This window comes from Trematomus bernacchii, unplaced genomic scaffold (assembly GCF_902827165.1).
Source record: "Trematomus bernacchii unplaced genomic scaffold, fTreBer1.1, whole genome shotgun sequence".
NCBI classification, from domain to species: Eukaryota; Metazoa; Chordata; class Actinopteri; order Perciformes; family Nototheniidae; genus Trematomus; species Trematomus bernacchii.
Genome location: NW_022987584.1, coordinates 326,542 through 448,437, shown reverse-complemented (window position 1 = coordinate 448,437; position 121,896 = coordinate 326,542). Strand labels below are relative to the sequence as shown.

The window sequence follows — 121,896 nt, the reverse complement described above, 5'->3', positions numbered from 1 at the left end:
ACTGGCCGGTCCCGATACCTGTATCGCACGGCAGTAGAGCTGGAAGTCCAGAGTACTCTGTAAACTTGTATAAGTGTTTTTTACCAGTAAAATCAGATTATTGTTATAACCTTTATTCCGGTGTTTTCAATTCCTTCTTTTATTAAATCTAACCAGGCTCATCTAACGAACGGCGCGTAGCAGAGGTGGGCTTTAAGCCACCACCACGGTGTTTGCTACAACAAAGCTCACTGCTTGACGTTGTAGAAATGCGTGTGTGCACCACGACAAAGGAGCCTCATTCACTTTACATTGGGGTTGTTTGCGTGGTGCCGACACGTAAATGTAGCAAAGTTCGTGACTCCACCACGCACTGCGGTGTTAAGGAGTCGTGGTGGAGTCACGCATTCTGGTGAGACCAGGTTGGTTTAGAGTGGTTGAAGGAAGCGGTGACAGGAAGGAAACGCTGGTGTGAGCTATACTTTCAGAGAAACAGTTTGATGCCACATCACAAAGAGGTACAATGGATCCAACAAGTCTTCAACGCCTCGTCTGTAAGTACAATCTTTACACTGTTAGCATGAGGGAAGACGTTCAGGTATCATGAAAACATCTGAGAGTTCACTGACCTTCACAACAAGCATCCAGAGTCTGGAGAAATGTAACTCTCTTTACTGTTTGGTACGTTCAGGAGAAACTGCAAACTAATATGATTGTTGTGGTGCATTCAAGTTCCTGCTAAAAGAGAAGTCTGGTATTTTCTCAGACTTCTATCCAGTCTGACTCGTGCTAACTTTGCACTACGTTAATGTGTTTTAAAAGCACCATACAGACCTGTTGAAGTGTCCTGTGTGTCGCAGTAAACTCACACTAACCTGTGGTTTCTCCTCAGTCCTCACCTCCCTGCTGAGCTGCTCCACTAACCAGGGTCAGTACACTTTCTCCGTCTTAGAAACTCAAAGCTGTGTCTCTGTTGACCTGATGCATCACTTTAGTCTCAGAGCAACTGAACACTTTTCTGTCCTCACATACTGAACTCTGCATCGCATGTTAGATTCATCAGTGAACATATCAGAAAAAAGATTATTAATTTAACCCTTTTAGAAGTGAAGTTATAGTCATTTGTTCTGGGAATGTCATTTTCGAGCCTGAGACCTGAAAAACAGGCTCGGGGCTTAACAGGTTAATCTACACATTATACTTAATCTGCACTGAACGTCTGGTGTTGTAATATCTGCAATTTCCCTGTTTTGGGACAAATAAAAGAAAAGTGAAGAAGTGCTTCCAGTGCGGTCGTCTTTCAGTCGGAGGGTTGTTCAATCATCAAATACTTCAGTTAGTGTTTAAATATCAAAACTTTGGAACAGTTTACTTCACATTCAGGTAAATCTACTTAGAAGAAAATGAATACAAATCTTAAAGTCTTATTCAGGACAATCATCCACAGATTACCCAGAAACGTACCTAAATCATATCTTCTTAAGTATTAAATAGAGATATACTGGAAATATTATTGACTTTAAATACAAAAACCTGAAGCAGACTACATTTCTGCAGCAATAAGTAAAAACAAAGCACACGTGAAAAGTATCCCCGACACGATAGATACACAGTTTAAAACCTCTTTACACCGACTTTAAGATTTGAATGGAGCTTTAGTCTGCTGATATTTAAAGTAACCTCTCTCCATGAATCACTTTTGGACAGGTTAATTTGGGAACCTACGATCAATGTGAAGGCCCTGACACACTGTTAGGAAAATATCACTCGACACCAGTTTGAGAATCAATAATCAGGTTCTAGTTTATTCTTGCAAGAAGGAGCAGAGTTAAATCACGTACAAATGATATGGGTTAACTCAAACACATGAGGTATGTTGCTCAACGGAGCAGCAAAAAAACATCAGGCTTATATAGTCCAAAACACGGAGATAACAACAAAGTCGTAAATCGAGGTGGCGCTAATATCATCAGCGGGTGTCGGAAAGGTGACGGGGACATCTGTGACGTTCTTCCTTCACGCCTCATAGAAATGAGATATTTAGGAGACAACAAGTATGTGTCTTCTCATAAATATCAACAACCTGAAATGCCCTGCCTCCTCCTATCACAGCAAGAGGCAGCTGCAAGGTCATACACAGTTCAGTCACACATACTGTAGTATCAGTGCATTAAGACAACCCATAAAGTGGAGACAACTTGTATTTTCTCCAACACACACCAAGACCATGGCCCAGTTCCAAACCGACACCTAACTAAACATACAAATAAAATACAATTGTTGTTGAAAAACAAACAAAACTAAAACAACAAATAAATAAACAAACAAATACATAAAAGAGGTAAATGGTAATCAAGAAAAGTATTAGTGAACCCCTCAGGTGGTGCAGGTGGTTGGGCTATTTATCAAGACCCTCCACCACGACAAGGTAGAGTTTCAGGAGAGGAGAAGCAGGGGATGGAGGACAGTCAGGTGTGAAGAGGTCTGGGACATGTCAGGGGTTCAGATTCACATTCACTTTTTCATCAACACTCTCTGATGATCTCTTCTCCTTAGCTCTTTTAGATGTTACAACAACAACAATAACAACAACAACAACAACAACAAGACGAACCAGTCCCAAACAAACTCCCAACCCAACGTATCCTCCGGGTCCGGGACCTTCTGGTTGTTCCTTCTCAGGACCTGAGGACAGAAACAGAGAGCAGTGAGGAAACGACTGGACCTCCCCTCATGTTGGAGAACAGCTGATCATGAAGGTGATGAAGAACAGAATCTGTTTCCTCTCCAGTCTCATGTCAGACATTATCTACCGATCACAGAGCATCAACATCATCTTTAAACATGCCAATGGAGGAACTCTTCAGGAGAAACACAAACTCACCTTCTTGTTATCTTTGAAGAAGAAGACGTACTGCTTCAGCTCAGGTCTTCTCCACTCTAACTTTGTGACGGCAGCATCTGTGGGACCGTTGCACTGAAGAGTGACGTCTCCTCCGGGCTTTGCCTTCACCTCTGGGAGAAAATCAAGTAAAAGCAGAGAGGCAGAAGTCAGCAGTGCATTTCTTTCTAACAGGAAACTTTTTACGACCTCATTATTTTGCAAAGAAAAATGCCATTTTAGGGGGTGTTCGATATCTATTTGATGTTTTAAACAATATTTTGAAACCACTTTTTCTACAACTATATTCACATTTACATATATATGTATTTATACATTTATATATACAGTATATATAAATGTATAAATACATATACCTGTACATATACATAAACATATAGAGGTTACACGACGGACTGGCGAACACTGGATGTGGAAAGCAGGTTGATATGCCAAGAGTGAATACTCTGTTACAGTAAAAGTCCTGCATTCAAAATGTTACTCAAGTAGAAGTACTCAGATCTTGTCCTTGAGTAAAAGTAGAAGTACTCAGGTCTTCTCCTTGAGTAAAAGTAGAAGTACTCAGATCTTGTAATTCAGTAAAAGTAGAAGTACCAGAGTGTAGGAATACTCTGTTACAGTAAAAGTCTTGCATCAAAATAGGGGGTGCTACTGAGCTGTTTTAACAAAAAAATACGATTTATTTTTACATTCTCAAAAAGGTTGAGGGCTGTGACGTGTGTCCCAAGTTTTGTGTCCGTAGCTCCTTTTATCTTATCGCAATAAAAAAAAATGTATAGGCCACGCCCACATTCGTCATTCGTGGCGACACTTCAAATCTGAGTTTGTTCATACTCACCCCTAGGGTATGGCTATGAAAAAATAAATGTATTCCGTCCATCCGTTCTTGAGTTATTACTGCGTGGTGTTTTTGGCGCCCCCTATAGTCCAAAATGAAAATGCTTTGGTCTGCCTATTCAGCCCTACAAAAAAAGGTACAAGTATATTATGTTGAAAATATCGCAAAAAGTCGTAATATTGTATAATGTATTAGTTGCATGTTGTATTTTGATAAAAATCACTGTAGTTTTTCAAAAATATAATGGAAAAAGGAGAGAAAAACAAAAACAAATATCACAATATGATGAAAAATATAAAAAACAGCAAGTTTAAAAAAGTAATGTTGTGTTGAAATAACATGAAAGAAATCAAAGTATAGCATCTCAAAACATATATTTTAAAAACGTCACGTTAGTCAAGTTATAAAAACTGCATTGTTTCACAGAAACAGTGTTAAAATCACAAACTTTCTGTGAGGATCTGCAGTACTTCCTCCTTCTTTTCCACTTCTATGTTTGTCTGTCTTCCTGGCTGGGCGTGGCTGACCTACATTCTGATTCCCGCCAACTCATCTCCACTGCTGTTGTTCATCTCACTGATTGCCACTACTCACCTGCACCTGCTTAAAACCCTGGTTCCCATCCTCAGACTTCGCCAGTTCTTCGTTTATCCTTCAGTGGTAACTATCGTCCAGGCCTACTAGCAGAATTCTAGTAAACCTTTTGATACTCCTAGTGAAAGGTTATTCCTTTCTCACCCTGCATCTTTATTCTTCCAGACCTACACACACCTGCCGCTCTGCTTGCCACGTCCAGCCTCCGACTCCTCGTCTGAGTTCCCTCCGTGCTTCCACGCACACCAGCTCATCCAGACTACGTTCGCCAGCTCTGGATTCCCGGCTCTCCTCGGCGGTGTTTCCTCCGTGCCTCCACGCACACCAGCTCATCCTGTCTACATTCGCCAGCTCTGGATCTCCGGCTCTCCACGCCGGTGCGCCCTCCGTGCATCTCCGCACCTCCGTCTCCCCCTGAGCTATCCAGCTCCACGTCTGTCTTCTCTGAGCTCCTCTCTACACCTTGCCTGTGCCGTGGTCAAATAAAGACTATTGTTTGACACTTCACCACTGTCTCCGTCTAGTGTTTGCGTAGCGGGTTCTCATCTCCAGTCACTTCTCGGGAAGCGTAACAGAAGAACTGGCCAACAATGAACCCCGCAGGCACTGGAGCGGATCCCGCCACAGTCCATCATGCCCTGTCTAGTCAGGGTTCCCTTCTGGGTCAACACGACCAGCTCATTCGGGCGTTAGTCGAGAGCAATCAATCCATGGCTCATCATGTCTCTGAGTTAGCTTGCCAGATCTCAGCTCTAACTACCTCGGCTGCAGTTTCTCTTGCCACTCCCAATCCAGCTTTTTCTCCTACTCCACGCCAGGATTTCCCCATCACCGACCCTGAGCCATTCCACGGTGAGGTGGAGAAATGCAGAGGATTTCTTTTCCAATGTAACAAAGTTTTTCGCCAGCGTCCTGTTTCGTTTGCAGCTGATGTTACCCGGATTAATTATGTTCTGAGTTTGCTCCGTGGCAAGGCTTTAACCTGGGCAGAGGCTTTGAGCTCTTCAGTGGACTATGACAATCTGCGTTTTGAATGCTTCTCTGAGCGTTTTTCTGCTGTCTTTGATCATCCCAATTATTCTGGCTCCGCCGAGAATCAGCTGCTCGGTTTACAACAGGGAAACCGGAGTGTGGCCGAATATTCCATCGAGTTTCACACACTCGCTGCAGAGGCTCGATGGGACGAGGCGGCTCTCAAGGCGGTGTTTTTGAGAGGATTAAAGGATCAGCTCCGGGATGAATTAGCTGCACGAGACGTTCCAGCGGATCTCCAAGATCTGATTTCCTTGGTGTCCCGCCTGGACTGTCGTTTGCGGGAGCGCAGAGCTGAGCGGACACAGCGGAATCCACCTGTCTCACACAGTAAGCCCAGTTTTTCCACCTACCCTGTTCCCTCTGTGTTTAAGTCTCCCTCCGTTTTCTCGCCGCCCAGCGGGCGCACCTCTTCTCACGAGGAGGCTATGCAACTGGGTCGCGCTAGACTATCTCCGGAGGAGCGTCAACGTCGGGCGTGTGCTGGCCAATGCATGTATTGTGGCAACGCTGGGCATGTCATTGCCAACTGTCCTGTACGCCCAAACGTGGGAGCTCGTCAGTGAGATTGGGGGTCCTGACGAGTCCACAGCCATCTTCTCTACCTCCTTCCTTGTGCCGTTTTCTAATACCCGCCAAGATTTGTGTTAATTCTATGACTTTGCCTATCCAAGCTCTCATTGATTCTGGTGCTGAGGATAGTTTTTTGGACCGTGAGCTAGCTGAACAGCTGGGACTCTGCCTGGAGCCGTTAGATGAACCTCTAACAGCCTATGCACTTAATGGACAAATAATCTCCTCTGTAACAGCACAGTCAGCCCCTTTGACATTGATCACCTCCGGCAACCACAGAGAGTTCATCCAGTTAAAGGTAATCTCTGCACCTTCCACACCTCTGGTATTGGGTTATCCGTGGCTTCGCACCCACAACCCACACATTGATTGGGTCAAGGGAAAGATCATTGAATGGGATCAGCACTGTCTCGCTAACTGTCTGTTATCTGCCGTACCTCCTGTCTCTGTCTCCCCAAACTCTGCTGCTTCTGTAGACTTAACTGGAGTTCCTGCGACCTACCACGACCTGAGATTGGTCTTCAGCAAGGAGAGGGCTCTCTCTCTTCCTCCTCATCGGCCCTACGACTGCTCTATAGATCTGTTTCCTGGGGCTCCTCTACCCACCAGCCGCCTCTACAACCTGTCCCGTCCTGAGAAGGAGGCTATGGAGCTATATATCACGGACTCAGTGGCTGCTGGGATTATTCGTTCTTCCTCCTCTCCCGTGGGTGCCGGTTTCTTCTTCGTTGGCAAAAAGGATAAGTCACTGCGACCTTGCATTGACTTTCGTGGGTTAAACAACATTACTGTTAAGAACAAGTACCCATTACCCCTTCTCACCTCTGCTTTTGAACCTCTCCATGAGGCAACCCTGTTCACCAAGCTTGACCTTAGGAACGCCTATCATCTGGTCCGTATCCGTCAAGGGGATGAATGGAAGACGGCTTTCAACACTCCCTTAGGTCATTTTGAATACCTAGTCATGCCCTTTGGACTCACTAACGCTCCAGCAGTATTTCAGGCTCTGGTCAACGATGTTCTGCGTGATTTCCTTAACCGCTTTGTCTTTGTATACATAGACGACATCCTGATTTTCTCCAAAGACCAGGAGGAACACGAGAACCATGTCCGCCTGGTGCTTCAGAGACTGCTGGAGAACAAGCTCTATGTCAAGGCTGAGAAGTGTGAGTTCCACCAGAACCGGATCAGCTTCCTGGGCTATATCATTAGTCAGGGCAGAGTGGAGGCAGATTCTGGAAAGATCGAGGCTGTGGTCGAGTGGCCAGCCCCTACTACGAGGAGGGAGCTTCAGAGGTTTCTGGGCTTCGCCAACTTTAACCGCCGCTTCATCAGGAACTTCAGTAAGGTTGCTGCACCTCTCTCAAGACTCACCTCTGTCAACATTAAGTTCTTCTGGACCCCAGAGGCTAATGAGGCTTTTCTCAAACTCAAGTCCCTGTTCACCTCTGCTCCCATCCTCATCCAGCCAGACTCTGAGAAGCAGTTTATTGTGGAGGTTGATGCGTCAGACACTGGGGTGGGAGCTGTCTTGTCACAAACTGCTGGTTCTAATAACATCCTTCATCCTTGTGCTTTCTTTTCACGCCGCCTCTCTCCTGCTGAGCGCAATTATGACGTTGGAAACAGGGAGCTTCTGGGAGTAAAGTTGGCGTTAGAGGAGTGGAGACACTGGCTCGAGGGCAGCAAGCAGTCATTCCTGGTCTGGACAGACCACAAGAACCTCGCCTACATCCAGTCAGCGAGACGGCTGAACTCTCGACAGGCCAGATGGGCTCTCTTCTTCAGTCGCTTCAATTTTAGTCTCACATACCGTCCAGGTTCCCGGAATGTTAAGCCCGATGCTCTATCCAGACTGTACTCTTCTGACTCTCCCGAGCCCTCTGCTGGTTCAATCCTGCCCAAGAGTTGTGTTGTAGGCGCCCTCTCTTGGGAGATTAATAACACCATCCAGGAGGCTTTGAGAGAGCAACCAGATCCTGGTAACGGTCCTCCGAACCGTCAGTTCGTTCCCGATGCTGCTCGCTCCAAGGTTCTACAGTGGGTCCACAGTTCCCGGTTCTCCATCCATCCCGGAGTAAACCGCACACGCTCTCTTCTTAAGAGACACTTCTGGTGGCCAACTGTCAACAAGGACACTCAGGAGTTTGTTTCTTCCTGTCCCACGTGTGCTAGGAGTAAGTCCTCCCACCAAACAACTGCAGGATTGCTTCAGCCTCTACCCATCCCTAGTCGTCCCTGGTCACATATCGCCTTGGACTTTGTTACCGGTCTGCCTCCCTCCCAGGGTAACACCACAATTCTCACCATTGTTGATAGATTCTCTAAGTCTGCCCACTTTGTAGCTCTTCCTAAGCTCCCTTCAGCCCTGGAGACCTCCCAACTCCTCTCTGTACACGTTTTCCGGCTAAATGGAATCCCTTCTGACATAGTTTCTGACCGCGGTCCTCAATTCACCTCTCGAGTGTGGAAGGAGTTCTGTCAATCCCTGGGAGCTTCTGTCAGTTTAACATCCGGATATCATCCCCAGTCAAACGGTCAGACTGAGCGAACCAACCAGGACCTGGAGTCAGCCCTCCGCTGCATCGTTGACCGTAACCCCTCTACCTGGAGCTCCCATCTTCCCTGGGTTGAGTACTCGCATAATTCCCTAACGTGTTCTGCTACTGGTCTCTCCCCGTTTGAGGCTTCTTTGGGGTACCAGCCGCCCCTGTTCCCTGAAGAGGAGAGAGAACTAGCAGTTCCCTCGGTCCAGCAGCATGTTCGTCGTTGTCAAAAGATCTGGAGAGACACTCGCTCTGCTCTCCTCCTGACTTCAGCTCAGAACCAACAGTCGGCCAACCGCCACAGACAAGCTGCTCCTCCTTACGTCCCAGGTCAGTCTGTCTGGTTATCTTCCAGGAACATTCCTCTCCTCACAGAATCGAAGAAGTTGTCTCCACGCTTCATTGGTCCCTTCCCCATTCAAAGGATTATTAACCCCTCTGCAGTCCGGCTGAAGCTTCCCAGAACATTGAGAGTCCATCCTACTTTTCATGTCTCCCAGATTAAGCCTGTTCACACCAGTGACTTGAGCCCTCCGGCCGTTCCCCCTCCTCCCCCCCGAGTCATTGATGACCATCCTGCCTACACAGTGCACCGTCTCATGGACGTCAGGCGCCGGGGCAGGGGCTTACAGTATTTGGTGGATTGGGAGGGTTACGGTCTCGAGGAGCGATGCTGGGTCCCTCGCTCCCGAGTCCTGGACCCTGTAATGATAAGGGCCTTTCACAGGGCTCATCCAGACAAGCCTGGTGGTCGCCAGGAGGCTCCCGTTGAGGGGGGGGTACTGTGAGGATCTGCAGTACTTCCTCCTTCTTTTCCACTTCTATGTTTATTTTGTCTTCCTGGCTGGGCGTGGCTGACCTACATTCTGATTCCCGCCAACTCATCTCCACTGCTGTTGTTCATCTCACTGATTGCCACTACTCACCTGCACCTGCTTAAAACCCTGGTTCCCATCCTCAGACTTCGCCAGTTCTTCGTTTATCCTTCAGTGGTAACTATCGTCCAGGCCTACTAGCAGTATTCTAGTAAACCTTTTGATACTCCTAGTGAGAGGTTATTCCTTTCTCACCCTGCATCTTTATTCTTCCAGACCTACACACACCTGCCGCTCTGCTTGCCACGTCCAGCCTCCGACTCCTCGTCTGAGTTCCCTCCGTGCTTCCACGCACACCAGCTCATCCAGACTACGTTCGCCAGCTCTGGATTCCCGGCTCTCCTCGGCGGTGTTTCCTCCGTGCCTCCACGCACACCAGCTCATCCTGTCTACATTCGCCAGCTCTGGATCTCCGGCTCTCCACGCCGGTGCGCCCTCCGTGCATCTCCGCACCTCCGTCTCCCCCTGAGCTATCCAGCTCCACGTCTGTCTTCTCTGAGCTCCTCTCTACACCTTGCCTGTGCCGTGGTCAAATAAAGACTATTGTTTGACACTTCACCACTGTCTCCGTCTAGTGTTTGCGTAGCGGGTTCTCATCTCCAGTCACTTCTCGGGAAGCGTAACACTTTCCATTTAGAGTTGGATTCTTTTTGAAACTCAATTCATTACAAATTAATTCATATTTTACCAATTTGTAAAGTTTTGCATCCATCAAAGTGTAACTATAAGTATCTTTGTAGGAGAAAAAAGCAAAAATAATTTAAGAAAACTGCATTGTTTCACCGAAACAGTGTTAAAATCACAGAAACTTCCCTTTCAGTCACATTTTTAAAGAAAATCTGTTCAGGAAAAAGTACTTTTTCTGCCAGCTGTAAAGTTGTCATACATAAAACTGTATCCAAAAGTACGAGAAAGAAAACGAGAGAAAAAAGCTAAATCTGCCTAGTGTCAGTAACAAAGTGTTAAAATCACAAACTTGCCTTTTAGAGTCACAGTCTTTAAGAAAATACTTTTGTTACAAAGTAATTGACATTCTACCACTTGTCAAATGTTCCTACATAAAAGTGTATCCAAAAAGTATCTTGGTAGCAGCAAATAACAAAAATATGTAAGGTTATCAGAAGAAAAACCTACATTCCCAGTGGCCATCAAAGTCTATAACTCTTCACCCTTAAAGGGAACTGAGAACTTCCACACCAACAGTATGTGCAATATAAATGCAATTAACATCATTACAATACACTCGCTGCTATATAACATGTGCAATATTAGTATTATTATCAGTGGCGTTTTTATATGTACAAAAGTGGTGGGGCACAAAAAACTTAGATGTCTATATATAAGCTTCTGCAGTGACGTGCAGTGAGGTTCATGGCTGCTGAGGCACTGACACTGACTCTTCAGGTTTACAAATATTATATTTTGACCTAAACCAAAATATAATATTATTTTCAAAAGCTTTTTTTGTCTGATGCTTCGATTAATTTTAAACAGACAGTTCAACAAAAGGATACCCAAAAAATGTAATTTTATCATTTAAATATTGAATTGTTCTCTCTTAGTAAGATCCCATTTTCAATCAAATTGCGGTCTTACCTTGACTTGAAGATGAAGTCCATTTGCCTATCCTTCTGGACAAACATTTCTATTACTTTTTTGTAAAAGTCCTCCTTATCTTCTTGTAGTTTCAAAAGTCTATCATAAATCTAATCCATAGATTAGGACACGTCACTGCAGCTCTCTCGTCTCCTCTTCACACAGCACACTTTTCGCGGCACACGTACTTACAGCCAATCAGCTCTGAATGATGTGAGATGACGTATGGTGGGGATGGCAGCTCTGTGCCCCTATGGTCTTTTTTTTTTTGCCACACATTACATTGAAAAATACTCTGAGCATGCGCAGTGTAGTTTTTACAGTCACCGTTCACTTTGACAGTGAGAGGGAGGGGCATGATCAGGTTTTGTCCCACATGGCTCAAAACGGCACTGTAGACACTAACTAGAAGAACACAGACTAAAACAGCAATGTACAGACGAATCAGATGATTAAACATGACCTTAAAATATATTCTATATCTTTTTTTATTTCTTTTTTTGCATCTCTTTGCATTTTTTGTAATCATTATGTGTAATACTTTCTGCTGACACTAGGTGGGGCTGTGCCCCACCTGCCCCTAATGACCAGTCGCCACTGATTATTATTAATATGCTATGATAATGTGCAATTACGTAACTCCCACTACGTTTTATTTATTTTTTGCACTACTAAATACTGCTAATAATTGCATTGATTGTGTGACCATCTATGTTTCTATGTTTCATGTTTTCTGTAGATGTTTAATTGCTCTTTTTACTGCACTTTTAGTGTACAGTTTTGATGTTGTGCTGCTGTGTTTATTGTGTTTTTGTTACTCTGACACAACAATTTCCTTCGGGATAAATTATCTTATCTTATCGTATCTTATTGTTTAACTGAACAAGTGTGAAAGTAAAAAAACGGCCATTAAAGAAAGTACTTCATATTCTACCAGTTGTAAAGTGTTGCATACTTCAAAGTGTATCTAAAAGTATCTTAGTAACACAAGAAAAGAGAAAAAAGCATTGATGTTAACACTGGACTGTTCCACTGAAATAGCGTTAAAATCGTTTAAAGTGCCTTTAAAGAAAATCTATTCAGACAAAGTATTTTATTTTCTAGTTTTTAAGGTGTTGCATACATAAAAGTGTATCTTACAGTTCCTCTGTGAGAGAATTACACACAAATCTGCCGAGTGTCAGTAAAAATAAAAGTGTTAAAATCACAAACTTGCCTTTTAGAGAAAAAGTCTAAGAGAAAATCTATTCAGACAATGTACTTAATTTTCTAGTTTAAGGTTTTTCATACCTCAAAGTGTATCAAAAGGTATCTTGGCGAGAGAAAACATTCAAAAGTTATCAAAGAAAACTGCCTAGTTTCAGTAAAAAGTGTTAAAATCACAGTCTTTCTGATCAGTAAAATCATCAAAAACTACATTGTTTAACTGAAAAAGTGTTAAAATCACAAACTGCCATTAACATCTATTTAGACAAAGTATTTCATTTTCTAGTTTTAAGGTTTTGCATTAATAAAAGTGTGTCTAAAAGTATCTTGGCGAGAGAAAAAAGCTAAAATCTGCCTAGTGTCAGTAAATAAGTGTTAAAATCACAAACTTGCCTTTTAGAGTCACAGTCTTTAAGAAAATAAATGTGTTACCAAGTGTTTGACTTTCTACCAGTTGTAACGTTTTCAGACAGCAAACTGTATCTAAAAGTATCTTGGTGGCAAAAAAAACTAACATATGTGAGGTTATCAGAGAAAAACCTACATTGTTTAACTGGATTGTCTTACTTAAATCAAAAACTGCCATTATGAGTCACATTCTTAAATAACATCTATTTAGAGAAAGTATTTCATTTTTATTGTTTGAACTTTTTGCATACATAAAAGTCTCTAAAATCTGTCATCTCAAAATCTTCTATTGCACTATTTTATCTGTTTTATTTGTTCTATGTCCTCTCTATATATGTTGCACTGTTGGAGGAGCCTGTGACCTACGTTTTTCATTAATATATCTACACTCTAGCTAATGTGCACATGATGATAAAAGCCTTGAAACTTGAATCTTGAATCTAGAAATTATCAAAACTGCATTGTCTCACTGAAACAGCCCTAAAAATCACAAACTGCCTTCAAAGAAACCCAATTCCTTACAAAGTACTTCATATTCTACAAAGAAACCCAATTCCTACAAAGTACTTCATATTCTACAAAGAAACCCAATTCCTACAAAGTACTTAATATTCTAACAAGAAACCCAATTCCTACAAAGTACTTAATATTCTACCAAGAAACCCAATTCCCTACAAAGTACTTCATATTCTACCAAGAAACCCAATTCCTACAAAGTACTTCATATTCTACCAATAAACCCAATTCCTACAAAGTACTTCATATTCTACCGAGAAACCCAATTCCTACAAAGTACTTAATATTCTAACAAGAAACCCAATTCCTACAAAGTACTTCATATTCTACCAAGAAACCCAATTCCTACAAAGTACTTCATATTCTACCAAGAAACCCAATTCCTACAAAGTACTTCATGTTCTACCAAGAAACCCAATTCCCTACAAAGTACTTCATATTCTACCAAGAAACCCAATTCCTACAAAGTACTTCATATTCTACCAAGAAACCCAATTCCTACAAAGTACTTCATGTTCTACCAAGAAACCCAATTCCCTACAAAGTACTTCATATTCTACCAAGAAACCCAATTCCTACAAAGTACTTCTACCAAGAAACCCAATTCCTTACAAAGTACTTCATATTCTACCAAGAAACCCAATTCCTACAAAGTACTTCATATTCTACCAAGAAACCCAATTCCTACAAAGTACTTCATGTTCTACCAAGAAACCCAATTCCTACAAAGTACTTCTACCAAGAAACCCAATTCCTTACAAAGTACTTCATATTCTACCAAGAAACCCAATTCCTACAAAGTACTTCATATTCTACCAAGAAACCCAATTCCTACAAAGTACTTCATATTCTACCAAGAAACCCAATTCCTACAAAGTACTTCTACCAAGAAACCCAATTCCTTACAAAGTACTTCATATTCTACCAAGAAACCCAATTCCTACAAAGTACTTAATATTCTACCAATAAACCCAATTCCTTACAAAGTACTTCATATTCTACCAAGAAACCCAATTCCTACAAAGTACTTCATATTCTACCAAGAAACCCAATTCCTTACAAAGTACTTCATATTCTACCGGTTGTAAAGTGTTGCATACTTCAAAGTGTATCTAAAAGTATCTTAGTAACACAAACAAAAGCAAAAAGCATTAATGTTAACAAAACTGGATTGTCTTACCAAAATCCTGCCTTTAAAGGTGGGGTAGGTAAGTTTGAGAAACCGGCTCGAGATACACTTTTTGTTATATTCCATGGAATGCTCTTAACATCCCGATAGCAATGAATATCTTAAGTGCTTTGACAAAAAATCCATAAAAAAATATCATCTGTGGAAGCCGTAGTACTGTAAAAAGCACGACCAATCATTGCTGAAATGATTGGATGGCCTACCTGCCTGTCAGCCTTCCATCTGGGCACAAACTTATCTCGTGCCCTCATTGGTCATGTGCGCGTTCGTGTGTGCCCCAGGGCCTGATGGAAGGTTAATAATAGATGGTCATCACACCTCACATCAAAGGTTTATTAGGGGTCATAGAGAGTAGACACCTGTCATCACACCTCACATCAAAGGGTTATTGGGGGTCATAGAGAGTAGACACCTGTCATCACACCTCACATCAAAGGTCTATTAGGGGTCATAGAGAGTAGACACCTGTCATCACACCTCACATCAAAGGGTTATTGGGGGTCATAAAGAGTAGACACCTGTCATCACACCTCACATCTAAGGGTTATTGGGGGTCATAAAGATTAGACACCTGTCATCACACGTCACATCAAAGGGTTATTGGGGGTCATAAAGATTAGACACCTGTCATCACACCTCACATCAAAGGTTCATTAGGGGTCATAAAGAGTAGACACCTGTCATCACACCTCACATCAAAGGTTCATTGGGGGGTCATACAGATTAGTCACCTGTCATCACACCTCACATCAAAGGTTTATTAGGGGGTCATAAAGATTAGACACCTGTCATCACACCTCACATCAAAGGTTCATTGGGGGGTCATACAGATTAGTCACCAGTCATCACACCTCACATCAAAGGGTTATTGGGGGTCATAAAGATTAGACACCTGTCATCACACCTCACATCAAAGGGTTATTAGGGGTCATAAAGATTAGACACCTGTCATCACACCTCACATCAAAGGGTTATTGGGGGGTCATAAAGAGTAGACACCTGTCATCACACCTCACATCAAAGGTTTATTGGGGGTAGTGAGTAGTAAGGGTCATAAATCATGACTCTGTCAGGGCTATGCTAATGTGACACAAACAGTATGAATATATAACGGTGTGTGTACAGTAGGTGTGTGTTTGTGTGTGTCTCTGTGTGTGTGTGTGTGTGTGTGTGTGTGTGTGTGTGTGTGTGTGTGTGTGTGTGTGTGTGTGTGTGTGTGTAGATGCAGCAGACAGACAGGTCTCAGTTGGTTTGGTGTCCTATCCTTACTTTTAATATTTGTAAATAAAACCTTTGGCCCGTCATTTCATTTCCTCATTGTAGCGACCAGAGAGGGGAGAGGGGGGGGGGTATCCAGTCTCTGATAGTGTTACGTTATTATGAGAGTGCTCTCATACTTGTTTGAGTATGAGACACCTGGTTGACCCCCTCACCTCCTGCAGCCACAGAGCCAATGATCCACAGGAACATGAACAGTCCCACACGTTGCGCAGCCATGCGAGCAGCTGATGCTAAACAGGAAGTGATCTGAACAGAGTGTAATCCAGTTTGGACCGGTTTGTGTTCGCTCAAAGGTTTCATACACAGAGGGAGGGGGGGGAGGAAGGGGGAGGAGGAAGGGGGAGGGGGGGGGAGGATCCATGGTCACATGATTTACAAGAAACTGTTTGCTTTATCAGAATGACACGTTCAAGTACAGAGGGGGGGTGGGAGAACAGTGCAGTGAGATCATTTCAGTGAAAGGTGATCTCAGAGTGAATGTGATGATCAAATGTGAATCCATTTGAAATATATTGAGGGTCTAACCTTTTTAAAAGACTGAACAGATGAATCTAACTATAGTGAGTGTGTCCACAAACAACATTAGTTACACAGAGTAGAGAAGAAGGGACGCTTTAACCCGGGGGCCTTTTATCCAGACCTTGAAAACAAATCAAACGTACAGCAAAGTTTAAAGGGGACCTGCTTTGGTATTTCACTCAGCTCGTCTCTCCATAAAACACAGCGTTTTATATAAAGAGAGATGTGAGAAACAGCAGAGGAAATAAGTGTTGCTGCCAAAGTCTTTAGCTGGTTGATGTAAGGACGTCATATTGGTGTCCTGCCTAAAAGAAAAGAATATCACAATGTGTGGTTGTCATTGCTGCATTTTCTGTTTCCTTAAATAACACACTAACATGAGAAGCATATCAGAATGATGAGGAATAGCTTTTGCCTGAACTCTTACTCTTGTCAGCAGAAAGTTACTCTTTCTACTGCTCACTTCTAACTCTCCCCTTTGTTCTGTCTCTTCTCAGGGTCCAGGCTACGCGTCTGGTCGCCCGGCACCACAGGGGGGCTCCTCAGACGCCAGATGGACATTTATTTTAGGGGCAAAAAGCATCGAGTCAGGGCTGGAGTTAGTACTCCCCTTACCCGGATCTTGAGGACAAATATGTGTCCCCGGTGTCTCAGGAGACTCACTAATGCGGCTTTCACACCAGCGCTTTTCCCTTTCTAGCTCCTAGCGAGAGCTTTTCTGGTTCAGCTCCGGTTTCCCTTTTCAGCTCCCGCTCTGTTCACACCGCCCAGAGCTGCCGAGAGATTTTCTCCCACAACAACAACGGGCCGGGGACTGCGTCGGGTCGATGATCGTGTTGCTTTTAATCATACGAAGCCAGATTAAATTAAATAACGACTTCTCCAACCTTATACTTTTCTCCAGAGTGCCGTGGTTCATTGTTTATTAATGTGTTTCATTTAGCGACCGCTGCAGTGCTGGCTGCTCTTCCACGGGAGTTTATTCTCCCGTTAGCTCCGGGTTAGCTCACACGGCTCTAAAGTATTCACTGTCTGACTGTCACACAAGCAGCTGATACATATCCCCAGTTCCCCTTAAGTGAATGTGTGTCAGTCTGAATTGACGCTGTTTGGCATCACAACGCTGTTATGAAAGTTTCTCTGGTATAACATGGGTGATGTTAGCATAGCAACCGAAGCTAAACTGACTACTTGCTAAGCCGTTTTCTACAGGCACATTTTACCGGCGTATTTTTCATTATGGTTCTACTTGTGATAGTTGGACATGACAACCTGTACAGCCCATGTATCTCCACAATGATCAATAACAGCGAACGGATGGTCAAAGTAAGGTTTCCTGCACGCCTCGACGTAAGATTTTTTGGAGCTGGAAGTGAACCGCATTCCGGAGCTATGACGCGCCGCCGCTGCGGTGTGAACAGGAAAAACCGGCGCTTTTCCAGCTCCTAAGTGTCAGAAAACAAAACCCTCTCTCTTTTCCTAAAAGGTTTTTTAGCAAAGCAGTGCAATGCATTTGGGCTTTAACCATTTTCATTCAAGTCACTTTACCTTTCTGCATTTTCAGCTAAGTTCAGCATCACATGTCACATTGCATCACATGTCACCTTTTAGACACTTTTATCCAAAGCAACTTACATACTTTCAATACTGAGGACATTATTGCCCAGGGACACAACGACATGCTGACTGCAGAGGAACCAGATAACTTCTCTCAGTTCGTTCATCTAAAGGGATTTCATATCCACCAGAACTCTAAACACATTTTCTTTCTGACACCAGTAAATGACCTGTCTGTCTCCGTGACGATGACCCCGCCCACCCACGCTGAGCAGCTATTGGATGATGACTATGATGATGTCATGTCTGCTGTGACCACGGAGCATCAGTTCTGAAACAGAAACAGCAAAAGACCCAGAACGCTTCCCTGAGGAACTCCACGTGTCCTCGTTGCCATGGGGATGGTCCTCGTTGCCATGGGGATGTTATAATTACACATTTCAAGATAAAAAAAACACGCTCACCATCAGACTGGTTTTAAAGATTGTTTATTATAGCTTGACAAATCATTCTGTGTTACCGAGATGAAGTACATTTCACATTTTATAACTTTCAGTACAAATGTTTTCTTTAACAATCTGTCATTCTTTCCCACTTTTATAAAATGTTTTAAAGTAACAGATCTTTGATTAAAATACTTTTTTTAACGTAACAGTACTTTGGCTTAAATAAAATGTCTTTAAATCATTTTCTACGTCACAAGCTTTATTATATTTCTTAACTCTGAGGCTTTGGTCTGTTAGCATTAGCAGCTAATGCTCAGCACAAAGAACACATGTGCACAATATACAATAAACACAAGAACTAATTATATATAAAATAAGAACTTCAGTGTCCAGATGTAACATGTACTTTTCTTACAAATACCTGACACAGAGCAAAGCAAGCTTAACATTGAAAGATTTAGGCACATTCATGTTCGGTATGTTCTCAAAGGGAAGTGCAGTTTGTTATTGATTCGTTATCGGGATGCATTCATTCAAATCAAATCATTCATCATTGAATCGGCTACTTTTAGTTTCTGATCTCTTCTTTAGCAATCTGAAAGAAGTTCTTAATTTAAAGTTTAACAATCAAAACTGTTTCACATTTCATGTAAATCTACTTAGAAAATAAATAAACCTTTTAAAGTCTTATTCAGGACATCCACAGATTCAGAAAGGAAGTATTAAGTATATACTGGAATAATTATCTGCAAATACATAAACCTGAAGCAGACGACGTTTCTGCGATAAAACAAAGCACACGTGAAATGAGTTACGAAGCGCAGACCTCTTCACAGCCGACTGAGACTCGATGGGGGGGGGCGAGTACATTCACCTAAAGAACATGTATTTAAGTATATTGGTGTACTTAATAATAAGTCATAGTACTTCAACTTAAATACAATGTATTCATAGTAACAGTACTTTTAATCAAACAACATGTGTTTTAAGTGCAGTTACTATGGTAACATGTATTTTCAGTACTTTTCCCTGAGTCCAATATATAAACCATAAATACTCAGAACGGTCTCTTTGGAGTTGTTATTTGTTCAGAAGCAGTTGATGGAGGACAGTCGGGTGTTAGAGGTGCGTGGTTGATGAGTGCTTCACTCTTTAAAAGCATCACACTCATCTGGACTCGGCAAAGGATCCCTTTTAGGTTTTGGAAAAGCAAAACGTTTAATAGCATAACCAGCAACACCAACAAGAGGACAACCCAGTCCCAAACCAACTCCCAACCCAACGTTTCTTCTGTGCCGTTTATTCAATTCTTCCTCCAAATCTTCCTTCGGGGGACCTGAGGACAGAAACAGAGAGCAGTGAGGAAATGACGGGACCCCCCCTCATGTTGGAGAACAGCTGATCATGAAGGTGATGAAGAACAGAATCTGTTTCCTCTCCAGTCTCATGTCAGACATTATCTACCGATCACAGAGCATCAACATCATCTTTAAACATCTCAATGGAGGAACTCTTCAGGAGAAACACCAACTCACCTTCAGAGACGCTCAGATGGACGGAGTTCACCAGTTTTGTTGGCATGTTGGAAGTTGTAACCCGACACTGGTACGTTCCCGTGTCGCTGACGTTGAACTTCGTCAGGACAACAGAAGCGTCTCCGTTCTTCATCTCTGGATCTTTCAGCTCAACACGACCACGATAACGTGGATCCTGGAAGCTATCATACGGCCTGTTATTCCTGAAGAAGAAGACGTTAACATCCTTCAGCTCAGATCTGCTCCACACCAACTTTGTGACAGCAGCATCTGTGTGACTGTGACACTGAAGAGTGACGTCTTCTCCAGGCTCTGCCGTCACCTCTAAATCTACAGAAAAACAGAAAGTCAAAAGTCAGCAGCATTTCTTTAACGGTGATCAGCTCAACCTGCACATTTCTACTTCCTGTTTGAAACGGCACAGCTCTTAAACTTTAAAGTCTGATATACTTCACATACTTTGTTCTTTAACTTAAGATGTTGAATGCAGGACTATCACATGTAGTTCATTTGAAGTTTAATTCCTTTATTCGTCCGACAAAGGGAAAACAGCCATGCACATGGGGGGGGTGTCCGGTGCCTTGCTCAAGGCACCACGGCAGGGCAGGAGGTGAACTGGGACCTCTCCAAGTAGCAGTCCACACTCCATATTAAGGTCTGTTCAGGGACTTGAACCGGCGACCCTATGGCTCCCAGCCCCTACTGACTGAGCCCCTGCCAGGCGGCTGCACGTCGGTGTTACAGCAGAGGGTCAGAGCTCTGCTGGAGGAGGGCTCTATTTAGAAATGAGAAAGACTCTTGGCCTCCATTGGCTGGAGCGAGCAGGGAGTCAGTTTGTATTTGTTCAGTTTCAGCCAATCACAACTCTCCGTCTCAAATGACATCAGCAGTGTTTTGGAGGGGCGCAGTTTCCTCTCGCAGAAAATAAAAGATAACATCTAAGGTTCTCAGGTTACAACAAAAACAAACAACTCTTTACAAGAACTCATCGCTTTGAACAATAAATAATAAACATCATAAAGTTTTAGGAACAATAAAACAGAAAGTGGTTATGAAACAATTCCAGCTGCAAAGAGTCTGCTTTTGTTCAGGCGGAGGGATCTTGCTTCCACCAAGAAAATAGTGCCTAACGAAACTCTGTTTTCTGTTTAAGATATTAGTTCATATCATAAATACTGTAACTAACTAAATAATTATAATGCAAGAATAATTAAATTATGTACATTTGAATAAGCTCTAAAATGAAATACTGTGAAATAGAAATCAAATACTTGTTATTATATATAGACCCAACAGTATACAAAACAGTAGTAATATATAGTACAACAACTTGATTACAAATATGTATTTACCTCTGGACATGACATAACATTCAATGCTCAGAGGTGTAAAGTAACTAAGTACATTTACTCAAATGCTGTACTTAAGTACAATTTAGAGGTACTCATACTTTACTTGAGTATTTACTTAAGCTACTTTGTACTTTTCCTCCACTACATGTATTTAATACCTTTAGTTACTTTACAGATGTGGATGAATGATGTGAAATATAATCAAGTGTTAAATCAGACTTTAGTTCCACCTGGAGTAAATCCACAAGCTACCCTGCAGTATACAAAGTCATTATAGTATATTAGTCCTTGAGTATATTACTCAAGTACATGACACAGCTGAATCCTGGCTCTGAGACACACACACACACGCACACACGCACGCGCGCGCACACACACACACACACACTTCACCTTCTGCAGCCACAGAGCCAATAATCCACAGGAACATGAAGACATGTTGGGCAGATGTTAGAGCCGCCATGGCGGAGCGAGTGAGTCTGCACACGTTTCCTTGTTAACGGCAGCTAGAGGGAGGAAGAGCAGGGCGGGAGAGAGGGAGAGAAGGGAGGTCACATGTGCCGTTTATCAAACCAGCTTCCGCATTAGATCTCTGCTAACTGCGTCATGGGAGTTTAAAGAGATCCGCGTTAAGAACTCTGGAGTAACGGGCCACACGGACACTGCCCTTACGCAAAGAAAATATATTTCCCCATATATTAAAGGTGGGGTAGGTAATTTTGGAGAAACCAGCTCGAGTGCGCTAGAATTTGAAAATACACAGCTGCAAGAAATCTGCCACTTCCTCACAGAGCCCCTCCTCCAACACACACGAACGCGCACATGACCAATGAGGGCACGAGATAAGTTTGTGCACAGATGGAAGGCTGACAGGCAGGTAGGCCATCCAGTTATTTTACCCGGGTGATTGGTTGTGCTTTTTACAGTACTACAGTACTTTGCTTTTTACAGTACTACAGCTTCCACAGATGAGATTTCTTTATGGATTTTTTGTCAAAGCACTTCAGATATTCATTGCTATCGGGATGTTAAGAGCATTCCATGGAATATAACAAGTGTATCTCGAGCCGGTTTCTGAAACGTACCTACCCTACCTTTTAATTTACAATATATAATTTAACATTCTGTTCTTGTACATATCATATTCTATTTACATGGATATAGACTTCTTGCACTATTTTGTATTTTATTATACATGTTGCATTGTTGGAGGAGCTCAGGTCAGAAGAATTTCATTGCCATTTCTACACTGTAGCTGCTATGATGATAAAACCTTTGAATCTGTTAGAAATTAAAATCAATGTTAAACAGCATAATTCAGTCTAAAATATATCGTCAGTTTAAAGCTGTTTTATTGTGGAAAAAACCCGGAAGTTCTCAGGAAATCAATGCCAAGCTTTTATTCTGAAAATCCTTTATCCGGTTAGCATGTGACTAAATATTACGTTTTCTGAATGTAAAGTTAAAATGACTTGGAGTGTTACACACCAAATCGTACGGACTTTAACACTACATCGATAGACGTTAAGATATTATTACTGCTGAATATTAAATGAAGGAACAGTTGATCATGGAGTGTTTACACATTACGTGAGTAGCTATGACGTCAGAGGGAACTACCGTAAATGAGAACTGTGTCGTAAAAGTGTTTCTAGGACTTCTAAACTAACGATTACAGCTGTTTATAAGGTATTAAATAGAAAGTCATGACAGAGATAAGGAGGAGAGAATGCTTAAGGAAATAGGCAGAGAATACCAATGTCGAAATCATCTGTGCTCTCGCGATATCGAACCCACAAGATGAGAAGGGCGGTCCCGCTATCTTCACAGCGGGGGACAACGAGACGTGGATAAAAAGGCAGGACGGAAGATAACTCAGTCTCTTCCCTTCGCTGCAGCCTCCCTGAAGACAACACCGGCTTTGTCTCTCCATTACCCATGCTTGTTCTTCAACCACGTTACTTAATTAAACTACCCATTTGAACCTTTTCAGAGACTCCATTAGTCTCGTTATTTTAAGTTTCTTTCCTGGGAGCGAGAAGATCACGATTTATCAACATTTGGTGACCCCAGACATGTGATCTCGACACTGGGAGAGAAACCGCTAGTTTCGACGGAGATTTTGCGAACCAAAAGACACACAAAGGGCCCATACACAAACGGTAAGAAGAAGCCAGTTATATCAAATTCTTCAATAGCTTATTTAGAACCATTTAGATTTGTGTGTTTTGAGGCGAGCAGGACATCCTGAGAACAGCTGTTAATGTAATGTTAAATATCTAAATTTAAACCAAACCACGTGGCGTTGTTTTATACCAAGCAAGGGTAAGTCTATTTTCCTTTCTTTGATTCATTAACCAACTGTATGTTTTTTAAACCAACTGCATGATTATAATGTGTGTGTTTTCCAAGCCGGATATATTAATGTGCTTTTAAGCCGGTATTTATATAATCTTTAAAAAATAAATAAAATAAAAAATTAAAATTAAATAAAATAAAAATTTAAAAATTTAAAAAAAATCCCAGATATTGAAGTTAAGTTCGGATGACATAGGATATTTGTTATCAGGAGCGAAGGTACTATTCAGTAGATTAGTGATTCATCTTTGATACATTTAAGGACTATATCCAACTACTTTATTATATTGTGTTTGACGACTTATAGATGGACTCTTGTCGTTTTGTATATTCTCAAGACAGATGGTATCTTCTTGACAGAGAAATAGATGGTATCTTTTCTCGTTGTTATTAGCAAGTTAAAGATGGAATCTTCTTGTTAAAGAGAGTTGATGGCATCGTCTCGTTTTTAGTCTCAAGATCAGATGGAATCGTCTTGTTTCATTGTCCCAAATAAGTGAAATGGTCTCTTGTTTAATTGGTGATAAGAGTCTGTGGAAGTCGGAAGTATACTCTCTAATCATTGCGTGTGCATTACGGAAAGAAATGCGGAATTCATGCGTTAGATAGACGATATTCTTCTGATAGTGTTTGACTGGCTTCCCATTTGGTCGCACAATAGCGTGAGAGTTGCCCAGACGACCATAGGCTAAATAGTTTTGATGGTCTCTAACTATTTTGTATTAACTTGTTTAAATTGTATAGCATATTGAGAGTGTCGTGCTGTTATACTGCTCTGAAGTTTAGCCTGGAATGAGGTCTCCTTGTTGAGATCAACACCTCCAGGATTTCAACGCATCAGAGACAGCCATTCTTCTTGCAAAAAACTCTTTGTTCTGCAGGTCAGCATTTGAAATCAGTTGCCATCTTGTTTTGACCTCATGTTGACAAACAATGACATGGCAGTCGCCATTCTGTGAAATGCTAATTCAGAGGACCAGTTGTTGTCTTTTTGAAATCCATTCAGTTTCACTCACATGAGGCTAATTCAATATTCATGACCTCCATAGTGTGTAGAAAAAATCATTCTTCTTGAGTCAAAGTTGGAATTAGATATTCCATTTTGCTGAATCAGGTTATCTATACCGTTGGAGTTTGGTTTTTGAAGAAAAAGATTATTGTATTTTCTAAAAAGCTCAAATCTGAGTTTTGAAATATTAGTCCTTGCAAAGGAGTTTTACCTGCTTATGCTTATACTGTGCGATGTGGTTTGGCTGTTTTATGCTTTGTCGATTAATCCTAAAAATTGTGTGTGCTGATGGCTGTTTTATGCTTTGTCCATTAATCCTAAAAATTGTGATTGCAAGTGTATTCGCTGGTTTAAGTTTGACTGTTTAATCATAAAGTGAATTTCTTTCCCATATCAAAAGTAGTTTTTTAAGAAAATTAGCTTCTTGTTAAAAAGAAGTCCGTTTTTAGAAAAATGTAAAAGGGTGGAAAAAAGCTGAAAAATTACAACAGCGCACTCTGCTGGTTGTACAGAATTGTTGCACAAGAAATAGGGGTAAAAGGACAAACGTATAAATACAACACCAATTATTTATAATTATGCAAGTATTATAGATGAACACGTACTTCATCACACATAGATAGAATCACAGGTGGTTCCTGATATTAAGATAAGAAACCTTACATAAGTCTTTCAACCTAGACTGTAGAATATCTAAACACCACACAATTGAAGTAAAAACATAGTTTATGACATTAGTATAATTTCATGCACTTTGGAATACACTATACACAGTAAAGCTAGATTTTTACGAGATTTCTATTTGCATATTTCAAAGCCAAGCCACTGTACAAGGTTTATCAAAAAAAAAAAAAAAAAAAAAATCCCAGATATTGAAGTTAGGTTCGGATGACATAGGATATTTGTTATCAGGAGCGAAGGTACTATTCAGTAGATTAGTGATTCATCAGTGATACATTTAATAACTATATCCAACTACTTAAGAAATATGTCGCCAAAATACACTAAGTTAGGAGCACCCGCAGAGCCAGGGTCAACTGCAGACATCAAGGCAAAGGTACATGTCAGATCAGATGCCACAACACATGCATCAGACAGACAAAAGAACTGGAAACAGATACAGGAATTGTTTGATCAATGGCAGACGAGAGGATTGATTCCAGCAGATGATCAACCTGGCCCAACAAAAGCCCATAGAAAAGCTGTAGTTGCTTATGAGAATGAGAGATACTTAGACCAGCAAGAAGCATGGATCCACACCAGACACCCCTTTTGGCATGGACCTGAAAAAAGCGCTATGAACAAAGCTGAAAAAAGAAAAACGACAGTTACAAGTCTGCTGCTCCATCTGAAATATGCCAGCCAGGGATTGACAAACAGCATACATGTGTTAGAAGCGGCAAATCGGCCAGTGAAGGAAGACACAGCAGGAATAACAGAAGAGGCTCCAGTTATCCAAACTCAAGAGCAGAATCCAAGTCTAACTGAAGTGTCTTTTTCCAACATATCAGAGAACAACCCTTTTCACCAAGCCCCTATAGGAGAAGTATTGGAGTTGGATGGACTCCCCACAGCTACACGTGTCAAAGACTTGGAGTATGAAGTAAGGATGCTATCTGGTGAAGTTAACCAGCTGAAGGAGGAACTCAAAAGAAGAGAGGAAGACAGATCTCAAGACGCTACAACAGTAGCTATAGCTGGAAGACTCAAGAACTGCACAATCCACATGTTACCGGTGATAGCAGCTGGAGAAGGAGGATTTCAATACCAACCATGGACTCACAGGGACATGGAAACATTAGTGTCCAAGCTACCTCCACTCACCAAAGGAGGTCAGAAGTGGGTGAATGATCTGGAGAAGTACACTGTCCAAGACGACCTGTGCTTGGGAGACATGAGGGCACTGCTAGGACGGATAGAAGGAAGACTAAAGGCAAGAGCAGTAGATTTCGAGGCCAAATGCGCCAACTCTCCAGATGACATTTCATTCAACAAAATCAGGTCGAGCTATTGGGCTGCTATTCGTCACATCTACCCGACAGCATACAGTTGACATGCCCTCACCAGCCTGAAAAAAGGAACGGAGGAAGACATGCATGCCTTCTTGAAGAGATGTGAAGGAGTGTGGGAGGACAGCACTGGAGAACGACATGACGCTTCTCCGGCTGTCGTGATGTTGTGGAAGAATACGGTCATTAAAGCCCTTCCCCAATCTGTGCAGGCATGCCTGGAAGGCAAGGTGGGATTATACATTAAACCCATTGAAGAATGGAGACAACATCTCATTCACCACGACATGACATACCAGGCAACACAGACGGAAAATGACGAAGTGATGAAAGCACTAAAACTAAGACTTTTGAAGATGCAAGTAGCTGAGAAAGAGGCCGAAGCTAATAAAAACAAGAAATCGACAAAGCAGATGGCCATACTAGCAGAGAAGGCAGGGCGAACACCTCCAACAGTTCAAACTCAGGAAGAACCAGAGAATCAAATGCAGAACCAACAAAGCGGAGGAGGAAGTTTCAGAGGAAGATGTTTCCAGAATGGTGGCTGCTACACATGTGGTCAGACGTCACATTGGTCCAATGAATGTCCCACACAACTCCATCAACAGCAAGCACCTGTGTATCTTCCTACCCAAGTACAGCCGCAAACACAGGTATAACCTCCCATACAACGAAGGGGCAGAGGAGGAGGACGTTTTCAATCAACAGCAAGAGGTTCCCAAAGTGAAGGATGCTTCAAATGTGGTCAGCTGACACATTGGTCCAGAGAGTGTCCGCAGAACATTGCACCAAACAACGGCCCTCCACACAGTTACCCCAGGGGAGGTTTCCATGACTATAACAGAGGCAGGGGGTCTCAGGGATGGCAAAGAGGAATAGTATTTCCAAACATGAATGTGTTGAATGTTATTTAACAATAGTGAGTAGCATATTGCATTTAAATATAAATCATCCACAGATTAGTATAAGAAGATTAAAACATAGTAGAACATTTAGCAGACTATTTTTGTAATTATGAGAAGGAAAGAGATTACGAGTGATGTTGTTCCCCCACACAGAAAACTATTGTGCCCACACAGCTAGAGAGGTCAAGACAATGGTTTTCGCCCAAAAGATGAAGATGAAAGCCTAGTCCTCGCCCAAGACGGAGGGTCCTTACCAAGTCCTCCTGTTTAAATCGACTGCAGTTCAAGGGGCAGTACAGGCTACACCTGATGTGCAGCTGCTAAGACCAAAAAACAGAAACTCGATTCTGCTGTGGTGAAGTCTGGCTACAAAGGGAGGTGTTTCAATAAGATCGCTTGTCTCAAACCAGTGAAGAAGTCAACAAGAACCCAGCAGAACTAGAGAGTGACTGTTAGCGGGAGAACAGTGACAGAGTGACAGAAACTGGCACAACATTTACCAGCCAGTACATAGATAGACCCCGTCAGAAGATCGGGGCTGTGTTTAAAGGGGAACTTCATTTATTAAGTTGAGGTATATATGGAGTCAGATTACATTCTCTCATAAACACATTTTTATAATAGGTCTGAAGTTTCTGATTTAAGGCATGAGCTGCCAACTAAATAACATAACACTGAGCTTGGATGAAGAAGTTGTAGGGTTTTTTACAACAGTTTCAAGAATCAGTCTTCATTTATTTATGTTCAAGTGAATTTGTTGATTTATAAAGTAGTGCATAAAGCAATATCTATTTTTAAGCGAGGGACATCAGCCCTTCATGTTCTTCTGCGTGCAACCCTCTGTGAGAGTAGTTCGTATTTCCCACTAGTTTAAAGACATATTATTTTGTCATGATTTGTTTGTTTAACAGTGTCAGCCAATCTCTAATACTAGAGCTATTAAGACGTATTAGCAACACCAGTGTGGTTTTTTCGCAGTAACACTGATACATAGTACCATGACAAAAGCCATTATTGAACTAACAAGAAGTAAACTATATTTTTGTGCTGATGGCAGATTTTTAGTCAATGTGCATTTATACCATTGGAAGACGATACATCACACAACATCTTTGTACGGCTTGTGGGTACACAGAGGATTTATGTGTTTGCTACGACGTTATGGGTTTTCCATGTCCTATTCATAATAGAGTAATCATTGCGATATTAATTGAGCATTTTATGCTCAAAGGAGGGAAGGTCATGATTAGTCAGATAATGGATTTCGGTAACGTTGTAGTTGATAAATAATAACATGTTGTCAACAATAGGTCGCATAACAACAAAAGGTATACCAAAGCTTGGGCCTCCTCCAAGGAGGGAGTGGTCCAGTTTTAGATATTAGACAAATAGAAGTGGATGAATATGTCAGAGCTCTGAGTAATATTTTCCAAGTTTTTGTCTACACAGGCTAGGAAAGACTGCACAGATACCAGACGAGACATCAGAAGAGACTCCTGTTCGGCCAGGTGATTGGGTGAGGGTGAAAGTTCCCAAAACACAGTGGGCTGATCCCCGGTGGTCGGAACCGTGACAAGTTGTAAAGAACTTCACACGCGCTCCGGTTTAAAGGTAAAGAAAAAGGAGCAAATTGACACCACCTCACACATTGTCACCCTTCACTGGCAACTTCCAGAAAAGTTATTGGAAGCTAGGACTGATTTGGCAGAGCTGGAACAAAACAATAAATAGAAATACGATTTAAGATCAACAGCTCAAGAGACGAATTGTCTTTAGATTTTTATAGATTGTACACTAAAGTGAAAACCTATTTTGTTTTTCACCTGAAAAAGAGTCCAACGTTTTGTTTCTATTTTCGTATACGTTATTTTTGTACTCATTTACATTTTATAACTGACACAACCATGGATAAAATGTCAAGAACAAAGCCAAAGCAATTGTGGGGTCCCCTAGTGATAAGAGTCAGAATAGCATTGTTGATTGTGCTCATTACACTTGGCACCTTTCTGGTTGGATGGGGAGTACGATATTATGAAAGACATGGATCCATTAGTTCACTCATAGAAAATGCCCACATCACTAACAAAACACCAGCTGTGTTTCAGAGACTTTCACTTATCCCCAGAGCCAAAAGATCAGTTGAGCAACAAGAGGAGGAGTTAGAAATACTCGTTCCCAAAGATGAGGAGGTTACAATCAAGATGATTCACCCCCCCTATATGCAGTTCTTGTATCAAATGATGAGATGGGTTTAAGTGATCGGAATATTTAAGTGATGGGGATTTACAATTTAGGGGAATCTCCAAATACACTGGATCCATGTTTTAGTCTGTACCAGAAACACCCCCGTTAAGACTATGGACAACCGACTGGTGACCTGAGCACAATTATTGAAAAGTTATTACAGTAGAAACAGGGTACTAACCCACGAGGACAACTGTATGTACAAACTCTGTGAACAAAATTCCCCAACAGATTGTGGCGACTGTGCACAGATGTATCCAGTCACAAAAGTTACTATTGCTAAGTAATAGTGAGATTTAAAATATTGGAGAATATATGGAGACGTCCTTTTATAGTGTGTGAAACATGTGGTGCTTGAAACATGTAAGTATTTCAATTTATAGAAGAAAATGGTTTCCTGAAAGAGTTATTTGGAGTAGATGTGTTACAGTGGGAGAAAAAACAATGTTTAGAGATATAGTACATTTATTAGTAGACATTAATTGTGTTTAGATGGCATTTAACATTTAAAACAGATAGTATGATTAGAAGATAGAGTGGAGAAGGTTAGATTTACTTTACCTCAGTGTGTTAGAATTTCTATAGGTAATGCGTCCCGAGACCTGGACTCTCTCTCTCTGCCTGTCAGACTGCTACGACCCCTATCAGACAAAAGACCTCACTACAGGAGACTCGTCCTCCTTCTCCATCGAACAGACAGAGAACCAGAGCTGAACCAACAACGACAAGACTCCATCCAGAACCATCTCCACCTGAGGCATCCAGAACCAGAACAGCATGCTGACATAAAGAGGCATACTCTCATCAGTCCCTAACCCAGGACATGAAGTTCCAAGCTGAGCCACGAGATTTGGCACAAGAGCAGAGTGTGGGACATGAAAGCAGAATACGCCCTCCATACAACAGCGAAGAGACTATAAAGAAGGAGATGAAATGCAAAGCAGTTGGGCCACTGAAAAGAGTACCAGAGAAAGGATTTAAGAGCTGATGGACTGAGGAGAAGACAGAGCCTGAGGAGAAGACGGAACCAGAGGAGTTGGCATGGTCTAACAGAATGTGAGGGGGTCGTGGCTTGAGACAACAAGAGGAGGAGAAAAGGAAAACGGGAGTGAGTGAGTTTATACATAAACACACTTATTCACAAACTTGAATTGACTTGATGAATACGTAAAGACAAAAAGATTTATTAGCCATGAATTAATAAATTGGTAAATTAAAATAGTAATAAAGAGGAAACTGTTAAAGTAAAATGAGGAAATAATCCTAAAACACACTGAAGGTACTGTGAGATAAAGGTGTAGACATGATGGAAATATTCACCACACTACACTAAGCAGTGAGTGTTTTGGGACTTAGGAGTACAGAGTAGAACATCTTTTTTCAATCTTTCCATCATGGAAACGAATTATTCCCTAAGAGATTTTATTCATGGGTGAATTTGGTAGAGATCTAATGTGTTACAATATTGATCTACAGCTAAAGGGATAGTTTTAGTGACCACTCTATAAGAGCAGACAAATCTGTGTTAGTTGGACAATGTTAAAGGGAGAGCTAATACCAAGCCAAATATAGTATCCAAATCTAAAGTATTGTTTTCGCCATTGTAGCATAGTTATTACCATAGGAGAACTGTTAAGGTGGAAATAACATTTGTTTGTCCAAGATGTAGAGTTTTAAAGGACACTGGGCAAAGAGCGATTGCAAATTTAATTTTGGAAAAAGCAATATAATTGGGAGTAATACATGCGGGGCCTTGGATCACTCATTGCAATGATGCATATTTTTGACAACCCATATCGTTTAGGGAGAAGGGGTCACTCAACCCACCCAGCAGTTGTTTTAAATCGTACTTGTAGCTTCACAGGGAGCGCACGGCACCAAATTATGAGTTTAAAAGACAAGCGCCACCACCTCCTGATGGTCATCCATTTAATCAGGGATGACCTGAAATTTAGAGATGTTATTTAAAGTAGAAACATATCCGCCATAAGTGAAAATTCCTAAATTGAACTACAAACCATGGATGAAATAACTACTGTTTTTAAAATCCTTGCTAGAGGAGGGAGTAACTGTTACATGCTCGGACGCCCAAGGTTCCACACACTGTTAAAGGGGTTAGCATAGTTCTTTAAGTAGATTAGAATTGAAGATAAATTAGTATAATGAGTTATTGATATTCCACCGGTTTTCACACCATTTAAGGAACTTTATCACTGCATTAGAACGGACCACCCAAAGGTACTGAAGTAGGAACCATAAGTGATGAAATTCTCCAATTGTTGTAACTGACCAAAATCTTCTCCCAGAAATGACTGTCTGAAATGCCGTATCCCAGAGTAGATGTTTGATGGTATCATGGAACTAAAACCTTGTACGCAGTCTTGCCACAGGATTGGACTGGGACTTGTGCACTTGTACAGCCAGTGATGTTTTATATGCAGTACCAATGACAGTGGGGCAGTTAATCAACATGGCGAAACACCCCAAAACCAGTAGGGCTAAGAGACCAGTCAAAGGAGGGAGTTTAGGCTCCACAGTGTACAAGGATAGCATAGGGGTGCCCAGGGGAGTGTTAGATGTTGTAGTTGCATTCCATGTACCCGCACCCTAACGTACCGATTGATCACCACAGCCTTTTCTAGAGAACATATTATTTTCATACTTTAAAAAGTATGAAAGGGGGGAGGGTACATTTCTCATAAGGGAACAGTTTCAATTGCTAGCAGAACAAGACGACCCAACCCATATACAGATATTGATGAAAGTGATGACAGTGTGTAAATGATGTTAAATGATATGGATGATAAATGATGAGATTGTTCAAAGAATGTCCAAATCATGTGATATGTCAAATGATGAAATCATTAGAATGAAGAACCAGCTACAAAGTGGTATTACTTTGCACTATTCCAAAAAGGTTTCTAACTTTTATGTTTTATACTGTTATTAGTGATGCGATTTTTAAATAGTGTGTTTTTATAGTTTGTAAAACAAGTGCCTTAACACTGAATGTGGTATGGGAACGGTTTCTGTGAAAGGAGGGAGTAAGAAATGTTCTAATACCACAAGTTGCTGCTATTTTAAAAAGTGATATTGAATGTTAAAAGTTATGCACAAGGGAAAACTTTTACACCAGAAGACCAACCAATGTATTGTTTGTATTTTTGATGACGGTTATTTGAACCATTCCATTTTGATAGTATGTTTTTTATATGAGTTATGTACTATGCAAAGTTCAGATGAAGAACTCATTGATTTCAGTATTGTGTTCACACCTTAAAAGGTGTGAAAGGAGGGATTGTTAGAAATTAAATTCAATGTTTTATGGCATGATTTAGTCTAAAACATACCGTCAGTTTAAAAGCAGTCAGATGAAGAACTCATTACTTTTAGTATTGTGTTCACACCTTAAAAGGTGTGAAAGGAGGGATTGTTAGAAATTAAAATCAATGTTAAACAGCATAATTCAGTCTAAAATATATCGTCAGTTTAAAGCTGTTTTATTGTGGAAAAAACCCGGAAGTTCTCAGGAAATCAATGCCAAGCTTTTATTCTGAAAATCCTTTATCCGGTTAGCATGTGACTAAATATTACGTTTTCTGAATGTAAAGTTAAAATGACTTGGAGTGTTACACACCAAATCGTACGGACTTTAACACTACATCGATAGACGTTAAGATATTATTACTGCTGAATATTAAATGAAGGAACAGTTGATCATGGAGTGTTTACACATTACGTGAGTAGCTATGACGTCAGAGGGAACTACCGTAAATGAGAACTGTGTCGTAAAAGTGTTTCTAGGACTTCTAAACTAACGATTACAGCTGTTTATAAGGTATTAAATAGAAAGTCATGACAGAGATAAGGAGGAGAGAATGCTTAAGGAAATAGGCAGAGAATACCAATGTCGAAATCATCTGTGCTCTCGCGATATCGAACCCACAAGATGAGAAGGGCGGTCCCGCTATCTTCACAGCGGGGGACAACGAGACGTGGATAAAAAGGCAGGACGGAAGATAACTCAGTCCCTTTCCTTCGCTGCAGCCTCCCTGAAGACAACACCGGCTTTGTCTCTCCATTACCCATGCTTGTTCTTCAACCACGTTACTTAATTAAACTACCCATTTGAACCTTTTCAGAGACTCCATTAGTCTCGTTATTTTAAGTTTCTTTCCTGGGAGCGAGAAGATCACGATTTATCAACAAATCACACACACATATTCCAGTCCGAGTCCACCTGCAGCTCTCTGATTGGCTGATGCAGGAGAAGGTCGGAGCTACGGAGGCTCTCTCTGACCAATCCCAGCCTGCTGGTCACCATGGAAGACGTTTACCTGTAGCTCTGGAACAGAAGATCAAGGTGTGAGTCAATTAACGAGCAGGTATTAACCAGTTGATCTACCTGCACTTTGCGTCACTTAAAGGTGGGGTAGGTAATTTTGGAGAAACCGGCTCGAGATCGCTAGAATTTGAAAATACACAGCCGGAAGAAATCTGCTACTTCCTTCCAGAGCCCCTCCTCCAACACACACGAACGCGCACATGACCAATGAGGGCACGAGATAAGTTTGTGCACAGATGGAAGGCTGACAGGCAGGTAGGCCATCCAGTTATTTTAGCCGGGCCGGCTCAGATGATTGGTCGTGCTTTTTACAGTACTACAGCTTCCACAGATGATTTTTGTTTATGGATTTTTTGTCAAAGCACTTCAGATATTCATTGCTATCGGGATGTTAAGAGCATTCCATGGAATATAACAAAAAGTGTATCTCGAGCCGGTTTCTCAAACTTACCTACCCCACCTTTAAGTACCTTTTGCTGATAATACTTTGTACTCTGACTTAAGTAAGATCTTGAATGCAGGACTTTTACTTGTACTGAAGTATTTTGACAATAATGTATTGGTACTTTTACTCAAGTCAAGCATCTGAATACTTCCAAAATATAAACACTGCCTACATAATAATAAAAAAGCTGAATTCAATTGAAAATACCACAAAATAAGGGGTCTCTTATAATTACACTATTTAACAATAATCTATGAATAAAAAGGTAGTTGGCATCATCACTGTTTCTCAATACTGTTGCATAAGTGTATGCTAAGCTAACATGTAGCTGCTCCAGCACACTCATAATGATGTCAAACAGACAGAAAAAGACAGTCTGTGGTTAGTACAAACACATACTAGTTCTCTCAAGTACAGAAGTATTTCAGTACATGAAGTTAGTTACTGGGTGTTTCTCAATGTCAAGGAAGGATGCTCCAGAGCCACTATTTCAAGGATGCTACGTCATCGAGTCCCGCCGAAGGACTATTCCAATGTCCAGGCTCCTTGGAATTCTACTGAGCCCGGCGTACTTCGTAGCGAGAGATTTCGAGGCTGCCCATGTGTATCCTCCGCGGTCTTAAAATCCCCACAATGCTTTGCGCACGGACCAATTTCCCAAATCTTTGGTGGAAAATGGCTGAAGCGAAGCAGTACACATTTAAATGTAAGTAGGTACAGTGGCGTAGAAAATGTGACTTGTGTTTAAAGTTTATAGTCCGTTTGACTTTTGCCCGTGTGAACGCAAACCGAACCTTCTGAAAAATGAAACAATGGAACAAACTGTCGTCTGGTGCGCACCAGAGAAGCGGACTATTAGGAGTGAATGAGACCTTAGAGCGTTTTGCACCTCAATAAATAATTTAAATTAACCTTGTTTTGACTTTGCCTCTTTTGTTGATATGTGTGGTTTATGCTACAATGTGCATCAATATGTGTAAAAAAGGTTTGCAGACATCAAGTATGATATGAATACACATGTTATTATTGATTGGTGATTTTATGATTTTCTTATGGCTGCTTATCCTCCAGGACTTTTTCAAGGGTGCAAACAGAAGGAGAACGTTTTATGTTAGTTTAGTGGTTCTGTCCTGGAGAGATGATCCTTTTACAAAATACAGTTACTCAAGTACATCTTCGATCTTCGCAAATCAGTTACGAGTCTTCAAACAAATCGCGCTCAATTTAAGGCGGGGCCTCTCATATGACGCACACCTGCACACTTGCTCGCCTGTTCCACTCTTCGTTTTCCGAATGCCAGGAAGGATTCTTGCCTAGCCTCTGAAGGACCTGACTCTGAAGACTTGTCGTACCAAAGAAGTGTCCTCGACTTTGAGAAACACCCACTGTCTGTTCTTGATCGAGCAAAAAAAAAGAAGGAAAGAATGCTTTTTTAGCCTCGGACAGAGTTTATTGACACGTGGTTAATCGATTCACCTCTCAAGAAGTTTGTTTTGAAATTCTCTTTTACAAAATTGTGTCCAATGACAGTTCCCTGAAGGCAGCATCTCCCTGGACCAACCTGGTCTCACCAGAATGCGTGACTCCACCACGACTCCTTAACACCGCAGTGCGTGGTGGAGTCACGAACTTTGCTACATTTACGTGTCTGCACCACGCAAACAACCCCAATGTAAAGTGAATGAGGCTCCTTTGTCGTGGTGCACACACGCATTTCTACAACGTCCAGCAGTGAGCTTTTATTCTATAAAACGTTTTTAAAATCTACTTTATAGCTTGTAGTAACTCACGGGAGGCTTCTTTTATTTTATTTGTATTCATAATCATTTTTATTTTTCGTCAGAATGTATTATGGTGCATTATTCACCAATGTTTGTTCTCAAAAAACAGTGCATTGTGTGTAATACAACTGTGATTTTTATTAAATTAGTTAGTTTTTAAGGAAGGCCAGAGCTTCAGCTGTGTCAAAGAGATTGTTCCCTTTAGTTAACGTTATTTAAAAGATAATTATATTCCTATTTGATTAAGTACCCTTTATTGTATTACGGACCCAAAGAGCTGAGCGTCCATTCCCATTGGATAACAGAGCATTTTACACCCGGAAGTAAGTATTCTCCTTACTGTCCATTGATTTTATTTACAGTGATATCTGCACTACTCATCAACTCAGAAACACCAGATTATCCTTGTTAATTACACAACATTGATTGGTTTCAATTGTGTACAATGCTTTTGTAATTTTCCCCTTCGATTCAGAGAAACAAATTATGTGTTCAGAGTTTAGGATGGCCGAAGACACTACACTACCCAGAATCCTCAGCTATTGTTCTGCTTTGCCTCAAGCTCTGTGATTGGTTGACCTCCAACTGCATTCCATATGAAAAAAAAGTTTCGTAAAAGATAAAATCATACTTTATTAACACCACTTTATGATTTCTGAAGTAAAAGCTAACATTAGGCTATCTCCTCAAAGCAGGAACAGGAAGTGGTTTTACTGCTCGGACAGAAGAAGAAGAAGACTTTTGACTTTTGCAAAAACACTTTATTTACATACGATCAATTATACATTCTTCAAATAAAGTGCTTCATTGTGCAATAAAAAAACGAATCACTTAAAATACATTAAAACCTATGTCTTAAAAAACTGTGCAAAGTGCAAATCTTCATCCACAACAGAACACACAATATCATCATAGCACCAACGCTGTTTAAAAGCGTCCAAGTCCCCAATGTGTTTATAAAAACGATGCTCAGAGTCTGGCTCTGATGTTGCACAGCCAGATCGCTTTTGCCTCTTCCCCTTTCTTATTTTCAACCCTGTTTCTCCTGCTTACATAAATGGACATTTTTGCTTCGCCAGAGAGGTACTTCAGGAGCTGCCACTTTTCCTAGCTTGTCTTCTTGTATGGAGCCCCCATGATAAAAACACTCTGGGTAAAAGCTGTACTAAAAAGTCTAAAAAACCCTGTGAGTCTCTTGCACTCTGTAAACACATGGAAAACTGTCTCTCTAAAACCACAACATGGACACTTGTTAAAAACAGCAGGATTAATAATGGAGATAAAAGAATTACAGGCGATGGCACTGTGTCAAATTCTCCACTGGAGGTCGGCAGTACGTTTTTTAATGGGAGGTTTGTATAAAACCCTCCACTGTGGGCCTGGTCCGCCTCCTGCACCCAGTCTGGTCCACACAGTGGAGGCCCTGTCCTTCAGCACGTTTGTGTTGGTCGTCTTTACAATGTTCATGTAAAGTGTTTTCTTGTCAGCTTTGTGGATAGTCATTCTTTCTTTGTTTGCGACCTTGAGCAGGGGGCCGGTCAGTTCTCCGAGCCCTGGGCTCAGGTAGATCTCCGGGAAAGGGTCTGTCTCACTTATTGTTTCTAGTTCCACTATATCACTCTCCAGGTCTTTCATAGATCTGATGATGTCTTGTGTGACATTGAGGGTGTGCTGTTGGCAGAGCATTCTTATCTCAGTTTTACCATGGTCCCACCACTGCCTAAGACTGCTCAAATCTCCCTTCCTCTGCCTAAAAACACTCCAGAAATAAATAAGGGCCTCTTTAAAATGTTTATCAAATGTTAAAACCGAGTTAAAATGCCAATATGCACTTCTGGGTAAAACATTTCTAATAAAAACATTACATAAAAGCAAAGAGTGATCCATAAAACCAGCAGGTGATATACTGCACATTTTAAAAGTGTTAAAATTATGCTTAAAACAATAAAAACGATCTAGTGTATAGCTGATGAGATTCTCTCTGATGTGGGACCAGGTGTACTGCCTGTTGTCTGCGTGCATCCTCCTCCATACATCCACCAGGCCGTGGGAGTGGACCAGCTGCCTCAGAGCATGCTGGGATGCTGGGTGCGGCTCTGCATGGTGGCGATCTAAAGATGCATTTTCTGTACAATTAAAATCCCCACCCAAGAATAAAAAGTCCTCCGTGGCACAACCGTTTAAAACATCATGAACTTTGAGTAAAAACAGCTTCCTCTCTGCACCGTGTGTTGGAGCATACACATTTATAAAAACAGCTGTAAAAAGGTTTTTATTAAAAGCAACCTCCCGTTGATAAAATGCTCGACCTCCAGTGAGACAGGACTGAAAGACTTGGAGAGGAGGAAGCCCACTCCCCCACTGAGAGAGGTGTTGTGGCTTAAAATGACTTCCCCCTCCCACTCCCCTTTCCAGTCCGTCTCATTAAAAACGTTGCTGTGCGTCTCTTGTAAAAAAGGACATCGACATGTTTGATTTCTGCAGTCTGAAATATGAAAGCCCTCTTTCTTTCCTCTCTGGCTCCATTTACATTTAAACTTCCCACTCTGAAAGTATCCATTAGGAGTGAGATATTAAAAGCAAAACTAAAAACAAATAAATTAAACACACACATTGAGGTTTTTTAAATCACCGCTGCCCATTTGCTTCCTTACTTTAGTTACAATTATTTTTAGTCTATAAACTTCCAGCTCATCCAAGACAGACTGCTCTTTCTGTTCATGTGGAGCTGAGGCACAGAAAACGGCCACATCTGGGAAATATTCTTCTATGATAACGTTATGTTGGTTTTTTGTCTGCACCAGGTCATTTTTTATCATTTCAGCTGAGTACATTTTTTTTTGTTGACTACTGCTCTAAAAACCTGGCTCATCGCTGCTGTCAGACACACAATCATCCCAACTCTCTCCGTCTGTCCTTGCTCTCTTCCTTCCTTTCCCTCACTCACTACTTTACTGCTTTTTGCAACGGTTCATACATCCTTTTTATTTCTCCTGCGTTTAGCAGTCTTTCTTTTATCTATCATTTCTGCTGCCACCTCCTCTTCCTCCACCTCCTCTTCCTCCACCTCCTCTTCCTCCATCTCAACCTCCACCTGCTCACCCCATGTGTTCTTCTCCTCTCCCGTTTCTTCCATCTGTGTTTCCCTATCCTCCTCCTGTGTTTTACTGACTTCACCTGTCTCTACATTTTCTTTTGCCAAATCACCTTCGTGGTTCATTGAATATTTCAGGGCTTTTTTCACCATTTGTATTTGTTTTTTTATCTTTTTTTTTCCCATCCCCCTTTTCTTCTGCTTCACACAAAACCACCACCTCATTTTCCTGGACATAATCACCCACACCCTGTGCAAAACCACCGCACCGCAAGCCGGGCAGAGCAGCAGAAACGCGCTGTGTACCGCGCCCTCGCCCGCTCCGCGCCCGAGACGTCACATCGCGCGCCACCGCCGACTGCTCAGGAGCAGCGTTGCTGTCAGCAGCAGCGGCCGCCTCCGGAGGGGGGCCCCCCACAACCGCAGCGGCCGCGTTGTACAACCGGCGCATCGGCGGCTGGCGCGGCAGTCCGCCTCGGCGCAGCCACGGGCGGTTCCGGCGCAACGGACGGCCCTGGCACAGCCGGTGGTCCCGGCGCAGCCGCGGGTGGTCCCGGCGCAGCAGTGGACGGCCCCGCCGCTGGCGCGTTGGACGGCCCAGCCTGCGGGTCATCCGGACCAGGCGGAGCCGGATCCCCGCGCCTCGGACAGGCATTCACGGTGTGCCCCTCCTCCCCGCAACCAAAACACTTCATAACTGATGATGTTGCAAAAATCACATAGTCATAATCATCTACTTTAATGTAAAAACGGAGGTTAAGCTCCGCATTCCGATTGATCAGTATCATATAAACTTGTCTGCGGTGAGACACTACGTGTTTCAGTAACTGAGACTTACATCCAGACAGCATATTTTTCACTGGAGAAACAAGTTTCCCGTGTATGGGCAGTTCTGAGGAACTCATCAGTTATGAAGGGAGGGACATTAGAAAGTACCACTTTGGTTGCGGGCAGCATCAGCGGCTGTACCTTTACACACATTTCTCTCACCGTGATGCCTGTCTCGATGACGCGGTTCACTTTCTCCACCTGATCCAGAAAGATCACCACCGCGCTGTTCATCCGCGCCCGGGACTTAATGCTGCTGTGCCCGACCTTCTCTCCCACAGCCAGCCCGATCTCCTCCTCAGTGCATGGGAAGCCGGCTGAGATTTTAATGCCGTGCTTCCGCGTGAGTTTGGCAAACTCCCCATTTACCATGGGGTCAGACGCCGGCCGGAGAGACACCGGCAGGAGAAGCCCACAAACAAAACACCCCACAAACACCACCAAAAAGCACGAAAAGTAAAGCAAATCAAACTACCACCGATAAACTATATTAAATTAACACCCATTACACAAAAATAAACGGAAAATATAACGCAAAAGTCTCACTCTTCTGTTTCTCTCACACTCCAAAATCTCCCAGCATGCACCAGAAGAAGAAGAAGAAGAAGAAAAAGAAGAAGAAGAGTTGATCTCATTGCACCAAGAGGAAGAATGAAGGACACGTCTCTCCTGCTCCGTGAGTAAGCCTGAACACATTTAATACTTCAAGATATGAAAGAGGGATAAAGGGTTATGGTAAATAAAAGTTTGAGAACAAACAGGTTTGAATGTTAGAATCAAAATACTTGATGTGTCCCGGGGGATAAGGGGTTTCGGTCCATGTGTTTGTTAGTAATGTGATCAAGTGTTGTGTTTGATCTCCAGTGCTGAGCTCCCTGTTCTGCTGCTCAACAAACGCAGGTCAGTAACCTTTAGATTCTCAGGAGGAAACACTTTGCTGCTGGTTCTCTTTCTCAAAGACACAGAGACATTCTCTTTTTCAAAGAATGCTTTAAAGGCTACATTTATTTCTGCTCACTAAACTATATTGAGTTGAATATTTGATCCTGTTTGAGTGTTTGTTAACGTGATGAAACCACTGCCTCTGAACACTCTGACGCCTGAACGCCTGCAGTCAGTAAAGCTCACAGATCTATGAATACATGTGAGTGGTTCTTCCAGTATCTGCTGCCACAGCTGCTTCATAGCATCAAGACGCTCCTTCACTTCATGAGACCCTCAACTATACCACATTTAAGAACTCTTTACACATCAGAGGATCCAATCCTACCACGCTTTATGAGTAGCAAGACGTTCCTTTCAAAGCAACTCTTTCTGTTGTTCGTCTGGATATAAGAGGAACTTCCTGATGAAATCATCATCTGTCTTTTTGGAGATGTTCTGTCTCTGTTTGAAAAGTGGAAAAGGTGAATTCCTTTTGACTCTGGGTTCAGCTGTAGGGCCTGTTGTGATCTGAACTAAACACAAGTACATTGACAACAGTGGACTTGGACACGTAAGAGATGGGGCACGAGTACCTTTAAAATAACTCTTTAAATACAATGTTTTATTATCTGTATTGTTATGTGTTCGGCCCCTGATGTGAACTGCAAGTATTATTTTCCCTCAGGATAAAGAGTTCACTAAACCTAACCAGACATGGCGCTCACTGCAGTTTGAATATAGCATGAGTCCACATTGTGATGTTGATAACATGTCCATTAGTTGTGCATCCCTTATTACCGTAATGAGGGTTTACTTGGAGCAGGCAAAGTTTCCTGAGAGAAAGAGAGCTTGCTGCGTAACCAGTAAAAAGAAGCTCTGGAGAACTTTATTCTGGGACGGGTTTTATTTTTTAAGTTTGACTCAGAATCCAATAACTCCCTGCAGCTCGTCTGACGGTGACTCCCAGCAGATCTCAGGTATTTAGAGATGAACGTGTCTCTCTGAGATGTGAGGACGCCTCTGATGGATGGACTGTGAGGAGAAGCACGAGCTATGAGAACAGAGCTGAGTGTGAAGACTGGGGAACACCTGCTGGTTCCTCCTGTAACATCAGCTCCTCTGACCCTGTGGACAGTGGAGTGTACTGGTGTGAGTCCCCAGAGGGATCCACCAGTAACACCATCACCATCACCGTCTCTGGTAAGATCAGCCTCTCTGTTTCCTCATCAATACTAAAAATAATTTAAGAAGTTCATCAGAAAGAGGAAGCTGGACGACCTCAGAGCTGCTAGCTTGTGCTAACCACAGGGTGCAAAACACACATTCTCACACACACTATCATCCACTAAAATACTCCTCAGTACAGACTCATACTTTAGGGGCTGGTAAACACATATTTTATACATTTTATTTTCTTCTATATTATCATAATTTAAAGACTCCAGTCGGTCCTCACATGAATATAAGAACAATAAAACATACACACAGTCCCTGAGGACCAATCATTACCTTGGTCTGATTGGTTGTTGCAGGTTTTGTGATCATTTGATGTGTGTGACGTCTTCTCCTATTTCAACTGCAGAAGCTGAAATGAACAGAAAGGAAAAAACATTGATATCAATTAAATCTCATCTTTTAACACAATATGAAAGAAAATGCAGACGTGATTCATGGAAGAAACATGAAGAGAAAGGTTCTTTTCTTAAATCTTAGTCTAGTGGGTCAGAAATATAGAGTTAGTTTTGGATGGTATCATGATAAATGATCGTTCTTCCTACAGGACTAATATATATAATAAAGTCTTTAAACCATGTGGAACGGCTTAAACATCCCTCCTATTTTCCTAGTTATTAATTATTAATAATTATAGATATTATTATTAAAAGCACTTTTTTTTAAATACGAGTTTTACTAATCATTAGTGAAGGTCTGTACGGAGAGTTTCAGAGTTTATGAAGTTCAGAAACGAGGAAAGTATCTACTTATGCTAAGCTAACTGTTGAGGTTTGTTACGTTATTTCTGTCAAGTGTATTTTAATGTGATTAAAGTCCATTGTTCTACTTATTGGACGTTTCAGACTTCAGCATGCTAACGTTAGCTTTTCAGTTAGCTACACAACAGCCACACTTTGCAGGTAGTGGGTTTATTAATAATCTCTGCCATGTGTAAGTTATTCTCCATCTGTCTCTGTGTTCAGGTGGATCAGTGATCCTGCAGAGTCCTGTCCTCCCTGTGATGGAGGGAGATGACGTCACTCTGACCTGTAGAACAAAGATGGCCGACCCCCCCTCTGCTGATTTCTACAAAGATGGCGTCTCCATCAGGACTGAGTCTGATGGTCACATGACCCTCCACCATGTTAACAGGTCTGATGAAGGCCTCTACAAGTGTAGAGTCCAGAATGAAGGAGAGTCTCCAGAGAGCTGGCTGTCTGTCTCAGGTGAGGAGCTTTCCTTTGGTTTCAGGACTCATTGTATTTCTGTAGCATAGCATACACATGTAGCCCTTCACAAACAGCCAATGGCAGTGGCGTCGCCTGGCCTGGGCATCCGGGGCTTTAGCCCCGAATGTTTTTTCTGTAGCCCCGGACAATTCTCCCTCAATAATATAATACATTAACCATGCTTTACGTGAACCTCATCATGACACAAGAGAGGACGGCAGCACTGTAATTTCCCGTGTTCAGTGAATGCAACAGAGGCATGACACCAGACCAATCAGAGAGTTGCATGGAAAAAACGTGTGCTTGTGTCATTCAAGCTCGGCTCTGTGTGTGTGTGTGTGGCAATAGCGCATTTATGGCGCAGTTCCACTGCAGCGCGGAGCTCGCTTTAAGCGTGCCGTGTCGTGCCGTCCCCTTTTTTGGTTGTGCTTCCACTAGGCCTAGTTCCGGCGCGGCACGGCGCGGGGCCACTTTTTCACCTCTTTTCTGGCCCTAGAAAATTGTGGTTCTATCGGGGCCAACAAACAGGGCTGAGTCGGGCTGAGTATGCTAAACTAGAGAGAGGAACGCTGGCAAGAGGGCTAGAACTACAACAAGATGGACATATTTGACCGTGATTTAATTGTAATACACGTTTCAAAATGATGCCTAAGTAACAACATACTGATACCGGTTAGTAAAAACCATGAATTAATGCTTTGTCAAGTCTGCAGACAGACGGCAGGCGAAAAACCTTTTAAAATGCGCGTTGTCTAAATGGAGATTGGCTAAGCTAACGCAGTATATGCTCCGACCGTCCACACTCACAACAACGGCCTATACAGACATAAATAAAGCAGCGACTGTATTCACCATGACACAGGCAGTCTGTGGTTTGTACTTGTTTAACTTTTGTCCAGTTTCTGAACAGATATGAGGAGCTGTGAGCTCTGAGTGCTAACAGCTAACGGCTGATGTTGTGTTTCTGGAGTTCTCATTGAAGATGACGTCACGGCTCCGCCTACACTGCGTTACTATAGTAACTACCCCAGTTCCTAAACTGTAATGGAAGCGCAGCATGAAGTGAGTCGGCCCTGTTAAGGCCCAACGCGGCCAAGCCGTACCGAGCCGTACCGAGTGTGGCCGAGGCCGACCGTGTAGTGGAAATGCGCCATTAGTGTGATAGAGAGAGAGAGAGAGGGGGAGAGAGGGACCGATGCCAGCATGGACCGTGTTGTTAGCATCTGGTTAGCTAGCTGCACTAACGGACATAAGGAGCTGTTTGTTCCACAAGAAGCTGGAGGAGAGTCCTCTCCTCTCAGACTGAGAGACTCAGGTGAGCTAAAGGACTCTCTGAGTGTTTAGATACTTAACTTTAGTCTAAGTTATCTCAGTGGGTCTCAAACGGTTTGGTCACAAATTATTCAAAAGATTATTTCCGCGGCACACCTTCATATGATCATTATAGTTATTAAAAAAAAAAGAGAATAAAGGAAAAACAGTTATAAAATACTATATGGCAGTAAAACAAGAATAGAGTTTAAAAGGGGAGTGATTAGTAAAATATCCATGAAGAAAAAGTACATCTGTTTACAGTTCTGCTTCATATGGGTGTTGAGAGAGGTATCCATAGATCTCTTCATTTTGCTCTCAAAGTGCACCAGATTGATGGTTTCAACTTCAATATTTAAAAAAAAATCTTCCCGGGGGAGCATCCCCCCGGACCCCCCTAGAGGAGGTGAGCCCCCCACTCATAAAAAATACCACTTTACCCCTGCCTATATGCCGTGAGCTGATTATCGAGCCTTCATTGTAACAGTTGCGGGTGTACTGTGTGTGTGCGTGTGGGGAGTGTTGCAGTAAAAAATGCCACTGTAGTGCCGCCGCCACTGTGGGCTAAGCCCCGAATGTTTTCAGGTCCAGGCGACGCCCCTGGCCAATGGGATTTCTCCATTTTCGATTTTTGGATGATTGCAGAAAATAATCTGCCATAAAATAAAATAATCTTTATAATGCTAATTTCAGGGTGTTGGGACTTATTCCTGCTGTAAAGCCTAATATCAGGAATTACTGTCCATTAGTTTCAACCTGAAACACAAATACTAAACAAGATGGATGGTGAAATGTGTATTTCTGTGATTTTCATTATTTGTTTGTCCTTTTTAGAGAAACCCCCCACCACTGCAAGTCCTCCTACCACCAGCTATGTTTCTTCAATTTCCACTTCCTCTCCCCCTCCCTCCTTGTTGCTTCCTCTTGCTGCATCCCTCTCTGTTCTGGTTCTGCTGATTCTGGTGGCTCTGCTGGTTCTGGTGCGACGATGCATCCGAAGGAAACCTGAAGGTCAGACACAGAAAACAACAAAAATCTCAAATTGTGCAGCAGCTCAATTTAAAAACACACATTTTCCAGGAGAATTTATTGAAACCAAAAGAATCCCCTTTTCATTTGTGAGCTAGGTTAACAATTATGCAAAAACACTGAACATATACTTTGTCTAAATTAAGAAAGAGATTTTATTGACTCCAAATGTAATAAATGTTTCCACCTATTCCATGTTTTGATGAATGCATAAAGAGACTCGAATAGATGCACATTTAGCTACAATGTTAGCTTAGCATAGCTCAGACCGACCCGATCTCCATTCAGAACATATTTTAAACATTTGTCATCATACGGACTGACCTGAAAAAACATGAACTCAGAATTAACAATAATAGGTATTATTATGTTGTAATTCTGCATCATTTTTATATATTTATTGCAATTAAATAAATAAAATGTTAGTTCTGGGATCTTTCTGATGTTCTTAAGTTAACATGTGAATTCCCAGAGACAGTTAAGACACTCAATCATTGAATGTGTGTCTGTAACATTTGAGGTTTAGTGTTCAATTAATAATGCATTTTAATATATAAGTTATATATATATATGTTGTGCTTTTGACCCTAATTACCAACTGTCTGCTAAAGACAAGGACAAATCTAAACAATCCTTAGCATATTCATTTGTGTTCAACTTGTGTTAAAAGTCAAAGTAATGTTTGGTCCTTTGTGTTTCCTTTCAGCTGCTGAAGTGGAAAAGGGAGAAGACGTCACATACAGCGACGTCAAGATATCCCAAAGCCGGAAGAAGCCAATCAAACAGAGCCGACGAAGCCGAGGTAATGATTGGTTCTTAGGGACAGTGTGTGAGTTCTTGTCCTTAAGAGGACACTTAAGAAAAAGACAATTTTCTCTTAAATTAGGATCTTTTAGAAGGAAATAAAATCTATAAAGTCAATGTTTACTGGTCCCTAAGGTTTCAGACTGTAGTGAGGTATATTTTAGTGGATGATAGCGTGTGTGTTGTGTAACTTGTGGTTAACACGAGCTAGCAGCTCTGAGGTCGTCCAGTTTCCTCTTTCTGATGGAACACACTTCAGAAGTGTTGACCTGCACACGCTGCACTGCAGGACTGTTAATAACACAAAGAAATAATATGAGTAAATTATAAATGTGCAAATAACACTCTGATTACATACAATATATAATTGTAATTGCACATGCATGCACATATGTGTAGTTTGTCTGACGTACCGATATGTTCATTTTGGTCAACATGTCGACATTTCTTGATGAAATCTAGCAGCTGTGGTTGTTAAGTTTCCATCACAGTTGTTGAAGCTATTTTCCGCTTTCCAAGAAGCAGAAGTGTAAAGAAGAACAACTTTTTCACATCTTTCTTAAAAAAGGAGTGGTTCCAACGAGACGGAGGGTAAAGAGAGCGGGAATGTAGGGCCGGCAGGTGTCGGTGCTCAAAGTGTTTCAACCAAGTTTCAACTTTGTGCAGAAACACACACTCCCATGTCTCCACGCTTTAATGTTCAGAAAGCTCTTTATTTCTCTCATACTGCCTGTGCTGCAGCACCTCTTTTCACCCTCTGTCTGAAACCAGAGCCCAGTCTGCTCTGATTGGTTAGCTGGCCGGCTCTGTGATTGGTCAACCACTTAGAGATGTCCCGCCCCCAAGTTTATCAGGTACAATGTGTTGGAGCGCTAGCCAATAGGAGCACGAGTGTTCCATAGTGATGTCACTATGTTCAGGAAGTAAACAAAGGAGTTTTTACATTTCTAATGAAGTTCTAAGAAATACAAATCAATAGTGTAAGCACCGACATTACACCCTACATTCCCGCTCTGTTTGCCCTCCGTCTCGTGGGTCAGTTTGTAGTTTCTTTCCACTCTGCTTGTAAAACCACAGCAGGTTCATTTCCAGAGAAGTGATCTCATCGTGACGTTTGGGTTTTTCTCTCCAACGCCCCGTGTATTTGAATCGGGGCGGGCAGCTCTGTGGTCGCCCAGCTTCCTGTTTCAGAAGAACACCTTTTATGGCCTTTCATCGTTCTCACGCAACATGAACAGTTACACCATAGCAGCTTTATTATTGTCATCAGGGACGTCCACAGACATTTTGGGGGGCGGGTGCTCAAGTGAGAAAAAGGGCACTTCCCATAATCATTTATAGAAAAATGTTTTTTTTTTTAAAGTTAAAAATAGTTGCACATCTGACTTACTGACCAATTTATTTTAATACCCTCACACTCACGCTATTGTTTAATACTCAACAGAATTCTACAAAATAATCAGCTAACACAGAGACAATGGCCTTCTTTAGTATTCACTACGCACAAGAGCAGACAACAAACTAGTACAATTAATAGTTATTAAAGGAGCAGCCAACAATAAAAACTATGAAGTTACTGTTTAAGGACATTTCAGGCAAAAAGATAGTTTTTTCATGGACTTGTTAACTTGGTCTATTTTGCTTCCATGTTTTCTTTCACTCTAATGGAAAGAAAACTTCCAAAGAACACATATATAAATGGTGTTCGTGTTACTGCCATGTCTGAATTCATCTTTAGATTTAAAGCTAATCTCTATATTTAAATACTGACTTGACGTAAGTAACTATCTGGGGAAGTTGTGAGGTGATGTGTTTTTTAGTTTTATCCTTTTCACCTGCAATGCCTTGGTAACTGCATACAAATTAGCGCATTTTAATCAGGCCTAGTTAACGGCTAATTTGCATATCAATGTGGCGATTGTGATGACGTTATTAGATACACATTTTACTGTATTCACCTGTAGTGTCTCCCCTTAAGTACAGTAGGCCTACATCCAGGGGCGCCGCCAGGGATTTTGGGCCCCATGAAAAGATATCACATTGGGCCCCACCACCAGGCTCAGGCCACGCCAACCAAGCACACTCACTGTAACCACACCTCCAGAACCCAACCCACTCATTCATGCTTTAAATAACTCTACCTGTACAGGCTTGCATCTATCTTGAAGTCCAATACTAACCGCACATTATTTACTGACACTGAGCTGTGAAAATATAACACTGTGCAGACGTGCAACATTCTGCTGCAGTAGAATCCACTATTTGATATAAGACTAACATTCCTGACAATAGAGTGCCACGGTGACGCGTCCTAAAACCCTAATCGATAGATTTATGATTAGAAAATTATAAAAGTAGGGTAGACATGTGGAGATTATCCGACTGAACAAAACGTGATCCGTCTCTTAAATGTGTCTCAACCACAGACCTGATTTTTAGCTATTTTCCAAAATCCTATGGAGAGATCGCATTGCTTTTTTGTCGAAGGAACCCATGCGCAGCTTACTTCCGGGGTTTAGGACGCGTCACTGTGGCACTCTATAGACCTCAATAGTCATCTTTTATGCTGTAAATGCCTTTTTAATAATAACGTTTTTGAATGGAACATTCATAAATCCAAATAAATATAACTTAAAAATACATGACCTCTTAAATTAAAATAAAGTGAACATTAACACCAATATTATCATTTATAAAATGCTATAACACAAAAAATAACATAAGCAGCAGATCATTTTATTAAATATACCAACTACAAAATAAGCGGGTATTAAAGTGTAAATGGACAACAAAACGGAAATGGAATTGAAAAGGCCTGATGGTGGTGCTAAATCAGAGCCTATTACCTGTTCTCAGTCTTTTTCTCATCATGCATCTTGTGTGTAGTGATCCAATATCGTTACCATAGCCTTGCCCTTTAACAGTTATTATGAGCCCTTGCTCAGCCTTACTCACCAAGAGCCCAGCGCCCAGGGGCGGACTGGGACTAAAATCCGGCCACATGAAATGTCAAATGTTAGAAATCCGCTGTTTATTATTTAAAGTTTTACGTCCGATTCGCTCCTTTTTTCCTCTCTGTACACAGCTCCAGTTTGGGCATTGGCCTGTCATCAGATTTCATTTTTAGTTGCTGCTGTAGTAGCGGAACTTTAGTAAAATCATTTATTATGAAATAATCCAAATCTCCACCCTCCATAATTGCACTTGCTTCAGTTGCTTGCTACTTTTTAAGGGCGGTGATGACAGTTACAGTACAAACTGAAGTTGATAAGATTTGATTGGATTGTGAGGCATGACGTGAGCCTCATCTGATTGGTCAATCCCTCAATTTTTTTTCACCAAGGGAAGCCAATTTCGGCGAGCCTCCTCTCGCAACAGAGAGTGCAATCTACTGTTTCACCATATCATCTAGAGGGGCGCTGTTTCACTCTTTGTAAAATACTCAATGAGAATGGGGGAGAGATGGGCCGGCAGAATAATTACCGAAACTAAACGAAGTGTTTTTATTTATTTATTAAAATGATAATTACAATCCAAAAAAACAGGGGAAGCCTGGCTTCCCTTGGCCTCCAGGAGAAAACGCCACTGAGTTCAAGGGATCATTCTCACCTACCTCTTGCTCTTGCCCTGCTCTTGTATGTGCCAGTTGAGCTGGTTCTTCCACCAGCTCAACTCTGTCCCTCATCATGAACGCAGGAGGCTGGCTGTATATCTGAACTCGCGCCCTCATCATTCTCTTCATCATCTTGCACTTGTTCTAAGCTGCTGATGATAGTGCTTGTAGCAGCGCTGCTGCCAAAAAGGTCTGTCAATTTGCGACATTTATATGCTTCACCTGCGAGTGACTTCACCTTTTTTTCTCTTGCCTTCTCAGGCCCACCTTTTTCTTTTCGTTTTCTTTGATTTTTATCCATGTTTTTTCATTCTCCCTGTCTGCCGCGGCGTCTAATCCCTTCTCTTCGTGTGGCCGGTCTTTTTTCTTCTTCGTGTGTGATTATTTGACAGATAAGAACCACACAACTGCATTAGCGGCCGCTGTCGCTCTCTGTCGGCCGTCAGCGCAACTTAAATTATGACTTTAAACCATTTTTATTTAAAGGGCCGGCCGGCCGTCAACGGCCCTTGGCGACCGGCCGTTCTGTGGTTCTCCAGATTCTACAGATGGCCAGTCCGCCCTTGCCAGCGCCTAGCCTTCTCACAGGCAAAGTCACTGATCAAGTCCTTGAAGTCCAGCTTTCTAGCCAACTGGCTTTCAATGGACAGCATGACAAGACTGCAAAGCCTTATGGGGGGACAGGGCTGCTGAGCCTAGAGATGGATCTGTTGGTCCTGGCACCAGGGGGGAGGGCAGTGGCGGAGCTGGGGGGTGGCCAGCTGAATCCTGGCCACCCTATTGGCCACCCTCACCATGGGGGCCCAAACAATGTTAGAACATTAAGAAAAAAATGTTGAAGTAACCTTTCATCATTCATCAAGAATTAACATTAATAGAACGTTATATTGATAATGTACTCACTAAACTTACAATTCATTTCACTTCTTTTCTTCCAAAAGTTAATTATCCAAAGCCTCTGTACACCCCCCTCTATTTACATGCAATGGTTTGGTCCCGCCTCCAAACGCGGTGCAGCACCGCCGTTACTTTCTAGCAGAGAGTGAGAGCATGTGAGCAGGGATGCTAGTACTTACGCGTGTGCCATGTCTCAACGACTAATAAAGTCAGGCTTTCAAAAATAAAAGAAAGGAGAGAAAGACGAGAGAGAGGGACTAAAGGGCGACAGTATGTCACCCAGTTTTTTAAGAGAAAAGGTGGATGTGGTCCATGAGTGGTGGAAATGTGTCTGTTAGCTAAGCGTAGTCCATTGTAAATAATAATAGTTTTTTTACTAAACTGACATTAAGTTCTGTTAATATCTTCACAGAAAATTCAGAAGTTTTTAATGTCACTGCTCTTTTAGCTGACATTGAATAAATGCAGGTAGATTTTTAGCAGCTATTCTAAATCAGTTGTCAACCCCCCCCTGGTGCCAGGACCAACAGATCCATCTTTAGGCTCAGCAGCCCTGTCCCCCCAGAATGCTGAACCTGAACCAGCTTTTCTCCCAACTGAAGGAGGTGAGCAGCATTGTGTTGAATGCCATGCCACTTAACATATCTGAAGAGAGACTGGAATACAACATATATATATATATATCAAAACAAAAAGCTAACATCTAATTTCAATTATACATTTCAAACACAGTATTTTTCCACATATTTAAGTTTAAGGATTAAGGATTTATGCAATCATGTTGAGAATGTTCCATTCAAAACTGTTATTATTAAAAAGGCATTTACACCATAAAAGATGGGTACCATTTTATAAGACTACCCTTATAAAGGATTCATAAAGGGTTTATCATTAGGTTATTAATTAGGTTGTAAACACTTTATTAATCATTAAGAGCCATTTATAAACCAGTTCTAAAATAGAACATCGACACAGGCTCACTATTTGGCAAGAGGACTAAGCCTTATATTGGCTACTTAGCGAGAATCAACTCAGTGAGCAACAGATACCAAGGATGCTGGCTAATGAAGACGAAGTAAGCTAGGTAGCCAATATAAGGCTTAGCAGTACAGATAAATGTGGGCTCACTATTTGGCAAGCAGCCAGTCACAGTCGCCCTGTTTATCTCATGTCTTATAAAAGCTTATTAATGATTTATAAAGTGTTCACAACCTAATTAATAATTACAAACTATTCGTAAACCCTTTATAAGGTAGTCTTATTGTAAAGTGGTACCGAAAGATGGCTATTGAGATCTATTGTCAGGAATGTTAGTCTTATATCAAATAGTGGATTCTACTGCAGCAGAATGTTGCACGTCTGCACAGTGTTATATTTTCACCGCTCAGTGTCAGTAAATATTGTGCAGTTAGTATTGGACTTCAAGATAGATGCAAGCCTGTACAGGTTATTTAAAGCATGAATGAGTGGGTTGGGTTCAGGAGGTGTGGTTACAGTGAGTGTGCTTGGTTGGCGTGGCCTGGGCCTGGTGGTGGGGCCCAATGTGATATCTTTTCATGGGGCCCAAAAACCCTGGTGGCGCCCCTGGTTGTGTGAGTGTATGGCCAGAGGGCAGGACCTATAAACACATTTACTACCCAATAGCATTGTGAGGCTGAACAAAAGACCTTTTGACTATGTAAATGTAGTCTTTTAACCTGTTTCACGCCTTCCCCCCGGTACCGGGCGGATAAACGCGTCATTTGCAGGAAACAACGTCTAAGGAATCTTAATATTGAATAAAACTATGAATGTGTTATATCCATGTAACGGGAAGAAACTCAGCTAACTGATCTTTTTAATTTTTTTTTTCAAAAAAAACCCACAATGCTAGCACTCAGCCTCTGAATTAGCCTCGATCGAAAAAACGGGACCGACAAAGGCACATAAACTCACTCAGAACTCCCTTATTACTTATCCTAGATGCACAACCAAACACTATTTTTTGGTGTCCTGGAGACACTGAATCTAACGGTGCCCACCTCAACACTCAGTGATAAACATTCGCGACGCTATCAACGAAAGCGTACATCATCACATGTGGAGCCAAGAAGCTAAACATGTAAATATGGCTCACCTTGGTCAAAAGTGGTCTTCAATGGCATTAAAACGATAAAAAAACGATGCTGCAGTTAATCCATAGGTTCATCCTATGTGTCTGTGCCTTCTTTGAAATTATTTCTGATAATCCATAAGCAATACAACTGCGTTTTAGTTTCCAAACTCCAGAAGGAGACATTCCTCCAGTTTAGTTTCGCTTTCCACACGCGAAGCGGCAACATTTTTTCTTTATAATGTATGTGTATGTGAGTCTCCTCCTTCGATTCTATTGGCTCTAACGGTCACAAGGGTATGTCAACCAACCAGATCGAGCAAGGGGGGCCAGAGATAGGTCAAATCCACCCAAATGACCCCAGATGGCCCAGTTTTTGGCTAAATCTCTCTAAAAAGGTCAAATTTCACTTGTTTTGCATCAATCTTGATACAGGGTACTTATTATATGTTGTACTTTGGATTCCTAAAGCTTTTAGTCTACTAACCCATCATCCAAGGGTAGTTTTCACTATCTGTAAAAAATAATTTTTGGACGGACACTATAATTTACAGTTTTTTACTATGTAAAATCTGAATTTTCTTTAAAATAAAAAACATTTATATTGATTCTGACACTTCTACATCCAACTCACAGGTTTATCATTACTTTGAGAAAAGATTATTAATTTAACCCTTTTAGAAGGGAAGATATGGTCATTTGTTCTGGGAATGTCATTTTCGAGCCTGAGACCTGAAAAACAGGCTCAGAGTGGAACAGGTTAAAAAACAAAAACATTTACTGACTTTTTAGGATAGCTTAAAGTGGACCTATCATGCTATATTTGAATAATATAGTGTAGGACCATACCTATATAAGGCATATTTATACTTTGCTTTTTTCAAAATACCAAACAGATCATGCATTTTAGCCATGCCTCATTTTGCTCTATTTGAATTTTTTTAGCTCTGGATTTGCAAGGGCTGATTCTGTGAGAACAGCACCACCTACAGGCCTGGCATATGTACTACAGCGTCTCCAGCGCTTTCGAACGGCAATGGCCGTGGCTGTCTCCTCCTGATTGGTGGAGTTGGCCCAATAGCCGTAGCGCCACCGTCCTGACGTCAGGACAGTGTTCAAATCTGGATCAGTTTTTATCAGATCCGTTGCAGCCCCTTTTTTAGAGATTTGGGTATGGAGGAAAATAGAGAGGGTTGTGTTTTCTGACACTTGGTGAGTTCCCTGGAACACCGGGGACACATATTCATGTAGAAAAGACGCACACAAGTGCATTTTGCATGATAGGTCCCCTTTAAAGTAATGTTGTAAAATTACAACCGGGGGCCTTACAGGGTTAAGGGCTATTGTTTATTGTTATTTACTTTAAGATGTTTATTCTTAACCAATAATTTAATTTAAAAACTCTTATTTAAATGATGTGTGTGTGTCTCTGTATTCCTGATGATACACTGAGAGAATGAGCTCATAGGGCTGCTGATCACCATAAGCTAAACAGTCTGTATATTGCATTACATTTGTATAATGTAAGCTTCGTTGTTACTTTGCCTGCGGGAATAAGACAAAAAATAGTTAGATATACTGAATATTATTTGATCTATTCCACCACTAGCTTAATCCCAAATAATGTAGAGGTGTGTTGTAGGTGCCTTAAATAACCACTTATTTTATAGTGAGATGTATTTTCATGTTCATATAATAGTGATTTCAACGCCCCCCCCAAAATGATCACTGGTTCCATCCTGGCCACCCCACTGAAAATGTCCTGGCTCCGCCACTGGGGGAGGGACAACTGATTTACTATGAATAGCTGCTAAAAATGTACCTGCATTTATTAAATGTCAGCTAAAAGAGCAGTGACATTAAAAACCTATATTAGATATTAACAGTACTTAATGTCAGCAAAACATTACAATTATTATTTACAATGGACTACGCTTAGCTAACAGACACATTTCCACCACTCATGGACCACACCCACCTTTTCTCTTGAAACACTGGGTGACATACTGTCGCCCTTTAGTCCCTCTCTCGTCTTTCTCTCCTTTCTTTTATTTTTGAAAGCCTGACTTTGTGAGTCGTTGAGACATGGCACACACGTAAGTACTAGCATCCCTGCTCCTCACATGCTCTCACTCTCTGCTAGAAAGTGCCGGTGCCGCACAGCGTTTGGAGGCAGGACCAAACCATTACATGTAAATAGAAGGGGGTGTACAGAGGCTTTGGATAATTAACTTTTGGAAGAAAAAAAGTTTGTATCGTAATGAATCGTAGGTTTAGTGAGTACATTATCAATATAACGTTCTATTAATGTTAATTATTGATGAATGATGAAAGGTTACTTAAACATTTTTTCTTAATGTTCTAAACATTTTGGGGCCCCTGTCAGTCACGGGCCCTTAGAATCGTCCTAACTTTTCACCCCCTTACGGCGCCCCTGCCTACATTACGCCTCGATTCCACCGGGTCCGTCTGCGTCGCGTCACGGCTGCGCCGCGGTTTTGGTCCGGCCTGCTCCGGCGTCATACCCTACCGGGCGCGTTTCAGAAGCATTTCAGAAGCGGAGCATCTTGCCTGCCGGCTCGCAGTTTTTGTTGATTTGGGCATATTTCCTGGACAGGCTACTTTGTACAGACAAAGTTAATAATAACTGTAATATTCCAGTTATAAACGACATGAATCAAAGATGTGTTGCTGTATTTTAGTGGTAAAAAAATGCATTCATCATCATAATTATTCTATATGTATGTTACGGGTCCCAAAAGCTTGGGTACCACAGCAACAATAGGCGCGTTCACACCAAGTACTTTGCCGTATTTAGTTCCGGCACTCAGAGCCCCGGCCCTTATTAACCCAGGGCATTTAGTACAGATCGCGTTCACACCGGAGTACTTTTCCCTGAGGGAAGATTACGCAAATGAGCCGCTGACGTCACTTCGTCTTCTTCTGCTTTGGGTTTACTGGCAGGCCGCAAACAACTTCACGGCGTATACTGCCACCCGGAGTCCCTGGCCGGAAGTCCCCGGAGTTGGGGACTGGCTTCAGTAGAAGCTGCTGGGACTCCCAGCAGCTTCTACTGAAGCCTTCCGAGTAAATCGCCAGAACGCCGACACCTCCTCATCTCCACCGCTCCCATGTTTTCTTTTGTGTTGCCATAAGTTAGTCTCTCTGCGTTTGTGCACTGGGCGAATGCTAATGCTAATAATGCTAATGCCAGGAAAATAAAATGGCGGCTTTACAAAACATTTCAGAGTTGTACGGGGCGTGGTTTGCAATTCGCCCAGTCAATCAGAACTGGGGCACTTTTTTCCTCCAGGAAAGTACCATCTCTCAGCAGGCACTAAAAATGGGGGTAAAAGTTCCCGAGATTAAAGGGCCCATGTCATGGCCATTTCCACTGATCATAATTCCATTGTTGAGGTCTACTAGAATAGATTTATATTGTGCAATTTTCCAAACTCACATTGTTTTCTCATACAGCATCTCTGTCAACTACGTGTATTCACTGAATTTCACTCTCTGCCTTTAACGGCTCGTTGTAGCTCCAATAGCTCCAGCCCCCACCCTCCCTGTGAGCACAGTGTGCTCTGATTGGTCGGGACGTTGTGAATCGCGCTGAGCTCCGTGGAGGTGTTGTTTCCTTGTTTAGGATACATAGCCAAACACAGCCAAACTCATCCTGAGCACACACAAACTCACAGCCGAAGTAAAAACAATAAGTGTGGCTTGATATTGAGTAAGAAAAAGGTTGATAAACGCTGTGAGAATGGGTCTGCAGAGAGAATGGGTCTGCAGAGAGAATGGGTCTGCAGAGAGAATGGGTCTGCAGAGAGAATGGGTCTGCAGAGAGAATGGGTCTGCAGAGAGAAAGGGTCTGCAGAGAGAAAGGGTCTGCAGAGAGAATGGGTCTGCAGAGAGAATGGGTCTGCAGAGAGAATGGGTCTGCAGAGAGAAAGGGTCTGCAGAGAGAAAGGGTCTGCAGAGAGAATGGGTCTGCAGAGAGAATGGGTCTGCAGAGAGAATGGGTCTGCAGAGAGAATGCGTCTGCAGAGAGAATGGGTCTGCAGAGAGAAAGGGTCTGCAAAGAGAAAGGGTCTGCAGAGAGAATGGGTCTGCTGAGAGAATGGGTCTGCAGAGAGAATGGGTCTGCAGAGAGAATGGGTCTGCAGAGAGAATGAGAATGGGTCTGCAGAGAGAAAGGGTCTGTAGAGAGAATGGGTCTGCAGAGAGAATGGGTCTGCAGAGAGAATGGGTCTGCAGAGAGAATGGGTCTGCAGAGAGAATGGGTCAGCAGAGAGAATGGGTCAGCAGAGAGAATGGGTCTGCAGAGAGAATGGGTCTGCAGAGAGAATGGGTCTGCAGAGAGAATCTCGCCGCGATCCCAACTGTCTGTTATCAGCCTGCAGCCAGGGAGGAGAAATCAGCAGAGCTCCCTGCTCCCTGCACACAGATGTGTGTGTGAGAAAGTCCGTGGATTGGTCAATTTGGACCAATCAGCGGGGGCTTAACGTAGCGGCTCCACGGATTGGTCCATTTTGTTCCGGGTACGGCATGACATCATGCCGTACCCGGAACAAAATGGAAGAATCAAATGGACAATGACGTATCTCCAACGAGGCGTTTTGGGGAGGTATTTTCTGTGTTAGAGTTTTACTCGCTACAGGGTGTACTTTGAGGGTTTGTGACTCTGCACACCGTTTACATGCAGAAAAACCTTCATAACACACAAGGGGACGGGTAATAACCGGAAAAGCATGACATGGGCCCTTTAAGTGCTCTTTTTGGTGTGAACGCGACATAAGGGGTACTAACGGAACTAAACGCGAAAAGTACGGTGAAAAATACTCCGGTGTGAACGCGGCTATTAAAGATATCTGTAGAAAACAGAAAAGTGCAGCAGCAAGAATTAGACAGGATCCGGTTGATCATCTGGATTGCTTCTTATTCAAAATTCACATAGTTACATTCAAATAGCTGTACTTTACAAACATATCACATTTCTCCATTTAAGTTATCCGTCTATGTTACAGTCAATTACTGCATCTCAAATGCACCATCATTCCCAACTCAAACATGTATCTCCCTCACTAGTATATGACACAGTTTTATACTTCTCAAAACATTTTGTATAACATCACATGTGCAATAGCAAAGCAGGGCTACTATAATATGTAGTGCAATGAACAGTAATACTCACTGTATAAAGGGCAAATGTCTAATCTGCACACACTGGGAAAATTACACTTAATTTATACAAAGCTGTTACTCAGGGAGAAATTCAACATAGTCAATATAAACACATAAAGCTATCAAATAATACTTTCTATCAATATATATCTTTAACAAATATAACATATTATTTTACAATTCACAATGACAACTGTAAGTTTAACTGTTTAGTTTATAAAGCATTCAATGAAAGACTCATTATTATAGGTGTAGGAGCTCACATAAATACACTGTCAGTGTTAATAAACAAAAAAGAGGTGATGTCACTCAGGTGAACAAAACATACTACCCGTGCGCAGCGAGTAGTATGAAGCAACTAGGGTCCTGAGAGTGCATGCGGTCCTGAGAGTGCACCCTCCTCCGAGGCTGCAGCTTCATACTATTGTGCGCAGCAGCTAACCTGCCTGCGAGCCTTCGCTCAGGTCACATTTACACACGGCGCGGCTGAAGCCCGCGAAAACGGCATCCATAGTTGCCGACAGTTTAGTATTTTTAAAGTACCGTTACTATGTCAAACATGCTCAAAACTTTCTGACACACTCTCTTAAACATCTCTAACATTATATCTCATTTACACAAGTTAACATCGATCATTTTCATCATGTACTGACCTGTAGAAAACAGAAAAGTGCAGCAGCAAGAATTAGACACAGGATCCGGTTGATCGTCTGGATAGAGAGGCAAAGTCCCTCCCCTTCCGGTGGGACTCATGGGACCTTGGGTGTTTCTCAATCGCGAGTAAAGCTGCTGCAGAGCCACTATTTCAAGCATACTACGTCAGTGTACGTCAGAGTGCCGCCGAAGGACTGTTCCAATCTCCAGCATACTTGGAAATCTACCGAGCCCGGCGTACTCCGTTTGGAGAAATATCGAGGCTGCACATGAGTAGACTCCGCGGTCTTAAAATCCCCACAATGCTTTGCGCACGGACCAATTTCCCCAAATCTGTGGCGGAAGATGTAAGGCAGGGCCTCTCATATGACGCACACCTGCACACTTGCTAGCGTGTTCCACTCTTTGTTTTCCGAATGCCAGGAAGTATTCTTGCCTCGCTTCTGAAGCAAGATGCTCGGCAGACATGTGCTACCAAGCAAGCGTACTCGTGGTTGAGAAACACCCCTTATTTCGGAAAAAGTTTGTATTGAAGTCAATGGAGAGAGAAAGATTATCTTTCGATCCCGTTTGAATTGTGCCACGAATTACACATATGATGTTTGTCAATCTTAAATAATAATTTCCATGCCAAAAAAGTCACAGTTTGTCGTAAAACTGTTGAAATATAAGACTATGAAAAATACGCAACTAGAAAGACTACAAATCCCAGAATCCCGGTCCCGCATGCTGGCTCTTAGGAACCGACTAACTCCCCTTGTGTGTATGTACAGCTCTCAACATGCCCAGACTTGGAGTGATTTTCACCTCTTTTAATACTTTTCGCCTCATTCTGAAAGAAAGAAGTGAAATGTGCCAACGTGACGGCCGTCTTGGTGTGTGGTGCGAGACGGGAGATGTAGCTCATTGAGCGGTTTCACACAAAAAAAGTGTTACTTCACAGTTTTACGACACATACATTACATGTAACTTTTATTTTTTTGACTTGTAAAATTATCTTTTAAATTGACAAACATCATATGTGTAATTTGTGGCACAATTCAAACGGGATCGAAAGATAATCTTTCTCTCTCCATTGACTTCAATACATAACTTTTCCGAAATAAGGTCCCATGGAGCTCAACCGAAAGGGGAGGGACTTCGCCTCTCTATAGAGAGGCGAAGTCCCTCCCATTCCGGGAAGGGGGACCTTAATGTTAAGGCTAATACAAATGACAAGGCTATGGCTGTAATGCTAACTAACATGCTTGCTACTAGCTAGGTAGCTAACTTGATCCAGCGGCTCCTGGTCCTTTCATCAGACGGGAAGCGAAAGAACGAGCAAGACCCATTGCTGATATGATTACAACCTGGTACAAAGCACACAGGCATCTTGTTAAAGTTATCTTATCTTAGCTATCTCTAATGGCGCATTTCCACTACACGGCCTCGCTCGGCCTCGCTCGGTATGGCTAGGCCTCGTTAGGCCTTGTTAGGACTGGCTCACTTTATGGCGCATTTCCTTTACAGTTTAGGAACTGGGGTAGTATAGTTACGCAGTGTAGGCGGAGCCGTGACGTCATCTTCAATGAGAACCCCAGAAAAACAACACAGCCGTTAGCTGTTAGCACTCAGAGCTCACAGCTCCTCATATCTGTTCAGAAACTCGACAAAAGTTAAACAAGTACAAACCACAGATTGCCTGTGTCATGGCGAATACAGTCGCTGGTTTATTTATGTCTGTATAGGCCGTTGTTGTGAGTGTGGACGGTCGGAGCATATACTGCGTTAGCTTAGCCGATCTCCATTTAGAAAACACGCATTTTAAAAGGTTTTTCGCCTGCCGTCTGTCTGCAGACTTGACAAAGCATTAATTCATGGTTTTTACTAACCGGTATCAGTATGTTGTTACTTCATCATTTAGAAACGTGTATTACAATTAAATCACGGTCAAATATGTTCATCTTGTTGTAGTTGTAGTAGCCCCCTTGCCAGCGATTCTCTCTCTAGTTTAGCATACTCAGCCCGACTCAACCTGGTTGTTGACCCGGAAAGAACCTCGATTTTATCGGGCCAGAAAAACTGTGAAATAGTACCCGCTAGCCGGAACTACGCTAAGTGGAAACGCAACCAAAAACAGGCCCCGCACGGCTCGGCACACTTAAAGCGAGCTCCGCGCTGTAGTGGAAATGCACCATAATATTTAGTGGAGGAAAACAATGATGACATCACTTACGCGACTCTGGGATTTGAAGTCTTTCTAGTTGCGTATTTTTTCATAGTCTTATATTTTTTGTATATTTTAGTTTTACGACAAACTGTGACTTTTTTGACGTGGAAATGATTTTTTAAGAATGGGACAATTCAAACGGGATCGAAAGATACGTTTTCTCTCGCCATTGACTTCAATACATAATTTTTCCGAAATAAGGTCCCATGAGGTCCACCGGAAAGGGAGGGACTTCGCCTCTCTATGTGTGCATGTGCCTGATTGTTATATTATATGTATTATATTAAATGTATAATATTCCATGTAACTCTGATGATGTGTTTCACCGTGCAGAGAGCGATCCAGCTGCAGTTTACTCTGAAGTGAAGAAAGACGTCTGTTACGGAGAGATCGTGATCAACACAAACAGGAGGAGAGGTACACCAACAGATGCTAACTGTTCCCTCTGCTTTCATTCACAATGCTAAGCTAAGCTAATAATAATGTCCACTGAACACTCACAGTATATGTATTCCTTTAAATACATATACTGTGTGATATTAACAAACAGTGTTACATAAAAACTAAAAACTTTTAATACACAGAATTAAAAAATGAACTAAAAGCCTTAAATTAAAACCCATAATAAAACTGTAAATACAAAAATTTAAGTTTTACAAACATTTAAAAAAATTAATCTATTTACATTTTTTTTACTTAAACCCTTTAAATAACCTAAAAAAAAGGAATTTTGTTATTTCACAAAATAATGCCTTAAATTGAATAACTATTACAGATTAAATCAGTTCAGTTAGCTGAGCTAACTGCTAGCAGTGCAGATATACATATTATTATGTTATTAAAGAAGTGATTTCCTGCTTTCATTCACTATGCTAAGCTAAGCAAACATTGCCGGTGCATTAATCAGAATGAAATATGGTGAAAACATTGAATATAATTGGTCTTAATTAGTTGAATCCCAATTTAATTCAATTTTTCCCCCTATTCCATGTTTTGATGAATGCACCGGCACAAAGAGATGCAAATAGATGAAGATTTAGCAAGTTGAACTTTTCAACCCTAATAACAGAGTTTCCTGCAATACACAATCATGAGTATATTTATGAATTAGATTTCTGTAATCTCACCTCGACGCCCAATATTTTCATCCAATTAGTGAGATTTTGATCGTTTCACATGAGTTTTTACTGCAGTTTAAGTTTAACATTTTAGATTTTAAATGTTTCTTTCACATTGTCCTAAAAGTCGATATTAATCAAGTTACATGTTTATTTCAGCTGCTGAAGTGGAAATGGGAGAAGACGTCACATACAGCGATGTCAAAACATCCCAAAGCCGGAAGAAGCCAATCAAAAAGAGCCGACGGGACAGAGGTAATGATTGGTTCTGAGTGTGTTCTTGTTCTTACATCCATCTGAGGACCATCCGGAATTAAAGTCCTTAAGAGGACACTTAAGAAAAAGAAAATGTTCTCTTAAATTAGGATATTTTAGAAGGGAATAAAATCTATAAAGTCAATTTTTACTGGTCCCTACGGTTTTCAGACTGTACTGAGGTCTATTTTAGTGGATGATAGCGTGTGTGAGAACGTGTGTTTGTACCTTGTTGTTAACACAAGCTAGCTCTGAGGTCGTCCAGTTTCCTCTTTCTGATGGAACACACTTCAGAAGTGTTGACCTGCACACGCTGCACTGCAGGACTGTTAATAACACAAAGAAATAATATGAGTAAAATATAAATAGTCAAACTAACACTCTGATTACATACAATATATAATTGTAATTGCACATGCATGCACATATGTGTAGTTTGTCTGACGTGCCGATATGTTCATTTTGGTCAACATGTTGACATTTCTTGATGAAATCTAGCAGCTGTTGTTGCTAAGTTTCCATCACAGTTGTTGAAGCTATTTTCTGCTTTCCAAGAAGCAGAAGTGTAAAGAAGAACAACTTTTTCACATCTTTCTTAAAAAAAGAGTGGTTCCCACGAGACAGAGGGTAAACAGAGCGGTAATGAGAGTGGGAATGTAGGGCCGGCAGGTGTCGGTGCTCAATGTTTCAACTTTGTGCAGAAACACACACTTGCATGTCTCCATGCCTTAATGTTCAAAAAGCTCTTTATTTCTCTCATACTGCCTGTGCTGCAGCACATCTTTTCACCCTCTGTCTGAAACCAGAGCCCAGTCTACTCTGATTGGTCAACCAGCTTAGAGATGTCCCCCCCCCAAGTTTATCATGTGCAGCCAGTGCTTGAATTGGAATAAAAAAGGTGCCAGTACTCTAAATCAGCAACTGTTTCAAGTCAATTTATTTATACAGCCCAAAAACAAGTATTTGGCTCAAAGTCATAGTATATCCTATAATGCTGGTGGGTTTGTCTCTTTGCTGTATATTTTAGAAAGGCTCACTGTACTTAAACAAAATGACTCAGGGTGCATCTGAGATTAGAGGGGGTGCAGGGGTAAAGTGCTAAGTGGAGAGTGGATCTAACTAGGGATGCCAGAAACTGACCATGATCAAATTCGACAATCGGACAGCCCTGGCGAATATTAATCGATTACTCGCCGCCGCCCCCCCCCCCCCCCCACCCCGCGCGGGAGAGAAAAAAAAAAGTATTTTCGCAGAGCTTGCATTTTACTTAATTTGCACTTATCAGTTCGCAGTAGTTCCACGAGGAACTCTTCTTTGAACGTGCCGCTTTGTTCATCTTTAGTTGTGTTGTTCTCACTGTTCTGTATATCGCCAATAAATCAATCGCACGTGTGACGGAGAAGGGGGGGGGGGCGGTGTGTAACAGGCTGCAGCAGGCAGCAGCAGTCTGCACTCTGCGCAGCCTGCGCTGCTGGCTTCCTCCAAGTTTACAGTAAAACAAACTGGTGGTGTGACCAATGGCCATTTACAATTATTAATACTATTACTATTATTAGCATTAGTCTATATTTTGGTTGAAACTAAGCCAGGAAAAAAAAGAAAAACATAAATAATAATAAAAAAATATATAAATAAAATCGAATTTTAAAAATTATTTTCGATTATGGAGACTGTAACGAATATTCGAAAAATCGAATAATCGCTGGCATCCCTAGATCTAACACAAGATTTTTTTTTAAATGTTGAAGTTAAAAGCATCAATCTGGTGCACTTTGAGAGCAAAATGAAGAGATCTATGGATACCTCTCTCAACATCCATATGAAACAGAACTGTAAACAGATTTTCTTTTTCTTCATGGATATTTTACAAATCACTCCCCTTTTAAACTCTATTCTTGTTTTACTGTCATATAGTATTTCATTTTTAGTGAGTTACTCAGATGAGTACCAGGAGACAGCGTTTGGTACTCTGGTACAATTGTGGTGAAGGCATCTGAGTTAGATGTATTTGAACCAAAATGTCTACAGGCATACTGTAGCAGAAGATGGCATCTTTTTTACTGGAAATTCCAGCCAATCTCTGTTTTTAAACCATGAGCTGCGAAATGAGCGCCTTACCCCACTGTACAGGCGAGTTGGGAACTTGTTTAAATATACCTGGGCAGGCTCTGTTTTGCAGAGGTCCTCTGGCACTTGCGAGCCGCCGAGGGGTGGCGGTGTTTGGGGCGACGAAGACTGCTGCTCCGGGGGCGAGGCGGGCAAAGCGGCGGCGGCACCTCATGACGCATCTACTGAGTACTGAGTACCGCCGTACCGGCACCGTGCCGGTACTCAGTAAGAAGTAACGGTACCAGATGGGTAAAAATCAGAAGTGCCGGTACTGCGTAGCGGTGAGTACCGGCCCAATTCAAGCACTGGTTGGAGCGCTAGCCAATAGGAGCACGAGTGTTCCATAGTGATGTCACTATGTTCAGGAAGTAAACAAAGGAGTTTTTACATTTCTAATGAAATTCTAAGAAATACAAATCAATAGTGTAAGCACCGACATTACACCCTACTTTCCCGCTCTGTTTGCCCTCCGTCTCGTGGGTCAGTTTGCAGTTTTTTTCCACTCTGCTTGTAAAACCACAGCAGGCTCATTTCCAGAGAAGTGCTGATCTCATCCTGACGTTTGGGTTTTTATTGACAACGCAAAATGTATTTTAATCGAGGCGGGCAGCTCTGTGGTCGTCCATCTTCCTGTTTCAGAAGAACACCTTTCATCGTTCTCACGCAACATGAACAGTTATACCAAAGCAGCGTTATTATTGTTATATTATATGTATTTTATTCCATGTAACTCTGATGATGTGTTTCACCGTGCAGAGAGCGGTCCAGCTGCAGTTTACTCTGAAGTGAAGAAGAAGAGAGACGTCTGTCACGGAGAGATCACGATCAACACAAACAGGAGGAGAGGTACAACAACAGATGCTAACTGTTCCCTCTGCTTTCATTCACTATGCTAAGCTAAGCTAACAATGTCCACTGAACACTCACACAAGAAAGAGCAAGATTCCTTTAAATACATATACTGTGTGATATTAACAAACTTATGACTCAATTATTATGAGCTCAGAATAAAGAGTCTTTCATGAAGCTTTTAGTATAAAAACATACTAAATAATACATGTTAAATAAAGACAAATATGTTTTATGCTAATTAAAGTTTTACAAACATGAAATAGTATTTTTTAAATAAAGATATTTAAAGCAAATGTACTTACCCTTTAAATAACCTAAAAAAACACAATTTTATTAATTCACCAAATAATACCTTAAATTGAATAACTATTATAGATGAAATCAGTTCAGTTAGCTCAGCTCTGCACACACAGTTCAGATATAAATATGATTATGTTATTAAAGCAGTGACTTCCTGTTTGCATGTTTTAATAAAGTTTGTCCTGTTTTTAGCAGAGATCGTCCCCGAGCCGGACGTCCTGTACTCGTCTCTGAAGTAGACCTGAAGAAGAACTCCTCTGGACATCTTTTTATTCTCTGTGTTACTAGTGACTCTACAGTGACTCTTGAGCAGAGGAGTAAAGGCTGTTCTGCTGCTGTGGTTCTGTGGGTTTCACTTCGCTGATAAACAGCTCCATTTGTTCTGGTTTGGTCGCGGCTAACCAAGAACAGAAACACACCTGATAACAGAGGACACACACGGCAGACACACACACTGTGTGCAGTTCATATTGTGTATATCAAATCATGGTGGAAGAAGTACTCAGATACTTTCTGAAGTAAAACTGCAAATACTTTGGTTTAAAATACTTCATCACCAGTAAAATAATTAAACATGTTCAGTACTTTTGAATAATAATAAAATATGGATAAAGAAACTTCACAAATATCAAATAATCGAAAAATAATATATTTTTTATTTCTGTCACACAATTTGCTTGACTAAGTATTTAAATTAATTTCATTTTTATTTGTTCCGCTCATGGTACGCAAAACCCAATGTACAATAATTGCCAACAAAACATGTCTCTATGAACACACCACTGAGCGAAAAGGAGCAGGGAGAAGAAACAAATCTTATATGACCTGCCTCTTCCTAAAAAACACAAAATCAATAGAAATAGATGGTCTGTCCTTCATATGTTCTTTTTCACAGCCAAACGTATTCACAGATATAACATAACAGTATCAAAAAGTACTTATTTCCCACTTTACGGTTAACGGAAAAAACAAAACAACAACACCAAAACATCACATGTATAAGGAAAAGGAAAAGTGCAACACCCTCATCCGAGTCCTACTGGAGAAGAAAGTGGAAAGCGGCGCATAATAATAATAACAATAATAATAATAACAACAATAACAATGGGACCTGCAAATAAAGAACAGACATCACATCAAAGACATCAACAATATGTACCAATGCAGGACCAGGGTACATTATTCACATTCTGCTTCATATAGTCCCATCTTTCTTCATTTATACCATTTCTTTAACTGAAAAATACATATACAATTCTTTAGATCCTTCTGTTGAGAATTCCACAATTTTACACCAACCACCGAAACACACATTTGCTTTAGAGTAGTCCTTGCATAAGGATGCTTACAATGTAATATCCTTCTGTGGTCTTCCTTGTCTGATCCAAAAACAAACAGCTGTTGTAAATATCCTGGTAACATTCTGCTTGTTGCCCTGAGCATTACTGATGATGTCTGCAGCTCAGCTATCTCTTTGAGTTTCAAGAGTCCTGACTTAAAAAACAGTCTGTTGTTGTGTTCTCTTGAATCAGCTTTATGAATTATTCTTACTGCCCTTTTCTGTAATATTGACAATGGCTTTATGTTGCTCATATACGTGTTGCCCCAAAACTTCTATACAGTAAATAAAACATGGCAAAATGAGTGAACAGTACAACATCCTCAATGCCTTGTAATCTAGCAAATACTTTGCCTTGTTTAGAACATAAATATTCCTAGACACTTTGTTTTTAACATGTGCTATGTGTGATTTCCACGTCAGGTGATCATCCAGTGTCACACCTAAACATCGAAATTCAGAAACCCTTTCAATAGAAACTCCATCAATGGACAGTGAAATGTTTTCATCTTTTTTTCTATTAGCAAAAACCATAAACTTAGTTTCATTCAAATTTAGGGTTAACTTATTTTCATAAAACCATCTTTTAAGTTTGACCATTTCATGTCCAATACACTTTGCCAAAATGTTTAAATCATCTCCTGAACAAAAGAAATGGGTGTCGTCTGCAAACAACACAAATTGCAATAATGTTGACGTTTCACGTATTTCATTGATGTACAAAATAAAAGGTTTAGGCCCTAAATCCGAGCCCTGTGGGACACCACATTCTATGTTCATACACTCCGATGTACTACCAGCTAATTCTACATATTGTTGTCTTTTATCTAAATAACTTTTTAACCAATCTAGAACTACTCCTCTCACACCATATCTATGTCATTTTGAAATGAATAGGTAATGGTCTATGGTGTCAAATGTATTTTTTAAGTCAATAAATACACCTATTGTGTATTTCTTTCTTTCTATAGCTGTTGTAATTTCTTCTGTTATTTTCATTAAAGCTGTCGATCGATTTTTCCTAAATCCATACTGACTCAATAACTCATTTCTTTCAATACAATTATCAAATTGTTGGACAAAGAATTTTTCAAGGACCTTTGAAAAGTGTGAAAGCAAGGACATCGGTCTGTAGTTAGTAAAGTGTGAAAGCAAGGACACTGGTCAGAGATCATCTTTTAACATATTATTATAATATTCTCTTTTTGCTTGTCTCATTATAACTGTCCACTCATTTGTATATGCCTTGTATTGCTTTCCAACTGCCTTTGTCCTACATGTTATGAAGTCTTTATAAAGATTATTTTTCTTCTTGCAAGCATTTTGTAAGCCCTCTGTTATCCAAGGCTTTTTATACTAAGTACCTTTATATGTACAGAGTACAGTGGGACAATGTTTATCATACAATGATATGTAGGTGTTTACATCTTCTACATAAAGCCCTCTCCACTCTTCCTTTAAGAGGTCAGTCCTTACCCGGACATATCTACTGCGAGTCTCTTCCCTCTCTTTCTGTAATTGCCAATCATATGTTACAAATACAGGTAAATGATGGCTTATGTCCTTTATTATGAACTCTTAGCACTGCTTTCCATGACCTTTGTAAAGATATGGTGGATCGATGTTGCACAGGTTGATGTTATTCTCCTGGGCTTGGTGATCAGGGGATGACGCCCCCTGCTGTGCGATGCATCCAGGAAATCAGAAGTTGTTTTGTGTTTAGATTCATTTAAAATCCCCACAAATAATACATGTCTTATTTCCATTTAGGCCATCCATTAATACTCCTAAACTATCTTTAAACATCTCTACATTTGATCCTGGTGCTCTGTGTGCACAAGTCACAACAACATTTCTCTTCCTTTCCATTTCCAGTTCCATACATTACATTAAATCATCAGTCCCAGTGTGCATTTTAAGACGCAGTATTCAAATGTATATCAAAATATTATATACCATACAAACCAAATGATATTGGTTACATATACAAATAGATTCATGTACAATTTACCAAATAATATCAATGAACCATGATTGTTGTTAAGACTTATATATACAAAAACAATCTTAACATGAAAAGTGTATTGTTGTTTATTATTAAGATCATTTTACATTATCATAATAAGAGGAAGTGTTGGAGACAGGCTTTTGTTTTGGTCAAAGTAATATTGCCATCTAGTGGCGACCTTGTGTACTGCATGGTGAATAAAAGACTACAATTCCCATGTTGCAGCCAATTCAGAGACAGAGGTGGTCAACCTGTGGGGGAGATGCCGACACAATTATTACAATTATTTAACATTTATCATCCAACAGAATATATAAAGAGAATCTTAGTTTGCTTCAATAAACACTTTTTTGTTGAGTTGTGCCTCTTGTTGTTGTGTTCACTCTGACTGAAAGAGTATTTTCTGAGTCTAATTTGTGTGGAAACTATTTTATTTTGAATAACCGCACAAGCCGAGTAGCCAAGAGTAAAACTGATAACCTGAAGGATTAGTAGATGTGTTTCAAAAGGTGTTCAGAGTGGTTGAAGGAAGCGGTGACAGGAAGGAAACGCTGGTGTGAGCTATACTTTCAGAGAAACAGTTTGATGTCACATCACAAAGAGGTACAATGGATCCAACAAGTCTTCAACGCCTCGTCTGTAAGTACAATCTTTATTCTGTTAGCATGAGGGAAGACGTTCAGATATCATACAAACATCTGAGAGTTCACTGACCTTCACAACAAGCATCCAGAGTCTGGAGAGATGTAACTCTCTGTACTGTTTGGTACGTTCAGGAGAAACTGCAAACTAATATGATTGTTGTGGTGCATTCAAGTTCCTGCTAAAAGAGAAGTCTGTTATTTTCTCAGACTTCTATCCAGTCTGACTCGTGCTAACTTTGCACTACATTCATGTGTTCTAAAAGCACCATACAGACCTGTTGAAGTGTCCTGTGTGTCGCAGTGAACTCACACTAACCTGTGGTTTCTCCTCAGTCCTCACCTCCCTGCTGAGCTGCTCCACTAACCAGGGTCAGTACACTTTCTCCATCTTAGAAACTCAAAGCTGTGTCTCTGTTGACCTGATGCATCACTTTAGTCTCAGAGTAACTGAACTCTTTTCTATCCTCACATACTGAACTCTGCATCGCATGTTAGATTCATCAGTGAACATATCAGTGGCTTCTTCTTCTTCAGTGTTTTATAAATCTTCCTCCCTGCAGCTCGTCTGACGGTGACTCCCAGCAGCTCTCAGGTATTTAGAGATGAACCTGTCTCTCTGAGATGTGAGGACGCCTCTGATGGATGGACTGTGAGGAGAAACACGAGCATTGGTAACAGAGCTGAGTGTGGAGTCGGCTGGGGAAGACCTGCTGGTTCCTCCTGTAACGTCAGCCACATGGACCCTTTGGACAGTGGAGGTTACTGGTGTGAGTCCACAGAGGGATCCACCAGTAACACCATCAGCATCACCGTCTCTGGTAAGATCAGCCTCACTTCAAACTCTATGAGTCATTCAATGTTTCCATCAGCCGACCACAGAGCTGCTAGCTTGTGCTAACCACAGGGTACAAAACACACATTCTCACATGCAAAGCAAACGCTATCATCCACTACACCTCAGTACTGTAGGGACAAGTAAATATTCATGTTTAAAGTTTTATTTCTCCCTAGAATATTCTAATTGTAGGGAAAAGTCTATTTTTCTAAAGTGACCTCTTAAGTACTAAAACTCCAGATGGTCCTCATAAGGATATAAGTACAATAATACACACACACACACGTCATGTTGTTCCTGTCTCCGTGTTCAGGTGGATCAGTGATCCTGCAGAGTCCTGTCCTCCCTGTGATGGAGGGAGATGACGTCACTCTGACCTGTAGAACAAAGATGGCCGCCCCCCCCCCTGCTAGTTTCTTCAAAGATGGCGTCTTCATTGGGACTGAGTCTGATGGTCACATGACCCTCCTCCATGTCTCCAGGTCTAATGAAGGCCTCTACAAGTGTAGAGTCCAGAATAAAGGAGAGTCTGCAGAGAGCCGGCTGTCTGTCTCAGGTGAGGAGCTTTCCTTTGGTTTCAGGACTCATTCCTTCAGATGTTCACCTGACCAGGTGTGATTCTCTCTGCAGAAAAACCTCCTATGACCACCACGAACACGCCTACCTCTTCTTCTTCCTCCTCGACCATGAACGCGCCTACCTCTCTCTCCTCCCTCCACCTTGTGTTCAGGGTGCTCCGCCACCTGGTGGTTTTCTGCCCGTACTGCATCTGCACTTACATTGTGGTGTCTTTGTATCGACAGAGAGCCAGAGGTAAGAAACTTATTTTGTTCAAATGACAGCCATTTAATTAAATGAGACATCCGTCATTTAAAAGCTTCATGAATTAAACATGACATTTAGTGCGTCTGCATCATCGTCTCCTTTACACCGGATTGAACCAGAAATCGACCAAGCTCTATCACCGGGTCAGGAAGTTCTGCTGTTGATATTCTTAACACATTTTCTTTCTGACAACAGGAAACGACCCGTCCGTCTCCGTGGCGATGACCCCGCCCACCCACGCTGAGCAGGGATTGGATGATGATGTCATGTCTGCTGTCACCACGGAGCATCAGTTCTGATCTGATGTTAAAAGAGTCTGAACTCCTCCGTAGATCAGAGACTCCACGTGTTGTAGTTCTTATGGGTTGATACGATTACACATGGTACTATTATAACTTGCACACCATCTTTAAATTGGTTCCAAAAGATTGTTTGTGTTTGCTTAACAAATAATTCTGTGTTACTGAAATAAAGTATATCTTGCAAAGACCTTTTCTACAAATATTTCAAATAAAAATCTGTTCAAATTGATTTGCGCACTCTTTTAAAAGTGATAGTATTTTTACTTTAATAAAATGTCTTTAAAGTGCCTTTACTTCTGACCCACAATCCTTTGCAGATACAGATATACAGGAATAGCAAATGGTCAAAGTTTCCGATACTTTGGAAAATATTAAAGTATTTCACAATACAGGTAAATCTACTTAGTATAAAAATGAATAACAGATTACCCAGAAAGGTCCCTAAAGCATATTTTTATGTATTAAGTAGAGACTGGAAATATTATTGACTTTAAATCCATAAACCCTTTATTCAAGGAAACAGGATTAATGCAAAACAGACTAGTACACTCTTTCCCTCTTATCTCAAAAAGAATTTGTTAAAGGTGACGGCTGCTTCCTGTTCTTTGTTGGTTGGTTGGACACCTATGGCAACAGGAAAATCACACACACACACACATGCACGCACGCACGCACGCACACACACACACACCCTTTAACAAAGAGTCCAGTTTGATTGTAATAAATGAGGGGGAGGTGATCTGAGAACTGTTTCTAGTCCAAATTGAGACTAAAGGGGAAATGTGCACAACACATATTTGTATTCAAATGTTAAATGTGGTCCAACCAGTTAGGTTACAAAAAAACCCCTTCATCCATGCAACGCGTTATCGTGCCATGCATGGGAACAAGGAAGAGAACAGGTGCTTTGAGTTCAGTAGAGATTTGGTTATTAAGACAATGCTATGAAGGGGTTAGGGTTATCCTCATGATGTCATCAAATGTGCCCCTGCCTTCATTTGAGAGGAAAACTCGTCTTAGGGCTGAACAGCAGATATATGCACACATGTGTACATAGCAGTAACCTTAAAGGAAAGCATCAGCATTAAAAACATCATCTCATAAACAATCACACATGTTTATGTGTTGGGTAGGGTTAGGGTTTGAGAGCAGCTGTGCTTTTTGTTCGATGAAAAGCAGATTGTTCTCAGAGTTCATCACATCAAGGTTCAAGGTTCTTTATTGTCAATCTGACATAGCTACAGAGTAATTATGCAGTTGAAAATCTTATGTCACAGGCTTCTCCAACAATGCAACATAATAACATAACATAATAACAATAAGAGCAAGAGCAATACAAAAATAATAATAGTTATAAAAATGAAATAAAGTTATGATGTGGAATAGTGCAGTATGAGTCTATACACAAGTTATTGGAATGATATATATATATTAGGTATTAGATACATACTACTGAGTAGCAGATGAATGTTTTGAAGTTGTTTCAACAGTTCAATTTTTTAACAGTCTCACTGCCCGCGGGAAGAAACTGTCTCCGAATCTTCTTGTCCTTGCCAGGATGCTGCGGTAACGTCTGCCAGACGGCAACAGAAAGAACAGTTTGTGGCTGGGGTGATGGGGGTCTTTGATAATCCGTAGTGATTTCTTCCTGAGCCGCTGGGAGTAAAGGTCCTCCATGGATGGCAGCTCCGTCCTGGTGATGTGCTGTGCAGTTTTCACCACCCTCTGTAAAGCCTTACGATCGAGGTCGGTGCAGCTGCCGTACCAGGCCGTCATGCTGCCAGTGAGGATACTCTCTATGGTGCACCTGTAGAAGTTGCAGAGTATCCTGGAATCCATTTTGAACCTCCTCAACCTGCGGAGGAAGAAGAGCCGCTGTCGAGCTTTCTTGGTGATGGTGGTGGTGTGAAGAGACCATGTCAGGTCCTCAGTGATGTGGACCCCAAGGAACCTGAAGCTTTTGACTCTCTCCACCGTAGTCCCATTGATGGCGATGGGGGCGTGTCCCTCTCCCTGCTGCTTCCTGTAGTCCACAATCAGCTCCTTTGTTTTGCTGACACTGAGATGGAGGTTGTTATCCTGGCACCAAGATGTCAGGTTTTCGACCTCCTCTCTGTACGCCGTCTCGTCATCGTCTGTGATCTGGCCGATGACGGTCGTGTCATCAGCAAACTTCACGATGGTGTTGGAGCTGTGTGTGGCCACGCAGTCGTGGGTGAACAGGGAGTAGAGGAGAGGGCTGAGCACGCAGCCTTGAGGGGCACCGGTGTTGAGAATCAGGGTGGAGGATGTGATATTTCCCACCTGCACTGCCTGGGGTCTGCCCGTCAGGAAGTTCAGGATCCAGTCACAGAGGGCGCTGTTGAGCCCGAGGTCTCTGAGCTTGATGGCCAGCTTGGAGGGCACAATGGTATTGAATGCTGAACTGTAGTCAATGAACAGCATTCTCACATATGTGTTCCTGTTCTTCGGGTCCAGGTGTGAGAGGGCAGTGTGGAGGGTGAGGGCTATGGCGTCGTCTGTGGACCTGTTTGCTCTGTAGGCAAACTGCAGGGGGTCCAGAGATTCAGGGAGGGAGGAGGTGATGAATGATTTGACTAACCGCTCAAAGCACTTCATTACGGTGGAGGTGAGTGCTACTGGGCGGTAGTCGTTGGGGCAGGTGATGATTGTCTTTTTGGGGACAGGAATGATGGTGGAGTGTTTAAGACATGTGGGGACTACAGACTGCAGCAGGGACCTGTTGAAGATGTCTGTGAACACCTCTGCCAGCTGAACTGCACACACCCTGAGAACACGGCCAGGGATGCCATCAGGTCCAGGAGCCTTGTGTGGGTTAACCCTTTTAAAGGATTTACACACATCTGCCCTATTTAAAACAAAAGGGCAGTGTAGCTCCTGGTCCCTCTGTACCTCCACAGCCCGGCTGCTCTCAAAGCGTGCAAAAAAACTGTTTAGCTCATCTGGGAGAGATGCGCACGCAGACACTCCCGCAGCACCCCCCGCTGCTCCTTTGTAGTCAGTCATTGTCCTTAGTCCCGCCCACATATTCCTAGTGTTACAGCCTTTGAAGTCAGATTCCACCTTGTCTTTGTACTGTCTCTTTGCATTTTTAATTGCTCTCCGGAGATCATACCTAGACTTCCTGTACTCCTCCAAATCTCCAGCTCTGCGTGCGAGTGGATCCAGGGGCTTTTGATTTGGGAATGTCCGTACAGAAACCTTCGGTACCACGTCATCGATGCATTTCCCAATGTAGCAGATGACAGTGTCCGTGTGTGTGTTGATGTTATTGTCCTCAAACACACACCAATCCGTGGATGCAAAGCAATCCTGCAGTGCCTCATCTCACTCCTCGCTCCATCGTTGTACTGTTCTTTGTTATCGGTCTGTCCCTTTTAAGTTTCTGCTTGTAAGCAGGCAACAACAGTAGTGAGATATGGTCTGATTTGCCGAAGGGAGGGCGAGGGAGAGCCTTATATCCATTCCGGAAAGGGGAATAAACATGGTCCAGTATGTTTCCCCCGCGCGTCGGGAAGTTGATGTGTTGGTAATATTTTGGCAAAACCTTCTTCATGTTGGCGGTGTTGAAATCTCCGGCCACAACGAACGCCGCATCTGGCCGTGAAGTCTCGGTTTTATCAATAAACCCAAACAGCTGATCGAGTGCCGTGTTGTTGTCGGCGAGTGGCTGTGGCGGGATATACACTGCTGTTATCACAACAGATGTGAATTCCCTGGAACAGTCCGATGAAATAATCTTCACATCTGAGCACCAGTTGTTGTTAGTCATTACACACACACCGCCTCCCTTACTTTTCCCCGAGTTAGCAGTCCGGTCCTGACGAAAAATAGAGAATCCATCAGGGACAATGGCGGAGTCCGGGATAGCGGGGTTGAGCCAAGTCTCAGTGAGAATTAACACGTTACAGTTCTTAATGTCCCGTTGAAAAGCAATCCGGCTTCTGAGTTCATCTAGCTTATTTTCAATGGACTGAACATTAGCCAGAAGAATACTCGGAAGAGGGGGTCGATTCTCTCGTTTCCTCAATCTGACCAGCAACCCGGCCCGGCACCCGCGTTTTGTCTTCTTCTTGCGTCTCTCAGGTAGAACAGCAACAGGTAGCCATGGTGAATCTCCATTGTTTGTCGGAGGGTTATTATTGTCCACGAAGTTTCGCAATTGGAAAAGTTCCTCTCTGCTATATTGTATGGCAGAGTAGGTGCGGTCGGCTAGCATGTTGCGAACCATGTTAAAAGTAAAACGGCAAAAGTAAAAGAAATATGTACAAAATACGAAAATGGGCAAAGTTGGAGAGGAGCACAAAGACGATGCGGCCATCTTCACCGGCGCAAAGTAGAAGACTGCAACAGAAATTGGTATCTCCACAAAAGGAGAAGTCTGAAGTCACGCTGCCTCCTGAACGCATTACTACACCTGCTTGTGTTAATGTCATGCACACATGATCAGGAGCATTAAGAACTTTTTTTAAACTAGGGTAACGACATTTAAACATGTTTTAAATCAAACACTTTGAAATACAGAAATACTTTTGTAGATAGAAACCTTTATATATGACATTTGAGAATCCATCTGTGTGCATTTATGTATTTTGAGACTGATCTGACACCACCAGGAAATGCAAACGAAGTGTCCTCTGGCGCCGTGGAGTTCAGAGCAGCTTGGTGTTACTGTTTGTCAGGAAATGCTGCACTGAGTACAAGTACTAATACCACACTGTACAAATACTCTGCTGAAATAGAAAATCATTCAAGATTCAAGATTCAAAGGTTTATTGAGAAACTTCACAGATCACAGGTTCTTCAGCAGGGCAATTTACAAGAGATAACAAGTAATAATATAAAAATACGGGATAGTACAGCTCAGGTATGAGGGATGAAACTGTCTCTGAGTCTGGTGGTTTTCCTGATGGGGGTCTTTGTAATCCTGATGGGGGTATTTACAGGGGTCTTTGTAACCCTGATGGGTTTGCTAATTTTAAGCCTAAACCCTGAACACAACGTGGTCTGGAGCAGCGTGTGTCTGCAGCGTGAGTACCTGATATCCCTGTAATCTGACTTAGATAGTAGTGAACCCCTCAGGTAGTGCAGGTGGTTGGGTTATTCATCAAGACCCTCCACCACGACAGGGTCGACATTCAGGAGAGGAGAAGCAGGGGATGGAGGACAGTCAGGTGTCCGTTCGGACATTTCCTGTTCATTGAAACACTCTTCTGATCTTTTCTTCTTTGCTCTTTGACATTTTACAACAAGTACAACAACAACAACAACACCAACGAGACAAACCAGTGCCACACTAACTCCCACCACAACGTCTCCTCTGGGACCCCCTGCTTGTTCATCGTTGGCGTCTCCATTAATCGGGTGTTCCTCGTTGATTTCCTTCTCAGGACCTGAGGACAGAAACAGAGAGCAGTGAGGAAACGACTGGACCCCCCCTCATGTTGGAGAACAGCTGATCATGAAGGTGATGAAGAACAGAATCTGTTTCCTCTCCAGTCTCATGTCAGACATTATCTACCGATCACAGAGCATCAACATCATCTTTAAACATGCCAATGGAGGAACTCTTCAGGAGAAACACCAACTCACCTTCAGAGACGCTCAGATGGACGGAGGCAACACTCTTCCTGTACACTTGGGGGGAAGTAACCCAACACTGGTACGTTCCTGTGTCATCAGACCTGACGTTCTTCAGGAGAACAGAAACGTCTCCGTTCTTCATGTCTGGATGTATCAGCTCAACACGACCATGATAACGTGGATTCTGGTAGCTTTCCATCAACTCATTATCCATGAAGTAGAACACGTACTTATCCTCTAGCCCAGGTCCCTTCCACGCTAACAGTGTGATGGCAGCATCTGTGGAAGTGTGGCACTGAAGAGTGACGTCTTCTCCAGGCTCTGCATTCACCTCATGATCTACAGAATGACAGCAAGGCAAAAGTCAACAGCATTTCTTTAACTGTGATCCGCACAGATCTTCCATTTTAAATTATACTGCACTTTATCCTTCAGAGTCATTTGTCATATGTTTGGTATGCCCATATCTGTAACCCAGGTGAACAGTTCATTCTAATTACTAAAATATATATCCATTTTAAAATTGTCAAAGGCCGGCGGGGGTTTGTACATCCGATCTTACTTTTTGTGTTTTTACTCAAGATTTTGAATTAATGACTTTTACTTGTAAGTTTTATGAAATATGTGTCTTTTTTCTTGAGTAAAGGATCAGAGACCTCCCTCCTCCTGTGTGAGTGGAGGAGCACTATATTTAGAAATGAAGAAGGATCCGAGCAGTGTTTAGGACGGGAGAGTTTGTGCAGGAATTAAGAAAACAGTTTTTTCCCTGTCCAACCTGTTTTCTCCTGAGCCTGCAGTCTCACCTCCTGACTCGAGACCACCTCCAACACCGGACCCTGGTCCTCCTTTCTCTTTCCCTGAACTGTATGATTGTGTTTAAAGCTCCTGCCTCCTGTCTCTGCTCTGCTCCTTGCTCCTGGCCAGCCTTACCAGAACGATTATTGTTATAATACATAACAAATAAATACTTAAATTGAACAGTTAGAGACTGCAAAAGTACTCACAACCTTCACTCAAGTAGAAGTACAGATACTCATGTTTAAAAATGCTGGTAAAAGTAGAAGTACTGACTAAACTTCTTTACTCAAGTAAAAGTAAAGAAGTATGGGCTTACTGAATATCCAGAGGTGGCAAGTAGTGGAGTACAAATACTTCGTTACTGTACTTAAGTACATTTTTCTGGTATCAGTACTTTACTCCACTACTTATTTTTCTGACAACTTTTAACTTTGACTTCTTACATGTTGAACACAAATACCTGTACTTTCTACTTCTTACATGTTGAACACAAATACCTGTACTTTCTACTTCTTACATGTTGAACACAAATACCTGTACTTTCTACTTCTTACATGTTGAACCCAAATACCTGTACTTTCTACTTCTTACATTTTGAACCCAAATACCTGTACTTTCTACTTCTCACATGTTGAACTCAAATACCTGTACTTTCTACTTCTTACATGTTGAACACAAATACCTGTACTTTCTACTTCTTACATGTTGAACCCAAATACCTGTACTTTCTACTTCTTACATGTTGAACACAAATACCTGTACTTTCTACTTCTTACATGTTGAACCCAAATACCTGTACTTTCTACTTCTTACATGTTGAACACAAATACCTGTACTTTCTACTTCTTACATGTTGAACCCAAATACCTGTACTTTCTACTTCTTACATGTTGAACACAAATACCTGTACTTTCTACTTCTTACATGTTGAACCCAAATACCTGTACTTTCTACTTCTTACATGTTGAACACAAATACCTGTACTTTCTACTTCTTACATGTTGAACCCAAATACCTGTACTTTCTACTTCTTACATGTTGAACACAAATACCTGTACTTTCTACTTCTTACATGTTGAACCCAAATACCTGTACTTTCTACTTCTTACATGTTGAACACAAATACCTGTACTTTCTACTTCTTACATGTTGAACCCAAATACCTGTACTTTCTACTTCTTACATGTTGAACACAAATACCTGTACTTTCTACTTCTTACATGTTGAACCCAAATACCTGTACTTTCTACTTCTTACATGTTGAACACAAATACCTGTACTTTCTACTTCTTACATGTTGAACCCAAATACCTGTACTTTCTACTTCTTACATGTTGAACACAAATACCTGTACTTTCTACTTCTTACATGTTGAACTCAAATACCTGTACTTTCTACTTCTCACATTTCCCAAACAGGCTGGTTCCTTTAGTTTGAATGTGTGTTTGGTGGCGTGATCATTATTATTTAGAGTCATTGCGTGCCTATTGATTTGAACACGATCCGTGTATCCATCATTTCCTGGTCTTCTCTAAAGAAGAGGGACCAATGAAAACGTTGTCATGTTGCCGTTGTTCAGCATGGAAACATTCATTAGCTAACAATGACATTATTGTTCTATTAATATAAAGGGAGGTCAGGTACTCTTTAAAACAGCTGCTAGTTATGGGTACTTTTTACTGAAGTACACTTCAAAGCCCATACTTCTTTACTTTCACTTTTACTTGAGTAAAGAAGTTTAGTCAGTACTTCTACTTTCACCAGAGTAGAGTAAAGAATGAGTATCTGTACTTCTACTTGAGTACAGGATGTGTGTACTTTTGCCCTCTCTGTGTATATCTATGTACAATAAATCTGAGTAATGATTTATAAATGTCCACAGGCCACGGCTCAAAGTGTTCAGGGAAGAGCAATGACAGCAGCAGAAAAATGCATGTTGAAGCGAGAGCAAGCAAAGAAGCACACACCCCCCACACACACACACACACACACACACACACACACTTACCTCCTGTAGCCAGAGACTGAATCCACACCAACAACAGGTGTACAGCCACATGTTGCACCCGTGTTAAAGCAGCCATTGATGAGAGGCTGTGAATACATTGAGGAACAAGGAAACAAGGAAACAAGGAAACCGGTGTCACACACAGGAAGTTTTCTCCAACCTTCGAGAACAAATTACAGGAAGAACTTCTTTAGCCTTTCCTTCAAAAATAAAAGCACACATTAGATAAAGTTGCTGATTGGAGGATTTAAAGAAACAATGGGAACATTTAAAAATGTCTTCAAAATGTTATTTTTATAATACAGACATTTCAATCAACTAAACAATAAAGAGGCAGGTGCGACAAACAGTATTTAATAACACAACATATAACACACACACACACACACACACACACACACACACACACACACACACACACACACACACACACACACACACACACACACACACACACACACACACACACACACACACACACACACACACACACACCTAATTTATACTCACCTGCTGAGCGTCCCTCTCTGACGTTAGCCATTTGCATTTTAGCTCTGTTTTGAATCTCTTCAGATGTGAAATAGACACGTGCATTTAAGACTTGTTGTAGAAACAGGAAAAGTCAGTGAACAAGGAAGCACATCAAAACCACAAACTGTTCTATTTATACAGAACACAAGAGGTGACTATAGAAACATTTACAAACAAATGCAGTGAAAACTTACAGTAGGAAAAAAGTAATATACGCAGTTTTGTAAAATAATATAAATGTTCTTGGAGACACAACAGTTAGAATATATATTGAATTGAGTCTGTGTTGTTCTTTTAAAATCTTCATTCCTCGCTTCTAATTTGAGTTAATATCGACTGTGCTCCAGGGAAAAAGACGCCTTTTTTCACAAATTATTTGGACGTGTAAAATACTTGTAAGAAATCCCCCCAGAGTAGAAAACGTTTCCATAGTCTCCGTAGTTTTATACCCCTCGTTATGATGGCTTTAATTTGGGTGAGAGAGCTCGTTCAGAAACAATAAAACTCACGTTCTGGGTAAAAGTGACAGAAACAACAGTTTGGATAAATATTTAGACATGCAAGTAAGTTGCTTTGAAAGACCCTCGTCTCGCTTCAGAGTCTGTGGTTTTTAATCCCTGCTTTGAATTAATCCGTTCTGCACACTGGGATTTTTAGATGCCTTTCACTGAGGTGCGAAAGCTCTGAATAATCGACTGGTTCTGAACGACATCACGCAGATCTTTCACCGCAATATTCACGTTTTGGATAAAAGTTCTGGTGGGATAGTTTGAACACATATATTCACGTGCAAATAAATAAGTCCTATCCGCACAACGGGAGTGTTTGTCGTTAGTTGCGAAAGCGCGGAAAAACCTGCCTTTTTTCTCACAATATTACAACGTTTTCTTCGCCACCCCAATTTATATTTCTGCGTGAAAGTAACTGATTGGAAAACCTTTTGGCGAATGAACTGCCCAGGAAACCGCTCATCCTGTTTCCTGTGTTGTTGTTTTGTAAACCCAGTTTTAAATAAATCCATTGTGCTAAAGCTTGGGGAAAATAGGCCTTGCTTCGAACTATATTACGCATCTTTTTCAGCGCATAATATCTGCGTGCTGGGGAAAAGTCCTTGTGACAAAGACAACAGTTTTTTGATTGTCTGATGTCTTTAATTGCGGTGCGGAAAAACCTGCCTTGTTTATGACAATACTACACCACTTTTCTTTCACAACGTAATAAATCTTTGTGATAAAAACAATACTTGGAAAATATTTTGTCGTGCAAATCACACAGAGAAGAGGCCGGGTGCAGAAGGGTTTAGAAGTGATGCTCCGTGGTGACGTCATCGTACTGTTCGTCCGATGCTTCCTCCTCGCCGCGTGAAGACGTCTCGGAAACAGGCTTCCTACTTCCTGCAGAGTCACAGAATAAATGTGTTAACATATTTGAAATCAGGAATATTCATTTTAATCGTCCTGGGAAAAGAGTCCTGTCACTACGTTTTTTTCTTTGTTATTTGTTGGAACGTTTTTCCTTATCTTCTGCAAATGACGCATTTAATATCCCCGATGTGCAATAATAACACAACCTGTGAATATAAAACTTGCACCCTCAAACCAAAATGCAGATTTTCTCCGTATAATGTTAAAGTGATGCCAGAAAACTATATTTCTGTTCCTCAAAAACTGTATAATTCCTCCAGAAATCTGAGCATCAAACAGAGCGTCAGACGCAGAGACAGCTTTGTTTTTACGGAGCTCCGACGTCACGTTGTTCTTTACGTCACGTTGTTGTTTACGTCACGTTGTTCTTTACGTCACGTTGTTCTTTACGTCAGGAGACATCACGTTCTCAGAGAATTTATAAATCTTATAAACAAGATCAGAGACACAGCACTCATATCTTTAGAGAGAAACCCCTGATATGCCATCGTGCAATTTAGACTTTCTTTGTATTTGAATTTATTTCCAATCTGTTAACATCATCAGCTAAATCAATATTTATATATTTTGTCCCTTTTTTAACACTTTTTTTTTACCATGTCGTAATAATCTGTTATCTGTTTTACTTATTGTGTTTTTATTATTAATGATGTGTGCATTTGACTTAATCTGCACTATACTCGTAGCTGCAGCTCGACAAATAAAGCATTCTGATTCTGATTTGTAGTTTATAATACTGGGTTTTAAAAGTTACATCTGAGAGACAAGCTCACCTTCAGAGACGCTCAGCTGGACGGAGGTCATTAAGACTTTCTTCAATCGATGCATGGAGAACGTTGTAACCAGACACTCGTACGTTCCTGAGTCTTCTTTGCTGACGTTCTTCAGGAGAACAGAAACGTCTCCATTCTTCATCTCTGGATCTTTCAGCTCAACACGACCTCGATAACGTGGATCCTGGAAGCTTTCAAACAGCCTGTTATCTCTGAAGTAGAAGACGTAATCATCCTCTCGGCCAGGTCTGTTCCACATTAACACTATGACGGCAGCATCTGTGGAGCTGTTGCACTGAAGAGTGACGTCTCCTCCGGGCTTTGCCTTCACCTCTGAATCTACAGAAAGACAGAAAGACAAAAGTCAGCAGCATTTCTTCACCTGTGATCAGCTTCCCCTACAGGTCTCTGTGTATTCTGCACATTTCTACAAGGCTTCCTCTTCTAAAATATTCTTTGAAATACTTCCATATTGGCTCTTGCTTTTGATGGTAAAGTGAGGGTCTAAGGACAGAGGTTTTATTTTTCTGTACGAACTGTAAAATGTGTGATATTATCTAAATACACTTTGATTGATTGAGTAAAGTATATTTTGATTCCAATTATGTTTGCCCTTTCACTTAAGATTTTGAATCCAGGATGTTCTCCTGCAACAGAGCATTAACACAGTGTATTATCGCAGGTCTTACTCAAGTAAAACACCAGAGCACTTCCTCCTCTGATGGAGGATGACCATCTTTAGACATGAGGAAGGCCTCCATTGGCCAGAGGGAACAGTCTTTAGTTTGCTGTTGAGTTCAGCCAATCACAACGCTTCGTCTTAAATGAAATTGTGCGCAGTGGCTTGCCCTCAAAGGAAATAGACTTAAAATAGTTTTTAGTTAGAAGAAGAAGCACTCAGATCTTGTAAGTAGAAGTACTGGAGTGTATTAATACTCTGTTACAAGTAAAAGTCCTGCATTCAAAATGTTACTTGATTATATTTCACATCATTCATCCACATCTGTAAAGTAACTAAAGGTATTAAATACATGTAGTGGAGTAAAAGTAGTAGCAAAACATTGAAATACTCAAGTAAAGTACAAGTACCTCAAAATCGTACTTAACTACAGAACTTGGGTTAATATAGTTACTTTACACCTCTGGTTATTATATATAAAGTATTGTATTTAACTGCAGAGCTGACTACAGTCAACCTACAGTACAGACACTCTCAAATCAATACATCTTTTTATAATCAATATCGTGCATCAAAGTGACTCTACCTGCAGCCACAGCCCGACTGATCCACAGGAGCGTGAAGACGAGAGGACACGAGGTGAGAGCAGCCATGAGAGCAGCGGAGAGGAAACTCTGCAGGAAGCTGAATGTTTTCAAGATGTAACTGCAAAGTGTTTAAGCCTTTAGACAGAGGGAGAATCCGCAGTCACATGACAGGAAAAGGACTGGTACGACCATCTATGGGTACGACCATCTATGGGTACGACATGCAGTGGCGTTTTTATATGTACAAAAGTGGTGGGGCACAAAAAACGTAGATGTCTATATATAAGCTTCTGCAGTGACGTGCAGTGAGGTTCATGGCTGCTGAGGCACTGGCACTGACTCTTCAGGTTTACAAATATTATATTTTGACCTAAACCAAAATATAATATTATTTTCAAAAGCTTTTTTTGTCTGATGCTTCGATTAATTTTAAACAGACAGTTCAACAAAAGGATACCCAAAAAAATGTAATTTTATCATTTAAATATTGAATTGTTCTCTCTTAGTAAGATCCCATTTTCAATCAAATGGCGGTCTTACCTTGACTTGAAGATGAAGTCCATTTTCCTATCCTTCTGGACAAACATTTCTATTACTTTTTTGTAAAAGTCCTCCTTATGTTCTTGTAGTTTCAAAAGTCTATCATAAATCTAATCCATAGATTTATGATAAAAAAATTATAAAAGTAGGGTAGACATGTGGATGTTATCCGGCTGAACAAAACGTGCATTTATCTAACAGGTACGTTTCCCACAGATCTTATTTCGAGCTATTTTCTAAAATCCTCTGGAGGAATCTCATTGCTTTTTTGTGCTTACTTCCTGGTTTTAGGACGCGTCACTGCAGCTCTCTCGTCTCCTCTTCACACAGCACACTTTTCGCGGCACACGTACTTACAGCCAATCAGCTCTGAATGATTTGAGATGACGTATGGTGGGGATGGTAGCTCCGTGCCCCTCTGGTCATTATTTTTTTGCCACACACATTTCATTACAAAATACTCTGAGCATGCGCAGTGTAGTTTTTACAGTCACCGTTGACTTCACAGCGAGAGGAAGGGGCATAATCAGGTTTTGTCCCACATGGCTCTAAACAGCTCAATAGGCACACACTGTGACTGTAGACACACTAATGAGAAGAACACAGACTAAAACAGCAATGTACAGACGAATCAGATGATTAAACATGATCTTAAAATATATTTTATATATATTTTTTTTTTTGCATTTTTGTAATCATTATTTGTAATACTTTCTGCTGACACTAGGTGGGGCTGTGCCCCACCTGCCCCTAATGACCAGTCGCCACTGACGACATGACAACCACACGTTCAACACAGTGAGGGAACAGTTAGAATGCTGGTCCAGCTGATAGCAGTTCAGACTCTGTGAGAGACAGAGTGTTTCTGTCATAGAAACAGGTGGTGGGAAGTAACTAAGTACATTTACTCAAGTACTCAACTTTACTTGAGTGTTTCCATTGTGTTCCTTTGTACTTCTACTCCTCTACAGTTCAGAGGTAACTGGTGTACTTTTCCTCCACTACATGTATTTAATACCTTTAGTTACTTCACAGATGTGGATTGGAAATGGACCAATCTGCACAACGACTACTTTTACTGTCGCTACTTTCACTATATTTAGATGAGAATACTTTTCTACTTTCACTTGAGGAACATTTTGAATGCAGGACTTTTACTGTAACAGAGTATTCCTACACTCTGGTACTTCTACTTTTACTCAAGTACAAGATCTGAGTACTTCTACTTTTACTCAAGTACAAGACCTGAGTACTTCTACTTTTACTCAAGTACAAGATCTGAGTACTTCTACTTTGACTCAAGAACAAGATCTGATTACTTCTACTTTTACTCAAGTACAAGACCTGAGTACTTCTACTTTTACTCAAGAACAAGATCTGAGTACTTCTACTTTTACTCAAGTACAAGATCTGAGTACTTCTACTTTTACTCAAGTACAAGATCTGAGTACTTCTACTTTTACTAAAGTACAAGATCTGAGTACTTCTACTTTTACTCAAGTACAAGACCTGAGTACTTCTACTTTTACTCAAGAACAAGATCTGAGTACTTCTACTTTTACTCAAGTACAAGATCTGAGTACTTCTACTTTTACTCAAGTACAAGACCTGAGTACTTCTACTTTTACTCAAGTACAAGACCTGAGTACTTCTACTTTTACTCAAGTACAAGACCTGAGTACTTCTACTTTTACTCAAGTACAAGATCTGAGTACTTCTACTTTTACTCAAGTACAAGATCTGAGTACCTCTCCCACCTTTGATAGGAACTCAGGAGTCAGGAATAAGGGAAAATAATGAAAGCAACGAACTGTTCAGACTTTACTTTTATCAACAAATATTTAATACAGTTTACAAAAAATAAATGTAGAAAAACTTTGCAGACAACATAGAGTAGGAAAAAACATACACACGAGGTCGTGACGAACAACCAACAAGAACATGTTGTATTAAATCCCTTCGTACTAACAACAGCGCCATTTTTTTTAACTTTTCAATAAAGGTTTTTCAGGCAGAGGATCGATCGCAGGAGTACGTTTGATATCTCCCTGTAAGATATGTCGATAAGTGGATCCGTCAATGCTTAGGGCTTTTATTGTGAAAGGCTCGGAGGAAGGAGTGGATCGATTGATGACACAGTTTGTCTATGCAACATAATACTCAGGTTCTTGGTGAAACAACAGTTATATTTTAACGTTTAAATTAATTGCAGGAAAAACTCCATCTTGGTTTGGAGTCTCCGTGTTGTACTTTTTATAATCCTCATTCCTCGGTGCTAAATTCTTGTGTGAAAGTACTCGTGAAAACAGGTGTTTAAAATCATATTTTGACGCGCAAATGAGTTGTTAACCCCCCAAAAAAAGCCTGAATTAAGAAATGTGTTGTCCTTGTTCAGGGTCTCTGCGTTTTAGCAAAAACAACAAATTGGAAAAATATTTTGACATGTAAAATAATTGCACCAAAGTCTCTCTTGTTTCAAGTGAGTCCCTCCCTGATGCCGTTGACTGCAGTGTAGAAGCTAGAAATAATCAACTCTGAGCGACATTCCAGCTTTTTTTCATCCCATAATATTCAAGCTTTGGGTGAAAGTTCAGGTGAAAAAAGACAACAGTTTGAACATATATTTTGACAATGCTTTCCGCACAACGTGATTGTTTGATATTGTTATTTTCAATGTGAAAGCTCCTTGTTCCGGAGAATACTACAGTGCTTCATTCACACCGTAAATAATGTGGCAAAATCAAAACTTGGAAAATATTGTCAACACAAAAAACTAGCCCGAAAAGGTTCAGAAGTGATGCTCGGTGGTGACGTCGTCGTCTTGTCCGTCCATTGCCTCGTCGTCCTTCCTTCTTCCTGCAGTCGCAAAATAAATGTGTTATATATCCGATAAATTATTTTAAAATCAGGATTATTACTTTTATCAGTGATTGGAGAGGAGTCCCTATCTTCAGGAAGGTTTTTACTTATCTGCTGGAAAAAGTCAAATGTGTCGTTTTTCAATATTGGGCTATAAAAAGTGAAGTTTTATGGATTGACAAAGCAAAATATGAACATTTTAAACATGCTTAACATCAGCACATTGTTAGGTGAGTGTTACCTGGGGGGTTGCCTCTGTAAATGGACACCACGAGGAAGGTGGAGGCGCAGTACGGGGAGAAAACCACCAGGTGGCGTAACACCGTCAGCACTAACCAGACCCAGTCTGTACGGGGAGCGGTGGCAGCGGTGGCAGCGGTGGCACCTACAGAAACATTACACATTTTCCATATTTGACTACACTGAAACTTTTGGGGCCAAAAACTTAAACAACTTTTAATAAAAAACACAAATATCTGATTTACATAAAAGTTTAACCTCTTAAACATAGATTAATAACTACCACAAGTTTCAGGGTTTTGTACGTAGGACATGACTTTATATTTCCTACTTGAAATGATGTGCTTAATAAATTAACTAACCTTAACTTTACATGTCATTTTAAATAATGCCTTTATTTACAAGAAGTGCATTTAATTAAGTTATTAAAAAACCCCAAAAAGGATAAGAAAAAAACAAAACATTTCTAAATGAACCACCAGATGTCACTGTGAATGGGTACAGGTGCATCACTTTACAATCAAAACATACAATGACTGTATTTTTTATTATTAAGGACTAAAATTAGGCTATACAACCTGGAAAGTTGTGCTTAAATAATTAGTTGCGTTCATTTAATTTATTGTATTCATTTGAATTTGTATATTTTAATAAACAGAATAAATTGTATTCATAAATGGAGCAATTCTTTGAAATTCCAGTTTCCCCCCTGGCGATGAATCGGGTATTTTTGATTACTTTTATTTCCCCGACCCCTCTCACCTCTGACAAATAAGAAGCTGGTTGCAGACTCTCCTTCATTACTGATGTTACATTTGTAGACGCCTTCATCATCGTCGGAAATTTGGTGGAGGGTCATGTGACCTGCAGCCCCGGTCTTGAGGAAGGAGCCATCTTTGTAGAAATCAGCGCGGAGGTCATCGCGATCCTTTGTTCTACACATCAGAGTTACGTTGTCTCCCTTCATCACAGCGAGGATCGGACTCTCCAGGATCACCGCTGTTTCTGAACACGGAGAAACATATGTAAAAACTAGCTCGCACCTTGTGGAGATTTTAACTAAACCCACTAACTGCTAAATGTATCTGAAGCTAACTGACGAGCTAACGTTATCCTGCTAAAATCCAAAACATGCAATAAAGAATACGATGGACTTAACTTACCTGAATCTTGATCATTCAAAATAAACGTCACTAAAGCTCAACAAACCTCAAAAAATTAAAAATAATGATATAATGGTAAAGTGTACAATGTTGTGTAGCTAATTGGCAAGCTAACGTTAGCATGCTAATATCTAAAATGCGTTTAGATAAAAAGGTGCACTTGATACATCAAATTAAACGTTATTTAAATAACACAAAAAACCTCAAATAATGAAATTACGACAAGTGCAGTAGCTAACGTAGAAGCTAATATTAGCATGCTAATATCTGAAACCTGTTCAGAGAATACTAATATCAAATACTTAATTTATGATATCGTGACCTCCCTATTGTTTGTTTTCAGGAATTGATAAGTGGTTCTTTTGTATATCGGCTTTAAAAAAACTTTATTTAAAGTGGACCTATCATGCTATATTTGAATAATATATTGTAGGGCCATACCTATATAAAACATGTCTGAAGTTTTTTTTTTTCAAAATACCAAACAGATCATGCATTTAGCCATGCCTCATTTTGCTCTATTTGCTCTATTCCAGCCCTGTCTTCACAAGGGCTGATTCTGTGGCAAATGAGCTGCAACTGACCACGCCCCCTGCAAAGGAGGGGGGCGAGGCACGAGCGTCATGTTACCATGCTGTTACCATGCTGTTACCATGCTGTTACCATGCTGTTACCATGCTGTTACCATGCCACGCAACCCCTCATTCCCCTGATAGGTGGAGAGTTGGCCATACAGGCGGAGCTCCTTGTTTCTGACGTCAGAGATATTTCAAATCTGGATCAGTTTTTATCAGATCCGTTGCAGCCCCTTTTTAGAGATTTGGGTATGGAGGAAAATAGAGAGGGTTGTGTTTTCTGACACTTGGTGAGTTCCCTGGAACACCGGGGACACATATTCATGTATAAAAGACGTACAAAAGTGCATTTTGCATGATAGGTCCCCTTTAAGTTATACAAAAAGCCTCAAATAATGAAATGTACATTTCTCAAAGTTATTGAAGTGAATGTTATTTTGTATATATTGATTGTTGTGTTTTTATTTATGTCTTCAATGTGTGCATATGTACAAATATGTCTGTTGTGTATATATAGGATATACATATTTTTAATATATCTTTGTTATTGTATTCGGGATTTTGGGAAAGGGTATTTCGATCTCTCTGTCTGTACACACAAACTGAAAGATTGACAATAAAGTTGACTTTGACAAGTGCAACTGTTGTGTCGCTAACTTACAAGCTAATGTTAGCATGCTAATGATATCGTTCTTTTGTATATTGTCTTTACCCTGGACGCTGATGTTGAGGCTGTTGCTGCGCTGCTTCACCCGAGTCTCACACCAGTAGATGGCGGTGTCGGCCTGTTTGGAAGTGTAGATGTTGCAGCCACAGGAAGTGATATTCCCCCAGTTGTCTCCGCAGCCGGACGTCTTTCCTCCGGGGTTCACGGTGGACACGCCGGTGGCGCTGGTGCTGAAGGTGGTGATGGTCGACCTGAAGATCCTCCACCCCTCCACGCTGCTGTTAACCCCGCAGCTCAGGGACAGATTCCTGTACTCAAACACCTGAGCCGAGGCCGGAGAGATGACCAGCGAGGCCGGGTCCGAGCCATCTGCAAGGCAAGTTTATTAAAGGTCCCCTATTATACTGTGTTTCATCAATATATTACAGGTCTCAGATATATACAGAGCCTGTCTCTGATTGGCTGAAACACCAAACAGATCATTGCAGCATTACCCATAATCCCCTCTGTTTCAGCCCTGTTCAGTGCTGATTCAGCCTGTTACTTTAGATGAAAATAAGGTTCCCCTTCCCACGCCCCTCTGAGAGACATTTGGTTAAAAAGAACTCTAGGAGGAGATTCAGGTGATAAGGGGGGGGGGGGGTACCTTGGTTGCTGATTGGCTAATGGTTACACAAGCCAACACATTGTTATGACATCATAAAGTGGCCAAAATCTGATCAGCTCATTTTCAGACAGGTTTTTATAAAAATGGATCAGGACAAAAAAAGAGAGAATCTTTGTTCCTGAAACTTTCAGAGTCTCTTTACACAGAGGGGACACATGTTGATGAAGAAGAGACATGAAGAAGAGGGGACACATGTTGATGAAGAAGAGACATGAAGAAGAGGGGACACATGTTGATGAAGAAGAGACATGAAGAAGAGGGGACACATGTTGATGAAGAAGAGACATGAAGAAGAGGGGACACATGTTGATGAAGAAGAGACATGAAGAAGAGGGGGACATGTTGATGTAGAAGAGACATGAAGAAGAGGGGACACATGTTGATGTAGAAGAGACATGAAGAAGAGGGGACACATGTTGATGAAGAAGAGACATGAAGAAGAGGGGACACATGTTGATGTAGAAGAGACATGAAGAAGAGGGGACACATGTTGATGTAGAAGAGACATGAAGAAGAGGGGGACACATGTTGATGAAGAAGAAGAGACATGAAGAAGAGGGGACACATGTTGATGTAAGAAGAGACATGAAGAAGAGGGGACACATGTTGATGTAGAAGAGACATGAAGAAGAGGGGACACATGTTGATGTAGAAGAGACATGAAGAAGAGGGGACACATGTTGATGTAGAAGAGACATGAAGAAGAGGGGACACATGTTGATGTAGAGAGGACATGAAGAAGAGGGGGACACATGTTGATGTAGAAGAGACATGAGAAGAGGGGACACATGTTGATGTAGAAGAGACATGGAGAAGAGGGGACACATGTTGATGTAAGAAGAGACATGAAGAAGAGGGGACACATGTTGATGAGAAGAGACATGAAGAAGAGGGGACACATGTTGATGTTAGAAAAGAGGGACACATGTTGATGGTAGAAAGAGACATGAAGAAGAGGGGACACATGCTGATGTAGAAAGAGACATGAAGAAGAGGGGACACATGTTGATGAAGAAGAGACATGAAGAAGAGGGGGACACATGTTGATGTAGAAGAGACATGAAGAAGAGGGGACACATGTTGATGTAGAAGAGACATGAAGAAGAGGGGACACATGTTGATGAAGAAGAGACATGAAGAAGAGGGGACCATGTTGATGAAGAAGAGACATGAAGAAGAGGGGACACATGTTGATGTAGAAGAGACATTGAAGAGAGGGGACACATGTTGATGTAGAAGAGACATGAAGAAGAGGGGACACATGTTGATGAAGAAGAGACATGAAGAAGAGGGGACACATGTTGATGTAGAAGAGACATGAAGAAGAGGGGACACATGTTGATGTAGAAGAGACATGAAGAAGAGGGGACACATGTTGATGAAGAAGAGACATGAAGAAGAGGGACACATGTTGATGAAGAAGAGACATGAAGAAGAGGGGACACATGTTGATGAAGAAGAGACATGAAGAAGAGGGGACACATGTTGATGTAGAAGAGACATGAAGAAGAGGGGACACATGTTGATGAAGAAGAGACATGAAGAAGTGGATTTTGCATTGCCTAGACTTTTAACGGCATTGAAATGTAATTAAACTGAAAAGATGTTCATGTTGTATTTACTTATTTAGTTTGAGGTTGTTATATTTAAGTAATGTACATAAAGAGTGTATGTCCTAACCTTCCATTATTATCCAGCTCTCTGGAGACTCTCCTTTATTCTGGACTCTACACTTGTAGGCGCCTTGATTAGACTTGGTAAAATTGTAGAGGGTCATGTGACCTGCATCCTCAGCGCCGATGGAGACGTTGATTTTAAGGCCATCTTTGTAGAACTCAACGCGGAGGTTATCGGCCTTCCTTTTTCTGCAGATCAGAGTGACGTTATCTCCCTCCGTCACGGGGACGGCCGGACTCTGAAGACTCACTGGTCCACCTGAACACGAGACAAAGACGATAAAGAACTAAAGAACAGGCAAAGCCACAAACTTCTCTTGATGCTTTCCTGGATTCTTTTGAGGTGTTTTCTGGAGGTTTACAGGCTGTTAGTTTCAATAGTTTTCAAACAAAGTTGTGAAACGGCATCCGGACCTTCTTTACGCCAACACTTGAAATGCCATGTTCCCTACCCAAAGATCATGGCCACAGTTACTACAAGTATGTTTTTATAGTTACCCAACAATGCTGTACGATTTCAATAGTTTTCAAACAAAGTTGTGTTGCGGAAAGGCATCGAGACAAACTAACAAATAATAATAAAATGTGAGGAAACCTTTCCGTTACACTGAAATGAAGATTATTGGAATAAGACGGTGTTTTTGGGAGTTTATTCTTAAAGAAGGTAAATGGTCACAAAGTCAAGCAGTCTGCATCAGGGGGTCTGCAGAGGGTCTGCAGAGGGTCTGATGTTCACACCAAGAACAGAAGAAGAGGGGCTGAGACACACAGAACAGATAAACAAACTATATATAGGATTAAAACACAGCTGCTAGCAAATGGAGAAACATCATGTCTCCACTCCACAAAAGAGAAGACCACTAACCTCACAACAACAAACAGCTCTAACATTATGTACGACTCATTTGGGTTATTGCTGCTACCTGTTGGTAGAAGAAGAAGAAGAAGAAGAACAGATGGTGAACTTTAAATGCTCCTTCAGTATGATACCATTTTCCAAAGCTTTAAATGTTGGAGCCAGGTGTTTGATTGGCTGTGACGATGTGTTAGCATAACAATAGAGTTCTAGGTGTTTGCCACTCGCCTCGTCCAATGAAAAGAATTTTGAGAAAACGACTTCCCCATTTTTACTGAAACGTTGTTTATGGATAAAGCATTGGCTAAGACAGAACAGAATCATTTATTGAGCCTTTCTAATTGATCGGGCTTGAATTATTCTTATTTGTGTTAACATTGAAAGAGCTCTCCTTCGCCTCAGAGTTCTGGGAGGTTTCTAGCCTCGTCCAATAAGGAGGATTTCAACAGAACTTCTTGCCTCGTAGCTGAATATGTTTACTCTTTGGTATAAATACTTTTTCTCCAGTAAAAAATCTGAGTACATGTTTCACCAAGTAGTCATGCATGAAGCATTAGTATTCCTCGTTAAGGACTCTCTATAGGAGTGTTTCCTCTCATGGTCTGTACTTATACCAACCACTTCCTTTAAATGTAATCTGTTCCCTTAAAACAATTCCCTAGGTGTATTTCAGCCAGTCTGAAACGTGTTCAAGTTGACTCCAAATGTTGTTGGGATTATTTAACAACCAGTATTGGGAAATCAGAAAAGTCTCATTGAGGTCCGAATATGTGATTTTAAAGGTCACATATAAAAAGTTCTGAAACAGGAGCGAGAACAGAAAGTATATTTAGATTTTTGTCATGAATTGTGAATCCTACTGTTTGAGCCATTTTCCTTTCATCATTATGGTTTGAATGTTTGTCTTATTAATATAAGGCTTCAGAGTAAACTCTTAACTATTTATTTCACACTATTCTTTAACAGATGTTCATTTCAGTCTCACTTAGTTTGTTTGGAAGCAAAGAGAGGCGCGACATAACCCACAACCCCGACAGAGGAAAGTGGATAATAAATGTAGAAACGGATTAAAACGCCACGACACCTACCGACTATGGAGATGTTGACGCCGTTGCTGCTGTCTCCGTATTTCGACTGGCACCAGAACACCCCGCCTTCGGACAGCTTCACCGTGGTTATCTCACAAGTAGACCCATTTAGTTTGCCCCAGCCCGATCCACACTTCACACTGAGGAAACAACATCAGTTTATTATTAAGACGTGTGGAAATAAATCTGCTTTATTCATCTTTTGTGAAACATAAAACAGAAGAAAATTAGAAATAAGAAATAAACCGTTTTTGTTGCTTCATGAATTTTGGATTTAATATTTAAATAAAGAATATCTCAATTAATACTAAATAATACACCACTGTATATATTATATTATAAAAATGTGTACATATGTATTTACCGTAAGCCCTTGTGATGATATACATTTAATTAGTATATGTATTATTATTTTATTTATATATTTTGTATTCATTTTACTTTAATTTAATTAACTTATTATTATTATTATTTGTATTAATTTATTTAAATATATATTTTTAAGTGGGGCAACTGTCACAAAACTCAAATCTCCCCGTGGATTAACAAATATTTCTGATTCTGATTTTAGACATTTGTGCATTTCACTAAATGTGACCTTACGTAAATCTGTTAAATGTCCTATTAACAGAAGATTGTTTTATTGCCTAACTTTTCAAACATTCCCTGCATACTACAAAACTTAGGACAAAAGCGGGAAACATTGCAAATAAACTAAATATAAACAATTAGGGTTATAAATAAAGTGTGAAAAATGGACAATATGCTGGTTTTTAATGATATTATTAATGAGGTAAAACCGAGATAAGATTCATATTTTGTATCAGTAAACGTACAGGTCGGTATCGTTTCTCCACGGCGTCCATTCCCAGGAGCTCGAACTATTGCAGCTCACCAAAATGTTCTCATACTCGAAAAACTGAGAACTGTTGGGGATGACCATCACCGACGCTGAGAGAAAGAAAGAGAGAGGAACAAACCTTTCATTTATTTACAAAAAATACTCCATACTTGTTGAGACGGTTGCGTTAAACCAGGCTATTTACTGTGTTTGTGGTCAAGTACTATGCATTTTTCAGTCTAAAGAGCTGTAAAATGTCCGTAACTTTTGAAAAGTTTAATTCAAATCGATGCAGGACTTGACAGGAAATGGCCGATTGAGCGGTAAGAATTTAAAAGTCCTACAATGCTTTTCAAATATTGCAATCTAATATCAGATTTAAAAAGAGCCAGCAACAAATATGGCTACGTGATCATTGTACTTAGTTTCTTTAATTATAATATACACATTTTTACGGTATTAATTGTAGTACAATGTGCACGTTTTTACATTACATTACATTGCATTTAGTTGCCGGAAGATGTGTGCTTTCTGCTGTCCTGATGTCAATGGGGAGCTCATTCCACCATTTTGGAGCCACCTTAAGTTCTTCTGTTAATATATTTTTTTTTTTATGTTAATTTTTTTAAATTAATATTACCCACAGGAAATATTAAGTAGTCTCATTCTGATTGTAGACATTTGAACGGCTCTTTTTTTTAAATTATGTTTTTATTTGCTCAGATGGCCTCTTTTGCAACAAGCGCACAAACCGTTAAAAGACAAGAAGCGGCGAGCAACACACATTAAAGTTCATCAAGTCTTTTTAGATTTTAAATAGTCTTTAAATAATGTTTTATACAAATAGATGAGGTTTTAAAAAACTTACCACGACCGTTGACAAGCGTCTGGAAGAAACTCAACGTCACTGAAACATAAACTCACAGTTCAGATCTTGACTTTCTTTGAATTCTTTAACCAACACACGTCTATCTAAAAGTTCCCTAATTAATGGTATCCAATTAGTTCCTGGTGATTATAATTAGATTTGAATGACACTTTCTACTTTACTTACAGAGTAAATGCAGTGTTGTTCTCATGGTGTCTGTAGCTTCGCTGGACTTCTGGTCGGAAATGTGGTGGGGATCAAAATCATCGAGAATATAAACCACACGATGGTGACGGGGGAGGGGGGGGAGGAAATGATACTTGCTGACATTTTAACGTAGAGACACACATCCTCTTGTCACAAACCTCACTAAAAAGACCAACAGCCACATGAATAGCAGCAGTAAAATCGTTTTAAAGCAAAGTGTCATTGTTTCTAGCCATGATTTCTGGCTTAACTTCGGAAATCTAGAGGCGTTCTAGATACATAATCTCTCCAATAGTCTTCTGGGTCAAACCATTGGGACTTTTACCAGGAAAACCTCGACCAGGACGATCCTGATTCCCATTGTTAAGTTCCCTACCCAAAGACCATGAACACAGTTTAATAGTTGGTATCTGCTATCCAACAATGCTGTACGATTTCCAACACAATGGGCCTACATTTAAGGGAACAAAGGTCATAGCCTGATGCTAGAAACATGGCCTACTGGTCTTGTTTAAGGACATTGGGAACATTGGAATAAACCTTACTAAACTAGCTAAGTGACATTTAAAGTGGACTGGTTTAATTTATTCTCCAGGCTTCAAAGCTTTCGTTGCTGCAGGACAAGTCACTACTCGGAGGACGCCATGATTGCAAGCATTAAAGATCTGTGAGAGGATTACTAAACCACAATGTTTTGTGCATTTGTTGCATTTCTCATATCTCGATATGCAGCAACACATTTGACAACCAAAGCAAATCCACCTTTCTCCAGCAGAGTGCCATGGTTTTAGACCTTAAAGTTGAAGTGAACAGAACCACATCATCTGCAGAGAGAGACAAACTTCTGCCTCCACAAATAGAAACTCTACTCCTATAAAGATCAAGATTGATAACCTCTACAGCAGGGTTAGCTTAGCTTAGCATACAGACTGTAAACAGAGGGAAACACCTAGCATTGCTCAGACCAAACTCCAGGTCCAGCTCCCCTTAAACCCGCTGATTAACTAAACTAATCAATAAAAGCCCTCAAATTAAACTTGAATGTCAATAACTACCCGCTCTCTTACACACCTGTTCAAATCTGCCTACTCACTGTAGTGCTACCCCATTATATGTTTCATTGTGTCCACTTGATTGTCTCCTCCATTTCATTTCATTTCAATCTTTATTTCGAACAGATAAAAAAAATAACAAAGGAAAAAATAACAATGTGAAAAACAGAATACCGTATTGTTAAAATACAAGTATTTATCCACATTATGATATTATTTATATATTCCAACAAAAGTCTTCATATTAATAATAATAATAAATCATGTGTCTGAAAGGGAGTAGGAGGAAGCAAATGCTTATTAATTCCCACCCCTTACTTGATCAATGATGTCCTTAAGTCATTATGCAAGTTATTCCTACTTACATTTACATTTATACATACACAATAATGTCTCATCTTCAGTCACCTCTCTGCATTCTCATAGTTTTCCAAAAAGTGTTTCTGTACATCCTTTTAAAGTGAATTATGCTTTGTTTGAACTCCTGCTCCAAACCGTTCCATAAAATCACCCCACAGATTGTTATACTTGTACTTCTCACAGTTGTTCTGACCTTGAGTTGTTTCAAATGTAGATTTCCTCTCAAATGATACCTCTCTGTCTACGAACAATGTTTTTAATTTCCTAGGAAGTAGATTATGTCTTGCTCTGTACATGATCTGTGCCGTTTTAAATGTAACCAGATCAGTGAACTTCAATATGTGTGACTTCAGAAATAATACATTAGTGTGTTCAAGATATCCAACATTATCCATGATTTCCTGTTTGTGTTTTTATCAGGTTCTGTTGCCTATTAGCGTTTTCTTTTTTAACAAATCGTACGGTGTCCTTGGGTGTCATGAAAGGCGCCTAAAATAAAATGTATTATTATTATTACTGGTCAAATGCCAAAAGGTTTGAGTTAATAAATATTGAGTATTTTTTTGTTTTATAGTATTAGTGCTGTGTTCTTTCAGGCTATAGACCTTTGGACACCACGAACCTAACTACCTCTCCAAGAGGTTTCGTTGTTGCTTGGACGCATTTTCATTTAGAACATTACATTGTAACAGTTCTTTGATATGATCTGGCCCCTCAGTACCAGATCCCCCCCCCATTAGCTTGTATATCCTGTTCAAACTGGTTTCTGCCCAACCCTGTGGTTTACTTGCAGACGTCTGCAGTGTGGTCTGAGGTGTGAGTTTGCAGCAGCAGATGGAAACAGGAAAACTCTCAGTGTTTGTACAAGATTACGCTAAAGTGATTTATATTGTTGTTAGTGCTATTGAGTTCTATCACATAAGTATTACCCAGACAGCATTACCTGTATGGTTTCCACGTAGTTTGTCTTCATTGAAGAGGTCCATTTTGTAAATATTAGTAAGAGACTTAAATCTGCTTGTTGAAAACATTGTTGTATTTTTTGGTAAAAATGGGTAAAGACGTAAGGATTGTAGGTATGGGATGGCCAAAGAGGAGCTGTGACCTGAATACTTCCTTCACTTATGTCTGCTTGTAAAAAAGTCATTTCAATACAAGATTTGGTTGGTGGGATTAATGGATTTGGATGTCAAACAGGAAATTACCCTTTTGTAAAAAGAAATCTATGTTTTCCTCGAGTTTTTCCCCAAATGTTTTAAGTTCTCTCTTGTAAATTAACCAATAGAAAAATATAAAAAACAAAATCACTAAAATATTTAACTTTTATGTTCAAAATTCTCAGTTTGTTCTCGCAGTATGACACCTTCTCTTGTCTCCGTCAAAAACAAGAGAAATATCATTAGATTATGATTTTTCAAATCAGTGAATCCTCACCGTAAATATGCTATTTGCATACCAGCTGTATATAGAATTCGGACACTAAATGTTTGATGTGTTGGGCATAACAACTGAGAATATTAGCTTAAAGGTGGGGTAGGTAATTTTGGAGAGAAACCAGCTCAAGTGCGTAGAATTTGAAAATACACAGCCGGAAAAAAATCTCCCACTTCCTTACTGAGCCCCTCCTCCAACACACACGAACGCGCACATGACCAATAGAGTGGCGAAGTCCCTCCCCTTCCGGTGGACCTCCATGGGACCTTATTTCGGAAAAATTATGTATTGAAGTCAATGGAGAGAGAAAGATTATCTTTCGATCCCGTTTGAATTGTGCCACGAATTACACATATGATGTTTGTCAATTTAAAAGATAATTTTGCAAGTCAAAAAAAAAAAAATGTGTCGTAAAACTGTGAAGTAACACATTTGTTTGTGTGAAACGCTCAATGACCTACATCTCTGGTCAACAACACACGTCACCAAGATGGCCGTCACTAGCCCTAACCTTGTATAAAAACCCACTCATTGTTGATGTTTAATTTCTATGCGAGCTTTATTGTCATTTAATTCAACAACTCTGTTTTACCTTTGCTCTAGTGGGCTTGTTTTCCACCATGCTTTCTGCAGGTGTAGGTGTTATATCCTCTGCACACATGCTGATCGTAAACACATCATTTGACATCAAGCCTTCGACTTCAGGTGAACTCTGGCATTACTGACATGAACATGTGAAAAAACCACAAGCCTTTTTTCTTGTTGAGTTGTGTGTCTACATCATCCCAATTTATTTTCAAAGACTGGCCTGTTTCCTCTACTGTCCTGTGATGTTGTTTTAGTGCCAGAAGCTTTCATAAACTTGTTTATCCAGTTTTTAAGTCACATTTTTACATCTTGGTGCTGTTTAAAGAAGGGTTTTAGTGATGGGACTTCTGGATCTGAAGTTACCAGAGAAACAAGCTTAGCTAACGTTAGCAGTTAGCTAGCAATTCTTCCATCCCAATTCAACCAAACTGCATCAGAAAAATACAAATTGTCAACGTGAAATAGCTAAACAATTACATATTGTACGTTTAAATAAAGCGGCAACCCTGATGACTTTAGGTAACAATGTTTATTTTAAGTTTTTATTAAGCTTTTATAAAAAGAGCATGAAACAAATCACAGTTTATTACAATAATTCTTGAAAATTATCTTAAAATTACAATAATAGTGGAAGCAATTAATAGAATTAGATTAGATTGATTAATTTCTGCTTCTACGTGAAATATTCCCTCATTAATCCAGTTCTGACTGATTGTATGCTTAAATAATGTCAACTTGTTAGCCGCTAACTAAAGTACCTGCTCAGCTAATTACCATTAGCGCCCTATAACACCAACAGGAGTGCTTGTTGGATCGTTAAAAAGTGTCTGAAACACCCAATTTTGGATGCTGGGTTTGAACGCCTCTCACCTTATCTTTTATCATTCATCATACAAATATTTCGGTAACTTTTCATATGAACAAGAGAGTGCTACGTCAATAAAAATATCTGAAAATAAACTCCATGTTTAAATGATATAAGAGAAAACGAGAAACAGACTTTAGGCGTGGTCGGACAACTTTGTACAAGACTTCGTAAGAACGTCTATGCAACATACAATCATAACAAAAACTGATAAATAGTAACTATACCAAAAATCTAAGTGTTACATATAAAAACAGTTTATGCATTGTATCTCCTTATGTTGACAACTTCTTTTGATAGTTACTAACTTGTCGTCGGTTTGAAAATGTTAATAAATTAGCTTCTGCAGTCGTTGCGTCATATACAGCCAAGCTAATGCTTAAATAGCTAGTAAAAGCTAGCATGAAAGTAACATACAGTATATAAATGTTTACAAGTATATATGCACCTGAAAAAGGTTTGAAGTTAAGAAATATAAAATAGCTTTCTGTAGTTTGTCCAATCAGAGGCCTCATAGCTGCTCTCGAGGGGCCGTGTTGACTTTTTCTTGACCAATCATGTTGCGGCTTGATCTGTGGCTCCGCCTTCTGCATCATCTGTTGGGATTTAAGTTAATTATTAAATCAAAGTTATTTAAGTGATTTGCATAATTGAATTATTTCCACAAGTCTGTAAACAATTTTTACATTCTTGTGAAATGTCCCTGTATGTGAAAACCTACATGGAGATAAAGCGGACTCGGATGCATTGTGAGGACTTTTTGCCCGGTCCTCATTATGTGTTTGTGTGAGTATGTGTGTGTAGTTGTGTGTGTGTGCTGACCTTTGACCTGTCGGTCCAGGAGGCGTGGTCCTGCCAGTCCGATACCAAGCGCTCCGATGGGCGCTGTTACCAGGATTGCTAACACGGCTAACGTTAGCACGTCCAAACCAAACTTAATCAAGGTCTCGTCACCCTCCTCCCTCGCCATGTCCAACGCCTTGGAGCCAATAGCAGCCTGGAACACAAACAAAACATTTTAAAATCCATATATATTAACTGGATGTGGACATGTCTCATTGAGGAGGTTCTGGCGGTTCTTTTATTGGGTTCTAGGTGGATATTGGGAGGTGTTTATGATCATATATGTCCTTGAAGTAATCTCATGGCGTCATTGACAAGGTTTAAAGATCCTATAGTAGGTTTTAGGGGTAATTGATTAAGCTTTAATCATAATCGAAGAGGTTATAGAGGTCGTTTGAAGAGTTCTAGAGTTACCTTGGAGATTTGTAATGCTCATATGCTGATTAGTTTATTAGCTGATAATGGTACCTGGCCACTCCTTGATGTCCATAAATTCCAGAAAACCAATCATTAACGTCATGGGGATTAAACCAGTTCTTGTATACAGTGTATGTCTTTCTAGGAGGTTGTAGGATTCCTGGAGGTGGGTGTACGGTAGTCTATCTGTCTATAGTCATTATTTTACCCATTATTCAAGGTAAAGTAGTAATAAAGAAGGTGGTATTGATCGTTTTGGTGGTTCACACACACACACCTGTACGGTGGCTTTTGGCAGCCAGGCCACAGAGATGAAGATTTTCTCCTTCAGGTTGAATCCTGCGAAGTGAACCAGCGCGAAGGTGACGAGCAGACGGATCACCAGACCAATGCTGATGCAGGCCAGACCCAGACCTGAACACACCGACAGAAGAGTGTTAAACTTCCTCAAGTCGTACATAAACTGTTCAAAATTTTGGAAAGTAAAGCTATAGGCCAAGTCATACTTCAAATCCTGCAATTTTATTCCACACGTTTGCACCTCTAGCTAGTTTGCTTAGAATAAGAAGCTAACTAACTGAATGGTTGTTTTGAAGAGCTTCCCCCAGATTGGGAATCAGTGTTCTAGGAGGTAATAAAGACCATCATATTGAAGACTGTTATTTTTGTATATAATGATTGGTGCTTTTATTTAGGTCTTAATGTGTGCATATGTATACATGTGTCTTTTGATTGTGTATATATAGGATATACATATTTGCATACATATTTTTATATGTATTTGTTTTTGTAATCGGGATTGTGGGAAACGGTATTTCGATCTCTCTGTTTGTACACACAAACTGGAATATTGACAATAAAGTTGACTTTGACTTTGACAAAGAGGTTCAAGAAGTCTTATAGGAGTGTCTAGTGGTGATTAAAAAAGTTGAAGATCACATGTAAAACTCAAGGACAAATCCAGCGTCTCCCAAATGTTTCAGTTGCCTATATATCAATCTAGCCCAACGTAAAGAGCATGAGTTAGCAATAACACTGTTTGTTTGTACGGTTCTCATGGCTCTTACCCACGGTGCTCGGGCTCAGGCTTGCTATTCTGATCTCTGCTCCAATCAGACCAAAGAGAAGCGGCTGGAAAACATCCCAGGACCGACCCACCATGGCCGCCACCGGAGCCTGAAGATAAACATGAACAACTTAAACAGTCCGGACTAAAAGACGTAGTGTAAACAGGTCAAGTAAGTAAGTCATTTTGTCTTAATTTACATTATTTAATTTCATATTCTATTTACATGTATATACACTTTTTATTTTGTATTTTATTATATATGTTGCATTGTTGGAGGAGCTCAGGTCAGAAGAATTTCATTGCCATTTCTACACTGTAGCTTATGTGCATATGACAATACAACTTTGAATCTTTGAATCAAGTGTTTCATCCAGATTAAAGTGAGATATCTTGTGTGTTACCTTTTCGGTTTTCCAGCCCAGAGCAGCCAGAAAGGCCAGCACCAGCGTGGAGAGACCGCCTGCTCCGGCAAAACCAATAACGTGGCTGAAGAAGACCGAAAATATAGAGAGACCCAACAGCAGGATAGTCCTCGTCAGAACCAGGTCCTCCTGCAGACAGACGGAGAACCATTTAATAACTCATCTATGATTCACCTGTAGTGTCTCGATCTAAAACAGCACAGCAGCTCAGGAACAGACCCAGGATCAGCCAGGCTATGACCAACCCACCACCTATTTGATTTGATTTCTGAACAATTTAATTTCTTCTTGCAACATTTGATTTACAACTTTATTTAGTTTTTCATCATTGTTTTCATCATTTTAATCAGCACTCACCTGGTCGTTGCTGGGGAAGCAGCAGAGGAACAGACCCAGGATCAGCCCGGCTACGACCCCCCCCACCACCTCCAGCAGACCCTTCAGGATGTTCATCCACATGGCCCCTGCAGGACAAACATGGTATATATAGACCAGGATAAAACCAAATCAAATAAAACCAGTATATTCCCCTCTACAGACCTGTGGAGAAGGTGATTCCCAGACAGGTGGAGAACCCAGTTATGGCCAGAATATCGTCAAAACTCCCAGCAGCCATCAGGAGGGTTGGGATTCCCTGGACAACAACACAGAACATCATGGAACATCTTATAGATTAGAAAAATACGTTCACAGGGACTTCAGTTTGATACGGGCAGGTTGTAGGGGTCACTGTGGTTTTTCATTTGGAGGTCCCGAGGGTTCTTGGTGCTCTATTCTTGAATTGAAGGAATTCTAGAGGTTTCTTTGGATATTCCAGAAGTCCGTAGTTTTTTAATGCAATAACTCTTCTTTCCTGTAGGTCTTTTCTGAGGTTCTACGGTTTCTAGAGGCCTTTTGTTTTTAGATTCTATAGATTCCATTGGTTTTTGTACTCTGTCACGCCCTGGCTCAAGGACGGACAAAAGAAGACCACACATGATTCATATTGAATTAAAGTACATGTATTTAAAGAAACTAAGTTAACTATGAAGTCAGTTAAAGGTGGGGTAGGTAAGTTTGAGAAACCGGCTCGAGATACACTTTTTGTTATATTCCATGGAATGCTCTTAACATCCCGATAGCAATGAATATCTGAAGTGCTTTGACAAAAAATCCATAAATAAATGTCATCTGTGGAAGCTGTAGTACTGTAAAAAGCACGACCAATCATTTTAGCCGGCCCAGCTAAAATAACTGGATGGCCTACCTGCCTGTCAGCCTTCCATCTGTGCACAAACTTATCTCGTGCCCTCATTGGTCATGTGCGCGTTCGTGTGTGTTGGAGGAGGGGCTCTGGAAGGAAGTGGCAGATTTTCTCCGGTTGTGTATTTTCAAATTCTAGCGATCTCGAGCCGGTTTCTCAAACTTACCTACCCCGCCTTTAAGGACATAAGGAGGCCCTCATTGTAGTAATGTTTGCAGAGCGGCTCCCCCTGGTGGCAGAATGCAGAACTACAGGTGATCCGTTTACCTTCTCCACGCCCAATCCTTCCTTCTGCAGCAGCAACATGGAGGGGACCACGACCGCCGGGGACACCGCAGCCAGGACGAAACTACACACACACACACACACACACACACACACACACTTTAATACACTGTAGTTTACATATTTATCCCAGCGGCTCAGGAAGAAAGCCCACAGGATTACAAAACTGTTGACACCTGAACACCTGAACATCCACAACATTCATCTGTTTGCAACTTACAAATTATTTATCTAATATATCATATTCCAATTACTTGTATACAGACTCTTCTTGCACTATTTCTATTTTATTTGTATTTACTTGCACTATTTGATCTGTTTTGTTGTGTTGCTCTGTTGGAGGAGCCGGTGACCTCATTTTCATTGATATATAGACCCTCCAGAAAAACGCGGGCTAAAATCCTTGATTATGCGGGCTAAAATCCTTGATTATGCGATTAAACATGCGGGGTTTTTATGTGATTTTATGCGGTGAAGTTGCGAAATATGCGGAAATATGCTAAATATGCGAAAAGTTGCGAAATATGCGGGAGGCGGAAAAAAGGTGATTCTTCTCCCACACCCTGTTACTAGGCTACTACTGATTGAAAGTGAGCCCTTTTAAAGAGTTCCTATGATAAACAAGCATACTAGAAGCAAGCTACATCACAAAGTGTTATTTATGTATTTATATATGGGCTATTTTAATCACTCTCTCTCACACACACACACACACACACACACACACACACACACACACACACACACACACACACACACACACACTCTTCTCCGCCTCATTCTGTTTTCATTTACTCGTTCGTTATCTGACCAGCTTCAATCTTGTAGGCTACTCACCTCGTTTCTTGTAGCCCTCGAAAGGGTTTTGGAGGTTGATGCCTCGGTGAACGCGAGTTGTTTGGCTTTCTTGTCCGCAGCAGCAGAAAACATTTTCGAATGTTTGAATGAATCAAAGTGGGTCGTCACCGTCGATTTTCTCTTATGCTCCAACACACAGTTGCACGGGGTGCAGAATAGTTTCCCCCCACTTTCGTGCAAGACATCGGGGTACTGCTTTGCCCGGTCTTTAGCAGAAATGTTCGTAGGCAAATGAGATGGATTCGATTTTTTCATCTTGGTCAGAGCCGTATAATAGTATAATAGTATATAATAATAATAGTATAATAGTATATAATAATCTATATGGCGCTGATCTTGTTGTTTTCTCTCTCGTGTGAGTTCCACACATTCACTCTACGGTGTTGTTTACCTGCGCGAGCTGATGACATCACTTCTTCACGTTAACTTTTTTTTCCCTCAACTTTGTGTGGAAAAATGCGGGGATTATGCGCCCTTTTAATAAATATGCGCCCTTTTAAAAATCTGCGCCATTTTGCTGATTATGCGGTAAATTATGCGATCGCATAATCGCGTTTTTCTGGAGGGTCTAGATATATCTACTGTAGCTGTACACATGACAATAAAAGCCTTGAAACTTGAACCTTGTGTGTGTGTGTACAGTATGCTGTGTGTGTGTGTGTGTGTGTGTGTGTGTGTGTGTGTGTGTGTGTGTGTGTGTGTGTGTGTGTGTGTGTGTGTGTGTGTGTGTGTGTGTGTGTGTGTGTGTGTGTGCAGTATGCTGTGTGTGTGTGTGTGTGTGTGTGTGTGTGTGTGTGTGTGTGTGTGCACGTGTGTGTGTGTGTGCACACGTGTGTGCGTGCGTGTGTGTGTGTGTGTGCGTGTGTGTGTGTGTGTGTATGTTACCCCAGGATGAAGCCCCACACCCAGGGAAGCCCCAACAGGAAGTGAGAAACCACGGCCACGACAGAGGCCTCCACCACGCAGGGGCCGACCGCCAGACGCACGCACACCGCCTTCAGACGACTCAACGCCTAAAGACACACACACACACAATTATAAGTATAGTATGCAGTATATTTACTGAGTGTTCAGTGGTTGAAAACGTACCCAGGTACTGTACTTAAGTAAAATAAATAAAATGCTCTAAAAACAAGCCATTATAAGTAAAAATCCTGAACTCTGAAGTGTTATTTTATTTTTGCATTTTTACAGCTATTTTTGCAAACTTGTATATATTCTTTCAAATGTTTATTATGTTTGCCCAACTAAATGTTTTGCATTTTTCTCTTTTGCTATATTACAGTACATGAATATTTGCATATTTGTAGTTATTTTTGCATTATTTAGTTATTTTCTTGATTGTATTTATTGTGTGTGTGTGTACCAAGGGGCCCAGTCCCAGTCTGGCTCGGGTCAGGATGATTGAACGTTACTTAAGTAGAAGTTCATTAGTATAGTTAGCTTAATACTTAAAACAACATTTAAAAAGTGTTATTACAGCTATTTTAGCATTTCTTTATTTACCTTTTCAAAATGTTGAATATGTTTGTCTAATTACAGTTTCTGTATATATTTGTGTTGCTATATTTCAGACATTTTGGCACTATTGTAGTTATTTTCTTGATGTTATTTATTGAGTGTGTGTGTGTGTGTGTGTGTGTGTGTGTGTGTGTGTGTGTGTGTGTGTGTGTGTGTGTGTGTGTGTGTGTGTGTGTGGTGTGTGTGTGTGTGTGTGTGTGTGTGTGTGTGTACCGAGGGGTCCAGGCCCAGTCCGGCTCGGGTCAGGATGACTGCCAGCGCGATGTTCCTCAGCGCTGCAGACCAGTGAGTGTCGATGTAAACGGCGTCCGTGACGTACGGGACGTTACGCAGCAGCAGGCCGGCCAGCAGCATGCCTGCAACACGGGACAATAAATCATTTAAACATATTTTATTATTTATATTTAAAACACATTATTGGGTCATAAATATTATTTTTTCTTTAATGTTTTTTTATTATTAAATTATTAAATGTATTGTTTTATATATATATATATATATATATATAACTTTATTTTAATTTTGTTTATTTAATTTTATTAGGATTTATTACATTTATAGTCATATAAACATTTATAAATATGATCAAAATATAATAAACAAATATATCTATACTTTTGTCATATTTTCTTGAATAATTTATGTCATCTAATATTTTGAAAACAATTATTCGAATGAAATGTAATAATTTTTTATGTCAGTTTTATTGGGTATTCCTTTAGAGAGGTGTGAGGTGTTGGGTCGTACCAAGTAGAGGAGGGAAGGGGGGGAGCGTGGGCAGCTGGATCATACCAACCAGCTTCCCCCCGAGCACCGAGCAGAGGAACAGAACCACGAGTCCAAAGAGGTTTCCTCCAGGTAAACACTCACTTCCTGTTATAGACCACACCACCCCGAAGAGCAGGGCGAACACACACCCTGCACACACACACACACACACACACACACACACACACACACACACACACACACACACACACACACACACACAACACACACCACACACACACACACACACACACACACACACACACACCAGGGGAATGTTACTCATAGTGCAAGAAATGTTTTTAATATTTCCAGAACAAATTGAATTGTGCAAACAAATAAAATACAGAGACACACACACACACACACACACACACACACACACACACACACACACACACACACACACACACACACACACACACTCACTCACTCACCTTTCGTGATGACGAGGTTGAGGAGGCCTCGAGGTCGGGGACATTTGTTCTTCAATCGGATACAAGACGAGCAGCAGGAGTCGGCCATCTTTATCTGCTGACAACATTAGCCACATTAGCAACATTAGCCACATTAGCAACATTAGCCACATTAGCAACATTAGCCACATTAGCAACATTAGCCACATTAGCAACATTAGCCACATTAGCCACATTAGCAACATTATCCACATTAGCAACATTAGCCACATTAGCAACATTAGCCACATTAGCAACATTGATGACAACTTTAAACAACAACAGAAACAATGATAGCAACTTTAGCATGAGAAACAAACTTTAGCAACATTGATGATCACTCTAACAACTGTAGCATTAATGACAACTTTACTGAGCAACTTTATGAACTGCAACACTGATGAAAACAGGTTGCCATGAATCCTTAATATCAGAGTTTCCTTTCTGTATTTCTACTCACATAGTCTGAATAAATATATTGAACAACTAAGGGTTGATTTTCAGGATTGATTGCTTACTTAGCCCTATATCAGTATAGCATGAATAATAATCACACATCAGTCATATTTGTTATGAATAGTCATTTATTAAATATGAATACAATGGTAGTCCCAAAAACAGTTTCTGTCGTCAGAAAAGCACAGACGGACGTCACACTTGGTGCATTGTGTGTTTGTGTACCCTCCACTGCAGTGTCTGCAGCGTCCTCTCTTGGTCTTCACTGGACAATGTGCCACTAGGTCCTTCCGTACATCCAGTGGAGGCTGTGATCTCTTGGATGGGGCCCCGTTTGATGGGGCCCCTGAGGATGGTCGTCCTCTCTTTGGTGTATTCATGGGAGTTGTGTTCACCTGATTAGAACACAAATACATTAGGATACAAGTCAAAAATATTACAGTGAAATATAAAAAAATATTACAAATGGCAAATAGCAGAAATGCATTCTTACCAGGATGAGAGAGGATGCTAGATCTGCCTGAAACTGTCTCCTGTTCAGGATCTCCTGCTTTGCGATCTTTAGAGCGCTGCAGTCCCGCTTGTAGAGGAGCGCTGATCACAGCAAGGATGATGGTGTGCCAGAAGATGTACACGTACCAGCGTCGGGACTTCATGGGGAACTTATATTTGGCCGTAAACGAGTCCAACAAATTCACACCTCCCATGTACTTGTTGTACGTAGCCACAATGGAAGGCCTCTCAACTTCTACGTAGGTTTTGTTGGCTTTGTCCCAGCGTTGAATGTTGTGCACAGGCTGTGGTCCAGCAAAGGATGAGACAAGTGTGACCGCGTCATACCATTTGACAGCACAGATGTTGTGGTTGGTCTCCACTCGGATGTCAAAGCTTCCTCTCCCTTTTTTCTTCAAGCTCTTCTCCTCTTCAAGGTTGCAGTTGGGTTCAGTGTTGCCAACTTGGCGACTTTCTCATTAAATTCGGCGGCTTTCCAAACCCTCCGGCTACTTATTTTTGTCAAAAGCGACTAACGACTAATTTAACGACTTGTAATGGTGTTATTAGGGACTTTTCTGGTGTTTGGAGACTCACATATTGTTCAGTAGTTAACGAGCCGCGGGTGCTGCCGTGAGCCCCTCTGCCCTCCCATAGTACTCACAGGCGCTCAGACTCACAGTTGCCTCCCGCAGCAGCTCAGCTGCAGTCAGAGCAGAGAGGAGACAGCCACACTCTCCCGCGTCGAGACGGCAAATGAATTGCTCATGAGCGGGATTTAAATGTGAAATGTAAATGTTTCTTCACTGTCACACTATAATAAATAACTGCCTTTGCTTTGCTTTGACTCACACAACTTGGGTAAGCTCACCTGCCTGGCTCTTCCCACATAATGAATCCCGTGATCAAGGAGCTTCACTACCAATGGGACACAGGTGAAGTAGTTGTCTGTGTAGATCTTATAGTTCTGACCTACTGGAAGCGTGGAGGCAAGCTTTATCACAACATCACCCGACAATCCTGGTTCAGACTTGGCTCGTATCCCATTGACACCGCCTCGGTACACTTCAAAGTCAGATCATTCCAGAGACTCCAGTTCTCACCCACACTTTGAACCCCCATGGGTGTGGCTTGCCTCGCATGTAAGGAATCATCATCTCATCCACAGAGTTGTGTTCTTCTGGCACCACCTGCAGGCATTTCTCTCTGAATGTATCACAGGGTCTGAGTTTCCAGAGTTTGTATTTCTTTTCCATCTCTGAAACTGTCAAGTTGTTTACAAAATGTAATGATGTCAACAGATATTGTAATCTGTTGCGTGCCATCACATCAGAAACAGGCGGGTACCGTGTCTGTCTCCCTATACATACTGACTCCAGACATTTCTGGCTTAGCCTATTATCATAATAAAAGCAATACCTCCACCCACACATGCAGGTAAACCAGTTCAACAAGTCACACAATGCTGTCTGGCTAATGCTAACAGGCTAATTCTCATACTAAAAGGGATCCATCCAAGTGTCCCAACACATCTCAGAAAGAACTGTTTCTGCCAGAACCAGAGAAGAGTTCAATGAATTGTTGTAACTAATTAACTGATAAGATACAAGTAGAGTTTATGAATATGAATATATTCCACATAAACTAAATATGTACATGTTCTAGACATTGTAATAATCACACAAAAAGTATTTGAGGCATTTGACTTACAGTACTTGAATCTGACAAATCCAGTCCAATAAAACAAAGAGATGTTGCTCGTTTGAAGATTGGGAAGTTGTGTGAGTGTATGTCCAGAGGGCAGGACCTATCAACACATGTACTACCCAGTAGCAGAGAGGCTGAACAGAAGGACCTTTGACTTTGTAAATGTAGTCTTTAAAAAATAAAACATTTACTGACTTTTTTAGGATAGCTTAAAGTAATGTTGTAAAATGACAACAGTGGGCCTTACAGGGTTAACGTTTTATTTCAACAGATTTCTGAAACATGGAACGTCTCCTTCTGGATCTCTCTGTTCCAGTGAGGGAACGTCTCCTTCTGGATCTCTCTGTTCCTGTGAGGGAACGTCTCCTTCTGGATCTCTCTGTTCCAGTGAGGGAACGTTGGTATTTTAGGCAACATTGCTCTTTAACTTTGCAACTCATTTTCTCCGTCATCATAACTCAGAAACACACCTCAGTTTGCAATCAATACATGACAGCAAACATTCAGCAGAAGTTGCAGAGAATTTAACATTTGTAACTTTTCTTCAGTTTGAATATGAGTTCTCTGAAACCAGGAGCTGATCAAAGATAATCTGCTTACTTTAATAAAGAACAGTTTGAACCCAAGGCAACAACTCACTTCCTGTTGCTATTCAATCACAACTAAACAAAAGCTTTATTTACTTCTTTTTGGTTTTAAGTTGGCGTGGTTCTTATAGCATTGAAACACACACACTCTCCTCTACACGCTCACACACACATATTTAACATGGAATTAAAACCTGAGGATGTCCAGGCAGTAGAGTGGAGACTGGCCACATATTTTTGGGCTAAAATATGCACATTTCTCGTTGTTTTTTTTGCACATTTTCTATAAATAGTTGACTTTTTCACAGGGTTATCTGATGGCAACTCCATGTGTGTGTGCTTGTGTGTGTGTCTGTGTGTGTGTGTGTGTGTGTGTGTGTGTGTGTGTGTGTGTGTGTGTGTGTGTGTGTGTGTGTGTATGTGTGTGTTGACCACTCACCTCGTCCAGTTCGTCCGTCGTCCTCCTCGGCAGGACGGTGATCTCTCTGTCCTCCTGATCGACCTGAACTTTACACCCTCCCTGTGTGTGTGCGTGTGCGTGTGCGTGTGCGCGTGTGTGTGTGTGTGTGTGTGTGTGTGTGTGTGTGTGTGTGTGTGTGTGTGTGTGTGTGTGTGTGTGTGTGAATTAGTCACAAAAGGGACATGAAGGGTGTAAAAGAGAGGGAGAGAGAGAGAGGGACAGTGAATAAAGGAGTTGAACTTTGTCCACCAAACTGGCCATGGGTGTGTGTGATCTTGTTTTACTGTATTAGTGAGGTCCGTCCTAAAAACACAATAGCATTGTGGGGACCGGTGGTTGGTGGTTTTTTTGCCAATATTTTTTTTTTTTAAATAAAAGCCTCATATACAGTCCCACGTCTTTTTGATTGAATCTCAGCATTTTTCAAGAGGGAAACAAACACACAGATTCTCACGTTTGTTCTTCCTCTTTTTCTTTCCATCCATCACTCTCAGTCTGTCAGTTCATAAAAAAGAGGTATTTGTTTATAACATTAATTATTAAACCAGCAGATACACTCACTCACCTCTGTGTGTGTGTGTGTGTGTGTGTGTGTGTGTGTGTGTGTGTGTGTGTGTGTGTGTGTGTGTGTGTGTGTGTGTGTGCGTGCGTGCGTGCGTGCGTGCGTGCGTGCGTGCGTGCGTGCGTGCGTGCGTGCGTGCGTGTGTGTGTGTGTGTTTGAACTTATTATCATTACTTTATATCAAGACATACAACTGTAATTTAGATTCATTTCATTTCAATTTAATTTGATTTATATGTAAAAAAATGTACAAAATAAAAAAATATATATAATAGAAAATATGTATAAAATGATTTTAAATATATGAGACATGTGGTAAAATAACTAAAGTAAAACCAAAATGTCTACATGAAGAAAATAATGCTTTTATAAAGTTTGTTGCTGATAAATAAGTTATGTTTTGTACCGTGTTCACCTGTAGTGTTGTTAAGGCCAGGCAATTCATTTGTATAGCACAATTCATACAGTGATGCAATTCAAAGTGCTTTACAGGATCAAACAGATAAAACACAAAACATTTGAGTATGCTCAAAGTGAGAAGAAATACAAAAACACCCAAAACAATTAAAAAAAAGCAAACCATGTTTAACAGTTCAAAAAATAGAAAATTAAAAAGCCATGTTAAAAATAAATGTTTTTAAACCTGATTTAAATTATTCTAACGCGCTAGCCATTCTCAGATGTTCTGGGAGCTTGTTCCAGGCTTTAGGAGCATACATGCAGAAAGCTGCTTCCCCACGCTTTGATCTAATGGAACAGTGAGCCGGCCTGAAGACCTGAGGGGTCTGCTGGGATCCTACCGCTGAAGGAGGTCCTTGATATATGTGGGTTCTAGCCCGTTTAGTGCTTTATTTTAAAAGTGTGCAATAACATCTTAAAATCAATTCTCTCACTCACTGGAAGCCAATGCAGCGATCTCAGCACTGGAGTGGTGTGATCTGTTTGTCCGGGTTAACACTCTGGCAGCAGCATTTTGAGTTAGTCGGAGTTTACGGAGTGATTTCTTTGTGAGGCCTGTGAAGATGCTGTTGCAGTAGTCGAGCTTGCTAAAAACAAATGCATGGACACGTTTCTCAAGGTCCTGCTTGGACATAAGGTCTTTAATACGCGAGATATGTTTTAGATCAGTGGTTCTCAACTGGTGGGTCGCGACCCAAAAGTGGGTCGCGGACCCGTTTCAAGTGGGTCGCGGATGTGTGAGTGAAGAAAAAAAATAGAAAAAAAAAAATTGGAATTTTTTTTTTTTTTTTTGGGAAAAAAGGCAAACTTTTATTTTTGAAGGACCGATTTTCTAACGCTGTGCATGCAGTAGGCGTTGGACTGGAAGTACCGGAGACCATAAACGGTTTTGAAAACTTCTGTCCCGTAGTGATCATCTTCTCAATAAAACATCTCTGCTGATGTTTTTTCGAGTCTTCTGGCCAATCAGAATCAAGATTGTTGCCGGAAGTCCCCACGGAAAATAACTTAGCGGTAGAACTATTCTTTATACATCCATGGGTACAACTTCAGATAGAAATGAACACATAATGAAATATGACCCCCGGTTTGATGATTGACAGGTCACAGAACAATGGGAGCTATCTACCCTTACCCACAATTTAAAGTAAGTCACACAGACTCTCTCCTCTTTGCTCTTCTCTCAGCAAGCTGTCAGAACTAAGTGAAAAACAAACAATGGCATAAAATATTATTAATATGTATGATTTATTTATTTTCTTCTCAGAGTGTACCAGAATGCGTAGTTTATGTTAGTATTTCAAAAAATCTCCTGGGGGAGAATCCCCCCAGACCCCCCTGCTGGGGTTGGGTTTTCAGCATGTGTGCCTTTTTATATAGTTCAGCTTTGATTCCATCATCTCATTAAACCTTTTTTAAAAGCATACTTTAGTTCTGTGAAGGGATATATGCACTGTACTTCACTTTTATTAATATTGTATTCTGAAAAGCGTATATTACAGCACGATTTTTTGTTGAATAGATTTGAGTGCTTCAAAATGTTGGGTCCCGATGTATTGACCAAGTAAAAAGTGGGTCCCGAGGCCTGACCAGTTGAGAACCACTGTTTTAGATGGTAGTAGGCTGATCTGTTGATTGCTTTGATGTGGCTGTTAAAATTGAGGTCAGAGTCTAAAATGATACCTAGGTTTCTTGCTTGACTTTCGGGTTCGAGTGATAGTGATTCCAGATGTGCAGAGACTTTAACTCTCTCTTCTTTGGTTCCAAAAACAACTACTTTGTTTGTTTTCGTATTGAGCTGGAAGAAATTACGGCACATCCAGTCGTGTATTTGTTTTATACATGTGATCAATAAATCAGTAGGACCGTATTCATCTATAGAAAGTGATATGTAGATTTAGGTGTCATCCGCGTAAATAAGATATGAAATGTTGCTATTTTTAATTATTTGAGCAAGTGGCAGCATGTACAAGTTGAATATTTACCTGAGTTTGTTTCTGAGCGTCCTCGCTCGCCCGGAGGTAACGCTTCGTGGATTCTTCGTCCATCATCTGAAAACAAAATCCACATATTTATTAAAGTAATAATAATAACAATTAGTTAAAAGGTTAAAAAATACAATAAAATAAAAAATATATATAATAATAATTTATTATATTATTATAAGTATTAAAGATTTTATATTTTTGCACTTTTCTGAAGCATGTTTATTTTAATAAATATTTTTTAATAATGTTTTAATTAAATGATCACCATGTTTCCATCACTTTTATGTTTTTTATTTTAATATTTTGTATGGATATTCTGTTGTTTAGAGCACAGTGCCGCCCCCTGCTGGAGAAAAGGTTGAACTGCAGTTCAGACCTCCTTTGAGTGCAGGAGTTTATTTTTCATTTTTGTATCTTACACTCATTAAAAAACACACTTTACCAATTAGTTTGATAACTCATAACTTTACTTAAAATGATTATGTGTTTTTTGGGCAACTTTTATTAATTGCTCTTTTACAATTTAAGATTTTAAAATATGTTTTCCTTTTTAATTTAGTCCCACTTATGCATTTATATTACATAAATGTATTTATAAATATGTGTATTATTGGCCACCATATGCCTTTAGAGTCTGTTATATTATTAAATATTTTTAGGACAAATAAATCTGGATTTTCTATATTTTGCATTTGGTGTCGCCATCTGGTGGTGAACAGTGAGACTGCGGTTCAAACCTCTTTTGGCTCCCAGAGTAAATTATATTTGTTGTCTTGCAAAAATGTATTATAACTCAACTACTTAACTTAAGTTGCTATATTGTGCAGCTTGAGGGAAATTAAATCTAAAAACATTTTTAATGCAACTCGGTGTAACATTTTAATCGAGAGGAAAAAAGTGTATTTTTTTAATTTTTTATATTTTTGTATTATTGAGATTTGACGATGCAACATCTATTTTATTAATGTTTTAGCATTTTTAAGACCTTTTAACAATTAATTTAGACATTGTTATTTCCCTGTTCTTTAATTCATGTTGCCCGTCTAGATGACTGAACCACATGTATGGTTTCTCCTTAATAAATTCCAAACTACATTATTTCCAGGAAACATTAACACATATATCTGTTTAATATTAACGTATGTACATAATAGCAACATATAAGGATATATACATATAATTATAATTGTTTTAATACTAAATACATCTATTTTAGGTTTTTTGTTTGCAGGAAATGCATATAGGTCTGAACAAATACACAATTTAATAGACCATAGAAATTCACAGGAAATAATTTTTAAATGTTTATTAACCTCTTAAATAAATTATAATATATAAATAAAAGTCATTTATGATTAGTTCAATATTTATAATTTACCAAAATCATTTGACTAAAACAAGATATCAGTACACATTTTAATAACATTCATAAATTAAATCCAGTCTTACCTTGGCTGTGTGTTTCAGGAACAACGAGGAAAAACGAGTGACAGCTGAGTCAAAGGGAAACAGCTGCTTTTAAACAAACACACACACACACACACACACACACACACACACACACACACACACACACACACACACACACACACACACACACACACACACACACACACACACACACACACACACACAGAGTAAAGCCTGGCATTATGGGAACACAGGTTGCTGCTAATGCCAGTCTGTGACACACACACACACGTCTTATTATAATGGTAAGTGTGTAAGTAATAGCAGGTGTGTGTCTGTGTGTGCGTACATGTGACAGCTTTGTTCCTCACACACACTAACAGCTGATTAACGCCTCGCACACAATGACAACGTATAATTACAATTATTATTACAGATTTCACTTTACGCAGAGGAAGTGTGTCACTAAGACGTACTGCGTGTGTGTGTGTGTGTGTGTGTGTGTGTGTGTGTGTGTGTGTGTGTGGGCAAAATAATGTCTAAAAAAACGTCTTATTTTTTTATATATATAATAAATAAGTTAATGCACATCTAGAAATAAAATCCGTGATTTCTTTCCAAGAGTCTGAAAGTAGACATGTTGTTATGGCTAAAAAGGAATTTTCAAACTTATTTTGGGACGATAGGAAGTGGAAACATTCTGCACACAGACTGTGAGTCAAACACACACACACAATCACACACACACAGGTGGCAGAGTGTGTGGAGAGTCTTTATTGGTGGGAAACACGGTGATACAAAGGAAATATTTCACGTGTTACACAAAAAAAACATTAAAAGGCTACATTTAATTTAAATCCAGATCATTAAAGAATAATAACACACACACACGCACACACACACACACACACACACACACACACACACACACACACACACACACACACACACACACACACACACACACACACACACACACACACACACACACACACACACACACACACACACACACACACACACACACACAGCATGACATACAAAAAGCTGTAGAAAAATACTCTTAAAAAACGCAGAAAACAAACAAACACTGGAATGTTCTGGATGTCCGACAGACGTCAGCGTGGAGGAAACACCGGCAACTTGTTGAACAACAATGAAATGTTATGTTAAAATGAACAGAATCTTTTTTTCAAAATAATTCAAAATATAATGTAAAAGATATTCAGAAATGTATAAAGAATGTTGGAAAGATTCCCAGATAATTATTGAAAAATATCCAAAATATATGTGAATAAATATCCAGATTTACAATCTGGCCTGGAAGTATGGTATTATCGAGACAGCTATTAAACTATATTTACTGACATTCATCCACAGAAATGTTTTGGACATTTTTCAATTCATTTCCATGAATCTTTGTAATGTAAAATGTCCGGACGTTTTTTTTTAAAACTAACCTAATTTTTATATTTGACAAATATATAAATAAATGTTATAACAATATCAGATATCTGTAAATTATTTTATCAATTTTTTTATTAATCTAAATGGAACATTTCCCCAAAAATGTGAATGAATGGAGGCAAATGTGAAAACTCCATACATTTTGTTAAAACGTTTGAAGAGTTAAAAGTTGCCGGTGTGTGTAGAAGCAAATGAATGTCTGTCACACACACACACACACACACACACACACACACACACACACACACACACACACACACACACACACACACACACACACACACACACACACACACACACACACACACACACACACACACACACACGAACAGTACGACACCTTACAGCTAACATGTTTTTTTTTTTTTTTACTGCTCAGTCTACGTACAGGCACTATAGAGTGAAGCATTGTGGGAAGTTGAGTTTCAACTGGTCTGTTTTAAGATAGCAGCTTTTCATTCAACGTTTAAAGTCTGAACGTTGATTTAAAGATTTAAACACTCAAAGCAGACGATCGGACAATGGAAATAAAGTGTGTGTTTACGTACACCACACACACACACACACACACACACACACACTCACACACACACTCACACAACATTAATGTAATAACTACATATTCCCGTTTTGTTTAAATCAACAGGAAGTCTCTGAGTTAATCTGCCACTAAACTACGATTAAAATGTAGTGACGAGTTAAATGTATAAGAATTGTTATAACCATTGCTGAATACAAAAGGTTTCTTCACCCCTAATTATCATGAAATTAAAACCAGCAGCACATCCGACATTTTTTAAATGTTGAAGTTTAAATACCGTGAGTTTATTTTACTTTTAAAATATTTTTCTGGATTTATGAGATGTTTTTGTTCTTTGAGAAATTCCAGTTGGTGGAAATGTAACTACATTTTTTGACACCATATTGTACGACTTAAAGATTATTACTGTTTCACATTTTGCTAAACTTTTTGTATTTCCGTTCCGTTAGAATTTTTTCAAATATTTATATCTTTTGAAAAACTGACAAGTCTTTAAAAAAAAATTGGGGGACATTTCAAATGTGTCCCCCCCCCAGATAATCTATGCAGGCGTCTTTACAAAACAATTATCCTTAAAAATTAATAATATTGGAAACTAAACCTACATTCTAAATATTTGACGCTTCAAATCTAAAAAAAAGTGGAATTCAATCCACATTCTTTTGGATGATTTTGGATGATCTTATGAAGTAAGATATCTCAATGCTAAAAGCGAATTGAAAAGTCAGCGTTAGGTTTCCAGCAGCGGTTACACTTCATTAAAGGTCAGATCCTCACAAACCCTGAAGAGATCAAATGTGTTTTTAGCGTTAAGTTTGGCGTCTACTTGCTAGCTAACTAGTTAGCATCGGTAATAGGAGTTTACACTGCAGTTATAACCCAATATGTATAAATGTTAATTTGAATGAATTTCTTATTTTATAGCTACTTAACTGAATATCATTTTATTTGTATCTTTAATTTTGTTAATCTGTGTGAATCTTTGCTGTCCTGTTTTTCATTCTCACCCTGTTGCTGTCCATCTTATCTGATCTTAGTTAGCATGTGAGGCTAACAGTATAGATATAGGCACAGGTGGGTGTGTGTGTGTGTGTGTGTGTGTGTGTGTGTGTGTGTGTGTGTGTGTGTGTGTGTGTGTGTGTGTGTGTGTGTTTGTGTGTGTGTGTGTGTCAGTCGCTCAGGTACGTGTGTGTGTAGATCTGCTGTTGGATCCAGGAGGTGAAGTGTGTGACGTTGCTGTAGACTCCGGGTCCGAGAACTTTACTGAAGCAGACGCTGCCCCAGGAGGTCAGACCGAAGAGCGTCCAGCGACCGGAGGAGTCCGAACACACCAGGGGGCCGCCGCTGTCTCCCTGAACACACACACACACACACATTTTTATTGACTTTAAGGTCGAGTTAAACTTGACTTAAAAACAAGTTGAATTAAATTTGACTTAATCTTTTTTCTTTTTTTTTACTTAAAGGTGGGGTAGGTAAGTTTGAGAAACCGGCTCGAGATCGCTAAAATTTGAAAATACACAGCCGGAAAAAATCTCCCACTTCCTTACAAAGCCCCTCCTCCAACACACACGAACGCGCACATGACCAATGAGGGCACCAGATAAGTTTGTGCACAGATGGAAGGCTGACAGGCAGGTAGGCCATCCAGTTATTTTAGCCGGGCCGGCTCAGATGATTGGTCGTGCTTTTTACAGTACCACAGCTTCCACAGATGATATTTCTTTATGGATTTGTTGTCAAAGCACTTCAGATATTCATTGCTATCAGGATGTTAAGAGCATTCCATGGAATATAACAACAAGTGTATCTCGAGCCGGTTTCTCAAACTTACCTACCCCACCTTTAATCTTTTTTTTTTTTTTTAATTGGCCGAAAAATAAATTATGCTTTTGCTATTGTATTTTTCAAAAAAATTCTCGACTTAAATACAACTTTCTTTCCGCAAAATATTCTGACTTTTTATTCCTCTAAAATGTTTAATAATTATTTCCTGCAGACGTTACCATGCAGGAGTCGACGGTCCCCGCTTCGTATCCGGCGCAAAGCATTCTGGGAGTTATAGTCTTCATATCGAAGTAGGACTGACACTGAGAGAGAGAAATGATCCGGACCTCACCCTCCTGCAGCTTGAAGGGCACTAAACACACACACACACACACACACACACACACACACACACACACACACACACACACACACACACACACACACACACACACACACACACACACGTTAAATACATTTACATAAGTGTGTGTGTGTGTGTGTGTGTGTGTGTGTGTGTGTGTGTGTGTGTGTGTGTGTGTGTGTGTGTGTGTGTGTGTGTGTGTGTGTGTGTGTGTGTGTCTCACTCCTGTTTCCCATGTGTCCCCAGCCGGTGATGAAACAGTAGGAATCAGGAAGAGGAAGTTGAGAAGCGTCGGGGAGACAAACCGGCCGCACGAACTCCGTCTCCTCGATCTGAGGAAATATTAAAAAAGGAGCTGTATATATATAATGTGTATTTTCCACACTTTTTTAATGCTGTTTTATTTCTATTTTGCGATGTTTACATTTTGGGTTGTTTATTTCTAGTCTTTTGATTTCACTAATGTTCAATGCCTTGTCTTTTAAAGCTGCAACGCAAACATTTATCACATTGGGATCAATAAAGTACTTCTTATCTTATCTAACATGTTGATGCTAAGCTAACGGTTTCCCCTGATGATGATAATAATAATAAATAGATATTAGAAGCTGGTTTCTGACCTCGGAGTCGAGCTGCACGACGCTGATATCGTAATCGACGACGGCCCGGTTGTATCGGGGGTGAACGACGATGGATTTCACTCCTCGAGTCTGGCTGTTTCCCCCGGGGTGATCCAGGTTATTCAGACCCAGCACCACCTTCCACAGATCAGCCCCCTCCCTCCTGGAGGATATAAAACATTCAGAATATGATTATTAAGTCTTTAAAATGTCCCAAAAAATATAGAGAAAACTGTGCATTAATTTAGTTATTGCATTTGTCATTAAATGTGGTCCTTAATATGTCAACAAGCCATTGTAAATAAATAAAAAGGTCAAAAGTGTTTAAATGTTTAGGAATTAAGCCTTTAAAATGAAAACAATTCATTTCAAAATGTACAAACATTACTATAAATCTTTCAAATGTGCACACTTTTCAAATAAAACGTAACATTTGCATAAATTAAATCCTTAACATTTTTAAATATATTGTGTA

General features: G+C 40.6%; 7 protein-coding genes across 17 annotated transcripts in view; 2 read left to right on the top strand and 5 right to left on the bottom strand.

Moving 5' to 3' along the window:
• The first annotated feature begins 467 nt into the window (after positions 1-467).
• LOC117480806 (low affinity immunoglobulin gamma Fc region receptor II-like) lies at positions 468-68,414 on the top strand. 3 transcript variants are annotated; one of them, XM_034128286.1, is made up of 11 exons: positions 40,141-40,418; positions 40,543-40,638; positions 40,827-40,862; positions 41,832-42,086; positions 43,085-43,327; positions 45,476-45,652; positions 46,377-46,472; positions 61,457-61,540; positions 62,401-62,496; positions 65,362-65,451; positions 65,950-68,414. In XM_034128286.1, exons 2-11 carry the CDS (start codon positions 40,614-40,616, stop codon positions 65,994-65,996), a joined length of 1,149 nt encoding a protein of 382 aa, XP_033984177.1. In that variant the 5' UTR covers positions 40,141-40,418; positions 40,543-40,613; the 3' UTR covers positions 65,997-68,414. The 3 variants fall into 3 exon arrangements, with proteins under 3 accessions (XP_033984176.1, XP_033984177.1, XP_033984178.1); XM_034128285.1 differs by lacking the exons at positions 40,141-40,418; positions 40,543-40,638; positions 40,827-40,862 and adding exons at positions 468-533; positions 872-907; XM_034128287.1 differs by lacking the exon at positions 40,141-40,418 and having other exon boundaries at positions 40,623-40,642.
• Positions 18,083-21,669, bottom strand: LOC117480823 (coxsackievirus and adenovirus receptor-like). The gene is made up of 3 exons (XM_034128309.1): positions 21,338-21,669; positions 19,593-19,922; positions 18,083-19,393 (listed from the first exon to the last, which is right to left on the bottom strand). Exons 1-3 carry the CDS (start codon positions 21,405-21,407, stop codon positions 19,203-19,205), a joined length of 591 nt encoding a protein of 196 aa, XP_033984200.1. The 5' UTR covers positions 21,408-21,669; the 3' UTR covers positions 18,083-19,202.
• A 1,210-nt stretch (positions 68,415-69,624) lies between the features above and the next one.
• On the top strand, positions 69,625-71,898 carry LOC117480814 (low affinity immunoglobulin gamma Fc region receptor II-c-like). Its single transcript, XM_034128299.1, has 6 exons — positions 69,625-69,743; positions 70,082-70,117; positions 70,309-70,566; positions 70,897-71,139; positions 71,214-71,396; positions 71,604-71,898. The coding sequence occupies exons 1-6, from the start codon at positions 69,713-69,715 to the stop codon at positions 71,705-71,707; spliced, it is 855 nt and encodes a 284-aa protein (XP_033984190.1). The 5' UTR covers positions 69,625-69,712; the 3' UTR covers positions 71,708-71,898.
• A 4,589-nt stretch (positions 71,899-76,487) lies between these two features.
• Positions 76,488-84,210, bottom strand: LOC117480835. The gene is made up of 6 exons (XM_034128320.1): positions 84,115-84,210; positions 82,849-83,191; positions 80,606-80,720; positions 80,121-80,308; positions 77,324-77,653; positions 76,488-77,124 (listed from the first exon to the last, which is right to left on the bottom strand). The coding sequence occupies exons 1-6, from the start codon at positions 84,178-84,180 to the stop codon at positions 76,832-76,834; spliced, it is 1,335 nt and encodes a 444-aa protein (XP_033984211.1). The 5' UTR covers positions 84,181-84,210; the 3' UTR covers positions 76,488-76,831.
• A 2,298-nt stretch (positions 84,211-86,508) lies between these two features.
• LOC117480802 (sialoadhesin-like) lies at positions 86,509-96,395 on the bottom strand. The gene is made up of 9 exons (XM_034128275.1): positions 96,341-96,395; positions 96,155-96,193; positions 95,282-95,396; positions 94,446-94,585; positions 92,506-92,760; positions 90,204-90,527; positions 88,516-88,758; positions 87,755-87,898; positions 86,509-87,510 (listed from the first exon to the last, which is right to left on the bottom strand). Exons 1-9 carry the CDS (start codon positions 96,363-96,365, stop codon positions 87,443-87,445), a joined length of 1,353 nt encoding a protein of 450 aa, XP_033984166.1. The 5' UTR covers positions 96,366-96,395; the 3' UTR covers positions 86,509-87,442.
• A 3,946-nt stretch (positions 96,396-100,341) lies between these two features.
• On the bottom strand, positions 100,342-116,755 carry LOC117480798 (sodium/hydrogen exchanger 9B2). 7 transcript variants are annotated; one of them, XM_034128269.1, is made up of 16 exons: positions 116,702-116,755; positions 115,246-115,315; positions 112,216-112,305; positions 111,665-111,666; positions 108,524-108,617; positions 108,066-108,236; positions 107,532-107,674; positions 106,683-106,810; positions 104,922-105,003; positions 103,952-104,045; positions 103,769-103,875; positions 103,391-103,540; positions 102,988-103,096; positions 102,198-102,334; positions 101,483-101,657; positions 100,342-101,256 (listed from the first exon to the last, which is right to left on the bottom strand). In XM_034128269.1, exons 2-16 carry the CDS (start codon positions 115,313-115,315, stop codon positions 101,216-101,218), a joined length of 1,593 nt encoding a protein of 530 aa, XP_033984160.1. In that variant the 5' UTR covers positions 116,702-116,755; the 3' UTR covers positions 100,342-101,215. The 7 variants fall into 7 exon arrangements, with proteins under 7 accessions (XP_033984160.1, XP_033984154.1, XP_033984158.1 ...); XM_034128263.1 differs by lacking the exons at positions 111,665-111,666; positions 112,216-112,305; positions 115,246-115,315; positions 116,702-116,755 and adding exons at positions 109,223-109,392; positions 109,491-110,609; XM_034128267.1 differs by lacking the exons at positions 111,665-111,666; positions 112,216-112,305; positions 115,246-115,315; positions 116,702-116,755 and adding an exon at positions 111,200-111,252 and having other exon boundaries at positions 108,524-108,620.
• A 1,683-nt stretch (positions 116,756-118,438) lies between these two features.
• corin (corin, serine peptidase) overlaps positions 118,439-121,896 on the bottom strand; it is a 22,637-nt gene continuing 19,179 nt past the window's right edge. For 2 of the 3 annotated variants that reach the window (XM_034128250.1, XM_034128249.1), the window contains exons 21-24: positions 121,422-121,584; positions 121,025-121,133; positions 120,677-120,810; positions 118,439-120,022 (exon numbers count right to left, since the gene is read on the bottom strand). In XM_034128250.1, coding sequence (XP_033984141.1) covers positions 119,840-120,022; positions 120,677-120,810; positions 121,025-121,133; positions 121,422-121,584 — 589 coding nt within the window. In that variant the 3' untranslated portion in view covers positions 118,439-119,839. Of the gene's footprint in view, positions 120,023-120,676; positions 120,811-121,024; positions 121,134-121,421; positions 121,585-121,896 lie in introns of those variants that run through there. The other variant, XR_004555684.1, reaches the window with a different exon arrangement.

Coding starts and splice junctions, on each gene's coding strand:
- LOC117480806 (XM_034128285.1), top strand. CDS start 503: ATGGATCCAACAAGTCTTCAACGCCTCGTCT. Junction 43,328..45,475: donor GAGCTGGCTGTCTGTCTCAG/GTGAGGAGCTTT, acceptor TGTCCTTTTTAG/AGAAACCCCCCACCACTGCA. Junction 62,497..65,361: donor AAAGAGCCGACGGGACAGAG/GTAATGATTGGT, acceptor TTCACCGTGCAG/AGAGCGGTCCAGCTGCAGTT.
- LOC117480823 (XM_034128309.1), bottom strand. CDS start 21,407: ATGGCGGCTCTAACATCTGCCCAACATGTCTTCATGTTCCTGTGGATT. Junction 19,923..21,337: donor TGGCTCTGTGGCTGCAGAAG/GTGAAGTGTGTG, acceptor GTTTTTCTGTAG/ATTTAGAGGTGACGGCAGAG. Junction 19,394..19,592: donor CCATCTGAGCGTCTCTGAAG/GTGAGTTGGTGT, acceptor TTCTGTCCTCAG/GTCCCCCGAAGGAAGATTTG.
- LOC117480814 (XM_034128299.1), top strand. CDS start 69,713: ATGGATCCAACAAGTCTTCAACGCCTCGTCT. Junction 69,744..70,081: donor AAGTCTTCAACGCCTCGTCT/GTAAGTACAATC, acceptor GTTTCTCCTCAG/TCCTCACCTCCCTGCTGAGC. Junction 70,567..70,896: donor CATCAGCATCACCGTCTCTG/GTAAGATCAGCC, acceptor CTCCGTGTTCAG/GTGGATCAGTGATCCTGCAG.
- LOC117480835 (XM_034128320.1), bottom strand. CDS start 84,180: ATGGCTGCTCTCACCTCGTGTCCTCTCGTCTTCACGCTCCTGTGGATC. Junction 83,192..84,114: donor TCAGTCGGGCTGTGGCTGCA/GGTAGAGTCACT, acceptor TTCTGTCTTTCT/GTAGATTCAGAGGTGAAGGC. Junction 77,125..77,323: donor CCATCTGAGCGTCTCTGAAG/GTGAGTTGGTGT, acceptor TTCTGTCCTCAG/GTCCTGAGAAGGAAATCAAC.
- LOC117480802 (XM_034128275.1), bottom strand. CDS start 96,365: ATGAGAACAACACTGCATTTACTCT. Junction 94,586..95,281: donor TGGAGAAACGATACCGACCT/GTACGTTTACTG, acceptor TTGTTTCCTCAG/TGTGAAGTGTGGATCGGGCT. Junction 92,761..94,445: donor CGTCAACATCTCCATAGTCG/GTAGGTGTCGTG, acceptor TCTCGTGTTCAG/GTGGACCAGTGAGTCTTCAG.
- LOC117480798 (XM_034128263.1), bottom strand. CDS start 109,704: ATGGGAGGTGTGAATTTGTTGGACTCGTTTACGGCCAAATATAAGTTC. Junction 105,004..106,682: donor GTGTGGGGCTTCATCCTGGG/GTAACATACACA, acceptor GTGTGTGTGTAG/TTTCGTCCTGGCTGCGGTGT. Junction 101,658..102,197: donor TGCCAAAAGCCACCGTACAG/GTGTGTGTGTGT, acceptor TTTGTGTTCCAG/GCTGCTATTGGCTCCAAGGC.